Genomic DNA, 141,441 nt, shown 5'->3' with positions numbered 1-141,441 from the left:
TCCCTGAGAACTGAGGCCTAGTGAGAGACTGAATCCAGCTCCACTTGGCTGCAGAGTCTAATCCTGGACTTTGGTGGCCGGCTCTGCAGTTGCTGAGACTTTCAAGATTGGTTTTGTATATTTTGTATTATTTTCTCTATTCTTATTAGTAGCATTAGTAAAACATCTTTAATTTTTCCAACTCTCTTCTCTCTGTCCTTCTTTCCCTCCCGATCGCCTGTCCTGAGTGGGAAGGGGGGAGAGAGAGGGGCAAAAAGGGGGAAGTTGGGGGGAGAGGGGGTTAACAATACATCTGCCAGGGTTTTATTGTCACCCCGCAATCTTAACCCTCGACAGATAATTTGGCGCCCAACGTGGGGCAAGAGAAAGGGGTAAATGTGAAGATTTTTGGCTTTTCTACTGCTCTAACGTACCTTTCAGTTTTCTTGGCACGGTGCCAACTCATAGAGTTGTGATACTCGCGCGTCTGTTTGCTTCGGACATTATTTAGTGGTATTAAGGCAAAGTGAATTACATTGATTTAAAGATGTTGTGGCATAAGTTGTATCAGTTATTTTCTACATTGTGCTCACTGATTCCATATCTGTGTTGGGCTTTCTTTTTAAATCGAAGTATTCATTATATAACAACAAGGAACTGGACAATGATCATGATGATACTGTGCGGTTTGTCACTGGTTTATTTCATTGTACTGCAGCCGCTAATTAATTTCTACTCGCTTCTGCTTTACCTTGAAAAGCCTCCAGGAGAGATTAAAGAGCAGAACGGCTCTGTGTTTGCTAATTGGTCAAGCGAATCTTTAGAAAGGCTGACTAACAATACTTTCATTTTTTCGCTAGGAGAGTTCGCAAATGTTTTAGAGAATTTTGAATATCCTTGGAGTTTTGATAGAACTGTGATGTTATTATCTGGTTTGCTGAATGTGTGTCAGTTTGTGCTTCTGTTAAGAGAAATGGCGTTCAACAGGAGGTTTGCGTCTCTTTGTTGTCCTGAGATTTGCGGTGCGTCTTCGGAAGCTTTAGCAAAAAGCTCTCCTGGCCGCTCGAGAAAGAGCAAAACAGCAAAAGCTGCAGCTGCTGCCATTTCGCAGGCTGAAGGTACGGCTCCTACGCAGCCCAAGGACATTGCTGATAACGTTACTTCTCCAGCCTCACAGGCTAAGGCAGCCCCCCTTTCTTCACACACTGGGCACTGTTGCTGCTGTAACCACAGTAACCACTGTGACAGTCATTCAGACTCTGGAAGTGAATCAAATGATGGTAAACCCATATCAGCATCAGTTGCCAGTTGTAAGAAAGTCACTAGAAAGACTACCCGTGCAGCAGATGATGGCACAGGGCCAACATCAACCCAAGGGGCATCATCATCAGGACAGGGAGGAGATGAAGTGACCATCACTCGGTCCTTTTCTCCAGGTGAGTTGAGAGATCTGCGAAAAGACTTTAGTCGTCGTGAAGGCGAGAATATTTTAACCTGGCTGCTCCGATGCTGGGACAATGGGGCAGGAACAATTGAATTGGAAGGTGGTGAAGCCAGGCAACTGGGATCTCTGTCAAGAGATTCCACCATTGATAGGGCAATTTCAAGAGAGTCTAATGCCACTACTCTCTGGGCCCGACTCCTGGCAGCTATGAAAGTAAGATTTCCCTACAAGGAAGATTGTATATCCAAGTTAGGGAACTGGAATACTATGGAGAGAGGTATTCAGTTCCTGAGAGAATTAGCTGTGCGAGAGATCATCTATTTTGAACCAAACAGCCAAGAGGGGACAGACCCAGATAGAATCAATTGTACACGACCTCTGTGGCGCAGATTTGTACAAAGCGCACCACCTGTATATGCTAAGTCATTGGCAGGAATGGTCTGGTCATCACGAGGTATACAAAATATTACTGAAGTGATTGAGCAGCTCCAGAACTTTGAGGACAGCCTTGCTGGTTCTCTACGGGCTTGTGTCTCTGCTGTAGAGAAACTGTGTGAAAAATCTGATGACCGATTTGAAAAGCTATTGCAGGAAATCAAAGAACTCAGAGAAGACACATACCATTCACGACCTGCACAAACCTGTGTTTCAGCTGTTAGGAAAAGGCGTTTCCAGTCTCGAGAGAGAGGACAGAGGCAGCCCACAAAAAGAGGTTCACTGTGGTTCTTCCTACATGAGCAGGGAGAAAACATGAATAAGTGGCATGGAAGACCTACCTCAGAACTTCAAGAACGAGTACGTGAGATAAAAGGAAAAACTCCTAGGAAGGTGGCTGCTCCAGTTTACAAAAGGAGCAGAAGAGATTCTGATGCTCTTGAAGGAACCTCTAATTCACACCCAGAGACTGTGCAAAACAGAAATTAGAGGTGCCCTGCCTCCAACCAGGTGGAGGAAAGGGATAACAGAGTTTATTGGACTGTACAAATACGATGGCCTGGTACAACACACCCCCAGGAGTACAAAGCTTTAGTGGACACTGGTGCTCAGTGCACAATAATTCCTTCTAATTATAAAGGAACGCAATCCATCAATATTGTTGGAGTGACTGGGGGATCCCAGGAACTGACTGTTGTAGAGGCTGAAATGAGCCTAACTGGAAAAAACTGGCAAAAGCATCCCATTGTGACTGGTCCAGATGCTCCGTGCATCCTTGGCATAGACTACCTCAAGAGAGGGTATTTTAAGGACCCAAAAGGGTATAGGTGGGCATTTGGCATAGCAGCTGTGGGCACTGAGAAAATTGAACAGCTGTCTGATTTGCCTGGTCTTTCAGATGATCCTTCTGTTGTAGGACTGCTGATGGTTGACGATCAGCAGGTGCCAGTTGCTACCACGATGGTGCATCGCCGGCAATATCGCACCAATCGAGACTCTTTGATTCCTATCCAGAAGTTGATCCGTCAATTGGAAAGCCAGGGTGTGATCAGTAAGACTCGCTCACCTTTTAACAGCCCAATCTGGCCAGTGCGTAAGTCTAGTGATGAGTGGAGACTAACTGTGGACTATCGTGGCCTGAATGAAGTTACGCCACCACTGAGTGCTGCTGTGCCTGACATGCTAGAACTGCAATTTGAACTGGAGTCAAAGGCAGCTAAGTGGTATGCTACAATTGACATTGCTAATGCATTTTTCTCTATTCCTGTAGCAGCAGAGTGCAGGCCGCAGTTTGCTTTCACCTGGAGAGGCATCCAGTACACGTGGAATCGCTTGCCCCAGGGGTGGAAACACAGTCCTACCATCTGCCATGGACTGATCCAGACCACGCTGGAGCAAGGTAAAGCTCCAGAACACTTGCAATATATTGATGACATCATCGTATGGGGCGACACAGCGACAGAAGTCTTCGAGAAAGGTGAGAGAATAATTCAGATTCTTTTGGATGCTGGTTTTGCCATAAAACGAAGCAAGGTCAAGGGACCTGCACGAGAGATCCATTTTTTAGGAATAAAATGGCAAGATGGCTGTCATCAGATCCCAATGGATGTGATCAACAAAATTGCAGCAATGTCTCCACCTACTAATAAAAAGGAGACACAGACTTTCTTGGGCGTTGTAGGTTTTTGGAGAATGCATATCCCTGACTACAGCCACATTGTGAGCCCTCTGTATCGAGTGACTCGTAAAAAGAACCAATTTGAGTGGGGCCCTGAACAACGACAAGCCTTTGAACAAATTAAGCGTGAGATAACTCATGCGGTGGCCCTTGGACCAGTTCGGACTGGACTAGATGCTAAAAATGTGCTCTACACTGCAGCCGGAGATAATGGACTTACCTGGAGCCTCTGGCAGAAAGCACCAGGAGAAACCCGAGGTCGACCCTTAGGTTTTTGGAGTCGAGGATACAAAGGATCTGAGGCCAACTATACTCCAACTGAAAAAGAGATACTAGCAGCATATGAAGGAGTTCGAGCTGCTTCAGAAGTGATCGGTACTGAAGCACAGCTCCTCCTAGCACCTCGACTGCCAGTGCTGAGCTGGATGTTCAAAGGGACGGTTCCCTCTCCACATCATGCAACCGAAGTTACGTGGAGTAAATGGATTGCATTGATCACGCAACGAGCTCGAATTGGAAGTCCCAATCGCCCAGGTATCTTAGAAGTGATTACAGACTGGCCAGAAAGCAAAGACTTTGGGATGTCTCCAGATGAGGAGGAAGTAAAACGTGCTGAAGAAGCACCACCGTATAATACGCTTTCAGAGACTGATAAGCAGTATGCACTGTTCACAGATGGATCCTGTCGTCTTGTAGGAAAACATCGAAGATGGAAAGCTGCTGTGTGGAGTCCCACACGACAAGTTACAGAAGCCACTGAAGGACAAGGTGAATCTAGTCAGTTTGCAGAAGTGAAAGCCATCCAGCTGGCTTTGGACATTGCTGAACGAGAGAAGTGGCCCATACTTTATCTCTATACTGACTCATGGATGGTAGCAAATGCCTTGTGGGGGTGGCTACAGCAATGGAAGAAAAGCAACTGGCAGCGTAGAGGTAAACCCATTTGGGCTGCCACACTGTGGCAAGACATTGCTGCTCGGCTAGAGAGCCTGCCTGTGAAAGTTCGGCATGTAGATGCTCATGTGCCTAAAAGTCGAGCCACTGAGGAACATCTAAACAACCAACAAGCAGATCAAGCTGCTAAGATTAAAGTAGCTGAGGTGGACTTGGACTGGCAACATAAAGGTGAACTTTTCCTAGCTCGGTGGGCCCATGATGCTTCAGGGCATCAAGGTAGAGATGCAACATATAAATGGGCTCGCGATCGAGGGGTGGATTTAACTATGGACACTATTTCACAGGTTATTCATGAATGTGAAACTTGCGCCGAAATCAAACAAGCAAAACGGTTAAAACCTGTATGGTTTGGGGGGCGATGGTTAAAGTATAAGTATGGAGAAGCTTGGCAGATTGATTATATTACACTTCCACAAACACGTCAAGGTAAGCGTTATGTACTTACAATGGTGGAAGCAACCACTGGATGGTTGGAAACATATGCCGTACCTCATGCTACAGCCCGAAATACTATCTTGGGCCTTGAAAAGCAAGTCCTTTGGCGACATGGTACGCCAGAAAGAATTGAATCAGACAATGGTACTCATTTCAAAAACAGTATTATAGACAATTGGGCCAAAGAACATGGCATTGAGTGGGTATATCATATTCCATATCATGCACCAGCCTCTGGGAAAATTGAAAGGTACAATGGTTTGCTAAAAACTACACTAAAGGCACTTGGTGGTGGAACCTTTAAAAACTGGGATTCACATTTAGCAAAAGCCACTTGGTTGGTCAACACCAGGGGATCAACCAATCGAGCCGGGCCTGCCCAATCAGAAATTCTACGGACTGTAGAAGGAGATAAAGTCCCTGTAGTACACATGAAAAACATGCTAGGAAAGGCAGTCTGGGTTACTCCTGCCTCAGGCAAAGGCAAGCCCATTCGTGGGATTGTTTTTGCCCAGGGACCTGGCAGCACCTGGTGGGTGATGCTTAAGGATGGAGAAGTTCGGTGTGTACCTCAAGGGGATTTGAGTTTGGGTGAAAATATTCAATACTGAACTGCATGATGTGAATTGCCGTACTAACAGTGTTTAATAAGTGTTTTTCAGATCAAAACAGTGATGATGAAACCAGAGCTATCTTCTTCAAGTGGCGCCTGACAAATTCCTCGAAGTTGATGTCTTTAACCCACAAACAGTGGTCATGAGATGCACTTGTACCATTTTTCCTGCCCTGGGAGACTGTTGTGACAAAATGAACTTAATGAACTTCTTAAAGGATGGTCCACTAATTAAGTACTCCTGTGTATATATGTACATATGTATATATATATATATAGTAGTAATGATTAATTAGATTGTGTTGATAGATTGTATTGATAAGGTTTAAGTATTCAGTGAATGGCATATTATAAGGGGTGGAATGTCCTGGTTTTGCTAAAAAACAAGTTTCTCTTTCAGTGAATTTTGCCTGTCAGCTAAAGCCTTCATATTAACTGCATTTTCCTGGAGAACCAGACACATGTTTTGGTAAACCTAGCAATGGAATGCAAACATATTGATAAGCATGGATGGACATCTCGCGAGAGGGGCGACGAGAAACAAGTGACCAAGAAACTGACCAACTGTGTATAACATTCCATTCACGTGAATACTTCATATAAAAGTGGGAGACCACGAGGATCTCTTCCCTTTTCCCTTCTGCTTATGGCCGACCTTAGGAGAGGATCTCGCTGGTTGTCCCTGAGAACTGAGGCCTAGTGAGAGACTGAATCCAGCTCCGCTTGGCTGCAGAGTCTAATCCTGGACTTTGGTGGCCGGCTCTGCAGTTGCTGAGACTTTCAAGATTGGTTTTGTATATTTTGTATTATTTTCTCTATTCTTATTAGTAGCATTAGTAAAACATCTTTAATTTTTCCAACTCTCTTCTCTCTGTCCTTCTTTCCCTCCCGATCGCCTGTCCTGAGTGGGAAGGGGGGAGAGGGAGGGGCAAAAGGGGGAAGTGGGGGGGAGAGGGGGTTAACAATACATCTGCCAGGGTTTTATTGTCACCCCGCAATCTTAACCCTCAACACAATAATATTTTTTTAATTTATTTCCCTGGACTGGATTTTTTTTTTGTTCATGGTGTGGTTAAGGAAAGCACTATGATTTTGGTGAGTGTTTGTCTATTTTGCCAGATCAGGAGGTCTCAAAAAGAAAAGAAAAAAAAACATAGAGGAAACATAGGAGCTTTTCCTTCACTATTCACTTCTGAAGAAATAGTTGCACATATTAAGAGAAACTCTTGTACTGGCATATTTTTTCAATCTGAGGTTAATGATGAGCTTTTGCCAAGCATGTTCAAAGCACCATCAGATCCAAATTCACAGCTTAACATTGCAAATAAACTTTCTTTTCATGGTCACAAAAACACATAAAGAGGCTCAAGTATAAGAATGCACACTTTTTTTAGTCAACAAGCTGCAAGAGATTAGTCAAGCAACTGCTTTAGGTCGGTTGTGTCAGTAATAGGCCCATTTCATCTGACATCTCTGAATTAAACTCTACAGAAAGCAATACAGCTTCATTTATATTCTGGAGTGCTGTCATTAATCCTGGTAGGCTTGTTGGGGGATATGAAATTCCTCCAATAAATGCTACTGTCAGAATTTAAAAAGAAAGTTGATTTTTGTGTATTTTTTAAAAGTTAAATCACAGAATGAAGAGTCAGTACTTTAGTGCATGATTTGGGGAAGTGGGTTTGCATTTTCCTCTTCCAGTAATTACAGCTGAAAATGGGAAAGTTGATTTAAATTATTACAGCAGGAGTTTTGAGTTCAAATCTTGCCCAGCTTCAGTTCAAGTTTTCATGCTCTTAGCACTGCCCTTGAGAGGCAACTAGTGATTCTAACCCTTACAGAGGGGATTTCCCATGGGAGGTTCAACTGCCAAGTTGAATTCCTGACTCTTCAGCTCCACTGAAAGAGCATTCAAAAGCTACCTCAGTACCTGCGAGGGGTGAGCTGAGCCTTCAGGCCACCCAGAACTTTTCCTAGGCAAGAGGCTGAGATACGATTGCATGATTTTGATCTGTAGAGTAAGCATGAGTTTGCATAACTGGGAATCAACCACTTTAAAAAAGGCAAGTGCAAATACTTCTGCACTTTACCATGTAATGTCCATATCCATTCTTCTTATTTACTGTATGTCAGCATTCTGCATGGGGCTTCTGATGGGATTTGAGTAGACCTCTGTCAAATTCCAACTTACAACAGGTTATATAGCCATGCTGTACTTCGGTTTCCCTTTTGTAAAATGGTGATGCCAGCATTTTGTTGATAGCTCCCTGAGAATTTCCGCTGTAAAGCCCTGCAGGAGCTCTGTTTTGCCACATTTCAGTTTGCAATATTTTACTTAATGCTTAAGTAATTTGTCTTGGTTCTGGAGATGCCACTGGAGCTAATTATGAGTATCTACATTTTACGCATACCAAGTGACTATTTCAAGGCTGAGGTCAGTGTCATTGTCACGGGTCTGAGGCACCAATATAGTAGAGTCTCTTCAAGATAGTGAGATTTATTTTTGAGAGCATTAGCTCCTAATCAGAAAGGTCCTGTGCTGCTTCAGAAAGCAAAAAATACCTTTTTTTGGTGGTATCAGGCCTTTCTCAACAGTTATGGCTCTCTGAAATGTGACAGTGTGTCTCTTGGGGATGTCTTGATGAGTAGTCATTTGATCCTTTCCCTGTTCTTGCAAAATTCATTCTGTGGGGTCATGCCTGTGACATTTCCAGTAGAACAGAAAGAATGGATCTTATGGAAATGAAAACATGAGATCTGGGGAGTCTTCACACCTTGTGAAGAGAATTTAAAGTATCTTCTGAATTTGCAGTGATTCCAGATGATGCAACTTTCTGGCTCACCTTGTCCAGAGGTGTTGTCTTGGGAGAAGGGTGCTTAGTAAGATCCACGTAACAGTGAAGATGAGTCCAAACCAAATCAATTTCTACCCAAAATAGTGTAAAGTGGAGACCGAGACATAGAGCTACAACTCGGTCCATAGAATCGCTAAGAGTACTTAGCCTCTTTTGTTGCTTTGTTAAACTCTGAGAACAGAAAGAGCTTTCCTACATATGCTCTTTGTTATGTTTCTGGCTTCTTTTCCAGGAGCTTAAAAGTTTCATGGAAACTACATTATTTATGTGCTCGAGAATCTCTGTTCATATGCACACTGCAGGGCTCAGAGAACGCTGATTTGTATTCATAAACATCTTGGGTACCTTTATGTCCTCCCAAGTGCCACTGTTGATTTAAATATTCTTTAAACATAGCTGCTCTTTTAGCAGTGATGGTGAGGGATGGGCTCCAATGGCTTATGGGATTCTTCCAGCCCCAGGGCTCCCTCCCATCACCTTATTTGCTAATACAGGGAATGAAGGTGTGATGGGATCCTCAGGGTGTGTTCTCGAGCTTGACTCCTGTCTCCCACTTGCTTTCACTAACATGAGGCACCTTTGTCTTTTTTAAGGACAGGACTCAGGATTCCTGATGATTGAGAAATGAGGTAGGTTTCGTCTGTACTCATGTTACAGTCACTGGGAGTCAAGTCAATGAAAGTAATAGAAAATTAAGATAGTTCAGTTAAGGCTCTATAATAAGAACTTACAGGCTGAGAAACCGTGCAGTTGACCCAGATTCGCAGGACGAGAGGAAATGGCCTCAAGTTGTGCCAGGGAAGGTTTAGATTGGATATTAGGAAAAATTTCTTCACAGAAAGGGTTGTCAAGCGTTGGAGCAGCCTGCCCAGGGAAGTGGTGGAGTCCCCATCCCTGGAGGTGTTTAAAAGATACATAGATGAGGTTCTTAGGGACATGGTTTAGTGACAGCGTTAGGTTATGGTTGGACTCAATCTTGAGGGGCCTCTTCCAACCAAAAAGATTCTTTGATTTTATGCTGAATTGATTATTTTTTCTCATTTCTACTTTTTATATATGTTTAATCTACCTCTATTCTTGGTGGGCTTGGGTGTGTTGTGGATTTTTTGGATGCTTCCTGTTACATATGATTTGCTGCTATATCTTACATGAATTGGAGACTGTTTTAGCACTCTTAGCTAGGTAACTTTCAGGCATTAGCAAGCCAAAATTTCCCCTTCCATGACTGATGGTCAAGGGGTGTTAAGTGTCACCAGGAATTGTGAGCAAGAAGCTGCCGTTGTTGGTGTTCTTCTCTTAGTAGTCTTGCTGTCTTTCTGCCAAGATGAGGGAAAATCATCTCCCTGCCTTTTTCCTGTTCTGTTTTCAGTGGAGTATTTTTATGTACATCTTTAGCTACTTAAACTCTTTTATGTTCTGTTTGGATGCTGCTCAACACTTTAAAGTCATAATCTCTTAATAACTAGTAACAAATGTCATAAAGCAGTATAAAGAACAACGCAGTGCTGCCCTGAATATCCTCTTTCTTGTGCAAATTGTGTTCCATAGTCTGCACCTAATGGAAATCACTTCTGTAGGTGTGGCAAAAACTGAAGTAAGCTGCCTTCCTTTTCTCAGCGCCCACCTACAATATAAGATCCTATTATAACAGCTTTGAAGACCCATTCTGCCTGGGATCTTACTTAGCTCTTTTTTTTTTTTTTTTTTTAATATCTGATTTTGAAGGCACCATCAAGAGAGGAGTGAACAAAATTTCTGTTTTAATTCCAACTTTAATTTTGTTCATATATTTTCTGTATACATAAAAGGAAAACTGACCTTCAGGCTTGATGAAACGCTAAGAGTCAATCAAAAATCTATTCTCCTAAATCCAGTGGGCCTGTGTCAGGCTCTCTTGATCTAGAATGCTTAGGTTACAGCAGGGAGAACAGAATAAAATGGAAAAATGTACAAAAGATATAAGGAGATTTCTTAGGCTCCTGAAGTTTAAATCCATTTGCTGCCCTATCCTTTCCTGGCATTTGCCTTTGTAGAGCATTTGAAGAAATGTTTGTAAATGGAAAAAGTAGTTCAGAATTATTTTTTTTCTTTTCCAAGTAATAAATGCGTCTGGTTTTCACTAGTTGCCTGAGTTTTGTTTTGTTTTGTTTTCCCAGATGTCTGCTGTCCCTTTTCACTTGGAAACTGTAGCTATGGTAAATTAAAGTCTTTGTTTAATTTTTATTTTAAAGAATCAGAAAATATAAATCATTTAGTGATAGTAATGGATTCATTATTTAGACAATACAGTGCTTTGGGAGAAGTTGGACTCTATTTGACCACGGAAGAGGCTGTGGAAGAAAAGTAGTTGTGCTACAGATGAGCACATGAAATACAATGCAGGCAGATCAGGGCTGGAGATGCAGTAGGGGAATATATCTTGAAGTCATTTCACAAAATCTTTGCTAAACTACAAAGCTAAGAGAAATGAGTGTTTTACTTGAATGCATTCAGTATTATTTGAAATAGTAAGCTGAGTGCAGGTAGTAAGTTAGAGTAAACAGTCTGGCTCAGTTAAAAGGTGGAAAGAAACCTGCAGATGATACAGCATTTGTTTTGGCACATTAAACCTGCATCATGACACCCAGTGGGTTTTTTGTGACGATTAAAGAGTCAAACAGTTCATAGTATTTATGTTGCTAGTGGAAGAAAAGCACTACAGACAGAAGCATTACTTCCCCCTGCTGGTATTTTGTGTAAGAGCAAGATTTGCCCTGAAAGAAAAAAAAAGAAGAGAATCACAGGTTGCAATTTGGTAGCTAGAACTGGCATGGTGCAGTGTGGTCTTCTTACTGGTGTATAAACTGCATGGGGTTTCTTTTCAGGGATTCCTTAGGACTGCGTGAAGGGGAGAGACAATGCAGTTAAATGTGCAATGACTGGTGGTAACTGGGAAATGGCAAACTTGTTTGCGAGAACATTTGTGGAGAAGTAAACGTGGAATTTTTTTAATGCTGAAAGGGTGAAAGGAAATGGTTCTTAATTCTCCTTGTAGATCTGGCATGGGAAAATGGGACACAAGAGCTTATGTCCTTTAAAACACAATTACACTGTTAAAGTTGAGGAAGTAGAAAATTTTACAGCAAAACTTAAAAAAAAAAAAAAAAGCAAAGCGAAATTAAACCTCTGATTTTATTTCCAGGGATACCAGCGTGTGTAGGAGTTCAGACTGGGAAACTGGGTTAGGTGGAAAGAAGCTGGGCAATAGCGATCATGTCTCTGAACAGCACAGGCAGCAAAAAACTCACCAAGTCTGGTGTCCTTGGGCTTGCCAGCTGGAAATGACGGTGCAGTTTTGCTCCTCAATTCAGTGCTGTTTGATGGATCTCAAGAATCTTGTAGGAAGAGGCATACTGAAGATCAGCTGCTCCGTAATCAACTACAGGTTAAACTGAGTATAGAAATTAAATCGTTCACTCAGTATGCTTTGGTTAAAGTCTCTAGTGACTGTGTTTTTCTCAGAAACATGCAAAGGAATGTCGAGTTTTGTGCAGGGAGACTGAAAATGAGGCAGCTGAGTACATTGTGCGAGCCAGACTTCTCATACTAATCCCCCATGGAAAAGGCTGGAAGCTTGACAGCTTGTTTTATTGTGTGTACAAGTCATGGACATCAAGACACAGAATATTATTGTTAATTTGTTTAAATGGTATCATTTTTATGACATCAAAGTGTTCCGCTCCTGTTGGCTTCCAGAGCATTAGGGCAATGCTCCTCTGGAGACCAGTTAATCACTTAACACATCAAGACCTCTTCCAGCAAAGCTGATTTGTAGGAAATCAAACTTCTAAGTGCTGTTAGTGTTGTGATTGAAAACTATCCTAAGTAGGGATTTGATCCAGGATTCCCTTTTTCCACAAAAAATTTTCTAACATAGAGTTACAGTGTAGTGATTGAATGTTAAAAAAGGTTGTACAGCTGGCAGGTAATTAGAGCACTTGAGCTACATGAGTTGGCTCTCATAAAAAAAAATTCTGATAAGTATTTCTCATTATAGAGCTGAGTAAATCATCTCCTTGATTTGTTCACCAAATTAGGAACTCTTTGAATTGGTAATTTGTATCTTATCAGTGATGTGTTATTTTTTTTTTTTTTTCACAATTGTGTATATTTGACTGAGATGATTTAATACTACATTCACAATCAAATCGGGTCACTGGGGAAGGTTTGCAAAAGCCTTTTCTGATATTCTTTCAAGAAATAGCTGTACTTGAAGGAAATGTGAAGAATCTGTGAATCATATAGCCCTGCTCAAAGTTAGGTTGCTGTGGTGTTTTGCTGGCTCCAGAATTTGTGTTGTTCTGTTTTTCTCATTCTAATAACAAATAACTTATATATTAAATTCTTGTTGCAAAGGACCCAGGACTGCAGTTAGCCTGTCTAGATTGGTAAACACAGCCTCTTTGTGTTTCCATCAGTACACGGTCCCCCACAAAATGTGCAAGTCATATTATTTAATTTCATTCCTTGCTGCCTTTTTTCATTTAGTCCCTCTGAGAGTGCAGCCTTTGGGAAAAAAAAAAAAAAAAAGCTGCATGTGTGGTCCTGGTATTTAAGAGTTCCTTAAATGGCTCCTCATCATCTTCTGGGCAGAGGATTGGGAGGTTCTGTCATACAGGTCTGAGCCATATATACCATCCTAATGCCATGCCTTTGTCCTGACATTCAGAAGTGCTCGGTTGCCCCATTTTCAGCTGGGTTTGTGGTTTGGTCCAGCCTTGACAACCTGTCCCTGGGTCACTGGCCCCAGGGGATGTCCCCACACAGCTGGGTGCTGCCCTGGCAACCCCTTTATGACATCAGGGCTTCTGTCTCCCGGGCGCTTGGAGATGTAGCGCCAGTTCCTGCAGGCAGAGCGAGAAGGTACGCATAGCAGCATGTTGCTCGTTAGGTCTTTTCCCTAATTTTTTTAAAGCATTTCTTGTTTGGAAAAGCCTATTTGTGCATCAGAGAATAGGGACTCCAAGGAAATTGCTTATCTGAGAGGGGAGGAAAAAGGGCAGACACGAGTCTCCTGTCCATGACATCAGTGTAGATCAACAGGACCCCAGCCAGGGCAGCACCTGCAAGTTCAAAGTCAGGCACTCTGTATTGGGTCATGGACGATTTGGTATGAACCTTGAGGAAAGACCATCCACAGCTGTCAATTCCCTTGGATGCATTACCGCAGGACTAATTGCTGTGGGCGGGCAGCACCGTGGGGGTGACACCAAAGCATGACGTTGGCAGCTGCTGCTGCCTGCAGGGTTGAAAGATACAGGATAAAGGAACTTGGGTTTCTTGGGTTCTGGTCTTGCAGAGAATAAGGAAAAGGAAGAAATTTGATGTGATGAGAAGAAGTGGAAAAATCTGGTGACTGGGTAATAGAAAGGCTTGAAAAGGCATGATTACCTTATTGTGCTATGTGAAGCACTGTTTTATCACCAGCTCTCTTAAAAATCATGCCGTCGTCCACCTGCCTATCAGAGTCATGCAGCTCACTTGAAAATTAAGGCCTCAAAAAATCATAAATACTGGGTTTGGTATATTCGCCTACTTAAATTTTTGGTTGTGTTGCTTAGTAATATCATAAAATTGTGACCTGTCCCCAGAACAGTTCAGCATTAACTTCTGGAAAATTTCAGAACTTGTAAACATAACATCCACAAGTTCAACTGTGTTCATCCTCTTGAAGATTCCCTGTACAGGCAGCTTGAGAAATGGTCACAGACTTTTGCAGTACTGTCTCTTAGTTGTCATCCACAGAAAACACTGACAGTATCTTTGACCTGGATCTCTGTGCATACAATACACAGGATAAGGACCACTGAGCCAAATGACTCTTCACTGTTTTTCCAGCAGTTCTGGATTTCTCTTATTTCATTTTTAGGAGAGAAAGACACTCCTGCAGCTTTAACTATACATTCTCACCTCTTTGCTCTTCAAGCTGGATTCTGTGAATTGTTTTCTCTGCAAGAAGTCAGCTCACCATCCAAATTGCAGGTAAGGCCATTTTTATGGCTTTTAAAATTATTATTATTTAACAGCCTGCAGTGTGTCTCATTAATTTTGAGTGGAGAGGGTAAGGTTCCAGGAGGGCTTGCTGCTGATTTAGCTTTAAGCAGAAGTGTCTTTAAGGAGCAGGACAGCAATGTAATCCCTCTTTTACGAGTGCTCTGTAGCAATAGTATCGTGCTGTAATTCAGTGAGTAGCCTGGCCAAGTACAAATTCTATGTCGTGTGTGTGATATTTCTCCATTAGGGAGAAGGGTAGACAAAAAGAGATTTCCAGGGATGTGACTTTGGCAGCAAGAACACATCTCCACCATAAAACTGCTCCTTTAGCTTTGGTTGCTTTGGAAGGGTCTTTCCCTGCAGAGTGGTCCAGCTGGTGCAGAATTGCATCAAAGTGGAGACCATGGGCTACTGGAACAGTTACTGATTCTAAAAATAGCTTTTTGAGGGTTTCTTGAAGTTTCCTCTGAATCAGCTGCCCCCGGCAAGTAACCAAAACAAGATCAGAAGACTGGTGTGAGCTGATGCAGCAGTTGCAACGTGCCAGGCATGGCAAACCAGCATGCAGACAGTGCACATACCAGTCACCATATTTCAGAAAAACTGGTAAGAATAGGAGGTATTTCAAAGTATTTTGATGTGGAAGGAATCTGTCCTTTCCCCCTCCTCTTTTCAGGCCTGAGATATTTGATATTTTACTTGGAGTTAGGAGAATTAAAATGTGTTCCCAAAATTATGCACTGGTGTAACAGTTCTGTTAGACAATCTGCTAACACTTCAAATTTGAATTTAACACAATCAATATGTAAGTAAAGTTGGAAAAAACAGCTTTGAGACACTGGCTTGCACTGAATTCACATTTTAACTCCACTGAGTCTGAATTTAGACTTGGAAGGTCTTAGGATACACAGATGTTACTAAACTAATTACTTGTTTTCCTACTCTTCCATATATTCCCAGCTGTGTAATAGCTGCCATTAAAATAGTTGCTGTTGTGAAGAAATAATTTTTGCTAAAGGAGTATTATTTTACTGGAACAATGGTTGTGTTAGGTGTCGTCTTTCTAGCTGTAAGACCCTTGTGATGATGATGTTTTGCTTTTGTATTTGCTGATAGCTGCTATTTGCTCATAATTACATGACTGTGGGAGCCAGGTGCTAAGACACCGGTCAATGCCTTTGTCTCGTGTTTTCCAGACTGTGGTAGGTTTGCTGCAGGCCCTGTGATGAGATAAATTTCACATACCGTTTAGTTATTGGCTTGAGCCCTTCAGTAAATCAAGGGGTCCTCCAGGAAGCTGTGTGAAGCAGGGAGTATTGTGGAAATGGTTTATCTCTGGTGCTCAGGAAGCATTTGCATCTGAAGATTGGATCTGGCACAGCTTTTATGAACATCTCTCAGCCTGCATACGTGTGTGTGTGCGCTTGTGTGAACGCTGAGGACATTCTCTTATACTCTGATATGAGCCATACAGTGGAAATGTTTACTTGCTTGTTAAGGAAAAAAAAAGATGAGAGCCATTTTTATGGCCAAGAAGCTTTTCAGTCAGTCAGCTCTCCCAGTATTTCTAATTGCTACTGTTTTACTTCCAACACTAATGAACTCCTTAGGAATGTGCAACATGTTTGAAGATAAGATCCTCCTCATCTGCTTCTGGAGTTTGAGCAGAAACACAAGGCAAGAATTTACAAGTCTTGTGCACGTACTTGTATGATGTTTTGATAAAGTAACTCCATTGCATCTTGCTTATGTGTATGAAAATTCACTAGCTACTTGGAAAGAGCTTGCTTAGATAAAGTTGGTGTGCCTCAACCTTTCATTTAAATATGAGGTAGTCCTTGAGGCAGAGGAGGATCTGGACATCAAGCAGCTCTTGCACTCCACAGCAGACCCTGTTGCCTGACCCTACAATGACACAAAAGCGCGATGCCAAGGGGCCTTTTATTTCCGTCCCACCACGTACACCCCTTTTCCCAAGGATAGCAGCACCTTCTCCCCTTCCCTCTTGGTTTAATTCTTAGCTAGGTAACACCTTTCTGAACTCTAACTTTTCTTTCGTAGCCCATTAACCTTGTAGTAAAGGGGGACAATTCTGTCAGTGCAAAGCACACTTGTTTCTGCTTTTTGTGCTGTGGAAGGATCACACTGCTGAAAAAGACATGGTGGAGAGAAGGCAACCAGATCTGTGGAAAGAGCAACTCTTAGCACCGTCTTCCATGATAAGACATTCAGCAGCTTATCTGTGCTTTTAACGAGCAATGCCCTCAAACAGGTAGTGTCACTTTTAGTGAACTGGAAGCTGATGAGGAGCCCTGGTGAAGTGCACTTGCAAGGTGATCACCCGGCAGGATGACTGCAAAGCTGTTAGGAGATATGCTGCGTGGGTCACATCACTCTACAATAGTAAATCATCCCATGCTCATTTCCCTTCAGAAAATATGCGGGTTTGGGGTCAACCTCGGTGTCAAATTAGAAACATTGATTCACAATCTGAAGGAAAAACCAAGTGATTTAGTTCTAGTGGAAGGAGAGTTTTTACTGTTGGGCTGCTGCAACGTTCACTGGAACTGTGCTCTTGTCTTTTGCTAGAGCCGCAGGGGAATTTAGGAACCTTGTGAACGCTGTCTTTCCCAACCCCCAAACAGGTCCAAAAACCACGACGTTTATTTCGGCACAGCCACTAGGATTTCACCCTGGATTTTGTGTCGTTCCTTGCATCCATTCTTGATCCGGATAGGAACAAAACGCAGCGCGGGGGTGTTTGAAAGCACCGGCTCCGGCCAGGACAGCCACGAGCGTCTTCGGGCGCTTCCGGAACCCTTCGGGCGTGTCCGGAACCCCTCAGCGGGGCGGGGCGGCCCGGCGCCGCTCACCTTGCTCCGAGCAACAGGTCGCGGGGGCGGAGCGGCTTTTGTGGAGCCCGGCCGGCTGCGGCGCGGCGGAGCCGAGGTGAGGGGGGCCGGCGGGCCGGCTTCCCTTGCCGGCCCCGCTACCGGGGGACAGCCGCGGAGAAGGAGCGGGGGGGAGGCGGGGGCGGTTCCTCCGGACAAGCAGCAGCCGGTGCTCCCCACCGCCGTTTTTCGGACGGAGCCCCTCAGCGGTGTCCGGGCGGGGCCGGGGGCGGTTTGGGACCAGTTGCGCGAGCGCCCGCGGCCCGTTGCGGGGCTGCAGCGCCGTCATTAATCGGCTGCTGCGGAGCGCACGGTTGGGCGTGCAGGTGCGGTGTCTGCTCAGGGTGACAAGGTGTTAACTGCACACCGGCTTATTTGTAGAAAAGTGTTTTATCAGGGTGGTTGTGTCCAAGTTCCTCGACGGTTTTCCTTGGCTGCTTCGTCTTTTCTGCTTGTTCTCACCTCCCGCGGTTGTGTAAGTGGGATCTTATTAGCTGGAGATCTGCTTGGGCAAGGAGCTTATCTGGGTATTTTTATTCAGGTGAGTAATAGCACTGTTTTCACCTGGGCACAGGTATTAGTCTTGTAGTTGGCTGTAGCACTCTGACTTAGAGGACAATGGTAAAGTATATGTGGAAATACCCACGTTGGAGAAGCCAAAACTGTTGCGGTTTTTTGTTGTTGTAATAATTGAAAGTCTTATGTGACTGTTCATTGATGTGTCCCTTCAAATAATTTTATGTGTAGAAAAAATTTGCCCGTAATAATACTTATGTTAGTAATAACAGTGTTGAAGGGAAGCAAAACTCTTAAAACCTTAAAATCATAGACTAGTTTGGGTTGTAAGGACCTTCAAAGCTCTTCTAATCCAACCCCCTGCAATGAGCAGGGACATCTTCAACCAGATCAGGTTGCTCAGAGCCCCATCCAGCCTGGCCTGGGATGTCTCCAGGGATGGGGCATCCACCACCTCTCTGGGCAACCTGGGCCAGTGTCTCACCACCCTCAGTGCAAAGAATTTCTTCTTTATGTCTAGCCTGTATCCTCCCCTCTTAGTTTAAAACCATTACCCCTTAAGAGATGGGTGTGTGTGGTTTAGCCTTCCAAGCAGCTTCTGTGTTCCATCAGAGCAGCTGTTTGCCTGGGGTTGATGGAAAAAGGCAGAAAGAAGAGGAATGAAAATATATCTGGCTAAGGGATACAGAAATTAGTTTTGCCAAATACAGCACTGTAAGAAACTTGTAAAAATTCAGAAAAGGGCCACTCGGGTGCCTGCTTTCTTCTCCTTTGTATGCTGTGGTTGTCAATGTCTAGCTTTTTAAAAATCAAACCCAGTGATCACGAAGAGTTCAGCTTCACCAACAACTATGATTGCACCTTCTTTTGGTGTAAAAGTGAAGAATTGGCAGCAGTGGAAAACTGACAGCTGGAAATAATCTACCCATAGGTAAAGCTAATTAAATATATGATTGCCACTAGCCCTTATGATAATACTTTTTGCAGTTCCTGGGGTAGAGAGTCAGAGCTTTCCAGACTCAGCTCTATCAGTTTTTCCCATTCATAAATACTGTCTTCAGTGTTGAAATCTATTTTAGATTTTAAAGTAGGTACATGTGCATCTCACCAGGCTTTTAATTAGTAGTAAGTTTTAAGCCATGGTACTATCTGTATGTTTTACTTGCTTCTGGACAGTTTGATGGGAAATACAAAATAACATTCAATTTGGATACGTTTTCTGTTTGCTTGGTGGAAAAGCAAGCAAGTCTGACACCTCTCAGTGTCAGACTTAACCCAATATTCAGCTAAGAAGTCCACCAGCATCCATGAGCTTTGCAATGCACTCATGAATTTTGCAGCTTCCTTTCCTTTGAAAAAAATCTGAGCTCCTGCAGAGTCAGTTCATGAACATTTTTGTCACCTCTCAGCATGTGTCACCTTCCACAGCTAAATCCTCGAACCTGCCCTTATTAGCTTTTGAAGAAGCACAAGGTGTGCTTGATCTGTCTCCCTGTTGGATTGTATCTTTAGTTTAGATCGGTTTCTCTTTTAAAGACAGCACTGGAGTGGTGGCATGGTTTTTTGTGTTGGTTTTTATTGTTTGTTTTTGGTGTTAAAAAGTTGAGGTTTAATGCTAGTGATCTAGTCAGTCACAAAGCAGTTTTAGGTCTTGGTTAGGTTGTGATGAGGAATATAGAAGCTCCTGAATATCTTATTTTTCATGGCATTGAGGGCAGTTTTGACCTTGGAAGAGAAACTGCTTGTTGTGGAGTTTCTGCTGGCTGTTTAGCTGACGTATGCAGCTCAGGTGTTGGCTTGTGAGTGGTTACCCCCCTCAGCTGCCCTCAGCCCCCTGCGTTGGGAGGCATTGGTGACTCACCCGGGGTTGGGAACAGGTGTGAACGGTTTCTTCCCCTGGCAGCTCTCAACTTCCTCAGTTTTAGCTAATCTCGTGATTAATTTGTACCCAAGTGTGTAAAATTTGGCTCACTAGGGTATGGTGCAGGTGAATTATGAGACGGACATCATGGGCAGGAGGTGGTGCACTGTCTCCTCATGCTATGTGGTTTCATCCTCCAGGCGTCATCAGGGGCTTATTTTTATAGTACTTTTGCATATGCTCTGATGTATAGTGCTAATCTTTCCTCTTGCTCATGGAAGAGTTACAATGTATCTTAAGTAGGGTTAGAATTGTTATTTCTAAGACTTCAGTAAAGCAAATAATAAAAAGGTGACTTTTTCCCGTGTAGCAAACTCAGTCTGTTTCCTTTTGCTTTGCCTCATTTTTGCATGAGGGTTAGTGGCAACATTTTTGGAGGACAAGTTAGCTGCTGTATAAATGCACACAGGCATTATTTTCTATTTTCAGTCTGTTTTTATAGCCTTGATTCTTAAAGAATGAAATAAACCACAAAAATGCTGAAGAAATCAGTTCACAAAAATTGTTAGCATTTGTTGTATCTAAAAAGCAATTACTACCAGACTTTTGCAAGATAGGGTGCTTCCTGAGTGACTGGGAAGGAAAACCTTGGCACTTAAGAGTCCCTGAAACATCAGGGAGGTGTGCAGGGGGCTGAAAATAAGTGAAGGAAGAAATTATTTTAAGCACTTTGAGCAAAATTGCTGTTAATAACAGAACAGTTGCTTTTAAAATAAGCAGAGGCATCCTAAGTGAAATAGCTAGCTAGGCTAATTGACATCAGAGAGGAAAGCCTTTGTTTATTAACATAGCTTGGTTTTAGAAAATAAAAGCATAAGCATTTGTAGCATGTTGAAATATGTCAAATTAATAATGTCCAGACGACTTCAAATCAATGCTGTGTCAGTATGGTTCAAAACCTGGCCCTGTCAAAGGCGTTTGCAAAACTTGTGGGTTGTTTAATGGAATCTAGATTTTACTGCTGAACACTCAAGTTTTATAGCCATGTTAAGGATAAGCTGACGCCAGAACATGCTTCCCTAGAACCCTGCTTAGACAAGTGTGTGCATACGTCTCTGTCTGCCTACATTATTACAAGGTGAGGTCCATCTTCTGGCTGAGGAAAGAACAATTGAACACCAGGAACATAGAACTAAACAGAAGTTGAAAGAAAGCTGGAACAACTTTTCCATTACATGCTTTCTACTTCTTGCACTTCCGTTTATTTTTAAATTCAAGTAGGCACCTTATTCCTTTGAGGCTGTTTACTTACCAGCAAAGGTTAGGGTATTCATGATTCCTAGGGGGGAACAAATATTTAGGGTTTGTTTGCTTTCAGATCCATACTCTAAACTTACTACGAGTGCCTATTACAAAGATTTCTTAGCTGCAGGTTGAGATGGGTGTCTGACAGGATTCCCATCTTTAGTGGCCTATGTCTTTCTGTGGTTATCTGATGGTACCTTACCTGGCATTAAGACCATGACCTAGAGGTCAGCTGCTTCATCTGATCATCAAAGCATCTGTGCTCCTGTTTAACCTCAGTTGCTCTGAGTTCACGTGTCTTCACGTAATGCTACTGTAGCCTGTCCCCCTGACCATAAATAATTTTGCTCTCTCAGAAGTCTGAAATGTTGCAAATAAATGTCACAAACCAAAATGTAAACATTTTCAGTCATATTTCTTCCTATTGGAGGTTTTTGCTTCTGCTGAGGTGATCTTGCACTTTCATTGATCTAAGCTTGCTTATGGTGCCTTTATGTCTCCAGATGTGTTTCTTTCCTTCATGAGTCCTTGTAGACCATATCTCTGCTGCACAGGGCACCCATGGGACGGGCATCACAAAAACTGTTTGCAAAGCGTGTGCAGAACTGATGGCACCATTGTCTGCCCTGCTGTGAGCTAAAGGCAAGTTTGGGGCAGACAGAGGATGGTGAGGAAGAAGAGGCATTGGGCACAGAGTGAGCGAAGAGCTTTGAGTCAGAGTATGCTCCAAGTTCATCCCTTTCGTGTGGATGTGAGCAAGAGAAAAACTTTTTTTTGGATGTTTTTTTCTGTGATCGGGCAAAATGGCACTAGTGATGTGGTAGCTGAAACTTGTTGTCTCTGAGTGCCCAGCTATGTGGAATTGCCATCATGCTGGTGGAGCTTGATTTCTTGCAGTAATTGGCGCAGCATCCTTACCCTTCTGTTTCCTTCTTGCTTCCTGAACACTGCTGCTTTGAATTTTTATCCAGTGCTACCCTTTAATCTATAGCTGTATTTTTAATGCTTGCTTATTTTTTTTTTCTCTCTCCTCTCCTTCTCCTTTCCACACGTTTCTATTCATCAGAGGGCTATTTGGTTGTCTGAAGGGAATGCCCTAATGTTGTATTTATGCTTAAAATTGAAGCGAACATCCTGGAGCCTGTAGCAATAGCCTGGTTTGTCGTGCTCTTGGCCAAGCCTGTAGTTGTCTTTAAGAGCCAACCTGAAATGCAGCATCACTGCTGGGGGAAGGGGAAAATAAATGTCTTGCTTCTCCCATTCTTACCTTACATATGATCCATGTATTTGGATCATATATATTTAGGAGCCCTGCAGTGACTGCCAGTTGGATGTCCCAGGCTCTGGGCATAGCATGTTCCTGGGGATCTCTACCCAGTCTCCCCACTTCAGGCTCATCCAGCTGCAGTTTAGCTCCTATTCTGAATGCTGAAGAGCTCGGCAGAGATTGGCACAGATGCTGGTTTAGGTAGCTGCCAGTCCTTTGACAAACCTGCTTGTGAGAGCCAGTGTCAACATGGCGGGACCTGCTGCCTAGATGTTCCAGACAGATGATTACTAAATGTATTTTGTTGTTCCTAGACAGTTAAGGACAATTTCTCCAAACGCTCATTACGATATGTAGTAATGAGTGTTTGTGGCTCTAACAGGTCTCTTTGAAATCAACAGAAGTATTTACAGGACCATTCCCAGCATTTACAAGCTTTTGAGAATTCAGTTTTTGGATCTGTATGTTTAATACTGAGATTGTACCTCAGCTTTTTAGTATTGAGGATTGTGGAAAAAGCTGTCAGCCTAGTGAACTTGAAAAATTCAAATGATTTGCTGCTTTGAGTAAGCAATCTATTCTTTAGTTACTACACAACAGGAAGGTTAGATATATTTCACACCATCATTCTGAATATAACTGAAAGATGATTTAGACTGCTAGGGAGAATTGGAGGATTCACACAACTCTGAGAAGATCTGCGTGACAGTGTTGGGGGTGAGTATTGGTTTATCTTTCATTTTACAGTGCAAAATGATTTCGGAGAGTTAATTTAAAATTGAGATTTCAGGTACACATACAACCCTAAATGCAGAGTATGCACGCACAGACACACATAGACAAAGGAAACAAACATTTAGATTTAATTTTTTGTTCATGATATCAAACGTTTTAGACATTGTTATATTTAAATGACTTGCTACTTCAGAAACTGAAGATTTTTCAGTTTAATTCTCCCCTTTCCCCCTCTGCTGACTCTGAGGAAGAATGCTCCTGGGTTGGTCTTCGTGACTGTTGAAGCAAAGCTTGAGTGGCATCTACTGAGTACGCTGTGCTATTTTTCTGTAAAAGAGATATTCAACATCTGTTTTTTTTCCTCTTCCAGATGAGCTGACTCAAATTAAGACATCATAATGGAATCTACAGACAACCAGAGCAGCAACAATGGGTAAGAATGAGTTTCATGTAATTGTGGCTTCCCAGGTGCTCTGACAAATCTTGAAATGGTTTAAGAAAAATATAATCACCCCCCCTCAATTCAAGAATCATAATGACTTTTACCAGGGAATTGATACCTTTTGTAACTTGAATCTGTTGTGAACAGTGTTTGACACAGAGTCTGATGACTCTCAATGGGACTCTGGCTGATGAGAGTGGCCCCTTGTCCTGGTTAAACTCTGGCCGTCACATGGAGCTGAGGTGTTTGCTTACAGTGCATCATGCCTTGATCTCTAGTTCGCAACCTTGGTGTAGCGGGCAGCAGCATTGCCATCCCAGTGATCTGTGTGGGGCAACCCAGCCCATAAAACAAGCATTTCTGTGCTCTTGATGCATTTGATTTGAGACAGGCAGTCCTGACTGGGGCTCTGAGTCTTGCAAGTACACATCTTTGGAAGTTTGGGCAATGAGGGTTTTTCTTTTAAACATCTAACTTGCAAAATTGATTTTTATTTTGGGAGGGTGTTGTTTTTCTGCAGTTCCCATTTATTTCTCATTTAGCTCTTTACAACCACCAGTATCTTCACACTACAGATCAGTGTTCATTTCCCCTATTATATATGCCATCCTGAGGCACGAAAGGGCAGTGATCAGTGTGCAGTCATGTTAAGGGGGGAGGTATGGATGGACATATGCTTAAACCTAGATATTGCAAAGACATCTAAACTCCTTACTGCACCTCCTCTGCTATCACTCTCCAAAGTGCATCTAACTTCATAATGTATGTTTTTTTTTAAGTTGGCAATGCCTCTGCAAGGAATGGGCTTAAAAAAAATAAAAGGTGGGGCAGGCTTTAGCTTCTGGTTAGAATATTGTGTATAGCAAAACAAAAATCACGGGCGTTACTTGCTCAGTGTCCTACATACCTCCCTGCTTCATCTAGGGATTTGATATCACCACAAAATTAATCTGGCAGCTGTAGTGAATCTGAAGGGTACATTGTGTTCTGTACATAGATGTTATCTTGATTCAATTGGAATATAAATCAAGATATTTAACACTCTTCACAGTGTGGCTTCTGACAGCTCCAGTGCCAAAGCCAACAAGGACTACGAACTTCTCGCTGTTGTTTTTAACTGTTTGTGAAAGTTTCATGCTGGTTATGGAACATTTTAAGGCATTTGGAGTGATAAATGAGTAGTGCCAAGGAAGATGATGGAAATTGTTCCTGATGGCTGCCAAAAGCTAGCAGGGTGCAGCCTGGTTCCTGGGAGAAGGTGGTTTCTTTTTAAACGGGTTCCTTCAATTTAAATATTGAAGGACGAAGGGTTGTTTTTCTCTCTTTTCTCAGAAATGTTTGATTCCTAACATCTGTACAGCATGTTTTTTTCATAACTGGCTGCATCCAACCTAGTCTTCCGTTGTTAAAGTCAAAATAACTTTTTGGTTATATTCTTCCCCACCCTTTTTTTTTTTTTCCAGTGTTGTACTCAGCTCCTTTTTTTTCCTTTGCCCTGCTGCTCCTCTAGCCTCACTGTAGCTATGCTGTGTGGGTTAGACCCAGTGAAATTTAAGTGCTTTTCATTATTTGCCCAGCAAGGACGTGTAGCTGGCAGTCAGCTTTGGCTCTGGAAAGTGCTAAGTTTAAGAAAGTGCCATAAAGCAAGCCTTTGGAGAAACGCTTTGCTGAATCAGAGTCAACAGAGAGTTTTGCTGCCTCAGCCTTCTTCAGACTTGCCATTGCTCACAGTGCGCAGCTTCGTTTACCTTGTTAAACTGGTTTTTGTGTATGCTTGCATGTATGGGCTTCTTAATTTTGCTTGCTTTCCAACTGTACTTTGGTGGCAGGAGTTTGGGGATAAGATTAATCTATCTCCTTTCCTCCAGATATGTGGAGCCCTTGAAATTCTACACTTTCTGGTTGTAGCAATGTATGTATTTGTTGTGTGGCTTGTTCTTCAGCTACTAGTGGAGAAAGACACAAGAATGTCAAGCCTTTTACAGGCTTGTGTAGGGTTTAGGATTGCCAGAACATAAGCAACTCTTTCAGAATTAATCTCTCTGTGGCCTCTGGCTTTCTGTAGAGGTAGCAAGGAGATGCAAGGAAGAAGGATGCTGACAGCTTGGGGGGCTGTGGGGCTGAGAGCTTTGGAATTGTCCTGCCAGTCTGGGGCAGCAGAGCCTTTATGGAGCGTGGTCCTTGACTTCTGACCCGCTGCAGAATTTCTGCCTGGAATGAAAAGGCTGCCCTCCGCTGCTTCACAGGCCTGGGTTCACAGTATCTGTTTGACCTTTTTCACTTCCAAATATGAAGGACTCATCAGTGGCAATAATGGCAGTGGTAAGATGGGTCTCTTGTCAACGGAGCTGGGAGAACGCATCTTAATTAAAGGACAGCAGTGAGTCCTGAAGACTGAAAGTAAGGGTGTGTATCTGCTTGAAAAACCCGATGTGGTACAGTGCAATGAGATGTTTTGACAAGCTTGGTAGGGGCTTGAATTTGACCTATTTCTGGGTATAAACAAATACATGTTTCACTTTACAGCAAATACGATACTTCAGGAAAGCCTACTGGCCATGTATTTAATCTAATTATTTGAATATAGCTTGGTATCTATTCCTTCTTCATTGGTCCTCTATGCTTGATTGTTTCACAATAGCATAAGCTTCTGGTATTTGTTCCACAAACTTGATGTTTATTAGTATATTAGTTTATTACATATATATTTATTAGTATAATGTTATATTGCCTTTTTTCCTGAGTTAAGGGATGTTGTATTTCTCTTTGAACAGTCCCTGATTCAGATTTCTTGGAGTCTTGCAAGAAAAGCTAAGTACTGATTGTTAACATTTTTTTGTCTTCCTCTCCCCACAACTAACACTTATTGAAAAGAAAGATATGCAAAGATTTATTTTAAAATACCATCCTCGTGCATGCCTCCCCACCCCCCCAATAGTGTTATAGCAGAAAAGGCCTGGGAGCAACTGAATTTCATAGCAGGTGAAAAATGAGTAACTTGAAGTGAAGATGTTCTCTCTGGAGAAGTGGGAGCTCTGTGGAGATGTCAGAAACTTCCAGATGCTTCAGGAGGACTAAGCTGAATAGATGAACAGGGCTGAAGATAAGATACTGTGTGATTACTTTGAAAATCCATGTGTGTGTGAACTGACTAGCACTGAGCTAACACTGGGGTATGTCAGGCATTGTTACTGGTGAGCAAAGCGATGTGGATCTTCCTTTTGTCAGGAGTGCCAGATCCTGGTGGAGGTGCTGTAGGTACTGGCTTAGGCAGTGTGTCAGCATCTGCACCATATCTGAAAATGTTGTAACTTGATGCTTGAAACTTCTGCGTCTTCTTTTCTCTGGTAAATTTTGACTTCCTTTTGGTCAATATCTCCAGATACTGGTGGGTAAATGGCCAGGCGAGGTGGTGCTGTGTACATTAAATGCACACAATGTATGTACCCACATCCTGTGCTTTACTGATGGCCTGAGGTCAGTGGTCTGGCATATTCAGGAATTCAAAATTAAGAAACAGTGGCATCCAGGTAGCCTGCAGAGCTTCATTTGCTGTTCGGTTGGATTTGCATTTCTATGCAGTGTTTAATCACAAGCTTCTTCTCTGGAGAACTCTATTCTTATTCAACGCATAGGTAGATAAGAATGGATCTAAAATTAAAATGCTCATAAATAGCTTAAATACATTTGGAATTATGATCACTTGTAGGAAGCTTCTCCTGTTAGGTTTTTAAGTAGTATTACGTTTGTAATCCTCTTCACCTCAGGAGCGCATTTCTGAACTTATGATGAGCTGAAGACTACAGAAAGCTTATTTTATTGATTTGTTGTATTTGCATTTTACTTAACAGAGGCTGTTTCCTTCATTTGCCATACATCTTTCAGAGACAAGGACCTGAAAGGGGAGAAATTCGTATCACTGATTGGTGAATAAAAAAACAAAACAAAAAAAAGACAAAACAAAAACCAAACCAAACAAAAACAAAAAAGGAGGAAAAAGCTGCAGCCTACTAATCTTGAAAACATATGTAAGGGAGGGGTGTACATCTGACAGGGTATATTCTGACAGAAAGCTTTCTTTTGGGAAACGCTGATTTGTTGGACTGGAAATGTTCCACGGGAACTTATCAGTTTTCATCAAATCTTCCAACAAAAACAGCACAATTTTGTTCTTAGGGCAGCTGGTGAACCAGCAACCAGAGGCAGGGAATGTGGGGCCTCTCGGCTGTTCCCTTGGTTGTATGTCTGAAACATTTAAAAAAGCATCAGAATGGCATTTGCTTCACATGAAACTTCTATGGCGTACGATTTCTAGTGCTTTATTCTGGGTGGAATGTTCTATGCTCAGTCCCCCTTCTTCTTCCTTAAAAATTGAAAGTGGCTGCCAGCACAGCTCAGGAATTATCAATTATTTCTATTATCAGAAAGCAGGCACCTGTCTACCCTTGCTCTTTGGAAAACCGCAGTAAGCACAAGTGGGATTGTTGGCAAGTTTTAAAAAATCTGAAAGCAATACAATGTTGTTCAGGTTATTATTTTCCTTGTTAAAGTTTTAACAGAGAAAAGGCTCAGTTTTATTTTCTTTTGAAATTCCTTTTTTAATCTCCAGCAAATATGAGATGCTGGTTTCACACATGACACTTCTCGTGCTCTTTGCCTTTTCTTTTCCTGAGGAGATCTTCCTAGGAGAAGAAAACAAAAAAAGCCATGCAGTTCAGCAGTTGCATGTTACATCCCTGAGCAGCACTAGGGGAGGTTTAGTCCTACCATCCTGTGTCTCCTGGTCCTTTCCTGCTTTGATTCCTGATAGTGTTTTTCCTCTTTTTCCAGTAGTTGAGAGGATCTTGGTATTTCCCACCTGTGCTTTTTGATTTTTGTGCTAAGGATTTCAAATGATTTGATAATGGATTTTACTTACAAGCTCTTTTCAGGGGGTATGTGTAGCATGGTAACTATGGTGACTTTGGTTTAGATTTAGATGATTTAAGCAAGGTTCGGGTACAATCTAGTGAGAAAGGCAGGATTTCCCAGGGTGCTTGGCTTACCCACCCCTTTGTTTTTCTACCAGTATCATCACTGAATGCTGTTCTGTAAATACCACAGGGTCCCTGGAAGTCAGAGATAGCCGTGCTACTGCTTCAAGAAGCCCAGCTGAGCTGTGGGCTGAGAGGAATGAGGTGGAGGCTTCAGAATCAAGGCCCAAAGAGCTAGTTATAAACATCAACTCCCTTTCTTCTGTAAGCAGGTGTTTTACCCTCAAGATAGGTTTGTCCTGAGAACTAACAGTGAGATCTAGGTGGTTCACGGTCATGTCTTTCAGACTGTATCATCATTGCCCAGGTGTCAGTGATATTAACATTTCTTAAATTTTGAGTGCTTGCCTTTGCAAAAATAACAGCATCCTTTTCACCACAGTGTATCTGTGTTTAGTGGATATGTAAATGTGCGATTAAAAAAAAAAATCCAGCTGCTGTTCCTGTGCCACAGTTTTACTTGATCATCCTTTTGATTTACCTGCAGGTTTGCAAGCTCTTCGGAACCTCAGCAGAGGTGCTTTGAAGAAATTAGAATCATAAATAGTTTGAGCTGGAAGGGACCTTCAAAGCTCATCTAATCCAACCCCCTTGCAATGAGCAGGGACATCTTCAACCAGATTAGGTTGCTCAGAGCCCCATCCAGCCTGGTCTTGTATATCTCCAGGGATATGGCATCTACCACCTCTCTGGGCAACCTGGGCCAGTGTCTCACCACCCTCAGTGTAAAAACTTCCTTCCTCATGCCTAGCCCGGTGGTAGGCAGTGCTCATGTGGCAGTACGAAGGGAGTTTATGCTTCCTTTCCCTGTCTCAGAGCATTTCACAGGCATTTATGAGATAAGTACTGAAATGCAGAAGTTAAATAATGACATGGAGATTTGTCTCCTCCTGCCCCATTTCTTCACAGTCATTCTCTTGGAAAGCCTTTGTGCTTCCAGCCCAGGTGCCTTGCCTTGGCACAGCCTTGTATACCTTGGATCAATGCGAAAAGCCTTGCCATAAAGCCAACACCCTGTTAAACATCAATCCCTTTTCACAATACTGGAATCAAGAAGCACTTGAATAAGCGCTTTTCAAGGAGGTGGGGTGGAGAACTGCTAGAACTTTTGATGCCAACAAAGCATGTTGTTCTTCATGTTTTGTTTTGTTGTTGTTTTTTTTTTTTTTTCCCTGGAGAAAGATTAGCTGTTGTATTGAGTTTGAATATATTTTTTTCTTACAATTTTTTTTCCTTATCAGTTCTGCCCAAAATTTCTGAGATGGATTATATTTAATCTTCAGGGAGATAAGCTGTGTGGAAATATGCAGTATGGGCTATCTGGATTAAGAAAATCTATACAATCAGCTGGAGAGGGTCTTAAAACAGAAAGCAGCCCTGCCCTGGTATTTGTTTCTCCCTTTTCCTTGGCCTTTTTTGCCACTGGACAAGAGCAGTGTCTGTGTTTTGGTATATGTGAAGACAAGCAGAGCTATGCTTGCAGCTGGTGTCATCTTAGGCACTACTGTACTCTAATAAATAACAGAAATTAAGCTAGTGGCAGGCCAGATTAGTGTTTTAAGAGGGGAGAAAATGCATTTTGTGGCCAAAAGTAACTGAATACCAGAGAGTCATGGAAGAGAAGCAGACAGTTTCTACCTTTCAAGTTGTTTGCAACAGTGAAAGTGATTATGTAACCTAGAGAATCTCCTCTTACTGGCCCATTTAAGCATTCTTAAAACAGAATGAAAACCTACATCTGTTGCATAATTATATTTGTATATGTTACAGATTTCTTGATTATTTTCACTATATTCTCCACTCCTCCCATCCTTGGGAAGATGTAACAGTTAATTGTTACTTATTGATCCTGAAACTATCAAATAAAAATGTAATTGCATTCACTATTATATTCAAAACGCTGGCTTTTCCTGTGAAACCATGATTATGCAGTGAAATAGCCTATTAAAGCTTTGAGTAAGAGAATGTGTGTTTAAATCCCAGCACACATAGCAAATGTGAGACAGCTACATACATCAAGTGTGCATATATGTGTATATATTAATATAAATTTGGCTCACTGTGTTTCACTGCATAAATTTTAAAAGCCATTCACTGCATAAACCTTTAAATGCCATGATAATAGTTGGTAAATGTATGTTCTCATCCAGCAAAGGAACCTGCTACCACCCAGAAGATGACAAATCGTATTCCTTAAAATTTCCTAAGCAGTGTGTCCGTGCAGCCTGTACAGACAAAAGCTTTTTTTTTAGTATTGGAGACAAAGAAGTCTAGAAGAATATGGTTTTTAAAGTTTCCTTGAACAGACAGTAGGTTCCAGCCTGGTTAAGTGCAGGCAAAAGGTTGCAGATATCCTATACCACTCTGTTAGTTTCTTTATAATGGACTGAAGCATTGAGGTATGGCTTCAGAAAATTTGAAGCAGATCTTATGGAAACTGACCCTTTTATTATTTTCTTTCACAACTTTCTTAAAAGCTGTGTCACCTGGCTTGTGTTACACATCTGGAAATGTGGTCTGAACTGCAGGCCCTGGTCCAAATTAATTTCTAGCCAGGCAGAAGGTCTGATGTGTGGTCAAAGTCTTGATACTTCCCTAAGTGTTTTTTTGGAGCCCAGGGTACTTGGCATTCCCTTCACCGGGGGGACAGGGTGGAATTAGTTGAAGTGTAGATCTTGGGGGAGAAATGCTGAATTTTACTTCTGTTGCAGGATTTCTGCAAAGTAGATGTGAAGTAACTTGATTGCCTCTTTTGTGCATACACTTACCCATCTATATCATAAGAATGTTTTGCACTATTTAGCAATATTTTGTAGCAGCTTTGATACAAGTGCCAAGTCTCTTGTAACACATAGGAAATAGTTACAACCTCTATGCTCAAGTAGCTGTGGAAAACACCAGTTAGCAGGTTCCTGGAGAGGTGTGGATTCCCCAGGTTTTAGCAAAATGTGGGAACTGCGGGGTAGCCAAAAGTGTCGATCCCCACGTTGGTATTCTGCATTTGCAACACTGGATGTGCACAGGAAGTAGGAACTTTGTTGGTATAGCAGTGCATTTTTGTTCCTTTGTTTAAACGGCAGAAGGTCATGTTGGAAGGACCTTAAATTCACCAGCTTGGTAGAGCTTTCTTCCTATCAATAGCTTACCAATGTTTGAAAGTACTGTAACAGTCTAGATAGATATGGCGGGGAGGCGGGAAACCACAAACTTGATAACAATACTTTCATATAGAGGGATAGATTTTTGACTCCTTTCCTTACTTTGCAGAGTATCCCGTGTTTCAGAAAGAGTTTTGTCATTGCTTGTGTGAAAGATTTACTTGACAAAGACTAAACAAATTCTTAATTATTAAAAATAAGTAGATAGCCTTAAGTAACTGTCTCCCTTTTTCTGTTTTCTAATATTTATAGCTGAAATTGCAGAAGATAATTACATATATAACTCTCCAGGGGAACTAGGATTTTTGCTTTTGTTTGAAAAACCGCTCAAAAATGTTGGCTAGGTATGCAGTTTTGGTGCTGGTATTAGTATATTAAATTATAAGTGCTCTTAGTTGTACTTATTAAGAGCTTTCTAGCAGCAGTTAAATATATTCTCTTCTCTGAAGATGTCAGACTCTCAGCATTATTATCTTCCACTGCTTTTTGTAGGGAGAAGAACAAAGTTCCTTGGAGTGACACATGAGCTTGAGAGAGGATGTGGGATTTTTTTTTCAAGTACAACTTGGTCTAAATTGGTTGTGCTTTTGAGGGCAGAAGTTAGATTAACCGATGTCTGGATATCCCAGGCACCGAAATTATTCTGTCATTCTATCTTGCAAAATAAAAATTTAAAAAACAACAACAACAGAAAAAATCCCACAACTTTTTAAGACCTGTTGTCAATTTGTTTTGCTTTAAATTAAACCTTTTGAAATATGTATTTAAGAATCTTCAGTTTCTTGTGCCCCCAGATGACAGCCTGGCTATCTTTAGTCTCTCTGTCGTAGCTGTCTAATAACTTGTCAAAATGTGACAGCTGATTAGGAGAGACCGGCAATGGTCCAAGGACTGGGGTACTCATCTGGAGTCTGAAACTTTTTTTAAGGCTAGGGAGGGAGGAGATCTGTTACCTGAGAAGAGTTCACCATTTGTGAATCCAGCTCCAGCACTGGTAGTCCCAACAATTGAGAGGGTTTTGTATGAGTTTTTTGTGGGGTTTTGTGTGTTTGGTTTCTTGTTTTGTTTGGGTGTTTTGTGGTGTTTTGTGTTTTTTTTTTGTTTTCAGCACTGTGAAGTGCTGAAACCCACTTAAGCTGTTCTCCTAGTGACAAAGGCTTGCACATCGTGTATCTGCATAGCATTTATGCTTCGCGGTTGCTTTCTATGTTCCTTTGGCCTTTTTCCTGGCAGGAAAAGGGGTTGAGGATAGGGTGTGTTTCCTTGGGGTTGTTTTATCTGAAAATGATAAAAAATCCCCTGATTAGAAAATCAATGAGTTTAGCTTCAATAAAAACACATTAAAAGAAGCAGAAAGCCCCTTTCAAGTTATGACACAGTTGAAGCCAACAGCAAGAGGGTGTAGTTGAGAATTTTCTAGCTTGTTTTTCTGAAAGTACCTCGCAGAAGAGTTTTAATTTGTAGAATGAATGGTAGAATGGTGAACTCCAGACCTGGACCTGAGATTGTTTGAGCCATTTCTCAAATCAGCTCTCAAATCAGGGGAGTGGAAAGGGAGTGTAAAACAAGATCTACCCTGAAAACAAGCCCTAGCATGATTTTTCAAGATTTTTGAGGATGCTCGAAATATAAGCCCTACTCCAAAAATAAGCTCTAGTTACAGTCCATTAAAAAAAAAAAGACAACTTAAATATGGTCCAGGCAGCTACACATGTAATAAAAGCGATAGGTTTTGGAGCAAACATTAATGTAAGACGCTGTCTCATTATCAGAGAAACAGCTTCCCTGGGAGCAGGCTGCCCACGGAAGTGGTGGAGTCACCATCCCTAGAACAGTTTAAAAGGTGTTTAGATGAGGTTCTTAGGGACATGGTTTAGTGCTAGAGTGAGGTTAGGTTATGGTTGGACTCAATGATCCTGAGGGTCTCTTCAGCCAAAATTATTCTATGATTCTAGGTATGTGTGGTAAACTACCTATAAAAAACCTGACTGAAAGGCCTTGTGGTCACCAGTCTCAGCAGAGTTAAGAGCCTGATTTAGGTGCCTAGGGAAAAGAGCTGCTCTCCTTCCTTCTACAGCACTTTGAATGTACAAAATGCTGTGAAATAAGAAGTATTAGCTACCAATGTTAGCAACCCAATACCGGTAGGTAGTTTTGCCTCTTTGGAGAGCCCTGCTGCAATCCAGGACGCTTGTCTTCCCTTCTGAGATTTGCTGCGAGGTGATGTTCTGTCTGTGATGTGCTGTCGTTCTGTTCGTCACCTGGTGAGATGGAGATGGGTCTCTGTGGAGATGCCCTTATTGAAGAGTTGTGTGAGGATTTCACGTTAATCTCATTACCTCTGCATCACAGGACGTACACAGTAATCAGCTCTTGGCGCCTTCTGTGCTGTCTCATTTACATACAACCCTCGCACTAAATGGCTGCTTCTGCAAGCTTAGTTTTAAGTTAAAAAGTGTGTATGCAAGCATTTGCATGTGTGTGAAATGTTTATGAACTTTGCTGGGAGTTGGAGGTTTTGTTTTACAGTTACTGTTTCCAAGGACAGGTGCCTCCTGCTTGCAGAACTTGTACTGTTATCATTTTGTAGTCCTCAGGGGTTTCCTTATTTGTTAGTTGTTGTGAAATTGTCATCTTGTCTTCAGAGATGATAGTGGTTTTACTGGCACTTCCAGGGCTTCATACAATTTCACAAAAAGTTGGGTGTGAATTTTGTCTTGTTATGTTTTTTATCTTGAGTTGTGTTTTTTATTAATCTCGCGTTGTTTTTTCTATTTGTCTGATGAGCAGTTGGGTCCATGATTATCTGATAGAACAGTGGTATTATCTGCTTACTTTATAATCAGAGCAACTTTTTTTCTTGCAGTTTTCTATTTACAATCTTTCCTTCTGGGGCAAAGTCAAGGAATGGGGGGAAAATAATCTGATAGTCTAGCTAGAATATTTTAAACTATGTACTTAAAATTATGTGCTTCTAGAACTTTTAAAATGATTTATTATTTCCGATGAATTGGGGTATAAACTCTCTTCTGGTGTCTGCTGAGTATTTTGACAAGATGTTGGGCTTTAAAACAGAAAAATAGGAGGAATGTAACATTGTCACAGTGTTGGTAGAAATCTTAGCCATATGTAGTCTGTCCAGAAAGGTTGAAGGGATCTTGGATCCGTTGTTTTGCTTACTGAATGCTTGGTTAATTACTGACTGAAAGGAGTTGTAGGAGTAGTTTGTTTTTACAATTGTGCCAGGGAACACCCCGAGCAAGGGACAGGTATTGCTGCTTTCTGTGTGAGTCTACAAGCCGCAGTCAGGACCAGCACCCAGAAGAAATTACTAACACTTCAAATTGCAGGCTCAGAAACTTTTTTTAAGTATGGACACCTGCAAGTTTAGTTGGTGTAGTCGGGTTTTCATCTGCTATGTCGGCGTTGCCAGGTGGAATACCGTGTTCACATCTGGGTCCTGTATTTGTTTTGAAGATGGTCTTGTATTTGGAGAACTAGGTGAGACGTGTCCTTTGGTTTTTCTTAAAACAAAACACACACCCCCCCAAAACAAAACAAACAACCAAACAGCAAAAACTCCCAACAAAACAAAAAACCCACAAACAAATAACAAGGAAAACGAAGCCAAAAGCGAAACAAGCACCAATACCACCACCAAAAGAAAAAAAAAGGAAAAAACCCCACACCCCCTGGGATGTGGGACTCGGGAGCAGAGGGCGCACGGCCGGGGCACGGAGCGCCGTGCCCGCGCTGGTCTCCGCGCCGGCCGCTGCCGCGAGCCCGTCCCGCAGCATCTCCATGTAGGGAGGTTGGGTTGTACCACGGAGCCCTGGCAGGAAAGGGGGAGGCGCGCACGGTGCGGACACTCGCGGTGCGGACCGCGGCGAGACCCGCTGCCCAGCGAGCAAGAGGGAAGAAGCAGAAATAGGCGGGCACCGGTGGCGAGCAGCGCTGAGGGCCGCAAGCTGCGAACCGGCGCTCGGGATTTTTAGCGGGGTTGGCATGGTGTCCACCCCCCCGCAGCTGGAAGTGCGGGGCCGCCTCCCCCTCCCCGGGGCCGGGAATGCGGGCGGCCGGGGGAGGGCCCGTGTGCCCGGATGTCGCTCAACATGATGAGTGAGAGCGCAGCCTGCGCCAGGCAGCCCGGGCTGGGGACGGCGCGGTGCGGGGGGCGGCGGCCGCGGTGACATTTGAGAGGGACACGCTCGCGGGCACCGGGAGCCGGGGCGGGGAGGCAGCCCGGCAGATGGAAGAGAAGGTTTTGGCAGGGGGTTAGAGCCTGGAGAGCCGGGGAAGAGAGCTCATGGATAGAGGACGCTTGGCTGTATGAACTTCGCCATGGCTGCCCAGTCGAGGTACGGCATTAAATAACTTTTTGTCGCTGTCGGTAGATTTCATTGCGGGTTTTGCGTGGGCTGGTAGTGTTAGTGATGCCCTCGCCCCTTTTCAGGCGCAGTTCGCTGTTGATTTTTACACCGTCTTTTAGAGAAATGTGTCTGAAGACGCGTCCTGGATAGATTTGTTCTTATATATTTTTTTCTCGCTGAGGGTCCATTACATTCTCTCAACATAAACTTTCTTTTAACAGGAAAAGCAAAGCCTTAATTACTCGCTATCAAATCTCTCCCAGTCCAACAAATTAATAGCTATTTGAAACTGATTTTCTTCTCCCTTGTGGACTTGTCTGTTGGTTGCTTTATTTTTTCCTGTAACCAGACGAGTGTAAACAGGTTTCCGAGATTGCTTACAGCAGTATTTTAAGATAAATGGTTTATATTGGGTTGGATCGGGGAACCGGCTGTATAAAATGGAAGCAGGTTGTGTCTGCTTGTGTGCAAATCTGCTGGGTGGGTGGGGGGGTAGAAGGTGGTCGTAGAGAAGAGCATAAAAAAGAATGATCAGATCTAGTTCCTGTCAGGGAGCAAAATTAAAACAAATATACCAAGCCTGGTTAAATACTTTTCAACTAACTGTGCTTTTAAAGAAACAAGTTCTTGCTTGCACTGAAGTGTGTGGGGGGGCATCCCGTCTAAAGTAAATTTCACACTCAGCATGGGGGAGGCAGCTTTTCTTAAGTCATAGTACTTGATGAAGCAGTGCTATTTAAGGTACCTGTTAAATGCCTTTTAAGGTTTTATGATGCTTTAATGGGCATTTCAGAAATGCCGAGGAGATAAACTCTTTGCTCTTTAGTCCCATACCAAACAGCCACCCTGCTCCCCTTTCCTCCAAGCAAGGGGAAAAAATAACAACAACAAAACAAAAAAAAAAAACACCAAAAAACCCAACAAAAATTTAAAATGGTGACATATCCTAAACAGAAGTTTAGCACTCGCAGTGAATTTTCAGAATGGTGCTCTTCTGCAGCTTTGAGGCCAAGACCTGGCTTGAAATTACACATTGCAAAATGACAGAACCCTGAGGTTTGGGGAGGAAGGACTGGAAGATTGATTGCTTCGTTAGCAGCTGAACTCTTCTCTAGCTCGGGCTGCCTGCTCTCTCTGCGTGTGGGCAGACTGGGAGGACTTAACAAAGAGGTGAAGGTTTAATTTTCCAGCTTTTTTTTTTTTTTCCCAGTTGTACGATCACTTATTCGCATGATTTACCAACCTGCGTTATCAGTGCATTACTTTAACAGACTAAGAGAGGATACAGCATGAATCTTGGCGCTGCTGGCCCAGCCTTGCAGCTTGGCTGGACTCCAGGGATGTGCTTGATGTCTCAGAGGTTGCACGACCCTCTTCTTGGGTGGTGAGAGGGCAGGTGGGACTGAGTCCCAACAGCAGCCCCCAGCCTCAGCAAACGGACCAAGAAAGGGCGAGTTTGGCAGCGGCATCAGCAATCCACTTCCTGAAACTGTAAGGTGGATGGTGCCAAGAAGAAAGTTCTATATGTCGAGTGGTTCAAACTGAATGCGAGGAAGATGGAATGGAGGGCTGGGTACGCGGGGCTGAGTACTGTGGGGCAGATAAAAGGACCGTGCCCCACGCTTGCTGTTTAAGACCGGCCTGGAGAGAAGATGTGCACCTGCCGTTCTGTGCCCTCCCTTCTCCTCTGTTGCATGCATCAACTTTGCTCTTGTCAGGATGCTCTGAGGTGCTTGAGCTGTAAAACTGCGTCAGAGCGTTTCAGAATCATAAGGTAGCCTCTGCATGCGCTACCGTCAGTGTTAAGGTCTGATTATTGCTCGCTTTAAGATATTTAAAAGGGAGCAAGAGTGAACATGAGCAACATAAATGGATCTCTTGCAGGAGAAGAGGCTACATTTGTGTTGCTTGTGGTATTCCTGTTTTGGTGGCATGGATCAGCAGGGGTATGAATCTCAGTCCAGGAGATTTATACTTTGAGAGTGTGTAGAAGCTTTTATTCAACAGTGAAGGATGAATTCATACTAATAATAAATAATTGGTGTTATACTGCATGGGACTGAGAGGCCAAATGTCTCCAGAATTCATTCGTCATAACATGTCACAGGGTTTACTCTGCGAGGTAGCTGACAAAAGCGGTGTGTGAGCTTTTTGTGTTCTTTTTTCCTTTGTAAAAAATACAAACAACTTCTGCAAGCTCAGTAAGTTGCTTACAAGGTGGTATGATACAGAGCAGTGTAGTAATTTTGGGTATCACTCAATACGAGGCCTTCGGGCCTTCTTCCGTCTGCTTGGGTTTGGTTGCTCTCATGCTGAATGTTTCAGCTAGTGACAGGGTTGTGGCATTGGGGACGATGCGTGTTTGGTAACAAGAAGATCCTGTGTCCTTTTTTCAGCTTCAGTGCTGTCATTTTGGGTGGATCAACTGGAACTTGGGCTTCACTGTTCTGAAGGGTGGAAGGGTAAGGAAAGCAAGGCGATAAAACATGTCTTTTGCTGTTCATCAGCATTTTTAAAAACTGTAATAACGGTGACTGAGAAACTGATGTGCTAATGCATGCCATAACTTTTTTTAATAGTAAATCTTGAGAAATGATTACGTGGTGAGTTGGGTATGCATTTGTTTCAGCTGCTGGAGGATAAACAGCTTATACCAATGGCTGCTGTAAATAGCTTATACCTAGACCTATTCTGTGGAGAAGCTATCCCCCAGTTTGCATTGTTTTGTGTACAATGTAGATTTTTAAGTTGCTAGCTGAGCTGTAGGCTGGCAGCTGTAGCTTTCTATGCACTTGCTTCTGGAACACACAGATGATCTGGTGCCTGTAGTGTCCCGTGGGCTTGTGTCAGATTTTCGTGGTATATTCAGGAACATGTGAGCAGAAGCAGAATCAATCTGAATGAGGACAGGTTTGTTGTCTTGTTAGATATGGTGTGGTTATTCATCACATGCCATTCAGCTGCTCTGGGATGAGGCAGGACCTCTGGGAGGTGTATAGGACAGGATAGCTGCTTTCCTCAGGCTGGTTGGGATAACACTATCTGTAGACCCTGTCAGTGACACTTAGTTTATTTAAAATCGGTGGGTAAGGAAGTACTTTTGTTGGTGTGGATGCTAAGAATTTCCAGTTACATAACTCACCTTTTGACGTGGCCAGGATTAGTATGATCACAGGTATGCAGAATGAGTGCAATTTCCTAATCTTTGTCTGTAGCACGGTCAGAGCAACATGAAACCCGAGTGTTGTACCGTCATCCCTGCTGGGCTCGCCTTGCCCTTTCTCCTGAGTCAGCCCTGCAGTGAAGGGTAATGATGGGCAGCAGTCTGGGAAGCCCTCTGTTTCCACCCCCTAAAGCCAAGTCATACCAGCTAAACCCAGAAGAATCTTGAAATGAGGCTGTACCAGTTGGGGGGGGGGGGGGGGCGGGGCGGGAAGAGAAAAAAAAAGTGACGCTGTGCATAAATAAAATGTGGCCATGTCTGCATTTAAAGCATGGTAAATGCAGCAAAACATTTCATTTTAAAGAGAATGGTGCTGAGGCTTTTCCCTGAGGGGAAGCTGCATTGAGTGATGCAGCTTGATTTCATTTGGTGTCATTTCACAGCTTTCCAGGCCAGATCTAGAGATGTTTCATAACTGGTTTGTTTTGTGGGGCCTGTTGACACAGGGAAATGCCAGTGTTGGTGATGCTGCATTCCAGTCAACTGATGCAGGTGAAGAAGGGCTGAAACAGTGTCTGGTTGAAGTTTGCCTTGCCGTTCTAAGCTAAAACATCCTGTGAACCCCTGACAGGTTTGCTAGTATGCTGCTACCAGTCCTGCCTGTTGAAATACAACCCTGTTTTCTCCACAACAAAATGCCTGCCTGATTCACAGCATGTTTTGCAGGCAGCTGGGGATTTTCAGTTCGCAGTTAATTATTACCTGGGCTTTCTGGGCCTGGAGTCCATCGCTTTGGGGCAGGCCTGCAGGTGAAGCTCCCCCACAGAGAAGAGGTGTTCATAGGAAAGTTTGTTGTTTGTTTTGTTTTTTTGTAAGTAGTTTTTTTTGGTTTTGTTTTTTATTTGTTTGGTTTTTTGCAGTGAGGGTTCCAAGTTTTAGTACAGCCAAGCACCCTGAAATATCTGAAACAGTATTATCATGGCATACTTGAGGTGGTATGGGAGGGAATGTGTCCTTAGATCACATAATTTTCCTGGGTCTGGATCTGTACTGTAGAGAGGAATCTTGCTGCTTTTTATGAGAAAATCACTTGCTAGTTCAACTGCAATATGCAGCACAAATAGCAGGAAACAAGCTTTTAATGAACTGCATAAATTCTCCACGGTGCTTTATTTTTGAGTGTGCTCATAGTGAATGAGAGCATGAAGCTTTTAAAGGCCTTTAAAATATGATAGAAAAGCCATCTCAGTGAATGGGAATGTAACATTCATAGGAATGTTAGGAAGACATTGTTCTTCACCAGGTGGACTACAGTGCAGTGAGGAAGAGTTTTCCTAGCTCATGAGCAACTTGATGAAAAAGTTACTTTACTGTAGACATGCCTGAGCCTCCAAAAAAAAAAAAAAAAAAAAAAAAAGGAAAGTACTCATCCTGTTTAGGCTTGAAGACAACGTGGAGATTCTTTTTTTCTGTGTGTTATGTTACAGTGAAAGAAGTGACTGGCCATGTTATGTTTTGAGGGTTTGGCTGCTGCAGCTCATCCTTGTCCGTGATAAAAACGAGAAGGCACACATAGCGCTGGCTGGGGTGGAGCAACTGGCTGGGGCAGATATTCCTGCAATATGTAGTGCTATCATCGGCAGATTAAGACAGAGCTGTATTGCTCCAGCAGAATGCTTTTATGGGCAACAGGCAAAAGCTGCTGCTGCATCTGCTATGAGCAGGTTTTCCACAGTCACCCATTCATAGGCAATTTGGGGAAGAAAAGTTGCATTCTAGATCCGTACAGAATCGGGCAGCTGTGGAGAGCAGTGAGAGAGGCAGGATCCTTCCCCCCATCTTTCTGCTCTCCTGCTACAGCTGCTTTGTGCAGAGCCAGCCCTCAGCTGGCTGAACACTGCTGAGGTGCAGAAATCGATGATTTCCTTATTTTATTGCACGGGTTTTAAAAAATGCATTTGTTTTGCTGCCTTATTCTTGAAAGGGAAGGGAGGAGAGGCAAGCAGGGAGAAAAAGCAGGCATATGCACAAAACTGCATTTGAGGAGGTGCTCTGCTAATGTTAGTTCTGAATATGTGACTGTTCTCAGCATTGTCAAGCTGAGGTGTCTTGGCAGGATCAGATAGTCAGTCTTCATCACAGGTGCCATATGTTTCATGGAGATGTTTGTCTTCTGGATTAGTTTAGGCTTAAATATAGTTTAGTGTGTAGACTTGTCATTGCAAGTTGTAGCGAGTGTTTATTGTACCAGTGACCTAAAGTTTTCCTTTAGTGTTTTTGCAATGCTGCCCGTCAGGTGAAGAGAAAATAATGTCCCTGCTTTAATTTTCAGAGAAAGTTCAGAAAGCAAAATGTTAATGTTTAACCTCAGAGACAAGAGTAAAGCTCTTTCTCAGAACAGTGAAGAGTAGAGTAGAAGCCCTTTTTTAAAAGAAATGAGAGCAAACTCACAAGCATATGGTAGTATTTCTATTCTGTACGCTTTTGGGGGCTTAGAATACCATATACTGTGTAATCTATAAGCAGCAAATGGTGTATCTATCAATGTATGAATGGCTCGTTCACGGCTGTGGTGTTTAGCAGCTGATGTGCATGTGAGGTACAAGCATGAGTGCATGCGCGTCTTCCCCAGGCTGAGTTATGGACATGGCAGTTCAAAATACGGGTAGCTGCCAGCATCTGAAATTGAAAGAAGTTACTAAAATGTATAGCAGTAAGGGGATATTTACGTCTTTGGGGAGTTGTAGACATTTGATAAGAAATTGCTTTCAGTATTTTTGTGCTTCTGCAGTTTGTTACATTGTGTTTAAAAAAGATGCTATAGAGGTAATTAATCTTTGCAAGTACGGCTTAGAAACACTCCCTTATAACTGGTCTGCAGCTATTTCTCAAGGATCCTCTCTCCCCAGTAGGCTGTTTTGGAAAAATCGTCCCAATCGGAACACACGGAATGCGCTAGCAGTTCAGAAGCGCTTTGGTGAAATGCTTCTCTTTTCTCCCTGTCCCCACAGCCCTCGGCAGAACTCGTTGTTCTAGTAAAAGTTGTTTTCCTGGTGCCAGTAAGCCTGTGGTTCTGCTGAGAACATGCTGTCACTCCAGGGACCTATTTCTTCATACCTTTGCTAAAATAATGTGTGCTAACAGAGAGATGGCATGGACTGACTGTGCTGTGGAGTGGGAAACTTTTTTTTCTTTCTTAAGACTACCTTAGCATTGCCATGACCTGGAGACCCCCATCCCTGGCGGCTGCCATGTCTGCCTGTCTGTCACTGCAGCTTCTAGGCCTTGTTTGCCCTGAAAAGTTCTGCTGGCATTGCTAAAAGTAGAGGGAACAAATATACTGCAGAGGTGAGATAACTGTGTTGGCTGAGTGTAAACTCCGTGATATCGGTGAGTGAAGGCTGCTTTTTCTGGCATGCGGCTTCTGCGGCGGCAGGTGTGGATGGTGGCTGTAAGCTGTGTTGGCTAAAGAGATGTTCTGGACCAGGGGGTTTCCCTTTGTACAGGATGGTCTGCTTTTTCCAGCAGTTAACTCTTGTCATAGGTGAAGGACCTGTCTCTGTCCAGTGAGACCATGTGATGTTTCCTGTAGTCCAGCCTGAGAGTCTCTCTTCAATTTTACCGAAATGTCACACCTGCCTTTTGATGTAGTTTTTAAAGCTGCTTCTAGAAGTGTCTAGCTATATAAATTAAAAAGCAAAAGAAAAACAAACAAAAAACCACAACAAACCAACAAAAACAAACCAACCAAGCAAACAACAGAAAACCCCCACAAAACACAAAAATACCAAACCAAGAAAACAGTGCACTAAAACCCCCATGGTTCTATAAGAAGAAAAATGAAATTGCCTCATGCATAAATCACGGTTCATAGTACGTGCCTCTTTCTTTTGGAGAAACTAGTTTTTTCCACTACTAGTACAATATTGTCTGACACGAGGTTACTTCTCTGTTCCTGCTGAGTGTCCTTTGGCAAAAATATTTTGTACAGTTCCTTTTTTTTTTTTTTAATTTTTTAAAAACCATTACGTTGCCTCTTCGGTGTGTGAGGTGATTGTATTTGGTTCTGCTACTTGTTCAGAGGGAAAATGGAGAGAAGGGAAAGCAGATGGTAGAAATAATGTGATTATACTTGAGACTTTCTATCATGTTGTCTCTCATGATTCTTGTGCTAAATTGTGATAGCTGTCTGAGTTTGCACATCAGAGATAAAACTCATTGCCCTTCTTGGAGAAGGGCATTTTTGGGCCTGCCTTCACCAGCGCGATACCTGCTCATGGTGCGTGGTTGTGCAGCCTTGGCTGCTTGCCGTTTTTTCACTTGTGCTTCTCTTTAATGTTTGCTACCTGAATGTCAAGCTCACTTGTAAACTCTTCAGTTGTAGCCCAGCTTGCAGTTAATTCTTGCTTTGTGCCGCAGGGTTGATTGTGGCTATTGGATACCCAGATTTGAGGTATGTCCCAGTCTGGAGAAGGAGCTTTGCTGAAGATGCTTCTCCATGCTTGTCTCCCATGCAGACTGATGGGAAACTTACGGCAGTACTCAAAGCAGTGCTTCTCCCTTCAAAAATAGTTATCTAGTTTTAAAGCCTTAAGAACGTCAATACAGAAGCCCTTGGAGTTTATATGTTTTTTTCCTTGTGTCTGAGGTTGTTTTTTATGCACTTTTATTTTCAAAAGCTCATGATTTTCAACTTGGTTGGATACTGTGTGTCTCAAGTATTTAAATATATGAAGTTCTGGGGTTGAAGGTTTCTGATTTAACATGATATTCTTTAACTTCCATTCTGGAAACAAGATGAACAAGTCTCTTAATATTTTAAGGGAATGTGATTGCTTTGCTGAGGTTTTGGAACACTTTTAATGATCTTTATCTGTTTGCAAACCTCTATCCTTTTTACATGGGCTGGCTTCATTGAACTAGTAATAAGCTTTCTTTGCTTAGCTGGTAGTTTGTGACCCCCCCAAAGAGGAAATACCTGTTTTTGTGTAGTGGACTACAGGAGTAAAAAACCCTACTAGTCTAGAGCCTGAGAAAGTTCTATGTAACTACTGAAGTCAGAGGGAGACAGAAAAATGTGTAGAATTGTGTTCTGTTCTTTGAGAAAGTCAAATCTCCTTTTAGAAACACCACAGTAATGAGGTGTGGTATTTGGAGACATGGGGGATTTTTCCCATTGCATTCTGTATGAAAAGCAGTTGACTCACACATTGAGGCATTAAAAATAATAGACCAAAAAAACCTTCCTAGATTGGCTGACTTCGAAAAATTCAGTAACTCAGTGTTTCACCTTTGAAAAAAGACTTTTAGTCATGTAGTGAATTAAGTGCTACCAAGTTTTCCCTTGCAGTTCTCTCTTTATTTGTAACAAAAATGGCACCACTACTCCCAGCCTTCTCTGTTCAAAGCATATGCTGTTCTTCTAGGTACAGGGAAATTTTAATGTTATCACGCTATCGGGATAAAAATGGCATGGTGTATGAAGCAGCTGGCAGAAATTCTTCCCTGCTGAGAAACTGCAGAGTTGATAAGTTAGATGGTATAATGTAATCAAGAAATAACAAGTAAGAAAGCTGAAAAACAACATGGGTGGCACTAATAACACTGTAAAGATGTGCCATCTAGTCCTAACAGATGTTGGAATGTTTTTTCCCGTAAGTTACCTTTGGGGGAAAAAAACTTATTTTTAGCATATCATTCAGCAAGTTTCATTCGAGGGGGGAAAAAAAGCACTTTTCTTTCTAGTCTTTCTTAGCAGGATACAAGTGTTTGAGCAGTTTCGTAGCTTACTGTGGAACCATTAATGACAACAGCTGAAGGGAAAGTTACTGACTTAAACTCATCTGTCACAAAAATCAGTATTTCTGAGTACAAAGGTGTGCTTAAGGTTTGATTGTGAGTAGCTGTACATTTTTTCTACAGACTGCGGCCTTTTGTGCAAGAATAAACCACGCTGGAAACTTTGTTTTTTAAATCAAAGGCTTTCTGTGTAGATGTGTGAAATTGTGCATACAAGGCAGCCTAGCCAGTTTGAAATGAATAATTTAGTCTGGGAAAGGAAACCCAAAAACCCCACAAGTTAGCAGCTTTCTTTTCAGCAAAACCTAGACTTTCCCTCTGAAGATGCCCTTAACTTTTTGTGGATGTTGTTCTCTCCTCCTCCCAGACCAGATGCAAACTTGGCTCCCAAGCCTGTACTTCCGTTACTTAAGTATGTGAGTCGGTCCATTTCCTAATGATTTGGAAAGTGTGTTTTCTTTCCAAGTCGGTTAAGTAAACTGAACAAACTGACCTAGAGGAGATGGGTTTTTCTCATTATGCATTTTGATATACCTTTGGAGGGACAGGCTGAATTTACGTGCAGGGAGCCTGTTGCTATTTCTTTTTCCTACAACATAGACAGCTGATAGTCTAGCACTGTGTTTCACAGCCAGAACCTTCTCTCTGAAATTCTTAAGTAAATGAAAGCAGTTTGTCATTATAACATAATCTGAATATTGCAGCCAAAACCTTCGCAGGCTCTGTTTTGGCAGCCTAATTGGTGTGTGTTGTTGCTTTTCGCTGAATAACTTGCGAGTGAATTTATCATGAAAACTTAGGAATTATGCTATTTAAAAATGAAACAAAACACTCAAAAACCCACACAAACACCCCTGTAATGTTTGTAAAGCCAGACGTGATCCGGGTTAATTTTTAAATCTAATGAGCGTTTAGTTGACGTTCTGTCCTTTGGGCTGAACCTTGTGTTGTTTTGTGGCCAAATACAGTTGTTTGAGTCCTTACGCTAAGAACTGACTTTGTGCTGTACTTAATTCTAAAGACACATGCATGAAGCGCCTAGTATCTCAGTTGGGGATCTTGCATTCGATACTGTTTCCACTCAGCTCCCTCAAGAGTACTTATTTCTGTAGCTTTCTGATTTGGCAGTAATTATTTGTGCTAGCCAAAACAGGGAGGAGGAGGAAAAAAGTCCTTTTTTTAGCTACAGCAAAAGAAAAACACAAAAGTCATGTAGAAGTGCTGTGTAAAAGAAGGTATTGTGAAGAAAACTATTTTCTTTTTGTGTCCCACCCCTATCTTTTGCTTCTCTTTTGATGGATTTCTGTATTAGCCATACTTTCATTTTTTGCTATGGTCCATTGTTTTCTAGCTGTTAATTTGGTGGGCAAGCGGTATCATACATGGGGCAGATGAAAAAGCAAGCAATTTACAGACAGGGGAAATACTGGGAAGATTACTTCTTTGCTTCCCTGTTCCTTTGTACATCGATTAAACATCAAGTTAATGGTTTCCTTTTTAAGAAACTGCTTCCTTGAAAGTGGGCCATCCTCCTCCCTCTCAGCATAATGACAGAAATGCACAGATGATATTGATATAATCTATGCTTACTTGAGTGTAACAACTTTAAAGACCGCTTATGTACAGTAATCTGCCAAGCAAATAATGATTTGTTTTTGCTTGTTCAGTGTTGCTTTCTTTCCTCTAGAGAAGTCCCTGAACACACAAGAACCAGAGCGTGAGGGCTAAAAAACCGTTAGCAGTCACTGGGGTTAATACGATGCATTTAAGAGTCTTTAATTAAGTCATGGCGTTTTCTTAGAAACGCCTTGAACTATTTTTTCACCCCTTCCTCTGTGGTGAGCGAGTGCAAGCAAGGTGCAGGCACTGACTAGATACAGATCTCGGATCCTGCTGGTGTGCAGCGAAGTCTTGATGGAAAGTAGGAAACTGGAGGAGGGAGTTTGCGTGAGTTGGCCCTGCCAAGGGTGTGCTGGAAGGTGAGGCGACGCGCCATGGCTCAGCAGGGTGTATGTGCAAGGTGGTTTTACTGCCACTGCTCTGGACTTCGTGGTTTGCTTTGGATTTTTCTCTGTTGGCCTCATTCAAGGCCAAATTAGAGACTTCAGCATGTATGCTCAGTTCCAGCTGATCCATCCCTTCCACGTCTTTTGAGGGGCTTAAACTGTGTGTTATAAGGCAACAAGCTACTTTGATGAAAGGAGCGATTTAGACCAGTATCTGGTTTTCTAGTTTCCTTTGGCTTTAAGCTTTCAAGTCCAATTCAAGAGAGCATTCCTGTTCAGGAGCTGTGCTCGGAGCTTGTGCTCAAAATGAATTCTTGACCTGGAGCTTTTATGCAGAGGGTGGTTTTTGCATGTACATGTATATAAGCAGATGCTTGAAATGGGTTCCTGATTCACAGCTTGGAACTGACTAATGACTTCTACATGTGCGAGGACAGAGAAAAAGAGAAGCGAGAGAGGGAAGGGATATTAATCTTTCATATTTCCTCTATTTCTTTTCATTCTCTGTGTATTGCTACAAGCCTCATATTTCTAATCAGGGCTGTATTAAGTGAAAAAATGTGGGGCTAAGGCACAATATGCTAGCTGAGGAGGATTCTGAAAGTTGATCTGAGGTTGAGTAAAAGGAAGGGTTCAGGTGGAATAGGAAAATGCAGAAATATTGACTCTCTCCATTCTTTCTTTCCTCCCTCCCATTTTTTCAAGCAGCCTTCTACTCTTTTGTGTTGTATGTTTAGTAACTGTGACAACTAAGGAATTGAGTAATAGGAAAAGACGCCGAATGTGTTAGAAAGTATTTGCTGAGGTTTTAGGGAGATTTAGTTTTTCTGTGGTTTAAAAAGAAAAATTATTCCAAATCCCTACGATCAGCTTGCGTTTTCTTGAAAACACTTAGCTTTCTACTGGTGACTCGGCTGGACGTGATTCAGGTTATTTGGGGTGTTAGCTGATGTTGGAGTTGTTACTCATCGTGTTTGTGGACGCTTCACGAATGAGTCTCTAGGGCAGGCAGAGACTACAGAGCGATGAAGCAACCCAGAGGAAGCGCGTCCCCGTTGATGATGCAGGAGGCTGTTTGGAAGCAGGTTGATTGAGAGACTTGCAACGCTCGATGCTGGATGTAGCTCCAGACAGAGTCAGAGGGTGAGGGGAAATTGCAGCAGCCTCCACGGAAGAATTTAAAACCTTCTTCAGAAGTTTGACGCGATGGTTACTGTAGGACATCTGCTCGGTCCCTGGCAGGGCAAAGCTCAGACCTCCTGCCTTGTGCTCAAGAGGATGAATAAGTGTCATTGGGAATGTGCATGAGAGGGCAGGGGACGAGGAACCCCAGGGAGAGGCAGAGCTGATTCATTCTCCTTCCATACTCTCTGTCGCCAGCATGGCGTTCAGTACAGGCGCGGAAAGAGAGGCTGTTGGTTGCTAGTGTAAAAATATTCATAAGGGTAGAGGTTCTGATGGGTTGTATTAGAGAAAGCAGTGTATCCCTGAAAGACGTCCTGAGTCACTGCTGAGTGGATAAAATTCTGCATATGCCTGGTGAATCTCCTCCTGTGTATTTCTGTAGCACTTCAGTGCAATTTTCCAGCCCTGGTCACACGCTTGGCACAAAAACACCACCATTATTGTCTGGGCAGACGTGACTTCCTTTGAAAGTGGTAGTTTCCCCAGACAAAAGGACAGAGGGTTGAGAGCACTCTTGGAAAGGTACCAGTTCCTCAGAAGGTTAAAACTGGAAGGAAAATGATACAAAGAGTCTCCAAGTAGAAGAGCTGTAATGTAATTAAGAAGTACTTTGACTAATTGCCTTTTACCAGTTGGCTGTCAGGTTTTGCTTTCCTTGAAAAAGGAGAATAGCTGTGATGCGACTGTATGTTCTGATGGCTGAGACAGGCATATTTTTAATATGGCTAAAGCTGAGCTTCCTCTTTAATTTCCATTTACAGGAGTCACATCTAACGTCTGTTCACCCCGTGTGCTTCCTGTCAAGGTCCAAGGAAGAACATCTTCCTCATTTGCCCCAGCCTTTGTACTTTGCAAGGGCTTTGCTGGTAATGACGATTTCCAAGGGCTGAAACGTTGTGCATGTCATGGAGCAAGGGGGAGCTCTCACCAGTAACCTCCAGTTCTCATGGGCTTAAAATGCATCTGTCAGAGGGCAGGGATGTGGGAATGGTCAGCAGAGCTACATCACCCACAGAAAGTGTCCAGTTTTCTTGGTGGTACTCATATTGACTGAGGCTGCATGAACACTGGAGATGTCTGAAATATTTGAATTACTGAGCCCCGTGTGTGTACTGAAATGTAAGGGGCCAGGAGAGGTCGCTTATCACAGAAATAAAACTTGAATGCTATTTCTTACTTGAACCTAGATACACAGCAGAGAAACTCTTCCTACACATAGGTGTCCAGGCAGTGACTCTTCCCCAGTTTCACTGAAACATGATGACAGTCAACTCTTCCATTGCTCACTGCACACTGGCCCATATGTAGTCATGCTACCTGTCCTCTCCCTGATTTTGGGACCCCACATGAGATGAGGGTGTCTCTGACCCGTAAGTGCTGCCTGCCCTTCCAGGGCTACTTTGATGGGCATCTGCTTGTGAGACTCCTGTGGTTGCATTACGTTGGGTTGCTCGGTTGTTTAACAAAGTGCTTTTAATGGAAACGTAAAACCGGATAGAAATCCAAAGCCTAATGGAATAATCTCTTAATTGCAGTGCTGTAAAAGACTATTCAGCACATGATTACTGTACTTGCAGGGGGGACGGTGGGGAGGGAAGAGTATTGAATAAAAGACACTAAACACTTCAGCTGCTAAGAATGATGATTTATAGACAATCTGAGCGTGAGGCTTAGCAGGGCAAATAAATCGACAATAGTAAGTGCTTTTGGAGGTAGAAATTACCTCATTCAGGGTATTCACTGTGTAGGACACGTACATTCTATCAGGATAAATGCACAAAGAGTGATTAATTAATAGTGGCGAGATACTCATGCATGCACTGTCCTTAGACAACCCAGAAAAACTATTAATCAGCAGATTGCCCAATTATTGGCAGATAACTCCTGGTATGTTGTAGTTTGCCATTTCAGCTAGAAAACTCTTTGTCTGGAAAAAAAAAAGGTGGCTTTTGCTGTGTTAAGTGGTTCACAAAAAATACTGTGTATTTTTAAACAGATGTGCTCAAAGGCACATCCATGTTGTCATTTTTCAGCATTGCTGCAAGCCTTTCAAGGTGCATTAGTCCTTACAGAAGCTGTGTCCATCCCTCAGGTATCTCATCTAGGTTAGGCAGCATCAGGTGGAAATAGCTGAACTCGGTATTGAGCTGGCAGCTGACTCAGTGTACAGCTGTGTGCTTTCCAGAACAGAGCAGGGTTATCAGGGAATATGTGCTCTGAGACTAGTGAGTGCTGCTCAGGGGAGGCAAGGTAAACATTTTGGAAGTGGCCTGGCTGGTTCCCACCAGCTCTCCCCTTTCCCACAATTTACAGCGTGTTTTTCCTGTGCTACCCTGTGCAGAAGCCCCTTTGTCACTAAAGCCTTTCTTCGCAGGTTTTGGGCCATCCCACGTGGCTGTTGGGCTTTCTGTCTGGTGCACACATCTGTGCACCTCACCAAGCACAGTCGGAGGGGTTTCCGTGGGTCTTGGCAGTGCCAAACGCACCCTGCTCGCCCGTGTGAACCAGAGCTGGCTGTTGCTTTTGGTGGGAGCCAGCATGACGTTCCCACTGTCCTCACGCAAGCATTGCGAACGATGGTGAAGCCAAGCGGTCCGTGCTTCTCGTCTGCCTTCTGATACCAGGGGAAAGATAGGAGCTTTTCCATTGGAGGTTCAGATGATGGAAGGAAAATGGTCTTTATTGATTTATTTTTAAATTTGGAAAAATTAGGTAGACATGTTCAAAATAAAAGGGGGAATTATTTGTAGCTTTTTTTTTTTTTATTGTTCTCCTAAAGGAGTAGCTTTTTGTAGCTGCTGATAGTAATAGCTTGTGTAAAATGAACTGTGCGTAAGTATTTTTTAAAAGCATGAAAAAGGAAAGATAAAGGTACTTCAGAATGTATTTTGGAGCAGTATATGGTCTGCAATGTGCATTAGGCATGCATCGGTACCTGCCTAATGCACCCTGTCATGGATTATTGCTCTTGCATAGTTTGAACGCTTTCCAAGTCCTTTTGAATGACAATGAGATGCTTTGTTATATAGACATCAGGCTAATGATTTGAATGCAGTTTGAAACTCCAGCACAGAGAGGCACTCGGATATGAGCATGTGCGCCTCTTAATAAAATTGAACAATAGTTACAAACCATAGGAAAATTAGCAGGTGCTTGTGTGTAGATGGAAAAATTAGGAAATACTTCTGGAATAATTATGTTCTGGCAGAGATTGCAGGAAAGATTTTTTTTAAATAGGCTTTTCAGTTTATAAAGAGATCTTTTCTACAAACATTGCTAATCTCTTTCTGTTCCTACTTAGTTCTTGCTAGGCAGATAAGACTTGTCCAACCTGTTACTTGGTACATGCTGTTATATAAGTGGAAAACTCAAAAGAATAGGAAACCTTTTAATTTGCACGTGATTTGTTTGGTGCTACTTTTATGAATGTATAAAAGAATTTAGGTCTTCAATACTCTTTAATTTTTTCTTAAGCACAAATTAGTTACAGTACTGTTTCTGTTCGCAGCACGTTAGGTCTGATTTAGTCAATTTTTTAGGAAGAATTTTACACACAGTATGTTTCACAAAAAATATTATAAATATGCTCATGTTTACTAGGTTGCATGGGGTTAAAATTCAGGAGGCAGAATTGCACAACTCCATATTTGAGACAGTTTCAAATGCTTATATTGGCAGGTTTTCCTTTTGTTATGCTTCATAGCAAATTAAACCACCAATTACAGTTTTTAGAAGTGCAGAAGAAGGGAACAGGCTTTATAATGGTTCTCTTGCCTCAAGAGAATTGATAAAAGACAGAACAAGGTGAGATAGGACAAGGTTAATGGCATTAAAGTGAAAGAGGGTGGATTTAGATTAGACATAAGGAAGAAATTCTTCCCCACGAGGGTGGTGAACAGGCTGCCCAGAGAAGCTGTGGATGCCTCATCCCTGGGAGTGTTCAAGGACAGGTTGGATGGGGCTTTGAGCAGCCTGGTCCAGTGGAAGGTGTCCCTGCCCATGGCAGGGGGGTTGGAGTTAGATGATCTTTAAGGTCCCTTCCAACCCAGACCATTGCACGTGTTTGTGTATCACGCAAAGCAAGATGGAAATGACGCTGAAGCTGGTACTCCACCGATGTGACGTGGTTTGGGGAGTGCGCGGGGGCTCTTCGTGGAGAAGCCGTGCTGCGGTTGAGCTGCCTGTGAAGTGAGGACGCGATGCACCCTGTGGCAATAGGTGCGTGATGCGACACCCAAGGGCTGCATGGCAGTACAGGGCTTGGGAGCTGCTTGACGGAGTGTGGACACAGCTGACAGTGGGCTCCTCCGGAAAACCGGTCACTTACTGACTCAGCTGGATGTACAGGGTTGCTACCCACCTGCGGAGGATTGTCATTTAAAAAGAGATTTAAAATGCAGGCACATGAAGCAGGTGCTTACTAAACATTTCCATTTCTTTTTTACTGAGTATCTTATTAAAAATCTTCTTTAGCGCAGAAGAGAACAAAAATGCGGGGTTTTTTTAATAGCCAGTTCTATAAAACCAGTGAATAAAAGAGATGTCTGCTTGAATACTTTTAAATGTAGTTTTAAAGCAGAAAACTTGTTGTATTTGACTTCTTGCACCTGCAGTAAACATCTATGTATACTCGAAGAAATTACGGAGAAAAATAGATTGTAAGACTTGAGTTACTGATTTAATTTGCAAAATGATTTCATATGGAAAATTAAACATTGTATTTTTTTCTGAAAAGCCATAGCTGATACTGTCTAGATTTTTTTTTTTTTTAAACTTTGCTGTAACCTACCTTTTTCTTAAGACCATTTAACTGACGTATTTCTTTTAAAGGTTTATCATTTTTTATGAGGAACCTGGAGAAACAGTAACTGGGTTGGGTGGCAGCCACTGGGCTTTGCTTCACCGAGTGCTACTGTGATAGGTCAGGAATAAAGTGTTTTGTCAGTTGACGTAAAGGAACAGTAGGTAGAAGCAATCACAGTATTATTTTTCTGCAATCAGTAAGGTGGAAATGTGTGTGTGAATCAAAATCTTGTAATTATGTGGAAAAAAATGAATTAAACAATCCTGGGAAATTAATACGAATGGCAAAACTTGTTTTTTCTTGATTCTTTACTTGTTTATTTTGCTTTTTCTCAACCCGTACCAGTTTACAACAGCCTTTTAACTTAATCTCTCAGGTCTCCAGGATTTGCCAGTAAAAACCCCACTATTTTAAAGAAACAGAAACCAGATTTCATTTTTATATTCAATTTTTGTAGATTGCTACTGCAAATGCACAGTTATCTTTCTGCCTTTAAACCTATTACCAATAAAATGATTCTACTGAAGAACGATAACAACAAAAAAAAGATATGTCAAGGCAAAAGCAAATGAACAGGTAGGATAGGTCTTATATAGAGTAGAACGCAGGTTTTATTCTCCCTTTTCTCAGGCAAACCTGGAGCAGTTCATTTGAGGTGCCAGATTTCTGCCCCTGAGAGGAGGAATTCCCAGGCAGATGCGTGTGATGGGAGATTTCATGCCGTGCTTCGCTGCAGAAAACCTTCAAATTCATCAGGCAGCAGCTGATAATCACTTGTGCCTATGTCAGTATGCCTTATCAGTGTTAGAAACAGCGATACTTTGCTAGCAGTGGGTGAGCTGATGAAATGTTGCAGTCGTGCACACACACAGCAAAAGATTATGTCTGCTCTAAAAAGCTTGCTGCTTACCACCTAGGAGCTACCCTGTTCCTGTACTTGTATAACTGACTTAGAGCTGGAATAGAAAGATTTGGCACAGAGATAAAAGCTGAACTGCAAATATCCTGGAGGATCTGGCCATGCTTCACAAAACTCTAGTTTTGGTGCTCTGCCACCGGTTTTACTTTGGTCGCATCATTTTCCTGAGCTGGGATTTGTAAGCCAGCACTTGAATTAGATTTATTTATGTGTCTTAAGTGACTGGGAAAAGCGCGTGATCGTTTTTATTATGAGTGGGATGCAGATAATGAAGAGGGAGAAACGTTGTGGGAGTGGATGATGCTATAGCAGAGTCTGTTCCTGACAGGTGAGAGTTGTTCCAGCTGCTGTTATCTTGGCGGAGAACAGAACATGTTGAGCAGGGTCTCCAATGGGTGTACTTGCCTCATTTTTTTTCTTATTTAAAATTTTCTGTGTGCTCATACCTTCTGAACACGGTCTTATCCAAACAAATTGCCACTGCACTGCTCTAACGTGGCCCCATTTGAGTTGATTTGTACAGTCTCAATTTATGGCAGTTGCTAAGTGTTTTACCTCTGTTTTCATGAAGGGGAAAGAAAAAACATCTTGCAGCAAGCTCTGGGTGCTGCAGGGACAGGATCAGTACCACTGAAACAGTTATTTCAACAGCAGCTGATGCTCAGTGGCTTGTTACTCAGTTGCCCTGCTTACCTGAGCTTGCCCTGTGACAAGTTAGGAATAATAAAAGGTGGCCTTTTGTTGATGGAGAGACTGACGGCCTTTGACTTTTAAATCCATAAAAATGAGAAAAGGTCACTTCTGAGAAAAGGTCGATCTTGATCTTGTGTTTAGGATGGGTTTGCACGTGAAACAGCTGGTTTAAAAGCTGAGCTCTTGCTCCAGGAACATGTATCATAACTGCAGCTTTTTAACAATCAGGCTGCAAGTAGCACACTTAAGTAGAAGACTGGTTACTTTTTCAGAAGGCTGTGTGCTATGATAACAGTGCTTTTACAACCCTGGGTTACTACAGTATATCTGTGGTTACTTAAACACAGACTTTCCCTAGTGAGATTTGATCCTCCATCACTTCCTTTTAAAGTTACTTTGTCTCTATGTTGTATTGTAAGATTTAGATTGGGTGGAGCAAGATCAGCCCTGGAAAGCGACTGTGGCTTGTGTGAATGTGTTTTTCATCTGCATCTATCTTCCTCCTCCTTATCGGAGGAAATCAAAATGAGAGTACATCATTAGCGAGAGTTTCTCCCTTGCCCATTGACACTTTTATTTGGCAGGTTTCTCAACGTCTGGCATTCTTCTGGAGGAAGAAACCCTGGAGAAAATTCCGACACTTGTTTCTCCCTGTCTTTTTCCTCTCTTGTTTCCTAATTCTTTTCTCACATCATTTTTGCATTAATTCTACAGAAGTGTGTGTGATACTCGGTGAAGGTGTTGTAACAATTTTTTCCATACGCAGTATTTGCTAGAAGTCTGGGCTTTGATCTGGCAGCATGTCGTGGTTCTTACGTGGGCATCTCTGCTGGCTTTAGGAAGGCAGGTAAAAGTATGTTCGTCTTCACAGGTACAAGTGCTAGTAAGTTTGGTCTCCTAGCATGCATGGCACTTGGTAGGTAAAAAAAAACACAAAAAAGGAATAGCCATTTTTTATGGTGAAGGCGCATCATAGACTTTTAGGATATCTTTCTATAGCTGTTGACAATCCATTGTTTGTAACTAAGGAAGGCTTGTTACTGGGGAGTAGCTTTTTACGAGAGAAGGCATTATATGTGCACATGAAGTGTTTGATCAGAAGTGACCCTCTATGGACAGTATTTTAAATGCAAGATAGACTGCACCTTCAGTATAAAACCCCTTCTTTTTCTGTGCTCATTTTTTATAGGACTCTGTCAAAGGGAAAAAAATACAGGACATGGAATTCTTGTGTGTTGATTGTTATACTATGCTCTTCTGAAAAAAAGTATTGCTTTATTCTGTGTTCGTTGCCTTAGAATTATGAGTACGTGCTAGCCGGAGTTTCTTTTAAAAAAGATGGTGTCAACTCAGAAAAAAATTATTTTCAAGGTTGGAGGAACATGGAAGGATGTAAAGCCATCCACCAAGTATTTGCTCCTTAGTAAACTAAATAAACTTATTTAGTGGTGTCTTTTACCTTCTTGTCCACTTAATGTCAGAAACTGCCTGTTTCTGGTGGTTTCTTGGGCAATCCAGATGGATTTTTAAGAAGCATAGTATAAGCAGAGAGTGGCATGAGTTACTACAGCAAGTGCATAGCAGTTTCCAAGATGTTGACAGCTGTCAGGTATGTCAGTGAAAAGTTCTGTTCTGCTCCTGTGAGAAATACTTTTTGGCCTTGAACCAGCGTAGTTGTCTGAAGGGTTCAACTCAGTTGTCCCTAGCTTGATTCAACCCAGGCAGCATGCATCTTCTGGTCATTTGGTGGGTCTGCTGGGGCTTAGAGAGAAGGTGAAGTGTTGCTAATGATTGCTCTGTCATGTGGAGGTATTTGAGGTGGTGGTGTGAGTGCAGGTGCTCTAGGCCTAAAATAAGCCACTGTGGAAGGAGTTTGCCTCAGCACATATGAAGCATCAGGAAAACAACATCCAAGACTTGTCAGAATGGGGCCTAAGGTAATGCAAGATGATGATGGTGCAAATCCAGGAGAAAGCTGAAAAATGATAGATAAAAACTCAAATGTGGTTCTGCACTCAGTGTGGTGATGGCTGGTGCTTAATGATGACTGCACTAGGAGTCTTGTAAAAAGTCCTTTCTAAATAGCTGGTTAACTTGCGTGCTGAAGCAGGTTTTGGGAGGGGCAGCAGGATGTGCTTAGAAATGGTGTGTGGGACCACTTGAAAGAAGACAAGTTGAAAGGAGTGGGATAAAAATGTTAATTAGTTGCATGAGTGCTGTTGGGGCAGCGAGAAGAACAGAGTGGCTGGCCTTTGAAATTTTCCTGTGCTTTGACAGTAGATGTTTTCTTTCCGAGCTAAACTTCCAAGCAGGCCTAAAGTTTACTTTTGGGTAGAAAGGCTACACCCCGTATGTTTGTTGATAGTGCCAAGGCCTTGTATTTACTTCGAGCAACCTTTGATCTAGGAAAGCATGATGTAAGTACCTTTGAAGGGTAAATGTCTTTTCTGTTTGTGTGATTGTTTCCTCTGGCTTTTTTGCAGACAGGTCTTGGGGTGATCATGAGTGACTCAGAGTCCCCTTCCCTGCTAGAGCAGGATCTGCTCAGCAGGGAATGCTGTTTCTCCAAACAGACTGATTGTCAGACAAAGCCAGGATGTGATGTGCTCTCAGAGGGATCTGGGTGTACATTTCTCAAAGTCCAAGCTGAGCTGAACCACATCGGTGTTGGATCTGAGCGTGTGCTGTGGAAGCAGCTCTGGAGGCCCTTGGGTCTATGTGAAAATGATTGCTCAGCTGTGCAACAGGAGCACAACAACTGTTAGTGGCAGAGTGAAGTCTTTGATTTTGGTACAAAGAGTGAAGCTTAGAGTAACTTATTCTTGGCTGTCACCTCTGCAAAGTAACCCCATTCATTAGGGTGTATGTCTATCTGTATCCTGACCAGTCTAACATTTTGATCCTTGCTGATGAAGTGAGAAGAGACATGGGCTCATGTTGCCTGCAAAAGCTGCCCCTGTGTTCAGTCTGTCACAGCTGGGTCACCACAACCAAGGCTGCTTGGTGTGCAGCTGTGAGGGGGCTCTCGGAGCCTGGGGATAGCACTGGGTTCAAGTCCCATCCTGGGCTGCACATCTAGTGCTGCTCCATCAGTGCTGCAGCCAAAGCAACAGCAGCTTTGTCCAAATCTTTCTGTGCATACTCAATTACTGAAATAGCACTTGCGTTGCAGATCTTTCCTTAGCTACCCGGAAAGACACGTGGGCCTTCAGGGCTGAAGGGCAGTCAGACCACTTACTGGGCATGGGGAAATCCTGAGATGTGTGCCTGGTGAATTAGGCTGCTGTGTACAGAACGCCTCACCTCTGAGAGGCAGAGTGGTCAGGATTTTTCATTGCATGTACCTGGTGATTTAAATTTTTCACATTTCCTCCTTTGCCTGCCACATCCAGATCAAACAAAGCCTTAAATTCATCATTGTTCCAACACCTTGTCTGCTCTCCTTGTAATTACACTTCACACATCCACACCTTCTTAGAAGCCCTCCTAGTATATTTGCATTTAGATGGAGAATGACAACTTTCGTGTTCTATGTGTAACTTATAATTAACACCTTTGCTGACAGCATTCTATTAACAGCATACATGGGGTGAGGTTGAAAGCCTGGGTGTCTTCAGAGACTTAATTTCTGCAGCATCCTGAGCGGGAAGTCTGCCTCTCGGTTTGTTCAGGTGCTTCAATTACGGCGATATCGTTAAGTACTGTTATTGAAGATGACTAAGTAAAGATTGTATAAATTAAAGTGATTGTTGCATCTTTCCAGATTTTCTAAGTTGCTGCTGTATACGGCTGTTAAGTGGGGCTGGTCCTCAGTGTGAGCTTCTGCTTTTTGTTGGGAGCATCTTTCTGCTGACAGAGTCTGACTGCATACTGTGTTCTGGCTTCTCAGGGGTTCACTGCTTTGGAAGGGGGTCATTGTTCCTGTGATATATTCATCGTGTGAGGCTTTCTGGCCTCTTGCAATCAAAAGCTGTCATGCCTGTGGAGACCAAGGAACAGTCGACGGGGATATGAGAGCTCCAGTTGCTGCAGAGGGGAGGAGGAATAGGATGCCTTGCTGCTTAGGGAATGGCCCAGCTCGGAATGCTCCTGTTGGAAGCATTTTTGTCTGGAGGGCGCCACATCTTTTTCAAAAGTATCCAAAGGCCTGTCTACTGCAACATTGCTGTAATGGCCTTCATTTACACTTAAGTAAAATTAGATTTTAAACATTTCAGTGCTTGAGGGAAAATCAAAGTTATAAACCTTTCATTTGTTTGTCTTTTTTGAGTAGGCAGAGAAGAGATTGCTAGTGTTGATTATTTGCATCTTTTCACAAGGCTTTTTTATCTTTTGAGCCATCAGTGGTTTGTAGAGCATAGGCCGTGAAATACTGTTCCAGATCCTGGGCTGTGTTTTTAAGTACATAGCCATTTGAGTGTTTTAGGCTCAATACTGTGAAGGGTTTGTCACGTTTGAAGAACATCTGAGAGTTGCCAATTCCTGCCAGAGTCACTGGGCGCTGCAGGGGCTCAGCCCTTCTCAGGAAACGTTTGGGCTTACTCTTGGGAACTGCTTGATGAATAAAGGCCTATTGATGCTGAAAGGAAGCTAAAGCCTTTTAATGGCTGAGTAATGAATATGTTTTAAACTTGGCAATAGAAATAGGAAACAAGTAAGAAAGTAAACCCAAAGATTACTGTAAAAAGGCAGAGTGAGAAGATACTTAACGTTACATAGGTGGAACAGAGTTTTTTTTTCTGGCAAAAGCCAACTTGGTTTCTGCTTAAACAAACTGGCGGTCCCCTGCTGCCTGTTATAACATCCCAGCCATTTTCCACATCAGCTTTTTGGTATAACCTAAAGAGCCATGTATTTAAAACATAGGAAGAGGTGTATTCAGCATCATTTTTTTCATATGGTTTGAAGGAAAGCTTGCAGCAGTACTGGATTTTCTTGGAACATTGGTTTTGTTCAAAATTATTTGCCAGGAGGTTTCTTGCGGTCACTGTGGAAGTACAGACAGACTGTGAGGCCTTGCTCAGCGGTCTAACGCTACTGTCATGGAGTCAGTAAACAGGATTGGATGCGCTTGTTGAGTTGAAGGAGGGAGAGGAAGCAAAAACTTGAAAAACAAGTTCCAACTGATTTGTCCAGTGTGAAGATATGTATTTTTGGAAAGCACATTCCAAAGCTGGTTGATGATGATGCAGAAAATAATTGACTAACTGTACCATCTGTTGCACTTCTGCCATATGTTTTCCTCTTATCATTTGTTTCTGTTCAAACTGTGTATGTTCTATGAAATAGCGTTTGATGTGAAACAAACAGAACTTAAAAATATCCAGCAAGCCATAACTTGGTGATGTTTCTATAAAGGAAAGGAAGGAAACCTTGGGATGAGGCATTTCTGATGCTGTTTAATATTAACTTTAATGTCCTGCTTTTATCTACTTGTCTTACAGTCACTGCTAGGCAAGTTGCTTAGGTGATACAGTGTGAGAGTCGAGCACATCTGTTTTGCACGGTACCTTTCTGTGCCATACATTTATCCATGTTTCTTTTCAAGCAGATGAATGGAACTGCATATTTAATGTTTGTAGGTGTGATCCTGTCTGTATAAATGGGTGGCAGTTCTTCTGTGAAGACTTTCAGGGCAGCACAGCTGAGGCACTGCAGTGAGGCTGTTAGTGCATCCTGTGTAATTTCCATTTGATCTTTTTTGGAGCAGCAATGCGCCTTGCCTTCAAATTAAGCAAGAATGTATGTCTCAATCTTGAGAAAAGTTGATCAGCAACTTCTCATGATAAAAAAGGATCTGTTTTAATGACAAAAGGGCTTCAATAAATTTGTGATTTCCTGCAGTTGTACTGAAAGGAAATGTTCCCTCTTAATGTTTCAGAGGAAGAGGTTCTGTGCATTCAGAAGGAAGTGGGCGCTGTGTGTGTTTGCATTTCTCCACCCCCTTCCCTGCTGCTGGAATAATTCCTTTTTGGACCCAGCAACAGGTCTTATTACAATAAAAAATGAAGTAGATTTTTATTTTCATTTTATTTTCATACGGAGAACACAGAGGACACGAGGAGAGGCAGAGTTTCTTTCTGCACTGCTCTATTTTTTGAAAATGTTGTCATGGGCTGGATTATCACATATCAGCATTTGAAACTCCATACTAAAGATTATCATGTCACTGAACCAGTCTTTTTAAGGTTTCTTTTATAGATTCAAGCCTGGGTGATGTTGTGAGTCGAGGTCTATGCTTTGCGTAGCTTTCTGAACCAAATCTCTTATTACTTGAACCAGTGGACTACTTTCCCCAGCATGTGCTGATTTAAGCCAAAGAGTATTTTACTATTTCAGTGTGTAGGAAAGGATGATTTTTTTTTTTTTTTTTCCTCTTGTGGGAGAGGAGGAGAGATTTGTGCATATGCTTACTTGTTTTGGAGCTCAAGAAATCATAAATTTATTCATGTTTGAAGATCATCAAGACTGAACTAATATTTCAGGGCAGACATCCAGTCTCATCTGCATGTTAGAATGTATGGGGTATTTGGGTTTGCCTGGTGGCATGTCAAGCACAGCCCAGCTTGACCGTGGAGCACTATTTTAACTCCCAATTTTTGAACCGTTCCCTTCTGAAGACGGACAGGGTGAGACCATGAAGCCCTACAGTTCCCAAGCTCCTTATGCGTTTGGCACGTTGGTGTTGAGCCTGGAGGTCCCGTTTCCCCAAAGCATTTCCACAAAGCAGTGAGGAAGAGCTTGGAGGTGGGTTTGTTTTAGGGTTGTTCACAGAATGTAAGGGGTTGGAAAAGATCATCCAGTCCAATCCCCCTGCCGGAGCAGGAACATCTAGATGAGGCTACACAGGAATGTGTCCAGGCGGGTTTTGAATGTCTCCAGAGGAGGAGGAGGAAACGTTGTGGTTGGTTGTGTGGGGTTTTTATTTTGTGGTTGGTTTGGTTTGGTGTTGTTTTGTTTTGTTTCCTTTTTTTTTTTTTTATTTTTTCCCTCTGAATTCTTGTGCTAGGAAAACCTAGATCTGCTGATCTGGAGAGGTTCCTGAAGGAGAGGAGCTTTGGCACTGGCGCTGTTGGGGCCTGGTCAGCACATAGGTGAGGGAGAGCGTGCTGGAGCCTGGCCGGCTCTGTGGCTGCCAGGGTTTCCTGTCATGGCGCCTGGCAGGCCCTGGAGGCCTCCGCTCCCCTTGGCACGACTCCACGCAGGGCCGGAGCCCACTGCAGTTCTCCAGGGCTTTCTGCCCTGCTTCCTAACACTGAATCTGGGGAAAACCATGTAGTGGTGCATTACAGCATAACCCAGGTTTTCAAAAGCGTATGGACAAATACCATAAGTCACCTGGTTGATGGCAGACTGAAGCAGTGTCTCTAGATATGTTTGGAGCAGGATAACTACACGCTTGCATTAAAAAAGTGGACTTGTCAGTTTACTGCAGACGCTTCTGCTCTGAATTAGAAATGCCATCTAGTGTAATACAACTTTATTTTTTATTATTTTTTAAGAAAAGCCTCTCAGTATGAGATGAGGCAGTGTGCACAGGGACTTGGCAGCTGTGTGATAAAATACATGAATTAGAATGAGTTTTAGCTGTTGTCTTCAGGTAGTTCAAGGGCTTGTCTGTAATTTAGAGAAGGGAGGGCAGGTGCTTTCAACTGCATGAGCAAATGCATAGCTACTTGGTGTTTATTCCCTAATCCTTCTGCTTTTAAAACGGTACCTCCCCCAGTGCACTGCAGCCAGGGGAAAAGTCCTCACGAGCATATGTTTGATCCCTTTCAGAAAGGGAGGCAGAGGGTGTATGGCAATCCTGAAGGGCAAAATGGAGGGGAATGACCCCTCTTGACTGGCTGGCTGGATTGTCAGTGATGCGTGGCCAGCAGCTTGGGCCACTGGTCACCATGAGAGCACTTATGGCATTATGGCAAAATGTGCTGTCCTTTCCCCTCCCCTCTGTCCCTCCTCGCTTTCTCTTCACACAATCTTTAGAAAGAATTTATTGCTGGGGAGAGAGCTTTGGGGTCAAGGAAGGTTCAGGGAAAGAAAAGGCCTTTAGATGTGTTACAGCTGCTGGTTTTGCAGCAAGCAGCATGTAAGATGTTTTATATTCAGTGTTTGGATACATACAGGAAAGAGAACTACTTCTCACTGTAAATATTATCATTGCAAGAGACACAGGTTATGGTTGTTTAGGGTTTTTCTTTTGTTTGAACGTAATCAGAACCTCTGAGGAAAACAGCTTGATTGCTCTGAATTTGGATGCTCGCCAGCCTAGAAATAGCAGGATATCCGTAATCCACATGGACGTAGCATAGTGTTTTAGTAGAAAACGATTTGCAGGGTCATAACATATTGCGTGGTTTGTTTTTTTTTTTTAATTGCTACTGTTATTTTTCAAATTTGCAAGTTATGGGCTTCTCTTGCTCTAAGTTGGAGTATAGTAGAGATGTTTACAGCAAGATGTGATATAAAATGTATGTGCACACACATGTTCTGTTTTAATAGACTTGATGTCATTGTTAAGAGAGATTGTGGTGAAGAGAATGAAATAAATGAGTAGTAATATTGTGCTAAGGCTTTGGTTCAAGGTTAATATTTATTAATTCAAACTTTAAATGTTTGAGGGTTGTTTGGTTTTGGTGTTATGTGAGTTTTAAAATTTTTTTTTAAAGGTGCAGAAGCTGAACTTCTTGAGCTGATATGTAGTGTCCAAATGATGACTTCCCTTCATTTTGCAGGAGGTCTGCTCATGTGTGCCCTAGGTCAGGCCTGTTTTGCATGACTGAAGAACACACTCTCATTGCCCAACACAAAGTCCGTTGAAACCAATAAGAAGTTTTTGCTGATTTCAGTGGGCTTTGGCTCACTCCTCTGCTCTGCAAGTTGAAACAACAAAGCAAAACACAAAACCTCTTGGTCAGAATTTCCACTTGTTTGTTTTGCAGCAAAGTCTCAGTGTGGAGTGATTCATCCTCTCAGTGCTCTTCCATCTAAAGTATCTTGCACATTTTATTTTTTTGTGTGCTTTAAGAAAGTTGGTCTACATTATCTACTTGGTCATAAATCTTATGTGAAGGAGCTGATTGGGGAGAGTATTTTGTATTACTGTTGAAAGGTAGAGAAGCAGGGGGTAGGGAAGCCATCACAAGGTACGACGCTTGACTCCTGTAGTGTGCGGGGGCTGGTACTCAAAGTCCTCGGTGCTTTACAGGAATGACCACTGCTATGGCAGTGCACCTTGAAAGATCTTCAAGTTCTATTGGATGTGCCTTTCTAAATTATAATGCAGATTGTAAAGTGCTGCGGTATGCTCCAGTTGTGACGTTAGAGTTTTTGAAAGGTAACTGAGGTGGTTAAGGAGGTCAGGAATAGGTCTATGAAAAGAGAAGTTACTTTCTGAGCCTTGACAGTGTTCCCCAAGAGACCTGTGTTCAACTTTGTAGCTTTTATGTCTCTCTCCATCTCCTCAGAAAGAGTCATCTAGTCTCTTACCTGGGAAGATAAAATGAGATTGCCTCATTTTAAAGCAATCCGTTTTAAAAACAGATAGATTGGCTGTGGCTTTTGTCCTTTCGTGTTGTGTAGATGAGCTTTTAAAATCACTTTTATTTTTATGATCTTGGGCTTCAGCACAGAGCTTTACCAGCTCAGCAGCTTGTCTCTGGGAGGCCTGGATCTGGTGTATGCAGCAACAATCTGCAAACTGCAGTAACAAAATCTATTTGGAGGAAAGCTAGCACAATTTCTGTGTGTACTGTGTACCCCAGCCAACACTGTGAGTAACTTAATAAGTTCTATAATTTATTAAGTACTAAGGAGAAGGGAGAGAAAAAAAAAAAAAAAGCAGTGCATATATTTATTTGGTGTTGCAGTTGTATTAAAAACTACTCTGTAGGTCTGAGTGCTTTGGTATTCACGGTGTGGATCAAGACAGAAATAGTAACAGGGTGGGCTGACATGTTGACAGTGTTGTGCAGGCCAAAATATTTATGTGTATCAAAAGACACTGAGGGGCAGAAGGAGCTTTGCTCCCTTCAACACAGTTGTCACACTTGTAAAAAGCAGATCTCCCCTTTGTGTCTTTTGATTTCCTCAATGTCCCACTGTCAAATGATGAAAATTGTGGCTGAAGAACTGACAGAGAAAAACATGACAGGGAAATCAGCTGATGCTCAAGGAAATGGTGAGAGGTCTTTTTGTAGAAAACCAGTTCCAGCCTGAGATGGGATTATGTCTGAAAGGTGTGTCTTCCGCTTTGCCCACTTGCTGTAGTTTGTGATGAAACAAAAGTAAATGGGTGGCATGTGGCTTGAGTAAGCCAACCTGCATTGTGTGTGAACTTCTGCTTGTCATCTCAGATCCTGTCTCCTGGCAGTGCCAGGAGGAGGGGTTAAAACCAACTTTAAATTATCCTTTTGTCAATTAAGCTTTCTGTTTTAAGCTTTTGAAAGGAAAAAATACAAGGTGGGTAAGGGAGAGATGAACCTGAGCACCGGGTTGCTGTAAGAGTCTTGATGAATCCAAATCAGAAGAACTCCTTGCAAGAGAGTTGTGGAATTTGTGAAGGGAAGATATTGACTGCAGGTGGAAGAGGCTTGGGAAACGGCAAGGAGCCAGGACCGCCACCGGGGGCAGTGGTTTTGTTCCTCTGCCCTCCCTGTTGTGTTGGCTTGAGTGCTTGTGCGGCCATGGAGGAAATGGACTGGGGAGCAGTGGGCGAAGAGGAGCTGATCCAGGTTAAATCATGCCCATTAAAATAGAAAAATAATTTTTAAAAAGTTTCCTTTACAGTTGGTGCTGGTGTTCCTGAAACTGGGACATGTTCTCAAACACAAATTGGTGAAGAGGAGGTTTCAGATATCTCCTTCACACTAAAAGCCAGCATCTTAGCTGTTAAAACCATCTTTTGAGGCTTTGTTAAGGGAATTTTTTTTTAAGTTTGTATAAAAGATATTTATAGGGTCATTTTTTACTTCCTGGAATGTTTGGAAAATGGTGCTTCATTCACTAAAAATTTTCCAGATAATTTGAACAGATTTGTTTAAAAAATGCGGTCAAGTTGAAATGCATTCCCTTAAAAAAAACCCCACTCACATGCATACAATTTCAAGTAGTAGATGTAGCCAAGATTTCTTCTAATTTGCCTTAGAATTGCTCCGAATATTTTGTCTTCTGCAGTTGGTATCACACATATCTGGCTGCACGAATCTTCCCCTGCACACACTGGGCAACAGACCAACTAACCGATTATAGACAAGAAATTGCTCACATGCAACATGACATCAGATGCACAGAGGAAAATGTTTCTATTATATAGTCTGTAACAGAAGGATTGAGTATATTTACTGATTTTATTTTTTTTTTAGAATTATTTGCATTTTTTGCAGAAGTGGGGCACATAGAGCTTACTGGAAACTTCTGTTTTGCTATGTTTGGAAACAGTTCAGCCCTAACGAAGTTGGAAACTATTTTAAATGTGCATAGTCTAACCTCTGAATATGTTTTTCTGTGTTAGTGGCACAAGTACATCCTTGCTGTGGTTCCATATATGGAAGTTTGCCATTTTCCAGAGCTCCTCTTGAGTCAGGAGTCCCCCTCTGCAGTGGTCGGGCCTCCTGGTTAACTGTGACAGCAAAGCCAGTTGTCTACCTCTCCTTTAGGGGTGATTAAACTTTCAGTAGATTATTATGTGTGTGTGGTATTTGAGAAAATGTCACTGGTGGGGAAAACAAGGCTCTTCCCTTCCAGACTGGGACATTTGAGAAGTCGAATGTACGAAGAAGTATATAGGAATTCTACGTATGTAGTAGACTATGCAATAGGAGAGAAATACCTGCATCTGCATACTATGTCTGCACATTTTTTCTTCCCAAACATCCATAAATATCAGAGCAATGGATTCCCTTATTTTGCACTAATATTTTACAGAGGAGCTGTGGTTTCCAGGATCTGGTTTTCCATGAAGTCATCCTGTGCCTGTTTTGTCACAGCTTTCCTGTGGCTGACAGAGTTGACTGCATGTGTATGTGGTTCAGGTGAAGCAGAGGGATTCTACCAGGTGTTTTACAAATTCCTGACACTTTAAATACATTTATATGATTGGTTTAAATGCAGCTACATGATTTGCCAAGTAATCAGCCTTCCAAATGTCCATTTAAAGTGGAGGGTAAGTTTTCAAGCCTGTTTATAGTGTAGGTAAAGTTTAATCTCTGAAAGTGGCAACACCTTCAAAATAGGGGATTCTCTGGATTTTGAAATTACTTCCGTGCTCGATGCATACTGTTGTGTGAAAACCACAGTTTCTGCACAAAGTATATACTTGTTGATAACACTGGTGTAAAGTGTTAACCCTCCTTTCATTTTCTCTTTCCTAAAGCTTGTACAATGAGGACAGAAACTTGCTGCGTATTCGAGAGAAAGAGAGGCGTAATCAGGAAGCTCTACAAGAGAGAGACATATTCCCTGAGAAGACTCCCCTCTTTGCAGAACCCTACAAGGTAATGGTAGGGGGGTGCGTGGTGGAGGGAGAGGAGAAAAGAGGTTTGGGGTAGAAGCTGTGGCCTCTGTGTACAGTATAGGAGATGAGCAGGATACATGGAAACACAGCATCTTCCTATCTGCTCATCAGAGTACATACTTAAAGCTCTGTAGATGATGGAAACACAGTGTAGGCTTTGGATTGGGCAGGGTGATTTGGGGGCCTCCTGTAGTCTGGGGGTTTTGAGGGAGGGTAGAGCAGCTTGGCTGGCTGTCTGTCTGCAGCTGTGATTGGAACAAACTGGTCTGATGTTAGTGCTCCTGAACAGTGCAGGAACACCTGCAACCTTGGCTCAGAAGAGCTAATACTGCCTAGAGCAGTCACACTTGCTTTGGAGAGACTGCTTGCAGGATCAATGTGATCTTGTGTAACTTGATGCGTGGTAATTAAAATAAGATCCTGAAGAAAGTCTCTTCCTGAGCTGGATGTCTTGGAGCGGAGGGTCACTGCTTTTTAAATTTCCCCTGCCCTTCTATTGCAGACCAATAAAGAAGATGAGTTGTCAAGCCGAATTCAGAACATGCTGGGCAATTATGAGGAAGTCAAGGAGCTTATCAGCAACAGATCCCATCAGAATCTCATAGGGATTCCAAAAAGTGTTGCTCCTCTGATTCCACAAGGAAAGCCTGATCACCCATACTTCCCTGAAAAGACCAGCCATACATTAACATCTTCATTCCACCGCACAACTCGACATCCACACATGGGACCTACAGTTGTAGCTCCTCCCCCTCCGAGCCACTCCATGCACTACCAAAAGGCACAGTCTAGAACAGAACCAGCTTCAGGTTTGCACGCCAAGAGTCACAGCTTATCCAATGGTCAGAGCCAAGGTCAAGAACACAATCGTGGTGGCCAAGAAAGTCATGCAGGCTTTCACCACAAGAGAAATGACAGGCGTGCAGTTGGTGAAGGTCGTCCTAATGAACTGCAGGCCTCCTTTCTGGCGCTTTCTCCATTACTGTCATCTTTGTCTTCTCCAGTGGCCCCTCTGTCCCCTCTACATTCCAGCCAGCATATCAATTCCAGGTCACAGAACAGCAGCAAAAGTCATGGGCCGACCCACAGTCAAACAAAATCATCTCAGGACCTAGTGGCAGGATCACAGGAGAAGGAAAGTCGGGACAGCTCAGCTGTTAACCTGACCAGCACCACTCAGCCTTCCTCTCAGACTTTTCCCCCGCCTTTGCCATCAAAAACCAGTGCAATGCAGCAGAAACCAACTGCCTATGTCAGACCAATGGATGGCCAAGATCAGGCGCCAGTTGAATCACCAGAGCTCAAACATCTGCCAGAGGAATACCACGGAGAACCCTACGAAAAGATCTTGGATTTGAAGGCGAACGCCAAAGCCAAACTATCCAAACTGAAAATCCCTTCTGAGCCCATAGAGGTGAGTGCAGCTGTTGGGGGGTCCCTTCTCACAGCAGGGTAAATTCAGCTGTGGAAGCACAGGTCACTAAGGAGCAGAGGCCACCAGAAGCAATGATGGCTGTGTGCACGTTATCACCTGTAGAAAGTGCATTTTGAGGGTGACTTTTGCTGACCTGGGTAAGATGCCTATTTGGTATGATTGTCATGATTCTGTGGTTTTCTCAGTGAGGCTTCAGCAGGTTTTGTGGTTAGAGAGACTACTTTAGTTGCTGTGATTTTTGTTTTGCCTGTGTAAGATTGTTGCAAAGGAGAGGGGGAAATGATGTGCTGAGAAGGTCAAGTGGTGAAGCACCTGCAGTTGGGATATGCAGAGTGTCAGTACTCAGTCTGAGTGCTGTGGGGTACAGAGGCCCCAAATCTTCACTGAATATTGGGACAGCTGACTGTGGTCACCTGATAGGCTGAAGGTTTTGGAACTTTCTGATAAGTGACCGTGAACATCAGAAGGTTCTCCTAAGTAAGTTTGCAAGATCTCACGTTAGACCATCAGGAAAATATTGATATGGATAAGAAACATTCTCTAGGTTTCTGCCAGATGGATTTAGCCTGGCTTCTTCAGGAAACATGACACAATTCTGTCTCCTACTTCACCAAATACCTTTTGAGCAAGTTCTGAAGATTTAAGTAAATTCAGTGTAAAGGTGGAGTTCTCAATGATAAGCAAGATGCTAAAAGTTGTGTAAAATTTTGCCCTCGAGCAAAGAAGACAATGTCTGTCTTGTCCCAACCATGAGCGAAATGAGCAGAACTCTGCTGCATGTTTGTTCCTATCAGCAGAAAGCAGCCTGGGCAATGAGCTTAAGTAAACCTTCCTTCTGTAATATCTGTAACACTTGTCCTTTCTCCACTAAGGACTTAGAAGGGAATCGCAGAAAGTGTGGGATGGAAAGCTGCAGTTGTTACAGTCAAGAGGTGGCACTTGGGCCAGAGACCAAAATGTGTTGCATGTAAATCTCTGGTTCTTCCTGCTCATCTGAGAACAGCTTCTTCCTCATGTTTGTTATTTTCTTGAATGGGAAATGCTAGCTTCTTCATCTGCCCCCTGTTTATAAATGAGTAATGTTTGGGGGCTTAGATTTCCATCTTGAGTGAGAATCTGTGGTTTCAAGCTGCAGTCAGATTTCTGTCTTCAGGTGCTCTTTCATCTTTCATTCTGTACTTTTGGTCATTGGATTGCTCTTTTCCAGGTTGAGACATGTGAATTGATTGCAGCAAGGCTGAGTGTGGGGAATTGCAGATTAGCAGGTGCAGTTCAGAACATGATGCTGTTGTTCTTGTACATAAGTAGCCCTCTTACTCGAGAGAGGAAAACTTCTGAGAATACAGATATTTTGTAGAGTTCTCCCTGGATCTTGAGTTGGCTAGAGATCATATGCAATGTGTGGTAGAGACCGGCACAGTTGACCTGGGTTAGATTTGTCTGGCTTAGCTTTCACTGGAGAGAAAAAGGAAAGGGCAGTAGTCAGAGTGTTTGGGAAGGCTCTTCTGAAGATTTCAGAAGGCATCTCTCACCTGTGTTTGGGCTGTGCTGTGAAGTGTAGTGGCTTTCAGGTGTGTTGTTTAAAGGAGGGGAATAGCTGGAAGCATATTAGCTTCTTAACCAGGCAGTTGAGAAGCAGTTCTTTCCTTTATAATTGTTTTGGTACAGCAAAATTCCTTGTTGTACTCCATCAGTTTTTTGCTGACCGCAAGGTCTCCTATCTGATTTGTCATGTGTGATGGAGGCAGAAGCCTCGGATTTCTCAGACCTGCCGTAGGATAAAGCAGCTTGAAGCTCATGCTGGTAAAGCAGTTGAAGAGGAGAAGCAGTGCTGTTGCGTGTGTGTTGTTCAGGAAATGCCCCTTGTTTCAGCTTTGCTGAGGGACCGGCACAGACTCTGCCAGCCTTGTGGCTCAGTCTCCTGCAAACTTGGGGGCACTCAGTTCCCAGGTACTTTTAGCAGTTTTGCCACACTCATCCTTCAGCTCTTAGAATGTTGCCGCGCACGAGGGGATGTGGGATCCCACAGCACTGACCTAAGGCAGCTGGGTGAGGAGAGCTAGAGAGATAGCTTTCAAATTGTTTTGCCTTTGTAATAAAAAGGGAGGGTGGGGGGCGTGGTCTACATTCTGTGGAAAAGGGTGTTGTAGGATTATTTGATCAGCTGCAAATAACTGTAGGCCATTTCTTGTGGAAAATGAGAGGAAACTGGCAAAATGACATTGTTGAGAAGTTGTGAAAATACTTTTGTGCTCAGAGACTTCATTTGCTTTGAAGTAGGTTTGGCATTGCACAGTTCCTCAAAATAGGAAGTGCAGTGTGGTCTGCATTTCATTATTTGCTTGACTGGGTATTTTACTCCTGGGGGAGAAGTAAAGCAGTGCAGGGCCTTACCTTCTGCATTACTCATTGCCAAAAAGATAGAGGGCATTTCTGGTTTTAAAACTCTTTGGTTTGGCTGTAGGGTTTTTAATTTTTTTCTTTTGAGAGAGACCATCCTTATTTTTCAGAAATGAGACTTCCTTGTTCTCTCTCAGCTCTCCTGGTCCTATTTCTATTTTCATCCTCTTTTCCCATCTTTGTGCTTTTTATGTCATCTTGTGTATCTGTGTTTTAATCTGATTTTTAGGTAGGACAGCACTATCTATGATGCTGTGTGCTGAATGAAACTTCTTTGTCACTTTCCATTGAGCACAGGACTCTGAATCCAGATCCCCATAAAAATCCTACGACTGCCAGAGCATTACCAAGTAGCATTACCTGTGCCTGTGTGGGAGTGCTACTGGATCTGTGGCAGAGTAAGAATACAATAAAAAGGGAATTAAAGCTAATGAAAGAAATGGTTCTGCACAAGCCAAACCCTTGGTTTTAATTATATGCTTAGTCCATTTCAAAGCTGATAAATGAAACCTTTTGTGAATAAGCTGAATGATCCTCATTTGAGGTAGGTATCTTTAAGCTGTGGCCTCTGACTGTTTTCTGTGTGCAGGTATTTTGGGTAATGGCTCTGTAAGCTCTAGTGAAAAATCTGTGACTTCCTGCTTGTGTCAGGCTTGTCATTATCATATTTAGTTCTGCTTGGTTTCAATGATTAACATCCATTTGATGATACCATCTTTCAGCCTGGAGAGCAAAGAGGAAGAACCAGTATGGTTGCACACCTGGGTATATTCCCTGTGTGTTGGATATGCAGGATGAGAGCTGACTGGGGAACAGAGCTGGGCTGGTTTGCTTTTGGGAAACAGCCAGTGAGATATGTTGTGTGGAGGTGAACGATTCACCCAAAGGAAGGATCTTGGGAAGGCTAATCAGGGGGTATTTTGCCGAAAGGTTGGGCCTCCCTTTTGTTTTTGGTGAAAGAGGAGCTGCAGGGAGGCTCCTGCCCTCCTGTGACCCTGACAGTGAATAGGTCTAGGCCAGCAGAAACTCTCCTGTTCTCTTCTCTCTTCCTCCCAGAAACTGGGAGCATGGTTTTACACATTTATTATGCTTTTTGGCCTCAGTTATACTGAACAGCCACATGCCCAATACAGTTTTTCCCGTGATGTTCCTTGACATCACTTGGGAAAGCCATTTCTTCTACCGCATTGGCTAATTGAATTTCTAAGGCATATGTCACCTGCAGCTGTGAATTCATTATTGACAGCTTCTGTTCATGGCAACACTGACAAGTTAAGCCTTCCAGTCTGAATAGACAAGCAGATTCACTGTAGAGTGAATTAATCCACTGGATAACTGTGCAGTGACTCACTTTGCATTCACACAAAGACATTGAATGGCTCTTTCCCCTCTTCCCCAAATAAAAACCTTCACTTTCAAACATCATCCCCTTTAAGGCATTTTTCCAAACTTACTGTGAGAAGACTTAAAAATATACATGAAGCTTAGATGTATTCCTTTTCTTAATGTGCCAGGTTTTACCTCTCTGACTAGCCCCTAAACAAAGATGCTTTTAAAGCATCTCTTTTCATGTCTTTAGGAGAGCCACAGCACCAAAAGAGATCCTTGTATTACCTCTATTGACAAAGACTGTGATGCCTTCAAGGGAATTGGCTTGACGGCAGCACCAAGATGAAGTTAGGCTGCCTTGAGAGAGAGCGTTTATAAAGCCTAAAGCATTACCAAGGGCATAGTGTCTGAAGGAATGTACAGGACTTGATGCTCACTGAAGATTTGGCTTTGTTTTCCTAGCTGTTTCATAAAGTTAGCAAGTAGCTCCTTTTATCTCAATGAGACATCAATGGACTCTCCTCTTTCACCTGCAAATGAGGAAGCAAACAGGGAAGCAACCAATTTTTAAAACAAACAAAAACCAAAACTACCAATAATCAATTAAAAAGCCCAGACGTATTAAGTCTTTTTGGTAATACTGTATTATCCTGAAGCACAGGGTACATACAAAGATCTCTGCATTCAAAATGGGATTGCTGTCATCAAATTCTGTTCACCTCAGTACACATTTATGAACAGTCACCTGTTAAAACATGATTGGTGCATAGTATATAGAAATAACTAAATACCTAGAAAGAAGTCTGGATGACAAAAATAAAAAGTCCACTTCAGATAAATAATTTTTCACTGACCTCTGTTCACAGCAGCTCTTCTTCTGGCACTAGTGGTCAGACAGGTGCCCTGTAAACTAGAAATAAATGTGTTGCTGTAATCCCGTGTCCTTTAAAAATGAAAATCTTGAAAAATATATATAGCAGTGCCATTTGGTCATACCTAATGAATACAAGAATATTTAGCATTAAGCTACTATCATCTTCTTTCTACCAACCTTATGCCTATTTGTCATGAATTGAATAGGATGGAGATTAGTGATGTGGGGGTTTTTTCTGCCTTATGTGATTGGAGAAGGGTTTCCTTACTTCAGTGTGCAAATTTGTTTTTTGTTGGTATGTGACTGTTAAAGAAGCAGTTCAAACACTGATGACAATTGTTACTACTAGATTTTTAATGTTTGCTTGTTGCCTCTGTAGCAAAGCGTGCTCTGCAAGAGCTGAAGGGTGAGGGCATGTGGGGCAAGGAGCAGGTGGTTGGTTCAAAAGCCAAAAGGACATCTTGTATTGTTACTTCAGTTGAACCATACTCTGGTGTTCAGAGTTCATGTGTCAGACTGTAGAAGTCATAAATTAGCAGTAGTCTTGTTCATCTTCCTCTTTGTGATGCTTAGAGAAGGCACATTCAGGTCCAGTGTTCAACTAGTGACTCAGCTGCAAGTCTTTCCAAGTTTGAGATCTTTGCTTGTTCACTGGGCTCCAAGGTGTGGGCTTGGCTTTTCTGCAAAATACTATTAGGGGATTTTTTTGTTTGTTTTGTTTTTCAAAAGAGATGAATAATGCGTAGTGCTACATTCAGCCCTCAGGCCACCAGAGCTGGGTAGTTTGTGTTCTTGTTGCTTGGAAGTCCAACTAGGGAGCGTAAGTGTGAGGAAAGGAAGAGGGAACCTGCATCCACCTGGAGCGTGTGGTGAGGAGGGGAAGGAGAAGATGCCAAGAAACAGGGTTTCTGGGAGAGTGGTTGAGTCGTTGCCAGCTTCTCCCATCAGGGCCTTAGCTCTTTGGCTTAAACCAAGCCCAGCTTCCCTCGACAGAGTGTCTATGGGCACCACTGCAGAACGTTTGTCCAAATTTGATTGGTAAATCCATCACTTTGCAAAGCAACAGGAGACTGAGAAAGAGTAGTTAGATGGGGATTTCAAATCCTGCAGAGAGCAAGAGCAGGATAGATAGGTACATAAACTGCTTTGCATCTTTCCAGATGACTTTAGAAGTTAGTGTGTCATCTGAAGTGCTGCAAGCAACTTGGGTTTAAATTAGCTGCCACAGCATATTAATCACTGGGAAGTATTTTGGTTGAGGTATTTTAGGTTGTTGTTCTTCCTATGAAGGGCATGTGATCAGCCATCCTTACCAGAAGGAGTTATGATTCCAGCACAGCATTTAGACCGTTGCTTTTCTCTTTGGTAACTGTGAAGAGTGCTGTTTTTAAAAAGAGGAGACAAAAAAAACCAAACACCCAACAAAAAAAAAAAAAAAAACGTAGTCCTCTGCAGGAGCCACCAAGCTGAATTTAAGGAGAACTTAAGAGCACTTCTGTTGTCACCGTTGCTGTGCAGAACAAAATTAGTGGTTGTTAAATGTTGTGTATGTAAACAGCCACTTCTTTTCTGCAATAACCCATTTGATATCAGTGGCCGCATGTCAATGAGTAAAATGCACATCCAGCAAGAGTATGTAAGAGTAATTTTGCAAACCTTCCTGTGTACAATGGGGACAAACACACACAACAGTTACAAAGGTAAGTGAATAATTGTTCATAGAAACAGATGTAGTTATGTGGAAAAAGTGTTATTGAAGTGAGAAGAGAATTGATAACCCTGTCTTCAAAGCACAGTGTTCGTTGTGGGCTCTGGTAAATGAAGCAAGAAGCAATAGTTTGGAATTGAGGGGGAAAAACAGCAAGTGCTGTAAGTTACTCTGTCAAACTCTGTCTAACACAACAAATCGCAAAACGTATATATGACAAATTCTCACATTTCTCCTGAGCACTTGACATTGTCAGGTTAATATTCTTGAAACTCAGGGCAGCAGCAACGTGTGGATCGGGACAAGTGCCTAAGTACGTAAAAGCATTAAATTGCATGTGCTCAGTGCCTTGTGAGCGAGTATGGAAAATTTCAGTCAGATGGTTTTGCTGGATCCCTGAGGTTTCCTAACTCTTTTTCAAGCTGTAATTGTCTGTTGCCAACTACGTGAGTTTGTATGGGCTGGAGAGAGTGAAGGGAAGGTAGCTGTGCTGCTGGGGCTGCAGTTAGGTTAGGGTAGCTGTGGTTTGAGGGACAGCACAGAGTTTGTGGTGCTGTTTGTTGGCATTTGATGCTGCTGCCTGTGTTTCCCAGGGAAGGAAAGAAGCAAGGAGGGAAGGAAACATCACTTGGAGGTGTCTGAAAACATTGTTGAAGAGTCTGTCTGTCCTGCAAGAGTTTGATATGAGGATGCTTTCCTTGTGTTATAATTGCTTAAGCAAACCCAAATCACACTTCAGTGCTTGTCTGCATGCTGTGCTTAGTCTGAAGCTTGCGGTCTCTGTTTCAGTTGTTTAGAAACGTTTGGAGGCCTGGCTTGTTTTTTTCCAGTAAAGCATTTGTCTAAAAGAAGTAGCATTTCTTTCTGGGAACCTGGAATCATGTGTCTTGAGAAGTATCATCGTTTTGGTTTCACTGACTGTAAAAGTTATGTTGATGTAACTCAGGAGTAAAACCATGACACCCTGAGTTGTGTGCTGGGTATTTTCCTTCCTCTGAAGGAATTTTTTTGGCTCATCCAGAGGGCTCCCATCTTCTACCCCAAAAGCTTAACCATTGCTGTCATTGCTTGAACATCTGCTACCCAGCCAGTGATCATGGTAAAGTCCTTTGCCAGAGCTGCTGAAAGTTAAATTTCAGCAGAAGGAGGACATATTACTTGACCCTGAACAGTATTCTGAGTTTGAAACCAAGCATCAAACTGCACCTTCCAGATGGCTGCATTATAGACAGCTTTGTTTACTTCTTAACATCAAAGAGTCTCATTTTAGTTGGGCAAATGACAAATGTTACTGCTTTCCTAAAATTAAGAATTGGAAACAATTATTTGCAACTTTTTTTACTGGATGAAATTTTCTGCACACATATTTTAAATGCAGAGGCAGCCTGTGCCTTTGCAGACAAGGCTTTGCTGCTTCGATAGCAACTTAAGGAGCAATTCAATGAAGGGAGTGACTGCAGAAAAATAGATTAAACAGCCTAATTTGGGAATGGAAACTGTTTCCTGACTGTCAGGAGGGTGCTGCTAGTGCATGATCATTACTGGTTGTGAAGCAGCCTGTTTGGGACAGTAAACTTGCAAGGGAGAAGAATTACCAGCTCTTGGGATGATACGTCAGGGAGGGATTGGTTGGTTGGTTTCAACTGTTTTGTTAAACCAAAGTGGTTGTTTTCAAACCTTGTGTAGATAGGAATAGTTTGTAGCAATTGCCTAACACTCCTGCTAAAAGTCTTTGTGGAAACAAGAAAACTGTGTGTCACTGTTATCTTTGATTATTCATCATATGGGTCTCAAATGGTGACTGCTGGTGTGCAAAGCCGTTGTGCAAACAGAGTAATATACGCTCATATAGTGACATATCAAAGAGGGAATTGTTATGGGGAAGAAGCAGCAAGTGAAAATAGACCTTGAGTTCCTTACTTGTGGGTGCACATCACGAAGGAGGTTGTGATTAACCACAGAAGCATTACAGGAGGCATTTCATACTGCTAATGCAATGGTTGTTACTGCCCAATATTATGGCTAATAAACAAGAGAAGTGATCTGGAAAGCCTGAGGAGAAGGCGAAGAGCAGATGACAGCCAAACCTTCCAACAAGGCGACTTCAAAGCAGGCACTGATGGCAGGGAGAGGTGGCAGGCGATGTGCATGGTAATGAGCTCCAAACAAAGCACAGCCACTGACAGCTTATCACTGCCAGTTTCAAAAGTAAAGCCAGACATTTATCTTGGAGGAGGAGGGCATGACTGTGGTGGCCTCATCAGTTTCTCTGCCTGGTATCCAGACTCCACCATCTTGCAGTCGTAAGGTCTTTGATTGTAAGAGGTGTAAATAATGGTGTGTTTCGTTTTGTTTTTATTATTTTGTTGTTGTTTTGTTTCTGTGTGGTGTCTGGTGTTGTTTTTGTTTTGGTTTTTTTTTGGTTATAGATGTAATTCTGGAAGGAAAAAACCCAAAACCAACAAGCCCACACTCTTTTGAAAGTCCACATTGCTCTTGATGTTAGGCAGTCCCTGACAGACTATTTTCTCTTAGCCTGGGGCGATAAGCGTGTTAAAATGAAAGGTTGACGAGTAGCTCTCTTTCTGACCTGATATCTGTTTAAATGTGAGATGTGTACGGTTTGTTTGAAAATGATTTATGATTTAAGAATACCTCTGGAGTTTTAAGTTGAAAATTTTTCTGTCCTGGACACAGCTTACTTAATCCATTGGTTGTCTGCAGCCTACACTGCATTAGTTGGTCATATTTTAGAAACCTTTCTGGAAAACTTCATGCTTCAATGGAGCCTTGAAGCTGCAGTATCTTTCCCTCTGTTAAAATAAAGGAAACAGGCAAAAAAAGGATAAATATATTGTTGGAGACCATGAATCACAACTACTTTACCTCTTTCCCTGCTCTCCTCTTGCATTTATGTTGCACTGATTTTTCTCAGTCTTTCCTCTCCTATCCCCTTTGCTGCTGGACCAAGCCAGGGAGCAGTGAGATGAGTGTGGTGTGTGAGGTGAGGGGACTGAATGTGGTGGCAGCTCCTGAAGTTATTTTTCTGTAGGTTGAATTATCCATCAGCTTTTCACAGTATACAGTTAGCTAGCCATTTGTCAGACTTCCCCTTAGAAGCATCTCTTTTACAACCAGGATGGAGTTCGTTACTGGGGTTTATATTGTGGCATAAAGTGCCTAAGCCTGGGGTGGCACTCACTCTTCAACATGGCACAAGTCATTTGCTTAGAAGAAACTGAACTTTGATTCCACCAGTATCCTCTCACTGGGCATAGTGGTTGGTGCCAGTGATACTGGGAGTCGAGGTGTTCGCTCGCAGCTTTGCAAGTGGATGAATTCTGCATTTCTAGGAGAATAGGGGGTTGTAATTACTTTTTAAAAAATCACTTGACGAAATAATTTATTTTTATAGTTTCTTCACACGCATATATAGATACTTTAATATTCGAGTTTCTTGTAATAGCATTAGTCTGATTAACTCAATTTGATTTTTCTGACTGTCTTGTATAAGAAAAAAAACCCTAAACAAACAAACAAATCTTTACTATAAGGACTTAAACTGAGCTATGCCATTCCCAGAAAACATCCCTAATAACTTGCATGTAAATATCCAAAGCTGTTGCAGCCTGAGGCCTTTCTCGTAACCCTTATGCGTTGTGGCAAGCGTGAGCTGAAATGAACTGCAGCCAGAGAAAGCTCAAATACAGGATTCTTTGCTGCTTGTTGTTATACTAAGTGCCCAAAGATGTGTCCTTTGACCTGCGTCTTCATGGCCCTTTTTGGCTCTCAGAAGCAAAAGCAGTTGGTACCTTTTCCGCTCTTACATTTCCTTTTTTTTTTTTTTCTTTTTTCTTTCCTTTCCTTTGCTTTAGCAGCTGTTCTGCAGGTACATCCAGAGGCACGGACCCCGATCACTGCTCCTTGGGGTGGTTTCACAGACATGAGCAGTTTGGGGGTTTGACAGAGCGCTGCTGGTGATGGGCTCGGGGTTGCATACAGCCTTTGCATTTTAAAATACATAAACAGATTTTGTCTTCTCTTGTTTTCTCTCACCTGATGTGCATGCAGTATCTTAGGAAAAATCAGAGTCAATCCCAGTGGACAGTGGAGAATTATATGGTAGTGCTGTGTTTTGGTTTGGGGTGTTGGTGTTGGTGTTGTTTTGCCTTTTTTTTTTTTTTTTTTTAACCAATCCATAGCATGCAGATGTAATTATGTAAACAGAAAAAGCTACTTGTTATATTTGATTTAACAGGGAGTCCCACTGGGTGCAAAAGACTTTTTTTCCCTTTTGTGCCTCTCCTTTGGAAGAAGCCACACATTTTATCCAGGCTGGAAATAAACCAGCAATAAAATGCCAAAGCAGTTCTAATAGCTCATGCGGAACGTCCTCCACCAACCTGTCTATAGATTTTTTAAACTCTCCGCACTGTTTCTTGCACAAGTGGAAAGCGCCGGAGGGACAGATGTTGCCAATTTGAACTGTACAGGGGGAAGGCAAATATTGCTAAGCAACCGTGTGCTTGAGAGAACGTTTTTTCGGAGAGGAGCCAAGGGAGTTATGCCTGGGAGCACTCACGGCTTCTCATGGCTTGGTGCGAGGGAAGAGATTAAAAGTTCTTTCCTGTCGGGGCTGCCACCGCCAGCACAAAAGACACCACAACCTACTGACACTGATTAGGGCTGACAAGGGAATGTATGAAAACAGGAAATCTCCCCTGCCATGTAGGAAGGCAGTAAGACATGTTCACAGAGGTAAGTGCACCACACAAGCGTGGTTGGGTATTAAAGCTGCCTCTGCCAGGGCGATTCCAGGCGTTGGCTCGAGTGGGAGGAGGTGAAACCCCCGGGCAGGTGACCAAGCCCTGTGAGGTCCGGGAGGACCTCGCCTGTGTCCGGTTTCTGTGTCTGGCTGGGAGCAGGTTGCTGAAGGATGGGCTGGTGGGAAATGGGGCTGTTTTCAGTGAGTCTTGTAGTTGCAGGCTGCCTCACGTAAATCAAGTTAACTTCTGTAGTTAGCAAAGAATGAAAGAGCTTCCAAGCAAGGCAAGTCTTAAAATGCCTTTGTATAGTTATGCTCCTCCCCAGCCAAGCAGCACTTCATAGCTACATGCCAGGCTGGGGGTCACTCCTCTAATGACCATCCTGAATGCTGCTGGAGATGTTTCCTCAGAGAGTGAATTTGCCTGTTTCAAGCCTCTGAATTATTTTGACAATATTTTGTCTGTTTTACGCCCTTGGTGTCTTGTTTAAGAGATGTATTTTCAGCAATAAAACACAGATTCCTCTTTGTCCGCTGGGCGTCACGTTAATACTTCCCTAATGCTATTTTGAGCACCTTCTGGTCTTTGATCTGATTCTTTACCACACACTTAATTTTTTATTTCTTACTTCACGGGGTTTTTACTGGGTACCATTGAACCATGGCAGAAGTGGGATTTTGCAGTTTAAGGATGCTCCTTAGGCATCATCTGTGTCACCAGTGATGCAGGGGTCCAGCTCTGAGAGCAGCCCTGCCCGTGGGGACCCGAGTTAGCTGGTGCTAAACCAGTGCTACACTGATCCCAAATTTCAGCATTTCTGGCTGACGTGCTGTGCTATCTCCAAAGCTCAACTATACCAATATGTCAGTGTTTGAAATAGCATTTGGAAAGCAGTGGTATTCTTGCCCTGGTGTAGCACTCAGCATAGTCTGTTTCCTATCAATTATGCATATCTTATTTGTTTCCTTGCGTGGTTGTTGTGGGCTTTGAAGTTTCAGGTCTCATTTTTCATTTTCACTGATGTCTAATGATGTCGCTGTCTGAATTATTTTTATATCTCCCTCCCTCCCAAGCTTTAGTTGTCAGTTTTCATCATCATAATGATGAGTGTTTATTACTTAGACAATAAATTAGTGCTTTTTTTTTAAGCAGCAGAATATTTTCATTCCCGGTTAGAAAAGGTGATATTACTACCTTTTTGATCTGCTTCTTTTCCACATACTAGTTTCTGTTTCTAAACTGCATTAGCAGCGTTGCATTTTCTCACCAAATTGTTCAAATGGTCCAGCGGTTCATAAATGTCATTAGATATCGAGGTGCTCTTTTTGCATGCAGTCAGGTGTAGCAAATAGTGTGAGACGTGATCTTGGCCGGCCGTACTGCTCCGAGTAACAGGTCTAGCTGCGTTTCCCAGAGAGGCTCTGCTGTCAGCCTTTGCATGTACCCAACCACATGGAAAACAAACTGCAGCTGCCCATGGACGCGACTGAGTGTTTGTTTTGGGCCTGGGAAGGAGCTGCTGCTGGGAAGTGTCCTCTGTTCCCTCCCTTCCTCACAGCTGCGTTCACCTCATAAAAAGCATTACTGCTGTCTATGAGTCTTGCTTCTCCGGGGTACTGGAGTACGCTTCGGCCTTTTCTACTTATTCTTCCAAAAGAGCTTTTCTTTAATTGAAAGAGGAAAGAAGAAGTGTGATGTTTGCTTTGGCTGCTAAGGAAATAGAGCTTGATAGCGTTGGACTCATGGACTAATTTTTAACTGGTTAGTCTGTTTCAATATTTGTAAAAGAAATAAAACTTCACCTGAACTTACATTCCCGTTGCTTACAGAAACTCCAGTTTGGGTGACTTATCCGAATGTGTACTTTCCTTTCAAGAGAAATAGTAATTATCACTATTTAATATATTGTCGCATTGTTTAAATTATGCCACAGGCAGAAATATTATCTTGGCTGTCTTCTTAAGCTTCATTTAGTCAAAAGGAAAATATGTCAATTAAAAAGAAAAACAACAACACAACAAAACCAAAACAGAGTTAAAGTTTTCAGAATATCTATTTTCCTCTTTTGCTGCTTGAATGTAGAATGAATATCAGCAACATAACAATAGCTTTTCCTTTTCTTATGACATGTTGAGAAAATTACATTTCTGTATTAGCAGAACTTTTGAGAGAACTTATTCCTCTTGAACCAGAGCCTAAATTCAAATATTTGTTTTAATGCACTATTGTATTCAATAAACAAAGCACCCCAAAAGGGAAAAATTCCTAAAGTTCAGGCATCAAGCCCACAGAAATGCATAAAATTTTGACCACTTCCCCATGATTTTTAAGACTGATTACTGTATATATTCAGAGGTATTTTTCTGTTTCTCTAAAACAAGCACAATGGGAGGGTGAGCGCACATTTTAAAAGTCTATTGTAAAATAAACAATGTGCAGAACAATTCCTTATTAACACTGTGATATGTATTTATTTTAAAGTTTGTATTTTTTTAACATGGCATAAGAACACTAGAGGTTTTTTTTAATAAGCCTTATGTACATTGCACTTTGAATAGTAGTGGCTTATGAAGAATGCTATAGGTTTTGGAAGATGAGGGGGTGAATTAATGTAACAGAAGATAAAGTCATGTCAAATTTGGATCCTGCCAACCTTCTCCTTATGAAAGGAATATTTTGGTTCTTTTCATCAGCCTGTCAGCTCATTGTTGTTCAGACCAAGTTGCAATTCAGGCTCAGTTGGACACCATCTGTTTGCTAAAGGTGAAAGGTACAGTGTTTCCAACCTGAATGTTTTCACTCGAAGGACGCATTTTACTGAAGGCACCGTTGGCTGTCGTGTTGCCTATTTGCAGTTTTGCGTTGTTAATCCTTGGCTGGATGTGTTGAAATAATGACCGTCTGTGCTTCACCCATGCTAGGGATGCGCCGACTTCCCTACCTCTGTAGTCTGCAGGGTCAGCTCCATTCCTTCATCTCTCTGCTAATACAGAATTCATGTTACCACAGAAATACTATGTGCATTTTCATAATGAAAGCAAGAAGAGAAGCACCGTGCTATTTATTTTCCTGTTTGCTATGGTAGCAGTAACCCCTTGGGTGTGTCCTACTCTGTCCCAGACATTTCCTTGGAGTCCCACAGCTTGTGTGTGCAGGGATGAGCTTGTCATCCACCTAGCAGGAGGTTGTTTGGGGATTTTGCATGTGAAAATATCTCATGTAGAGACTTTGCCTTACAGGACACAAAGAACAAATTGCAGTACACAAAGGTGTTGAACCCAACCCATCGTATGACTAGAAATTATTAACCTGCCTGCTGACACCCCTGAAATATTTCAAATAGTTTTGAATATTTTGACATTGATCTGTGGGAACATCTCACACAAATCATCATATGAGCATTCATTTATGAAGGAAAATACAGGCAGTGAAACAGTAACACTGAAAATCTGGAAATTAGTATAGTGGGCGAGAGCCACAAGTAATTAAGTCTTCTCCAGTTTGCTGTCTTCAAAAGCTGCTTCAGGGAAAGATGCAGAAAGCTTTTCATTAGGCTGGGGTTGGCTGGTGTCTCGGTGATTCTTGTAGCTATCTCCTTTTGGTCACATTTTAATTATAAACAATTCAGATGGTATGTTAAAGAACCAAAAAAGCCACTTCTTCCCTCCAGATTAGACAGACAAGAAAAGAAACAGTGAGCTGGCTCTCTCCTGTCCTCTCAGCATCGCTTTGTTTGCTGACAGCTGTGTGAGCCTAGGAGGGTGATGGCCCATAACCTTCCTAACGCCCTGACTTTGAAGGATCGCTTCTCAAATGCCAGCCAGCTACGTGAGCTCAGCACCTCCTGCTTTGCTTAGCTGCAGATAAAAATTATATGTGACAGCTCTGCAGCACTTGAGCCCAGCCATAAAGACTTTCTGGGACTTGGGAAGACACTATCTGTGATCTGTAAAAATGTCTTCCAAGGATGTTTGTGTTTTGAAATTTAGGAGGTGAGGGTCTTCTACATACAGATTTTAAATATTAATTTTAGACCAGTTGTTCTAGGTGCAGCATGAGCAAAGCAGGTCCTAGAAGGCTGTGTCTGGCCTTGACCTCTGTACCCACCTGGAAAACAAGCTGAGGGTGCTGTGGGCTTTACACTGAGCACGCAAAGCTGGTGGCTGAGGAGAGGTTGAGAGTGTCTGTGTGCGTGTTGAGCTGAGTAACAATAAGACCCTCTCAGAAGCAGGCCTTGTCGGCTTGGATGCTGCTTTTACAGCTGAAAGTTAAAGTTAAGCTACTTCAACAGATTGTTTTTATATTGAAAGAGTGACCATGTGACCGGAGACAAGACTTGATGTGGCTCCCACTCTTCTGTGGCAAGATAGGGAAGCCTTCTAAGATGTTGGTCTAATAGTCATTTCAGGGAGGATAGTTTTCATCTGTGTATGTATGACTGAAAAATATGAAGGTACGCTGTTCTCCCAACCCAAAACCATAAAATCTAGAAATATTCTGTTTGCATTTAGGTCAGTTATAAAATGATGGTGAAATTTACTTTTACAAGCAAAAGGCTATCCTACTATTTTTTTCCCTACAGGTTAAGTGCCTTGGTTTGGAAGCATGGAGAAATATTCTTAAAGTTCTGTTAAGGTTTAAAAATAGCATCTGGGCTCTTTCTCAGTTAAGAACTTTGCTTTTATAAGGAGAGAGAGGAAACTCCTGTCCTCTCAACACACATTTTCTTCTTTTTTTTTGTTTCTTCTTTGGGACAAGTGTCCCAGGCAGCAGCTCAGGGCTTCTGCTGCTGCTCCATGCTCCAGCCTGCCTCTTCAGTTCATTTTGTTCTCCAAATTTTTATTTGCAGTGGTGGCAATGCAGAGAGGTGGCATGGGGTACTGTTCTTCTAAACATAAAGGGAAATAAAAGGTCTTGGTTCAGAAAAGCAGTCCTGTTAAGTATTAAAACAGTGCAGGAGCCTGCATCTCCAAGTCTTGTTTACTGAGTCATTAAGGGGAAATGAATCAAGTGTCACCACTGCCATCATAAATCAAACTCGGTTGGTTTTCCAAGGGAAAAGTAGTGTTTGGAAAGGGAAGAAACTTCTGAGAGATGGCAGCAGTTAATTATCTGAGGTGATCCCCAGAACGACGGGATACCTCTCACTACTAAAAACCCAAGTTTCCTTGATGGTCTTAACAAATGTACTTACTGTTTTCTTACCTTTTTGTTGAACTCAAATGAAGATCAGGCTCACAGTAGGGGGTTTGGAAATGAAGTGTACCATCTGTAATAAAGTAACACATACTACATGGCTGTTGCTGTGGAAGGGAAAACGTCCTAGTGCCCAAAATGATGGTTGACATCCAAGTCAACCTGCCCAAAGACTGTAGTTCCTGATGTGACTTGAAGTTATTTCCAGTATGAATACCCAGGGTTTTGTGATGCTGGTGCCGGGTGTTTGTAAGATATACGGTAGTGGTCAAGAATTGGATGGGAAAGAGTGGAGGTTTGGAAGTGTGTGCAGGCTTTCAAAAGTATTGATGGATTTAAAATTTTTTTCTTTTAAAGCTGTTGATTTGAGAACCAAAGTGCATCCTTTTTATACTCTAGTATTGTTAACAAGTATCTTAATGTGCAGATTTAAAACACAACAGACCAAAACCCCTGAAAGTGGTTGTGCTTGGCTTGAGTCTAAGTGAATAGTTTATTTGTGAAATGCTGTTTGCTTTTAAGAGCCTAATTCCTGCTGGTGTCCAGCAAAACCTGGGTCATTAAATTATTAGATCACTGTATGAAGTAAAGCTAAAGCTACTGAGAAACTCAAAACCTTTGAAACATGTACCACATCATTTGAGTTTCCTCACTTGTGCTGCATATTTATTTAATTATGGCATTTTGTAGTTTTGCAATAGCTTTGCTGTAGTTGATGTATCACTTATGCAGATATATCTATTAGCTTTGATACAACATTCTTACTAACGATCATGTATTAAATTTTGCAGGTAACATTGATGCACCCCTAATGGATGTTTTGATGCCTTTTTTTTTTTTTTTTTTTTTAGAAAAATGTTGAAAATAATTATCTTTCAACCAGATCTGTGCTGTTTTTTCCTCCAGCTCCCAGAATAATAATACCACAGCTGTGATTTCTCCTCCTGCCCTGCTTCTTTCCTATGACTGTAACAGCAAAAATTCATATGTAAATTTAGTTATGTCAGGAGAGTACATGTGCAGATTTATTTGTTTATGTGACAGATATTATGAAGAAAAATCTCCAGTAATACGAGTTCTGATTAGGTCGGCTACTTGTAATAGCTTTATCTGTATCAGTTGCAGTGACCAGCTTTTTTCTGGAGTAGTCTGGGAGTCAGGTTACTCAAAATACTGTACGAAGTATATCTTATAGCGTGAATTGCAGCAAGGTGGTATTGGAAATTAGAACATACTTGAAATAATGGCTTGTTGTTCTTACTCATATCATCAGCACTTAGATTGAAAGACACCTTGCATTCTGAATGAAACACGAGGACACAAGACTCAGCCTGTTACAGATGCAATACTTATGGATTCATGTTAAGCAGTATTAAAATCTTCTGCTGGAGAGACTTTAAGGAGACAGTGGCCTATTTGAGGAGATGAGAAAGTTTTGTATGATCATGGGGTCGGAATTATTGTGAGGTACTCTACAGGTGGTAGTTAAAATGGGGAGGTACTTTTGCGCAGAAGTTCCTTACTTAAAGCAGTTTACTACTGAAATAATCAGCCTTGGTTGGAGTTCTGGTCTACATGGCTATATGTAGGTAGTGCTGCATTTATGCTTAGTTTGTTTGGATTTCAATTATATTATTATTAGGTGAAGGCTAACAAGTGATGCAGGAATTGCTTTCAGCAACTCAAGATTATTAAAGAATCCTTTATTAAAACATATCAACAGTCTGTTGCCCCACAACACAAAACCCGTTGCTCCTTCAAAGGAGGACAAAATAGTGATTTTTTTTTTTTTTTTCTGTGCTATTTGAGCACAAGGAGGCCCATGCATTTATTTTTAGATTGAGCAAAATAATCCATCTCAGAGTTAGAAAAGCGTGTAAAATCTTTAAAGAATGTTTTATTTCCTCCAGGCACCCACACAGGAACACGACAGTACAACCATTGTTTACTGAGCATTTTGATGTAAAAAACGCTTAAATTGCCAGGATCATTCAGTGTCAGGCTGAAGAAAGCAGGAGTTTAGAAGTTCATGGAAATGGTTTGATTTGTTTTGAAACCCGGGATGAGGGTGGTGGCAGGCAGGAGCTGCTGGGCTGATGCCGGGGCAGAAGCAGGAGGGTGTCTGGTGGTGCAGCTTTTGTTTCGGTGAAATAACTTCAGCGTTGCCTTGGAAAGAAGAGATGCGGATGCAAACGGGTTAAGTGTGCTTGCGAAACCGTCCTCCGGGGACGTGGCTACGTGCAAACTGCTGGTGCCCACAGAGGACCTGAAATAGCACCCAGAGAAATTATATTAGAAGGCTCTGGTGGACTTTGAGACTGGTGGGTTGGATTTGTAGTCTGCGATGAAGTCTTGTGTGTCAAAAACAAGCAAGCAGCATAAACGTAAAGGTGAAAGCAAATGCATTTATAATGTAATTTTGAAGATTTTGTCCCACTGGGTAGGGGAGAGCCTTTCTGTTTGTTTCTGTTTTAGTGCACATAAACTGAAAAGTATAACAGGGTTTTTGTTTTCCATGAACTATAGAAGTAAAACAACTCTGTAAGCAATGGCCAGCAGATCCGCTTTAGCTTTGCTTTGATTTGCTGGAATTGTTCCAGTCTCGATGCATTACATTTGAGAACTCAGTTGGTGAGAGGGCAGACATAGGATGTGTTACTCGTTTCTGCTCATCCTTCACCAATAAACCCATGCAGCTGGGCATCTGAAGCTGGGATAGAATGTGAACAAATGCATCCCCCAAACATGTATTTTTTACAGCTGCTGCAGTGTGTGGTGCCTTGTTAGTACTGCACTAGAACCAAGTTTCTTCTCTCTCCGCAAAGATAGCCTGATAACAAGGTTTTTATAAAATTGGTTTTCTATTTCAGTTTTCTTTCTGTTTCATTTCCTCTTTTTGTCCTTTTCTTTATATCTGTGTCTCTTTTGTTGTGGTGGTTGTGTTTTTGTTGAAATGAGGCAACCTTTTTTTTTTTTTTTTTTCCTGTGCTGAAAATTATGTGTCTTGCGGTAATTTTTAACCTCCTGTGAAAATTAATCCTAGTCTTAGGCAACCTGCTGAGAAAATTGCCTTCCCTTCTCATGGGTTTTTCGTTCTCTGACAGCAGCTTCCTGAATTTCCTAGAACAGCTCAAGCTCCTGTTACAGGGTCTGTACTTCCAAATAGCATCTGTGCATTATTTTACAGGATTCATGAAACCTCAGGCAATATTCTGCATAACAGAATGGCCTTTAAAATCTGTGGCTATAATTTATTAAGCCAGTTGTTAAGGACATGTTTAGCTCTGTACAATTTGAGATTTTAAACAAATGATATCAGCAAAGATTTCGCAACTTGATAATAAAAGTTCCTTTCTGAAATTTTTTAGCTTAGTACAAAAATAGCACCAAAGAAAACCTAAATGTATGCAAGTACTCCCACACTTAGGGAAGGGATGGTCTCATCCTTAAAACATAGCTTGTTTCCAAGCCTTTTTTGTCTGATTTGTTGTTGACTTAATCCAGACCTCACAGGCAACAGTACAAAGACTTTCTCATCTCATTAAGTTTTAGCTCAAATTCCATATTTTTCCTTTTAAAAAACTAATACTTTTTTTTTATTATTATCTTTAAAAAAGAAGCTAACAAAAAGCTCAACTGCTACAATTCTTGAACCTGAAAGAAACTGGAAGAAAATCTTGTATTAACTGCCTGCCTCTTTTTTATTCTATGCCATTTTGCTGCTTTGATTTGCTCTTCATCAGTGTTGCAGTTTCCCACGTGCAGTCGGTTCTCCTGTGTTTTGTAGGGGTCTCTATTACCCCAGCAGCTGTGTTAGTGATGTTTTCCCTTTGCATATCCTTGCGAAAACCCCCATGTTTACAAACGCAGTTGACACGTCTGAATAATTTTGACTTTTATGTATGCGCATGCTAGGTTTTGGGTTAACCATATGCCCTTTGAATTGCCTTCTCCTGCTGCTCCCGAATCCCCGCAGCGTTGCAGATGGTGCAGGAATGTGGCGGAGAAGCTCCTCTGCCAGCCGGGACGCTGCCGCACTTAGTAAAGCCCTGCAGAGCGCCCGGGGCTTGTTCTGTTCTGTTCTCAGCGCCGTGGGCCCCGCAGCCCTGCAAAGAGGTGCCAGCTGGCTTTAAAGAAATCTCTGCTCCTTGTGTGTGGGCTCTTTGCTGATCTCGGTCCTCCACCAGCGATGTTGGTGCAAGATTTGCTTTAGACTTCAAGATCGGGTCACTCTCAGGCACTGAGGAGCCCACCTGCAGGCATGGTCACAGACAGAAGCTGTTTGGTTTCTCCCTTGGTAGGTGAAATCAGGTTCACCTAAGTGGTTGGTGGTGCCAGATCTGAACAAGTTGCATTGTATTAGAAGGTGTGGATGCTGATAAAACCTGTGGGTTGGGAAGAAAAATGTGGTTTTATGCCTCAGAGAGCTGTTGAGGGTAATAAGTTTCATTAGTACGTCCTGCACCAAGTCATCACTTTCTTTTGTTTCCAATCTGTTTAGCTGCAAGCAATTAAAAAAACCTGATCTGTAGTTCAGAGTACTGAGACAAAAACAGTACGTTGGACCTAGGTTAGGGCATGCAAGAAGAGATGGAGTGTCGTGACACAATGTTACCCATTTGCATACTAAGGAAAAGGAAATTTGCTGGTAGCAAAAAGTACATTGATCCCATGGGAAGTTTTCTATGTGTCTTTTTGAAAATCTAAAATACCCAGTTCGTGAAGTTTTAAAAATCATCAGGTGCAGCATAAGAGGCACTTCAGATTTGTAAAATGCAAAGAATTGTAACACTTTTCCTACTGCAGTTCATGGCAGTTTCACCACTGTAGGAGCTGGGTTAAGCTGTGAACTGTGTGCTTCCAGAGATAACTTTGACCGTAGGCGTTTGGCTCTGGATCCAAAAGCTTTATAAGACATTGGCAGCTATGTAAAATTAAGACCTTTGCTCCCTGCAGGTGTGCTGAGCATTAGTAGGAGTGCACTCCGTTTCCCCTTAGCTGCACCACTTCTGGTGTTCATCTGGTGCTGTGGCTAGGTGATCAAAGGAGCTGAATCAACAAAAAGCAAATCCTATGCATAAAACAAAAAAGCAGATGATTGTCTGCCAGGTGAAGTCCTGGACAGGTACAGTAAAATTGCTGGGGACGGAGCCACCATGTGTTCTGCAGCCGCCAAGGGCCGTCAGACCTGATCCTCCAGCCTCAGAGCCGTTTCTCCTTCAAAATTATTTTTGTTTTGTCTTCCCTTCTTCTCCCTGGTTCCCTCCCACTCAAGGGAAAAACCTCAAAAGCATTGAGTCTTGCTTTCAGTGACTGCTGGGGGGGCTAACTTGCTTGCCTGCCTGAAAGACTTGGGAAGCTGTTTTTGGACTCAAGGCTGCTGTTTTAGGTGGGATTATTTTACAGCGCTTCCTTTTGTGTTTTCTATCTGAAAGTCATTACTGCTAAAACAAGACACATCAAAATGTAAAGCTCACAGGCATGATGTTGTTAGCTTTATTATCTAATTTGTCTTTCTTCGTAGTTCTCCCTTACCCCCTTTTTTTAAGTGTGTCTTAAAAATTGTTATGCACTGTAAGAAAATTTAGTCTAATTGATTGGATACTGTTTGAAAGATGGTTAGGGAACCTCTGTATCTGCAAAATAAACCCTTAACTGGTAGAGTTAGAAAAACTTTTGGCATGATCTCCTAAGAAAGGGTTCCCCTGCATTTGGGAATCAGTAAGTGTGTGAAAGAGATCTGTTGAACAAGTGCACTGTGTTTGCAGCAAAATATAAACATCTTTTAAAAACATGCTTAACGACCACCCATGCTGATAGTTTGCTTGCAGGCTGGTGCCTGTCTGACTATAAATGATTTTAATCACAAATGTGTTCACACAGCCTTCACATTTGTTCTGAGACATGCTCTTCTGAATAGATAACTAGAAAATTGTTGCTTCAGGTTTCCCTGAGAGCAGCTTTGTCACCCCATCCTCTAAAAAAAGGCAGAATAAAGTAAGCCAGGTTTCAGATCATTGGACTTGTCTTTGTATCATGGATATATTTTAATTTGGTTTGTGATATGGAACATGTAAACATCCTTGGCAGAGAATCTGCTTGGTGTTTGGTGTTCCTCATGATAGCATGCAAAAATATTTATGTATTTATGTGTTTGTTTTGATCAACAACACAATTCAAGCTTCACATTTTGGCAACCTTTTTCAATATGTAGCAGAACATTATTGCATCCATAGTCAAGATTAGTAGAAACTTGTTTAAAATATGTCTTGTCTCATTTGTTGACTAGGTCATTTTGAAAATGTGCTCTGTGTGTGCATGCATCTCACGTACGCCTGTAGTATGGTGAGGGTGGGTTTCTAACTGCACAAAAATGCGAGTGGAAAGTTGCTTTGAAGAGTAAACTAGCCTGTTATCCCTTGCATGATGGTGTGCGAGTAGGGGAGTCCAGCTAATGTGCAAGATTTCCTGCTCTTGGCTGGTTGAATATGTACGGGAGAAGCAAGGACAGGATGGTGGGTTTTGGTCCCGTTTTTGTCCTGCCTGGTGTTTTCAAGCAAACCCTTCATGTGTATGTAGTTTTGTGATCTTCATTGCATTCAAATGGCAAAAGCCTGGGCAGTTGACAAGAAAAAATAAATTTAAAGATAAGTAATATTAGTAAATGTGATAATAAATGGGAAGCAGCTGTACATGTGAAAGTGGTTTTTGTTTTTTGTTTTTTGGTTTTTTTTTAGCATGAACAGGTGACGTTCTCTGCTTATACTCTGCTGATAGCTGCAGTGGCAAAGCTCTCATTAGGAAACAAAGAAAACTGACAACACAATGAAGGGCGATGAACTCGTAATTGGCTTTTCTTATCCTTGCTGATCTGCTGGCTTGGGTTTTTCTCAGCACTAATAATTTAGTCTGAAATTGGACAACGAGCGGTAGCTGGAATACTTGAGCTACGCACACGGACACATTGCAAATCCTTTTAGATGAGGAGCAGATACCAGGCAGTGGATGAAATGCAGACGTGCTGTAGCTGCTCTTCAGCTACCCCGCCTGGCTATCTACAGGCAGTGGTTTCACCTGTGATGGCAAAGCACAAGGGCTTGTTTGTGCACTGGGTGTCAGAGGGGCAGCTCCAAACGGGCTGTGACAGCAGAGGCATTCAAATAAGCAGCCGTGTGGAAATTACGGAGATGAGAAGGAACAGAAAGGTCTGCAACACCTTAATGCTTGCCCGAAAGGCAGCCCGTATCCGTTCCAGTTAATGTCTGCTTCCAGACCTCCCATCCTCATCTCTGCATGAGTTATACGTTGTTACTGCCGCTGGCCTGGTTTGAGCCCACGCATCTCAGTGGTGCCAATCAGTGACCTCTGAAATAATGCATGGCCAGCTCTCTCTTGGAGACGATTTTTTTTGACAGTCTGCTTGAAACTATTCTGGCACGGCTTCCTGACAAGGCAAGCTATTTAAAACCCAGGGAGAAAGCTTCAACCCCCTCCAGTTCCACACGTGCGAGCCGTACAGTCCTTAAGCTCCTTTTGACACACGTGGCAGAGCAGGATAAAATTGTGTGCTGTAATTTTTAATGGAATGCCTTTTAAAAAAAGAAGCAACCTTAGAAGCTCTTCAACCCCATCCTCATTAGAAAAAAAAGTCACTGCTTATTCCTTGTAGTATCTATGGCAAAACCTATTATTTGAAAATGCCCAGTTTTTGAGTTTCCCGGCTTTGGCCAGTGGTCCCTCCTGCTGTGACAGGCTGGTGGGTGTCACTGTCAGCAGGAGAAGAGCTCTGTGTGGGGACAACTGATGCTGTCCCTTCCTTGCATTACCCCCGGGCTGGGGTACCACATGGCTGCTGGTTACCAGTCAGGTGCCCACACATTATCATGGCCTGTGGAGCATCTCATTTGTGTACCAGGTGGTTCATCGAGCAGTTGAGTCCAGTTTTGGGTGATTCTTATTGTCCCAATTTCTTCATTCATCTCCCTTTAGCATATCTAAGAGAGCTGTGCAAGGCTCAGGATGTGAGCAGAGCCTTGTGCTCATGAAATTCTGTGGTTTTTTTGAATTGCTGGCGAAGAGGGGGACTTGCAGGTACTTCTGGGAGTTCCGTCGCACAGTTGCTATGCAGCTTGAATTGAGAGCCTGTGCAGATTTTAAATTGTTTTCTAAATGAAGAGCTCCTTTCTCTTCTTTTGTGGGTATGTGCACCTGTGCATTTTTGCAAGCCTGTTGTAGTAAAGGCAGACTGGTTCCTCATAGAACTTCTAGGGCTCCTTATGTTAGTGTAGATGCTTGAAATTATGTGGGCCCCGATCCTGAAGTCCTTTTCAGCTCAGGATAAAAGTAATACTGAATCCTTCAGTGGCTGGTTTGTTGTTGTTGGCGGGGTTTTTTTGTGGGTTTGGTTTGGTTTACTTTTAATGGGCAAGGTTAAATCCCATTGCATAGTCAAATCAGCAGATTGCGTGCTACCCAAGTTCGTACGGGAAGGGCACCATGCAAAATCTTTCACAGCCAAATATTAATAGGTGCTTTAACTGTTAATTTGGCTTCTTTTCAGCTCCTGTAGCATAAGAAAAGCTACTGTTCATGTGGTTAAATGCATTATGGTTCAGAAGACAAATATTTAACTTCCTCAAAGGAAGCAAAACTCTCCTCGTCTGGTCAGCTGCAGGAGGCTGTCATGTAGATTGTAATTCCTGCAGGTTTCTAGCCTTTTAAGTTGTTTATGCTCCGACAAAGTGAAGGGACCATTAATGTTTTTATCACTCTAGTAAAGAAACTGCATTAAAATTTACCACCTAAGAATGTGGTATTAATATACATTTTTGGTTTCTGTAACCATACATTGGCTTTCTGGATACATTATTATGTTGTGCTGTGTGCAAGTGAGCAGAAAAGGAGTTGCTGGAATCTGTAGGAATTTATCAATTAATATCTCTGAAGTAAGTTTCTCAACTGTGTTTTGCCAGCACGAAAACGAGTATGACAGTGTTGTCTGAAAGGGGGAGACCTCATTGCTCTCTACACTACCTGAAAAGAGGTTGTAGCATGGAGGGGGTTGATCTCTTCTCCAGAATAGCAAGTGATAGAACAAGAAGAAATGACCTCAAGTTGCACCAGGGGAGGTTTAGATTGGATATTAAGAAAGAATTCTTCACAGAAGGGTTTGTCAGGCATTGTAACAGGCTGCCCAGGGAAGTGCTGGAGTCACCATCCCTGGAGGTGTTTAAAAGGTGTTTAGATGACGTTCTTAGGGACACGGTTTAGTGCTAGAATTAGGTTAGGTTATGGTTGGACTCAGTGATCCTGAGGGTCTCTTCCAAGTGAAATAGTTTTATGATTCTATGAAAGGACTCTGTATGACTCTGTCATTCCCCACATTGTTATCTGGGCATATGTGTACTTGCAGATATGAGAGGTTTCCAAAGTAGTGTATGCTAAATGATGCTAAATTTTGGTAGATGCTAAATGAAAGTGCTTAACTCCTTCATTCAGAAATCCAAAACAAAACAAAAAAATCCCACCCACCCCACCCTGAATTACCTCTTTTATGTATCTGAACTTTAACAGGTATCTGCATAGTGATTTCTTTTTGGCTGAGGTCACTAGTAGTGAGAAAAAAGGAAAGGGGGAGAGAGTGGATATGGCATTTGGGTGTCACTGGTCTGAGCTGTTATGTTGAACCACAAGGTTGGATCTGGCAGTGTCTCACCATTTTAATAGCATGTTGCTTGTTATTTAGTAACTGAGGCTTAGAGGTCATATTAATGGTAGTATCTGCATTTTTCTGTAGGCAAAATTTATTTAATGGGTTTGCTTTATGTTTATCCAGCTTTTTGTTCCAAAAACCTTAGAAACAAACTTATTCTTGATATTCTAAAATGTCTGTTTTGCCAATTAAGTCTGTGAATCCTCATCAAAGAGATACTTGATTTTATTTTGATGACCTTGTTAAACCTTTCTTTTTAAGCTTGCAAGGAAGTCAACTATTAAATTAGCCTTGCAAAACTTGTTATGCAAATTAATCAATCCAGATTCTGCTCTCATCTTATGTTGTCAAATAATTTCAAATCTATCCCTTAATTTATGTAACAGGCATGAAACATGTTACACAGTCTGTGTCTAGCTGTTCACTGGGATTTTTTTGAGTGAGCACTGCAAATTACAAAGTGGTATTATAGTTTCTTCGGCCTGCTCTCTTAAAGTAGTTTTCTGGCTTTCTGAACAAGATTTCTTTCCAAGTTATATCTATTTATTTGACCTCTCCAGAGTATGTGCCTGTATCAGCAGAGGAGCTGGGCTGGAGTCTTGGGCCAAATGTGAGAACCCACCCACAGCTGGATGTGTGTCTGAGCTCTGGGGGTGCTTTCTGCTGGGGGAGGTGTAGCTGGAGAGATGTGCTCCTCTGCATGCCTTTTCAGAGGCGGTGACATCACTGGGAGTTGGGACTTCACTAGAGCAAAACCACATTTGGCACATAAATTCATATTATTGCTCGGAGGGGTGGCTGTTGCTGAAGCACAGCACCAGTTTGGATGGGAATGTTGGCATTAAAAAGCAAAACTCAAACACCCAGTGACTCAGTAGTTCTAGATGTCCGTAATTGCAAAAGGCTTGACCTCGGCCATCAGAATGTTTTGTGAGTGGCACTTGGAGGTGTCTGCATCGTTCCCAAACTGACAGCAAGCATGAATGTGGCATGAGGAAATCTGAGCTGGAGACTGTACAGATGACAGTGTCAGCCGGAAAATGTGTGCAGGGCTTAAATGGAGTTGTCTGTGTGGAGTGTGTTACAGCATTCCCTGTAAAGGCTGCAAAACTGCTAGCAGGAGTAGACAGTAATGTGTAATATTTAATCTTCTACACCCACAGTCCTCAGTGGAGCTGATGTCCTTTCAGTGATTTCTTTGGCTTTAGGGCTTTTTAAGTCTTCTTCAGGCAACATTGTATTTCTCATTTTCCCTTAACTCTTTTCTTAAAACTGGCAAAAGGACAGCCCTTAGCTGCTGGGTGGTGATTGTGGTTTCATGATAGTTGCCAGGGTGAAACAAAACCAAGATGTGACTTGAAGGAAACAAAGGGGGCAAATAATTACTCAGCATGCAGAAAAGCCCAGCTCCTTCGGCCGCTGCAGGCGCAGGTTGTAAGAGACGGGGAGCGCTGGGACATCACAGCTCGGATGGAGTGATGGGGCACAAGGACTGTGGTTTTCTGCAGCCTCATGGTAGAAATGAGAGTCTCAGTCCTACCTGAGACATAGGAGGGTTCCCTGGTGCAGTCACATGGCTCTGCCCAATTCCCTTGTAGTTTTGGCACTGAAAAAAAAATTTCTGTGTGTTTCCAAACAGTCTCTGATATTAATCTCTCGAGCAAGTGTTTTACCATGTACTTGATATGGGTACTGCAAGTCTGTTTGTGGGCAACGGTTTTGTTTGCACATTTTGTTGCACATTTTACTGCTGGTGAAAGTGTCGTTCAGTTTTTCAGTCTTACAGTGTAGCGGGATAGCAGAACAGAGAATAAAGATGGCTGAAAACCCATGCTCTTCAGGGAGAGTCTCTATCAGGGGTGTAAGTTTCATAGTGTATCTTATCAGTAAACTGTTAGCCAAAGACAAAAGCAATCCTGAGCATCCCTGACGCTTTATGTGCTGTATCTCTCCTGCACATATTTTGGGGGTGTGTACTTAAACCTTGTGTCATTTAAAAAAAAAAAAAAGTCTTAGTGCTGCCAGTGCAGGCTTGTGCAGTCCTAGTTCAGTATCATGTGTTTTCTTTACTTTAAATTTTGTGCCCCGAAAAAGAAAGCCCTTTCTGCTAAGCAACTGGACCTGTGAAAAACAGCACACAGTCACTGAGCAGTGATCCTCCTGACTATTGCACTGTAAATACTCATTGTATGTAAACCTGTACCAATTCCAGAGCCTCATCAAGCTTATCTGAAAGGACTTCAGGAAGGGATGTGAGTTGTTTGGGAAGGATAAGAGACATCCAAACTGGCTGTTGCAGATGCTCTCTGACTCTCAGGTTAAGTGAATTCCACTTTTGTCATCAGTTATCACCTCATAAAACTTAAGTTTCTGGAATGGGAGGAGCAAACAGAACTTGATTTGTTGCTATTGATCCATTGTAGAAGGAGGTTTTGAATATAGTCCAGGCAAGGGTCTTGATTTCTTATCTGTTTTGTGGGAAGGATTTTTATTGTGGTGCTCTCACAGGGTGTCTCCAGAGCTTTCTGAACTAATCTGCTTGTTGAATGCTGTTTTTGTGAGATGCAAGTTTATTTACCAGTCATGAAATTAAGAAGTAACTTAGGTGGTTGAGCTACTGGGTTAAGGTTGCTAGGAAGGAAAAGAAGGATCTCTTTTTTGCACCATGAGCTGTGAAGTGTGGTAGAAGTTCCCTGCTCTGTCCTCTCCAGTCCCTCCTCCTGCCTGCTGTGGGTGCTCCTGCAAGCCTGGCTGGATCCCAGCGCCTCGCTTTCCCTCCTGTTACTCATCCAGCTGTGCCTCAGCTTCTGTTTGTGTTGGGGTAAGTAAGGTCAGAAGCAGCTATCCATGCATGATTTTTTGAAGAAAAGTCAAATCTTTGTCAAGTGAGCACTGCCTCGATGAAAGCTTTATGTAGACTTAGACAAATGACGTTGCAGGGGAAAGAGATTCCTCATCTCCTCTTCCCCCTCCAATATAAATAGTGCAACATATGGGAAACAGATGAGTGACCTTTCTATGAGAGCACTAAGGACACTTCTTGACTTTATTATAGTGTTTGCTTGCTTTGCTGTTTACCTTGTCTGGAGAAGATTCTTTTGATCATGCACTGTAGTTCACAGTCCTTTTCCTACAACATGGGGATCATCTTCCTGGCTTTCCCTTTAATCAGTTATGCAGATTGCTGGACATTTCCATTGAATTTCCTATTTATAGGCAAGAAGCTGGTCTTGGATGTACTTTGCTGGTTATAAGTACTCGGCTGCAGCTGCATCCACTCTGTCCAGGAGCATGGCCGCTCACTTGGCAGTGCCATTACCCTTGTCCCCACGTGCCTGGGGAGCAGGAGGTGTTCGCTGGGCTCATCCCAGCCCTGTCTTGCTCAGCAGTAACCACACTGCCCATGCGTGGTGTTGTGTGCAGGGGGGTGTTCTGCCAGGAGCTGCTGAGTGGTTTTGCTGATGCATTAAAAGCAGATGTACATGTTTGCACAAGCTGCAATGTCTACTCTTTGTTCCATAACTGGCAAATATTAGAATTGCTTTTGCTTTGTACTCTTCCCCAGAGTTTTGTCGTGCTGTGCTTGTGAGCCTGGTTGAAGGCGGCTGTGGGTGCTGCTGGGGCTGTTGACTGGTCCTCTTCAGGTGATGTTGGTGGAGGACCAGGGTGCTGCCATGGGGCTGGCCTCTCTTCAGAGCTGCTCACCATGCTTGTGTTGGGGAGGCCCTGCCAGGCAGTTGTGTGGGGATCACCGCCTGGGCTCCAGTGAAGCATAGTGGGGTCCATCTAAACATGAGGAGAAAGTTCTTTCCTTTGAGGGTGCCAGAGCACTGGAACAGGCTGCCAAGAGAGGTTGTGGAGTCTCCTTCTCTGGAGACATTCGGAACCCACCTGGATGCATTCCTGTGTGATCTGTTATAGGTGACCCTGCCTTAGCAGGTGGGTTGGACTACATGGTCTCCAGAGGTCCCTTCCAGCCCTAGTCATTCTGTGATTCTGTGAAATGGTTCGGGGGAGTTGCAGGGGCAATCCCTCCATCTAGATTATATGCAGCCTCTTTCAGGCATTACCATGTTACTCCTACCCAATGGTATGTTCAAGGTTTTATTCTGAACTGCGCAAGTTACAGTTGTATTGCTTTTCTGTTTTTAATGGTGGTTGATGTTTCCATGAGTCCAAGAGCTGGTATTCAAGGGCCTGGTGCATAATTTCTCCAATTAAAACCACCTCTACTTTGCCTTCTCCAAGTTTGGGTCTTTATACTGGCTATTTTTTTCTGCTGAGTGCACATGGGTACTTAGAAGGCAAGTCATGAAACAAGGGGAGTCCTGTCAGCTGAACAAACATCATCGTTTAACAAGCTGTTTCTCTTTATGTCATTTCCTCAAGAGGTGCTGTTTGGAGACACTTTCCTTCTTTTTCACCTTTCTTACAATGTATCTTCTACTAAAGACTTGAAAACCACAGGCTTTGTAGAACCTTAACTGCCTTTCTGATGAGCTTTTAATTCTTACTAGCATTTTATTATTAATGAGCTTCCATTAAATGTATAGAACCGTTGGTAAGCAAATATTTGATGAGCGCATCTCTTTGTCTCATGTCAGTTGGTAAAAACAAAGCAAACTCATGTTCCTTCTTTTTTTATTGTAGCAAAACTTCCCCAGTGATGTCCACTCCATTGAAGAAATTTTGAAGGTGGGTGCTCTTAAATAATAGGTCTTTGTGTTTGCTTACATTTTGCACGTGTTTAAGTAGCGTGTGGGAAAAAAAGTATAGCTGTGCTTCTGTTAGCAGATGTTACAATAATTAAAAGTGTTTCTCTTGGTACAGTATGGAGAACTAATGAGAAAAGTGAAACCAGCCAGAGCTGCTCCTTCATCAAGTCAGGGGTTTGTGTTAATGAGCACGTGCTGGATGTTGCTGCCTCTGGTCCATGCTGCCAGCTCGGGCAGCCTGGCTCGGAACAGAAGCATGCACCTGTCCTTCCCATGGTGCTGCCGCTTCTCCTTCGCTGTTGTTCTAGTCCATTCCTGCAAAGCTGAGCTAGCTCTGGTGCAAAACTACCTCTGTAACCCTGTGACAGAATGGGCTCTGAGCAGCACATGGACACTCAGTCGCTGGGTCTGAGTAAGTGTCACTCATCCACTGTACATGGTGTCAAAATTCACTGTGACCTGCAAGCCAGTCATGCTGATGCTGAGAAGACAGCTCCTTGATGTCAAGTGTTATTCTGAGACACTGAGGTCCTAATGGAAGTGTTTGGTTTCTGTGATTCACTTCCCTCACTGGTGCTTCAAGCTGCAAAATCCTGATGCTTTTATTGCTGTCAGGAAGCTGTCATTGGGTAGTGTTTAATCTGAAAGGTACCTGTGCCCAGGTGCTCACTAGCTGCTGCAGTCTGGTTGGTGTTGCAGTACAAATCCCCTGCCTGGAAGTATTACATCCTTTTCTGTTCCATGGGACACCCTGTTTTCTTGCCTATTGGTGATGTATAAACCTATTTCTGTAGCAACTGCAGGGAAGCTTGCCCAAAAACATGGAGAGATGTAGTGCAATGTATTGAGGAGTTTATCACCTATGGAAAGATTGCACAGCTACTGAGGGAAGTGAGCAATGAATGGAATGGTGGGAGGGGAGAAAGGAGAAAGCAGGAATGGGAACAATGCAATCAGATAGCTAGCCAGGTTAGTTGTATTCTGCTTCTAGGTCTTGCACAGAAATCCCTGTAGATTGCTCTGACTCCTGCTTGTTAAGCCAAAAGTAGCAATTTGGTTGTGTTCCTTGTAAATCTTTGCGTTTTATGTTATACCCATAAATAAGAAAACCAGAGACACTTCTGAGCTTTCATATTTGTGCCTTGATGAAGAAAGTAGCAATTGTAATTTATGACGCAGTAGAGATTTTCACACATCAATCTATTTGTTGCCAAAGGTACAAAAATGTGCTTTGCACTGACACGTTCCTCATTAATTTCTTTTAAGCCCCTGAGCAAACTGTGTGTGGTGCAAGCTCATCTGGAGACGCGTTCAGGATCAACGTGATTCCTAACTTTCGGAGCTGAGCAAAGTGCTAGTGCTGTGTTACTTTGCTATGTTGCTTTTTTTGGGGATCTGGGAGGGAACAGCTGTGATGACAGCCACTCTGGATGGGGGTGTGTGTGCACACATTGAGTACAGAGGAGATGTTGGACTGGGGAGGAAAACATGAGAGAAGTATTCCTGAGAAGGCAATGAGGGTGGCAGGCCATGTGAATTCACTTCTTAGAGCAACTACATGCTTTTCAGGGTTAAAAACTGGAGGACTGGGAACCAAGAAAGTTCTGTCTTGTGGGATTTCAACAAGGTGTTTCTGAATTTCTGAGCCCCGACTTCCTCAAAGGCCTCATCTATATTAACCCTCATTAAAGTATTAATTCAAGTATTAATTTAATAAATTTACTGTCCGGGGTGGGTGAGGAGCGAGTTGAGAGCCTGTGGGTGAGAATTAAGGGGCAGGCTGGCAGGGGTGATACTGTTGTGTGTGTCTATTACAGGCCACCAGATCAGGATGAGGAGTTTGATGAGGCCTTCTACAGGCAGCTGAGACAGGCCCCACAGTCATAGGCCCTGTTTGTCATGGGGGATTTTAGCTTCCCTGATGTTTGCTGGAAGGAGTACTCAGCCAGCCAGCCACAGTCCAGGAGGTTCCTCCAGTGCATTGACGATAACTTCCTGATGCAAATGGTGGAGGAGCCAACTAGGAGGGGAGTGCTGCTGGATCTCATCCTCACTAACAAGGAGGGTCTGGTAGAAGCGGTAAAGGTTGAGGGCTGCCTTGGCTGCAGAGACCATGTGATGGTAGAGTTCAGGATCTCCTGTGGCAGGAACAGAAGACCAAGCAGAATCACAACCCTGGACTTCAGTAGGGCCAACTCTGGCCTTTTCAAGCAATTGCTAGGGGAAATCCCATGGGCAAGGGTACTTGAAGGTAAAGGGGCCCAAGATAGTTGGTTAGCATTCAGGGACTGCTTCTACCAGGCTTAAGATCAGAGCATCCCAACAGGTAGGAAGTCAAGGAGGGGAGCCAGGAGACCTACGTGGTTAAACAGGGGAACAGCAGGGCAAAACTCAAGTGGAAGAGGAGAGCCTACAGATCATGGAAGGCGGGGCTGGCCGCTTGAATATAAGGCTGTTGTCAGAGGGTGTAGGGAGGCAACTAGGAAAGCTAAGGCCTCCTTAGAATTAAACCTGGTGAGAGGGGTCAAGGACAACAGAAGGAGCTTCTTCAAATACATGGCAGATAAAACTAACACCAGAGGCAATGTAGGCCCACTGATGAATGAGGTGGGTGCCCTGGTGACAGAAGATACAGAGAAGGCAGAGTTACTGAATGCCTTCTTTGTCTACACTGCCGGATGCTGTCCTGAGGAGCCCCGTATCCCTGAGGCCCCAGAGGAAGTCAGGACAATGGAGGAGTCTGCCTTGGTTGATGAGGACTGGGTTAAGGACTAATTAAGCTATCTGGACATCCATAAATCTATGGGTCCATATGGGATGCATCCGCGGGTGCTGGGGGAGCTGGCTGAGATCATTGCTAGGCCACTCTCCATCATCTTTGCTAAGTGTTGGGAAACGGGAGAGGTGCCTGAGGACTGGAGGAAAGTAAATGTCACTCCAGTCTTCAAAAAGGGCAAGAAGGAGGACCCGGGTAACTATAGACTGGTCAGCCTCACCTCCATCCTTGGAGAGGTGATAGAACAACTTATCTTTACTGCCATCTCAAGGCATATCAAGGAGAAGAGGATCATTAGGGGCAGTCAGTATGGCTTCGCCAAGGGGAAGTCATGCTTAACCAACCTCATAGCTGTTCATGAGGACATAACCAGGTGGATAGGTGATGGCAAAGCAGTGGATGTGTGGTCTATCTTGATTTCAGTAAAGCATTTGACAGTCTCCCACAGCATCCTTCCTGCTAAACTGAGGAAGTGTGGTTTGGATGATCGGGTAGTGAGGTGGGCTGTGAACTGGCTGAAGGAAAGAAGCCAGAGAGTTGTGGTCAATGAGATGGAGTCTAGTTGGAGGCCTGTATCTATTGGAATCACTCACGGGTCGGTACTGGGACCAGTATTATTCAATATATTCATCAATGACTTGGATGAGGGAATAGAGTGCACTATCAGCAAGTTTGCTGATGACACCAAGCTGGGAGGAGTGGCTGACACGCCAGAAGGCTGTGCTGCCATCCAGAGACCTGGGCAGGCTGGAGAGTTGGGGCAGGGGAAATTTTATGAAATATAACAAGGGCAAGTGTAGAGTCTTGCATCTGGGCAGGAACAACCCCAGATTCCAGTATAAGTTGGGGGACAACCTATTAGAGAGCAGTGTAGGGGAAAGGGACCGTGGGGCTCCTGGTGGACAGCAGGATGACCATGAACCAGCACTGTGCCCTTGTGGTCAGTAAGGCCAATGGCATCCCGGGGTGTATTAGAAGCGGTCTGGTTAGTAGTTCAAGAGCAGTTCTCCTTCCCCTCTACTCTGCCCTGGTAAGACCACATCTGGAATATTGTGTCCAGTTCTGGGCCCCTCAGTTCAAGAAGCACAGGGAACTGCTGGAGAGAGTCCAACGCAGGGCAACAAAGATGATTAAGGGAGTGAAGCACCTCCCTTATGAGGAAAGGCTGAGGGAGCTGGGTCTCTTTAGTTTGGAGAAGAGGAGCCTGAGGGGTGACCTCATTAATATTTATGAATATGTAAAGGGTGCATGTCAGGAGGATGGAGCCAGGCTCTTCTTGATGACAACCGATGATAGGACAAGGGGTAATGGGTGCAAACTGGAACACAGCAAGTTCTACTTAAATATGAGAAGAAGCTTCTTCACAGTGAGGGTGCCAGAGCACTGGAACAGGCTGTCCAGGGGGTTGTGGAGTCTCCTTCTCTGGAGACATTCAAAACCTACCTGAACACATTCCTGTGTAGCCTTATCTAAGTGTTTGGACTAGATGATCTTTAAAGGTCCCTTCCAATCCCTAGCATTCTGTGATTCTGTGAAATCAATTAATTTATTAAAGTATAAAATTTTAAAGTATTAAAATATTGAAGTATTTATTGAAGTGTTTTAGTGTATCACGTTGTAGCATGGAGGGTGTTCATCTCCAGAGTAGCAAGTGGTAGGACAAGAGGAAATGCCCTTACAGAAAGGGTTGTCAGGCATTGGAACAGGCTGCCCAGGGAAGTGGTGGAATCACCTTCCCTGGAAGTGTTTAAAAGGCGTTTAAATGAGATTCTTAGGGACATGGTTTAGTGCTAGATTTAGGTGAGGTTATGGTTGGACTCGATGATCCTGAGGGTCTCTTCCAACCAAAATGATTCTGTGATTCTGTATGTTGAAGACAAAGGTGGTGTCTGTGCTGGGCTTTTCGCGTGTGTTCGTTGCAGTGCAAGCCAAGGCTTGAGCACGCTAGGCTGGGCCCAGCTGGTGCCAGAAGAGGCAGGTTGGAGCCTGCTGAGCCCTGTCCCACAGCCATGGTGTTTGTGTTCTGCTTTCACCTGGACCTGTGGCTGGTCTCTTCCTCTGGTTTGAAGCTGTGTCCCAGAGCTCTGTGTCAAAGATATGTTGGTCGTTTGGAGCAAAAATCTGGTGTTTCAGGCAGAATAACATCAAGAATAGCTGGTGGTGGGAGCACTCTTGCTGACCTCAAGTTAGGAAAAGCCTTTTGGAGCGTTGTTGCTGTAAGGGGATGTCAGAACTTCCATAACAGGAGAGTTCTGTGCTTTGAAAAACCCCAGAACTACTCATATATGAGTTTTATTTACTTTCCCCTTTATTAACTGCGATAGCAGTAAGGCTGAGGACTTATCCTGCAAACACAGTAAGTACTTAAGTCTCTACAAGCTTTGTTGAGGTTGCTGTTACTTGGGCAAGGCAAGAATGCTTGCAGGAAAGGAGCCAAGACCTCACTGTGGTCTGTGTGCTGCGCTCAAAGGACAGCTTCTTGCTGCAGAACTGTCTCTCGTGCTTGTGGGTTCACAAAGACTTTTTTTGGTATATCCATGTGAATTTCTTAAGCATAAAACTTCACCTATGTGTATCAGCAAAAGCACTGTAAGCCACTTTTTTCAATCTTGTTCCAGGAGATGACCCACTCATGGCCACCTCCTCTGACAGCTATTCATACGCCCAGTACAGCAGAGCCCTCCAAATTTCCATTCCCAACAAAGGTAAAACTGTCTCTTTTTGCTAGGGCTTTTGATAAATTAGAAGAGAGCTTTCTCACTCTTTTGTGTGTTTTCATCTGATTTTTGCCCCCCTTTCGCAGATAAAGGCTGTTGGGAGAGTTTATCTTTAGATTAAGTCAGATACATTAAAGCAAAATGGATCCTGAGTTATAGAACAACTGCTTGCAATGTATTGTTTTATTGAGAATTAGATCAGATTGTGGTTCAGAGTAACTGTTTTTGTGTGGGCTATATGGTAGCATAATTATCTTTCCTTTTATTATATTTTTAAGCAAGCTTTGTATTTATCAAATTGCGAGATGTTTGAGCCAGAGGGGGGGATGGATGAATGAGTAATGTTTCCATGACTTGCATATTTGTTATAATTGTAGTCTTCAAATGTGACTGCTTTTCAGAAACATTATAAGCACTTCTGTTGCAGCACCAAAAAAAAAAAAAAAAAGCTTTATTTTTATTGTCAACAACACTATTTGCTGACTGTTAAACAGAAGTGTTTGGCAGCTCTTTTTTTGAAAATATTTCTTAAAAAATGTACATAACACTAATGTGCTAGCGACACTTTTTTGGTGGCAGTAGCATGTATAATTTCTGTCCATGCTAAGCTTTGCCAGACCAGCTTAGACTATTAGACAAGTCATACTTTGACAAGTTAGTCGAAGCATTTATTACAGTAAGTAACATGTGGAAAACAGATAATCTATACGCTGCTATTAAGAGAGATATTATTTATTTTATTCTCAATTTGCACTTTGTCCTTTCTTTCTAGGAATCACAGCATGTTGGATCTGTAGCACAGAATCAGAGTAAGTAGAAATCCGAAGAAAACACACCATTATGTACAAGTTGACAGATAATTTTGTGTGTTACATGTTGAGGAGCATGTCAAATGTTTATATTGATTAAGGAGCATGATTTCTTGTGCTTTGTTGAACAGTGATTAATTTAGAAAATGCTAAAGAGATTGTACACATTCATTACCTACAAATTAAGGCAGCGGTTCAACATAAAACAGTATTTCATTAGGAAACTGCATTTGGAGTGATGAATAATCTCAGTGGCAAAAAATTACATCCTGGGAGAAAGTGACTTCCTAATTTGATGCTCAGAGATCATAAGGTAAAATATGCTACAAGTGAGGCAAAAAAACCCCAACTGATTCATTTTTGATTTACAGAACAGTATGACGCACCTTCAAAAACGTTGCCTAGTTCTCAGCCAAGAACATCGTAAGTAACGAGACTCAGTTCCCGTGCTCTACTATGCAGTTACTTAAAATAATTTGGAATTAATTAAAATTTGGGTTACTTGATGTTTTTGGAGATTAAAGTTTTATCAGTTTGATTTTTCTCAGAAATTTTCAATGCAGGGTGTTTTCACCAACAGAAATCTTACTGTTTCATGATTATAATAGTCATAAACAAAACAATTCTGAAGGAAAAAAACCCCAACTATTAATGTACCAGATTGTGGGGTTTTTTTCTCTTTTAATTTGTGGCTACTTAACATCTTGTCACACTTCGTCATATTTGAACTACTAATAATGCATTCAACTGACATAAATTATAAGGAAGACAAACTGATCTATTCTCTGTATCATTTTGAAGCCTTTGAGGGCTGGTAAAGCTACAGCTATGATAACTGTGAAAACTAGATGTGAAATTTTAAAGATATCATATGGTATAACTTCCTGCAAATGCCCAAGGAAAAGTTTTCTAAAAAGTGTTCTTAATTTTACTTTTATATTTGAAAAAAAATATATCCCTTTATTGAGGACTTTCTAAAAACCTCAATTTATATTCTAATCATGTCAGCTAGGTGCAAAGTGAGATGAAGATGAAATTTCTGTAGCTTTTTTTGATAGTATGTGTATGTTTTTACTTTTCTTTATATATTTAGTCTTTTCCCTATCATGTTACATTTTCTCTCAGAAGAAAGTTCTTAGAATTTGAGTCTCAGTGTAAGATGTTTGTGTGTAATCACAAAAGTTTTACAAGGCAAGGAAGGAATGCAAACTAATAAATTAATTGCTCCAACAGGAAATTTTAAGTTGGTGGAAATGATTCGTAATCACAATAATATAACTTAATGCTGTCCTAGTAGGTGAAAGTGGTTATCTATTAATTAGGTTAATTACAGAAATTGCTTGCAAGTAGTTTTGTGAGGGCTGACTTGAGTCTTTCAGGATTAACCTGGCCAGATGGCAGCATTGATAGGTTCTGAGCCCCAAGTAATGAATAGAAATCTTTTCACGCCTGGAAGGCTAAGTGGTCCCTGTACAAGGCAATTGCCCAACTATTAAACGCCTGTCAGTTCATGTGATATATAAAGATCTCATGTTACTCCATTATATGTTGTTCCATGGAAGGCTGCAAACTACAGACTACAAAGCTTATTCCACTTCTTTTCCTTATCCTGAACAATTTAATAAAAACAAACAAACAAAAAAACCCCAACAAAACTGGGATAGTCACAAGTGAGAGGAAGAGTATCTTTCCATCTCAGTTGAGTTGGTAGGATTTTACTCTCAAGATCCGTAAGATCAGTAAAGCCTCTTGGTGCTGTTCCAGCGTGGTGCAGAGGAGCCCTCACTGGCTGGGAGTGTGGGATTGTGTCATGCTGAGCAGTCACCTGCTCCCTTAATCCATTCTTTGTTTTGTTCCTCCTTTTCCTACCCCAGCTTGCTCCTCCTAAATGATTTATTGGCATTTTCATTGTGCTGTTAAAAATACTATTTTCAGCTGCTCCAGGCTCTGCCTTCCTCCTCAGCTACCCTACAGCCATTGCCTTTATTTCAGCTCTTGTCTCCTGCTTGTAAAAATCTCAGCCCAGAGACCTGTAAATTTGGGCACGGTATGTAGCTCTATCCTCAGCCCATGTCCCCTCTGCTTAGCATCCTTATGGGATGAGGCTGAGAGCCAGCACTTGTCTACCAGGGACATGTGTCCCCACGATTTGACAAAGGCAGCTGAAGCAGGAGGAACAGAGTGGCTTAGGTTTACGTCCAAAATGGAGAGAAATTATATTTGCTCAAGGACTTCCTCTACATCTTTCCCTTGAACTGCTGCATCCATTCTTTCTTGTTTTGTTTTTGTTTTCATTTGCACAACAGGACTTTCTTTCTTTGCTGTTCAAAGCCCACGTGGCTGTCTGAAAATCCAGCTGCCTTGAGTAGCTCGCCTTAGAAAGTGTAGCTGACTGAAAACAAACAGCGTTTGTGCTGCTTAATTAGAGGTTGAAATCCCGGTGCATCTGCGTGCCCAAATTAAGCATTCAGCTTTACAGAGCGCGCAAGGGTTTCCCAGATGGCTTTCATTCTTCAATACAGCCCCAAAGTCAGCACCTGGCTGCACTGGAATGGAAGTAGCCCTTCTTTTTTGAAAGGGGAGATGCCAAGCTCATTCTTGGTATGCATCTTTAACCCAGCTGGCAGAGAGGAACCAGCCTGTGCTTTCAGCAGGGTTGTTTGGCAAGGGATATTAATTTTAGCGCTGCTTCTGTCGCTAAAAGAGCTCTTTTTAAATAGCTTTACAGGGAGATTGGTGTATATATAAGCTGCAAAGAACAGGGCCATCAAGTGAAAACTAGGCATTTATTAGCTCCTCAGCTAATTAAAACCTTAAAATTCTTAAAGCAGATTTATTTTCTTTAACTAGGCTATTAACCAATTTGTTGAAACCTTGTTTTGGGGAAACTGGCTTTGTTTATCCTCGCCAAAGTGTGACTCATTTAAACTTTTAGTCTTCTTTCTTGATCTTAAATTGAAGTTAAGTAGTTGCAATGTTATTTACCATCAGCTTGGGTGAAAAAGGCAGTCATTTTAATTAAAAACAGATAAATAAGATTTCAAAGAAGATCTAGGTAGTGTTTTCTTGTGTTATGCTCTTACCTCTAAAGGAATGCATCTGTAGTCCAGAAGTCTGGACCCAAAAACAGTCTCGGGACTTGTTAGCATCCCTGGAAGTGTGTTCATTGTTACGTTTGAAGGATTGCTTCCCTTAATGGGTTGCGGGGGAAAAAAAAGCTTAGACAGAGCAGCCCTCGTGGTACTGAGAGCCTCTTCTGCATCGGTGAGAGGTAGTCGGGGACAGTGGGGCCAGAACCTTTGCAGGAGGTGTCACCTGTGTGGGAAGGGTTGGCTCTGCACTGGGGGACACCAGAGACCTTTGGGGTTTCTTCTCACCATCCTGCTCCGTGGGCAAGAACAGAAGTCCCAACCTTAATCTCGAGTAAAGTCTGATTCATAGGGGAATCATGCAGAAACATACCCTATTGAAGCCAGGTTTTTTCTTTGAATGGCGCAGTAGCAGCTGCATGAACATGTTTCCACAAAAGACTTAGCAATTGGAAAAATAGCTTTAGCATTGATTTATTACACTGCTGGTGGTACAGTGCAAGTAGTGAGTCTGTCTGGGCTTGGGGAAGGGAGGACAAGAGGACTTAATTTGTCTCTCTTATTATTTGGACACCCTGACATAACTCATCTTTGCGTTCTATCCCAAGTTTTAAGGGGCTTACAACTTCAAAATAAAATCCATTAGAAAGAGGGGAGCCATCTAATAAGCATGTTCAGTTGGTTTCCAGAATTGCCAACTCTATCTTATTTGGAAGGAAAATCTGACAAAGTATCCATCTTGCCAAACCAAGAATGTAACATTTCTTATTAGGTCCAAAGATTTAAATAAAAAGATTAGACAAAAGACTTTTTAAAAGGAAGAAAACATTTCTATTTTCTGGCCTTCCGAACTGAGAATTGTAATCATTGGTGAACAAATGTAAAAGTAAAACAGCTTACTTTAGCCCTTCAGCACAGTAACAGGCACAGCCCATCACTCAAACACAAGAGAAAAAAAAAAAACAAACAAAAAAACTCTGAATTGGCAACATAACTAGTAAAAGATTAACTTGGATTGCTGAAACTCTCCAGCTTAATAGTACAAGCAGGTGGGGTGACAGCAATGTAGGAAGATGGGAGTTTTGACATGCAGCATGTCATTCAGTGAAAAGAGCCTGTAGTGCTGTTTGAGTGTCATTTTCTAAAGAGACTGAAGATTTTGGGTCTTCTCATTAGGTGGATATTCAATTTCTGGCAAAAAGTCTCGATTTTTCATATCAAAGATGTATGGCACTTCCTGAAGTGAAGTTCATTTAGGGGTGCTGCATGCTCAAATCTTAATCGCAAGAGCATTAGCATCTCAACTTGCTTAAAGAAAATGTTAGCTTTTGGGTTTATGTATTTGAAATTGTCTTTCCAAAGGACTCTAGTATTAGTGTTTTGAATATTTCTTTCCTTTAGAGACATCCACAACAAAATACATATTTTTATGAAACTACTTCTATGAAAATAATAAAGACGTAAGAGAAGCCACCTCTGTTGTTAGTGCTGTGAAAGGCTCAGCACAACTCACTCCCAAGTATGCAGCAGTTGAGATGGTGAAGCCTCATCACAGATCTCCTCACATGTAATTTCCCATGATTTAAGGATTTGTCTTACTTCCTAGAAAGAAGGGATGGGGCCACAAACATGTAACAATAGTCAGCCAGTCCTGCTTAATCGTTGTGTTGTAGTTTCTGGCGTACGACTGTCGGTAGGTGTGGAGTTTGCTGTAGGACTCCATTTTGATTTCGTCAGCTTGCTTGCTCTAGGTTGGGTTGAGGTGCCCTAGAAAGTAGAGTGATTTGTGTTCTGCACGAGCAGAAATGCTTTAAAATATCAGGAAATAACTAACTGTGCTTTCCATAGTTTTCTTTAAGGGGGCTGGGCTCTCTCCTGAAATGGTGAAAGAGAAGGATTTGTAACTGGTATTGAAAGGAAACATAAAACGGGCAGCAACAAAAACCTTGTGAATAATTGCTTGAGTCTGTTCTCTGTTGACTCTGTATGTGTAATTTCCATTAGCCCTAATAGGAATGACGTAGCTTTCTGTTTAAAGGGAAGATACAGTCTTTCTTGTGAATTATGGAACTTTAATCTGGTGCTTGGAGAGGTTAAAAGGTACTGAGAGAAAGCCTAAGTTACTGTTCAACCCTGAGCACCCATTACTGACTGCTAAAATAGATTTTTATCTGTTGACCAATGGGCAAATTGCTCTTACAATTTAATTTGGACTTGGGATTCGTCACTTCTGGTTTGTGGAATTGTTGTTCACTATGAGACCATGGCCAGCTTCAGCAGTAAATGTGGTCTTGTTTCAATGCTGCACGTCAGCAGCTTTGCTATAAGTGTAAAATAATTTGTCTACTTAGTGGGGATAGTGTTCAAATAAGGGAATAATTTTTTTATTCAAAGTTTTTACTCCTCTGTCACAGAGTCATAAAAGCAAACTGCTTATGGTCATTAGGCATGACACACAGAGCTATAAATCTTTTTTACTTTGTTCATAACTTGATATGAAGGCTTGGAAGGGTGTGAAGGTTTGTGTAGTTTTTCTTTTCCTAACAAGGATCAGGGACGCTAACTGTCTCCCCACTTTTCCAAGGTTCTGTGGCTCACTGGGGATTTTTCACATTTGTTTTCTTGCTATAAAATTTGCTGTCGTGAGGGATGGGAGGCTTATTTCTCTTATTTGGGCATGAGAAAAACTCACAGAGAGCCCTTAGTTTGAAATGAGGTTGAAATAAACAGAGTTTTGACTTGAGTGATTAAAATCCCTGTTTTGGTTCCCAAGTTTTTTTATCCCATTTTTGGAATGAGACTTGTGTACTTCTCTGGGTTGAAGAATTGGTCTCCAGCTAGTTTTGAGATTTGAATCACTAGACTTCTGAATAGCAAGAGTTTTGCCTGCCTGTTTTCCATCTGCTTTTGGGATGCCTGCATGGTTACCAAAGAGAGCGATAATAATTTAGGAGAGCTTTGGGTCCCTCCTTGCAAATTCCCCTCCAGTCTTTTGAGGACTTTGGTAACGTATTGAAATTGGAAGCAGTAGTTAACTGCCTGCCAACTGAGGACTAAGTTACACTTTTGGAAACATTTGCGGACAGCCTGCTCTCTAATCTAGCAATAGTAAAACCGAGTTTGTGCTTCCCTGCTTGTAAATGGCTTTGAGTATTAGAGCTGCTTGATGTTATGGTTACCGCCAAGACGTGCAGGAGCATGAAGTTCAATGTCTAGAGAAGAAATAGGAGATGGGCTTGACTTTGGCATTTACTTATGTAGGTGTGATAGGAAACTTCGGCAGCAAAAAGAGAAGCCCTGTGACAGAAGTAGTATTTGCAGCCCGTGAGAGCATAGAGTGTGAACATGCAGAGCTTTTGGTGCAAAGATGATGCTTTCTGCCCCTTGGGCAGCCAGTGCAGGCTAATAATGTGCCAGTCTCTGGCTGTACAAGGATCAGACTTCTTCCACCCAGCCCTGCTGCGTTAGCGTGGTAGAGACCCTTTGTCCAGGAGCATTCTCCTTGCAGAACTTCGACTTTGTTGTCTGTAGATGGCAGCCAATGATACTGACCTCTATTGCAAAATGTCTTGAAATCAGTTGGAAAGGCCAGTAAAAGGGCCTGGGTTGTGTGTTGTCATTTTGTCATTTATTCAGATTATGAGAGGGTTTAGCAAATTGAGCATGCCCGATGTTCAAAAAGGATGTGGGAGGTTGGTTTGTTTTGGCAAGGGCAAACCAAGACTTTTTCAGTGTCTGCTGATTGAAAATGTGTCTGCCTTGGCTGATATTTATCTTCTGGTTGTCTTTCAGAATGCTCCAGGACGACCTGCAGCTCAGTGATAGTGAAGAGAGTGGTGACGACCAAGTCAGTTTTAGATGTTTTATACACTAGGCACACAGATATCCCTTTAAATTACCACAATTTGTTGCATTGTTCTGAGCTCCTTAAGCTAACCTTTCCTCCCCCTCTCCTCTTTGTTTTTGTCAACAAAACAGGTTGTTGAAAAGCCACCTTCTTCATTTGCTCCTCCAAGGTACAGGTTTGTTCCCAAACTACTACCTAGACCAAATAATGAGGAAAAACAAAACTGCTTTTTATGTATGGGGTAGATGGGAAAGGGTTCCTGGTTTCTCTCATAGATACAGCTTTGTTTTCTAGCTGCTGAAGCTGCTGTTGAAAAATGGCTTTAATTGTGTGGGGTTTTATGGAGAGCTCAGATTAGAAATGAATAATCCAGGCATGCTGGATTTTGCCTATGAACCAGAATTGTATATCTATATCCCCAATCCTTCCCTTCTTTTCTCCTCTTCCCCTCCACCATTGTAATGTAGATGCTGCGGCCAATGGGATTTACAGTTGTAGTAATGATGAGTGAGGTGTGAGTCCTGTTTTAGTTTAGAAGGAAGCCCAAAACAGCCTAGCAGGTGAAGAACAAAAAAGGATTAGGTATACTCATTAAAGCTGCTTCAGCTCCTCCTGAAAAGGCAGTGGGCTGTAAGCAAGTCCTGCCATGTACTGTAAATCAGAAGCAATGTTCAAGGTAGGCTGAACAGACATGTACCTGGATTAGAAAGGTGGAGAAGCCCTGAATTTTTCCTGTAGGAGGGTACTGATACATTTTTGGCTTGATGTCTGTGTTTGTCAAGCATAGGGTGATGTTTTACCGAGTCAGACTTGCAGAAGGGCACACCGATTCTTGGCGTGATCCACTGTCTATGCAAGCTCTTGAAACAGAGTGTTCTCACGATGTCAGTCTGGATGAGCAAAGAACTTGCTTTCAAATCATAAAAATGTGTTGATGCTGACGTGGGAAACAGTTTTCAAAATAAAGAAAAAAAAAAATCAACATTTTAATTTCTTAAGCCTATTTCAAAACAAGAAAGCTGTGCGTAAGTCATGGTTCTTTCTCAGTTCCATCCACTCCCGTTGCCAGAGCTGGAGGAAATAACTTTTGAGTAGGGGTAGGTGTTGCAAAAATTGCTGATGCTTGACATGGCTCTTAACAAAACAGTTACAGCACCTAGACCAAGGAACATGGATGAAGAAGTGAAAACTTAAGGGGGCTAAAACAAACACGGGAAACCATCCTGGAATGTACATTTCTGCCCTGTTAGCCTTTGTTGGAAATTTTTCTTTTTAGGGTTGAGACTTCAGAAATGCACTTGTAGGTTTGAGGGGGGGTGATTTTGTTTGGTGTTGTGGTTTTTGGGTGTGTTTGGTTTTTGTTTTTTCCTCCACCTTGGCTAAATGCAGCTTCATGTTGTAGCAGTGACATCCTGCTTATGTACTTGTTTGACTGGGTTGGAGTTGAAGGTTTTATTATTTCCGGAGGTTTTTTATTCCGGTGCTTTATCTTTCAAGTATGGCAATGTATTCCCTTGGCCTTCTCCTCTCTCCTCTCAGTACCAAAACATGGGGTTTCAGTTTTATTTTTTAATCCTGCTATGTTGATAACATAAGTAAGTAACCTTCACCCATGCTGCTTTCTAATTTTATCTTCTGGTGGCCTTGCAGTGCCCTACAGTCCCAGCCCAAGAGTGTGGCATCAGCACATTCCAGCAGCCCAGAGTCAGGGAGCACCAGTGACTCAGACAGCTCTTCAGACTCGGAGACAGAGAGCAGCTCGAGTGAGAGTGAAGCAAACGACCCTCCGAGAGCACCAGCGCCTGAGGTGAATGCAAGTAAAATGCAGAGGCTGCTTAACACAGGGCGATCAGGACTAGGAGATCTGAAATACAGTCAACATTCAGGTGTCTCCTTGACATTTGTGCTGCATCATTAGACTTTTCTTGCCCTTTGCTTCCCCTCTAGAGTTTGTTAATTAAATAACCCTTAGTAACAGCATAATTAGACTTTGGTGTACCTAACCTTGAAGTGTTCCCCTTTCTCCTTTGGTGTCATCAGTTAGCACTCCTGGAGGAATTAGTGCCCTTGCTGGCCAGGCACAAGCAAGGCACAGAGGGGGAGCATGGCTTGTCTGAACCGTTTGAGGTCCACCTCTGCCTATGCAGCTTTTATGGGTGCTGAGGCTATGGACTGCTTCAGGGTGAGACCAATTTTCTGATACATTAGGAGGAGCCACTACCTCCTTGCTGCTCCTCTATGTGTGTGACACATTCGTCTTCTCCCAGATCACAGCTGAAGTGATCAGACCTGCAGGATGGGCTTGAATGTGCTCAGACTTGCTGTTGTTGAATTTGGCACGAATAGTGCTTCCCTGGCATTTCTGGGACTTTTATTGGGAAAAGCATACAAAGAGAACTTGGTGCCTTAAAGTCGCATAATTGAGACCATGCATTTTAAAAATCTGCTGCAGACATGCTTGTGTCCCGTGGGTTCAAACAGTTCCTCTGGTTTGTTAAACATTCTTGGGCCAGTGGAAAAGCACATGGTTATATACTGTGGACCACAGCTAATGTAAGCCAATCCACTGACAGTTTTGAGGTACTCTCACATAGCCCAGAAACCTTGTAATTTATTTCTCCTCCTCACTCCAGCCCTAGCTTTCCTTTCTTTTACCTTAGAAGCACATGAACAGGGTGAATTTTGTGTGCAGGAAACAAACTTTGGGGCGCCATGTCTTTTCATCTCACATCCACTACACTTTACCTTCCAGCAGTTCAATTACAGACTTTGTCATTTGCAATGTGTGTGTCTTTGGAAAGAAACAGATGTTACACTTCTCCTCTTCTACCAAATCCTGCATGGTTTGTCCTGAAAATGCTAGATTGTAAGGTCCTTCTCACTCTGGTGAAGTCCTCGATATTTGCCATTGACAGTTTTGTCCCTTATTTTATTTAGCAAACTGTTCATTCATGGTGCTGAAGGAGCAAGTTACTGCATGTGGCCTGTTTGATTATAGTCAGCTCTTCACATGCAAAGGCATAGACTTTAAGACCTATAGGCAACAGTTCCTTCTTTTAAAAAAAAGAAGGTAGTTGTCTCTTACCGTTCACTGTGTTCAGAAAACCTTACTAAAACCTATATGAAGGTGTGGATCACAAACAAGATAACCGATGGTAGAAATACTAGAAAAGGATCAGCGTATGCCACCTTCTGATAGCAATCCAGATTATAAACCAAAGTTTGCTGAATCTTTTGGCTGTGTTTTTATAGTGTTTGACAAAAGAAAATGCTCTTGATTGGCTAAGAGGTTAAAATTCCAATGAAAATGAAGCAGATTTTTGTTATCTGAAAACTATAATGCAATGTGTAGTTTAATTTTATTTGCAAAGCTTCTAGATGGACTCACCCAAACACAGTTGAAGATGTGTCTTGTTTATCTACATGTTCTACAGCACAAAACAGAGCTGAAGCTGGATATGCAAGAAAATCACAGCAAAAGTGATTAGTCTTGGAAAACCTTTTGTGTGCTAGGGTTTCTCTTTTCAGGGAACAGTTGTGGCCCTTCTCCAAAGTGAGAGTAATGACTTGGAGAATGGGTGAGGGCGGGAGTGTGGCTGTGCTTTGATGGTGCCCTGATAATGAGTTACATGTTTGAGTGATGCTGACATATACATGGTATTTTCAGAACAGGCCCCAGAGAATCATGCCCCTGATGTGCAGTTTCTGATGTCTGTTTTAGGGTTGGTGGTATGTGCTTTTCTCGTAATTTGTCAGACTACTGTTAGATTAGGCAGGACTTGTAGCAGCCACGTTGTCTATCTGACTGTCACTCCAGAGGTCTTCAAACCTCAGTCATCGCCCATGCCTTACTTGAGCCAGAGTGAAGCGAGAGTTGGGTTTTATAAGCAGAGGCCTCAGAAGAGGCTGGGTTTGATGTGCCAGCTATACCATTTCTTTTGGTAAATGCTTAAACTGCAGCCTACCTGCCAGACTTCAATGAAATGTGACAACTGACACAATCCCTCGTCTGTTTTGAAAGCAGTGCTGTGTGCAGATAACTTTTTAAAAGCATTGTGAGGGCAGGACCTAATCTGCTTTTACAATTGCTGCTTTTTTATATATGTCGTCCAATAGTGCCATGATGTTGGTTAGTAACAAAACAAGGTGAAGTTCTAGTGTTAGACTGAGAGCCTCTGGGTGAGGATTAGGGGGATGGAAAACAAAGGAGATGTTTGTAGGAGGTATCTACTACTGGTTGCCCAGCCAGGATGATGCATTGATGAGTTATTCTATGGGCAATCACAGAAGTTTCTGGATCAATTCTTATGGAAGATTTCAACTTCCCAGACATCAACTGGGAATATCATACTGCTGTGACAAGCAGCTCTTAGAAATTCTTGACGTTTCTAGGAGAGAGCTTCCTTGTCACAAGTACTCAGTGAGCCAACTAGGAAAGATGCCCTCCTAGACTTGATATTTGTGAACAGAGGAGGACTCGTGGGAGATGTAATAGTAGGTGGCTGTCTTGGCCACAGTGATCATGAAATGGTTGACTTTAAAATTTTCAATGTAATGAGATAAAAGGACAGCAGAGTAGCTACCTTGGACTTCAGGAGAGCAAACCTTAAGCTATGCAGGGAACTATTTAGCAGAGTACCCTGGGAATCTGCTTTTGAGGGCTTAGGAGTCCACGAGTGCTGGTCAGTCTTTAAGAACTCAGGGGTTCAGGCAGCCTAAGGTCTATCAGTATTGTTAAAGACTGAAGCAAAATAAGCGTTGCATGCCTCTGCTTTTCCTTCATCCCTATTAGTCAGGTGACAGTCTTTGACAAGTATTGGTCCAGTGTTTTCTTTAGACCTCCTCTTGCTGTTGGCATACTTAAAAGCCCTTCTTTTTGTCTGACACAACACTGCCCGTTTCAGCTGTAACTGAGCTTTGGGATATTGTGTCTTCTCCCTGCTTATACAAACTGCAGCTCTGTAGTCTTCCTGTGAAACCTGACCTTGCTTCCACAGATGATACAATTTCTTTTTCTTCTTGAGGAGGAGTTCCCTGTTCAGCCAAGCTGGTCTCCTGCTCGACTTAAAACACAGTGGCATTGCCTGTTCCTGTGCTTCTGGTCTCTTACCCAGTGACAGGTTGGGCTAGCAGGGATCCAGGAGTGCCATGCAATACATTTGACTGAGCCTGTACAAAAATGAGGTCTGTGTTTCTGAAGTATGATGTGCATGTGCTAGAGCATCCCCGCTGTCTCATGGTCATTCACTTTCAAGCTCTTTTAACAGTAAGGGGGAATTTTACTGGGTTCTGGTAAGGTGTGCTAGGATGGAAATGGCCCATGAAGGCATCAGTCTTGCATCCTTCCTTTCTCCTTTTGTCTACAGCCCGACCCACCAACTTCTAATAAGTGGCAGCTTGACAACTGGCTAACCAAGGTGAACCAACCAGCAGTGCCAACAGAGAGTCTCAGTGAAATCACCCGTGAGGATGGATGTGAAGAGGGCAAGGAGCAGGAACAGGGTGTCAGCAGCAGTTCCTCCCACCAGCATGTCGAGCCGAGAGAGTCTCATCACAAGAGCTCCAGCCGAGCGGCCAGGGCTCCTCAGGGTGCTCATCTTCCCACCAAACGCAGCTGCCAGAGGTCTCCTGTGCACACTGAGGAGCCCTCACCCAGGCAGACTGTGGGTATCAAAAGACCTGGCAAGGCTCCAGCGCACGAGGGGCCCAAGGGAGGCCTGAAGGTGGAGAGTGATCCTGGTCCTTTTGAGGTCAAAGACCAGTCTTCCAGAGACAAGCCAAAAGTCAAAACGAAAGGGAAGCCAAAATCCAGCGACAGAAAAGACTTGAAGCCAGCACCGAAAGAACCCGCTGAGAGCAGAAAGCACAAGAACGTCCATCAGGCCAATGCCAAACCCTGCTTGGACCCAAAGCTCGTGAGAGACATTTTGCTTGGCAGTGCGCAGGAGCATCTCGCTCTCAGTCCCCTTCCTCAAGAACAGGGCACAACCCCCACTAGGACTAGCAGCCACAGGCCTGCCATCGTGGCCAGAGAGAATTTTCACAAGGAAAAACTTCCCTTGCCTACAAAGGAGAAGAAGTTGCTCTCGCCAGTGAGCGATGCCCCCACCCCTCAGTCCCTCATGGTGAAAATAGATCTCCCTCTCCTGTCCAGAGTCCCCCAGCCCCCTGGGAAAGGCATTCATGAGAAGAGAGCAGAGGCCAAGGAGCTCCCTGGTGCAAGGAAGCAGGACTTGGAGAGGAAAAACATGGACGCTCCTGACAAGTCCCTTCAAAAGAGGAAGGTGAGAGGTGGAGGGTGGAGGTGGGTTTGTGAAGGACAGAGGCGGTGTTTGGAAAAACCCATGCAGAGGATTAGTTTCCACTTCATAGGTTGGGAGTGGACCCATCACGCTCCTCCTATAAAGGTGTTATCAAACTTCTAAAGGGAAGGATGTCAAAACCTTCTTCACAAATCTCTTACTGAGCAAACAAAAAGCCCTGTAAGCTGTCTAACAAATCCTTTGTTTTAAAACAGTTTTTGCTGTGCTTTCTTGAAATACGTGTTTTCTCAGACAACGAAACCCCAGCCCTTTTGTGTCAGAGGAGCTTCTGGCAGCAGGCTGTGTCAGTGTGTGGCTGACCAGCCCCCCAGTACCATTCCTGGGTTTCTCTGGCTTTCAGCTGAAGCAGAGCTTTGTAGGATGGTGGTGCCCTCTTCCTTTGCACCCCTTTGAAAAGCATCATGGTATCTGAAGAACCTCCCAAGGTGTGCAGCCATCCGCACTCTGTTGCTGGAGAGCACCCTGACTCCAGTTTGTGGGGGTGCCCAGAGGGAAAACCACACCAGGCCCCCCCGATCTGCAGTTTTCAGTTTTGTCTATGTATGCAACTTCTGCTGCCTTTAGCCATGCAGCTTCAGTCTGAGTAGTGTAAGTCTTTGTCTCTGTGGTGTCATTTATCTCCACAGAACAGCTGTGATTGCTTATGCAAGAGTAAGGCGTGAACTGTATTATTACTAAGGGTTGTGGCAGCAGCCCCATGCCTTTTGCTTTTCCGCAAATGCAGACTTTTAACTGAACCAGGTTCACTGATAGTAGCAACCATCACTAAACCCTGCTTTGGATCTCAGCCGTTGGAATAAATACATAGAAAACTTCTTTGGTTTTCCCTGGAGCTGCTGTGGCACTAGCAGTGATGCTAATGCTTAAAAGATATATGTGTCCAGTAAGGGGCTTTCCAAAGACCTCTTCAGCTATAATAGTTGCTTTTCCTTGGAGGTGGTAGTTGTTCACAAGTGTTTTTTGGAAAGGTAACTCCCAAAGACGACCATTAATATACTTCCAAGCCAACTGGTTCAGCTGCACAAAGCATTGGCTGCAGGACTCGCAGGTTGAATAGATATGTTGCACATATTCACGGTGGATATTTCAGTGCCTATGTACCTTTTTGGTCCTCCTCACAGGGCAGGTGGCTTAGCACGTGTGGGCGAAAAACCTTAGTTCCTACACAGTTTCATTTAGTCTTGTCATTTTCTGAACTTCCTGTGGCTGTGGGGGTGGAATTGAGAAGAGCAGGGAAATGGTGAAGACACTTCAGAGACCCTGGCAGTCCTTTTCATGCAGAGCAGCGGGAGAAAGGTAAAGGGGTGGTAAATCTGCCACTTCTCTTGTCTCTCAAAGACCCACGAGAGGAGCTATTTGATGTTAGGCACGACTTCCCTTGCAGTGCGAGTGTCTGATTGCACGAAAACCTGCCTGAGAGCCTCACCATCTGTATTATGTCAGTGTTCATCAGTGTCCTTGGAGGCTCAGGCTTCATCGCAGCCAGCTACGTCAGGTACAGCTGTCAGACATTTTTTTTTTTGCAGCAGTGTGGAGCTCAACCTGAGAAAGAGCTTCAGGAGACATGATCTAGGTACTGGAGCCATGCCCCAGTCATGCTGCCAGAGGTAGGCTCTGTGTTGGGCACGACCCACTGAGTTCCATCGCAGTGACATAAACCTGGCTGTGCTCTTGGGAGAGACAGAAAGACAGTCCAGGAGTGGTTTTGGCTGCCGCCAGGCACACTGTGGATAACACTGACTGAAAAGCGCAATTTCTTTTACATTTTCTTGGTTTGTAGCAAATTATTCTGAAGTTTTTCACTCAGGTGAGCTGATGATTTGCACTCTTTGTATCACAAGATCTATGGAATGCAATTAAAAAGTATCATTTATTGCTTCTCTGCCTTAATGTTTCCTGTTCTGGAGGACAATGGCAACAATTTTAACTGACTGTTTGAAATTTCACCTGTATCTGATTCTTGTTAATAATACCAAAAATGCCTGCACATCTGGGAAATCAGAGTGATCTAACTCTCCTGTTAATGCATTTTTTTTTCCTTCCTTTTGACAAGTTGTATCACAAAACACAATTGCTTTCAGTTCATGGCTTTGCCAGGAGGAATCTGAATACATTTCTGTACAATTCATACTCAGTAGGAGAAAAAAGCCCACCTAGAACAGATGAAATGCTTATTTTCAGGAATGGAAGTACCTTAATATTGATTACTGTTAGCAATGATTATTTTCAGGAATGGAAGTACCTTAATATTGATTACTGTTAGCAATGAGAGGCTTAGCAGTTCCATCCCGTCCACTACAAAATAATTAATCTGTCCAAGCAAAAGCAGATAAAATGTTATTTTAGGGTCCTTGTCAGTGAGCCTGAAATCTACATCTGCTGGGCTCTGGCTTTCCATATCTTGTGTTTCCTTTTTGTAGCCAGAATTGATCAAAGGTAACTGTGTTGTCTGTACTTTATTATACAAGCTTTCAAAAAGTGAGTGATACATTATTTTTTTCTTCCTGTTAGAGGGAAATGGAGAAGGAGACTGATAGGAAGAAAACGAAATCAGAAAAAGAAACAAAATCATTGCAGTCTTCAGCTAACAAAGACTCCAGTAAATCAAAGTGAGTATACAGTGGTGGGATGGCAGAAAGGTGCCTGACGCTGAGTATTTCTTGAAAAGGTTACGGCAAGTAACTGTATCTCCTGTTGTTATACTTGTAAGTTTGCTTATAAAATAATGTGCTCTCTGAAACTTAATCTGCTGAAAATCAATTTTTACATCCTGGAACCAATCATGTGGCTAAGGGAATGTAATTTATTTGCCTATTTATTTGTTGCAGATGTACAATGATACTTGGCTGTCACTTATCTTCCTCTCCCTTCTTAATGCTGAGGTTTCTGGTTCTAATAATTCAGCATGAGCTGATATTTCAGTGGTTGGTCATCCTCCCATATTTGATTCACATGGCTGCAAAAGCGTTGAATGTTGTGGCATTTGTCCCAATTTCTAACAGTTGAGATGGGAATGAAGACTCGACTGTTTTTTAAACAGGAACTTGTCCATCCTGCAATCTTAGGTTGCTGCATGTTCTGTTCCATATATTACACGTAGCTCAAAAAATGTGTTCATGCTGCAAGAAATTTGCCTTTTCCTTCTAAGCTGATAGGGCAGCCATTGGCACTGCTGTCTTTCAGACCAAATGCAGAAAAGGAATTTTTGCAAAAAGTTTGTATGTTGTTTGAGTTCCAAAACAGTGTAGTAGACAGCCTGCCTGCTGGGTTGCAAACTGGCGTGGTGGTAATCTGTCAGCAGATGCTTGCCCTAGATGATCGGGGAGGTGGCAGCTGTTCTGCGGGGTGCAGTGTATGCTTGTTCTGCACAGCAGTTTAGGGACTTCAGGGAAAGTCTGCCCATGTCTTCGCTCATTCTGGATTCTGCTGTCAAACATGTTTTGGGGAAGTTTGTGTTCTCACAGCATGGGAAGCAGCAGAAAGCTTTTTATCAGATTCATGATACTTCACAAGCATGTAAAGCTCCTAGTCTTTGTGAGAAGATGATGTGAACGTGTTTTGCACATGGGAGAACTGAGATGCAGACAAATAGAGCTGCTTGATCAGACTGCTGCTGCAAACAGATGGAATGGCTGACAGTGCGGCCCAGAAATCTGATTCCCATGACATAACCTCTCACAGTTATTCACTTTAAATACCTTTCCAAGAGCATACCACACATTAAACAAACAAATAGGAACAATGACACGTAGAGATTATTCCCAGACTATAGACGAAAAACTAACAGAAAATTCACTTTATTTACTGCAAGATGCTGAGCAATTGTCTCCACAGCAAAGAGAGTTCTGGCAGCCTCTTGGGAAAGAATATTGTACTAAGAGTAACTATAGTGTGTAAATTTTGACTTGGTGATTGTTGCTATTTTCTTAATTGGAAAGGTCCTGCTGAAAGAAAAAAAAAAAAAGGTGTTAGGGCCAGTACTGTCTGCTCCCTCAGCTGCTTTTTCTTTCGCGGGTTACAGGCTTTTAACAGCATTTGCTGGCTGGCTGCTGGTGCACAAGGTGTCTGTGCAAGGTGGGACCTCTCTTCTCCCAGTGGAGAACACAGAGGTAGATGTGGTGGATATCGCAGAGCTCTATTTTTTTCTCACCTTGCTGCTGTGTGAGTCCGCTGAGAATATCTGAACTGGGATACTCTAGAATAGCACGGATACACAACTCTCCCTTTGTCTAACCGAACCAAGATGCTGCAGTCCTAATAGGTTTTTCACTGTGGCTGACCCAAATTTGTATTGTCTTGAAATTTTGCAAGACCCAGTCCAGAAAACAAATTTATGTGTATAAGTGGGTAGGTAGCATTTCCCTTCTTCATTAAAATAATCTCGTCATCTTTGTGTCTTTTTTTGAATATGACCTGATGGACACACCACCATTATCTCTGTCTGGAATTTCAGGTGGCCTTTATGGCCAGTAATTTCTCATTTATTCCAGCATAGCAATTACAGTGCTTCTGGTAGATCTGCTGAAATATACCCCATAATTTGTGCATTAGCGTACTGCCAGCATTTTGTCTGGGTTTATGCTTCCAAGAGCATGTCTTTGAATGGGCAGTGTTCCCGGGAGAGGTGGCTGGTGCTTCAGATATGGGCTACTGCATTGAATCCCTGCTTGCTTGGGGCTTGAATTTGACTTGGGTTTGTTATGCAACGTTGAAGTTTGTGTCCTCACAAACCAACTAAACTGCTTTTCTGCAGAGAAAGCACTGACGTACTCCTAAAGCACTGAGATGCTGAGGCTAACATGGAGTTGGGTGAAGGGGTGGTTCAGCTGTGGTAGTAAGGAAAAGGTTTACATTCTGGGGTTCATTCCTTTTTTTTTTTTTTTTTTTTTTTCTTCTTTGTGAGAATGAGCACCCCTTTTAGCCACGTTCTGCCTTTTGGAGTGGGAAGAATAGGATTCATTTTTGGGGGCAGAGGGCTCTGCATCAGGTCGGGGGATGCTGCTGTGCTCCCTGTGAAATAGTCCTCTCTGGAGTGTCAGCTGTATCGATATAGCAAAGCTGGGGAGTGTGTGTAGGGACTGTACCATGGGAAAAGCAGGTTGTGGCCCACTGGAAAAGGGGAGAGGACAGGACTGTTCCCTGCACAGCAGAACGAAGCAAGGTGTGCAGCATCACTCTTCAGTTCTCTCACGGGGTTAAACCTAATTTCCTCCTCTTCTGATGGTGCAGTCCCCAAGTCGCAGTCCCTCCGTTTTCTTGGAAACTTTGAGAACCTGAATAAAAATTTTTGTGAATGAGCAGTAGTGAAACAAACTTTAGAGCTATTTGGTGCTACTTACTGGAGTTTCCTGGTAATCCTAACCCCAGATGATTAGAAATCTGATATGCCACTGTGTTATTGAATGTGCTCTGTTCTGCCATTTAAAAGAAGAGCCTTTTAAAGTCTCTCTCCCTTGAATCCTCTGAGCTTTATAAGTGTTGTTTAGTTGAGCTGGCAAGTCTTAAAGGAACAACTCAGTTTAATTCTGTCAAAGCATGTACAGGATCAAGTGTCAGGGTGAGTATCTCTGACCACAGGAGATATCTTCTACCGTAATGGGGAGAGACAGACAGTGCTGCAGTTCATTTGCCTTGTTGGGTGATTTGTCTTGGGGGTTTTAGCCGCTGTAATTACCTCTCTCCCTCTTTCAGTGCAAAAGGGGTGTGTTGGAGGGGTGTCTTTTTTGCAATATACTGATATTCTGGTTGCAAATCTTTACTCCAAGAGCAAGTCCTGAGGCTTATTCCTACTTGAAAAGCGACTTATATGTTGTTGGCAGCTAAAGATGTAGTATTTAATGCACAATGAAGTTCCTGAAGTTTCATTTTCGTTTTGTTGGATTCTTTGTGTTAGCAAGTCATCTTGCATTTCCAGAGAAGTTTAAACAGAATTGGTACGTGATGTAACAAAGTTTTAAAAAAATCCCTACATTGTCTATACACTATATTAATTCCAGTTGCTGAATTTGCTTCCTCTCTCCAGAGCACTGAAAGCTTCATTTGAGACCCAGAAGAAAGATCTCCTCCTACCCCCGCCACTGCCACCCATGTCTCCTGCACATCCTGCACCAAAGTCAACCAAGACGGCCCAAAAGAGACCCCGAAGTGAGAGTGATGAGCTGCCTACCATGGATAACACTGCCAGGAACAAGAGCAACCACAAGGATCCTTTGTTCTCCAAGCACAAGAAAGTGGAGAGAAATCATGCTGAACTGTCGAAGGGCATCAAAGTAGGTACCCCTTGTAACTGGTGGGGTGTTTCCTGCAACCTGTGAGTGCTGTGTGATTCTGTTTAGAAACATGCCCTGAGGATATTAAGAAGGAAGGAAGGTAAGCCAGTCACCAGAAAAAGCTCTTTGAAGTATTTTTGCCCCTTTAGCAGCTGTGATGGTGTGTTGCCAGCCCAGAAGCCTGTGCTGTAACATCTCTCCTGACTTTTTATCATCTGTTTTCATCTTAGCAGTGAAACAGTGAGAAAGGGTGACCATGTGAAAATGAAAGAGAAGAGAATCATATTTAGGGCAGGAACTGTTTCTGACTGTAGGCAACTGCAATTATAATATTACTATAAAAATCAGTACATTTACAAAAAGGAAGAGTGGCTTGCTTAAAAATAAGAAACAAGCAACCTGTGGTTTTGACTGCAACCTGGGTGTAGGGTTTTATAGCTTGCTTACAAAATTATTATTTATGATCCTTGCAGCTGGATCTTTGAATTATTGGGTTATAAAATTAAATTATATTACTGTTCACTAGTGGTTCTGTGTGTGTGGTCCATGATATTGTCATGTGTTTGTCTGTTTAAGCCAGGCTGTGCGTGCTGTTGTAGCTGGCTTCTGACTGCTTTTTCCTGATAATGTACTTAGTAATGCAGAATCAGCAATTACTGTGTGGTTAAGGTGGGAATAAGTGTGAATGGATATTACCTGTTCCTGCTTTGGCTAGTGACCGTGAAAAATGTGCTCCTGGCAGCCTTACTGCTGTCATAGTCATTGTGCAAGGAAACCTACTTAATTTTTCCATGCTTGGGAGAAGTTGGAATCGTGTTAAGCCTTAGTAACAGTCAGGTAAGAAGCAAAGTTTTCCTTTCCATTATTGGAGGGTGTGCCGGGAAAGGGGGAAAGCCTGGAGAATAGACAATGCCTGGGACAAATAAATATTTTCTCTTGAAATTTAGGAAAGCCAGGCTTTTGAATTGGTTTACATGGATCTCTCTACTCAGCTTTATTTCTGCTCTGTGTTTTTTTTCAGGGATCTGCAGGGGATGTCACAAGTCTTTTTTCTGTGCCTTCATTGCCAAATGGTACCTCCAAGCCAAGGAGACCTCAACTCAAGTTAGAAAAGTAAGTTTTGTTTTTGTGCTCCTCATCTGTACTTTCTGAAGACACCGGGCAAGGCTGGCCCTGCAGCCATCCTGGCTTCTGCTCCGTAATGTGCTCTTCTTCTGGGAAGAAAGTGGGATGGAGAGATGTCTGGAACCTGCCCTGTGCCGCTGCCTTGTGTCTGGGGCTTACCACACCCACCATAAAGCAAGGGTCTCATTTCAACAGTCCCTTGTTTGAAGGAAGCTACTCTAGAAATTTGGTGCTTTTTAACTAGGAGAGGAGATGTCTCTCTGTGCCTGGCTGCAGGTGATGGAGTTTGATTTGTCTGATCCTTGACAAGCGGCAGACTCCTCTGTGACAAGGTGCTGGGCAGGTGGATGACTTTTCTGAGAGGGCATGACCCTTTTTTTTCCTCATTTTGTTAGTTACACAGGTGGCTGTGTGCCCTTTGCATGGTGAATAGATTGTCACAGTGCACAGAAATTCGTGTGGTCAATCATTTATGTGTTGATTGATACCAAGGCCTGTAGAAGCCTTGGTGACCATATCTCTTGTAAGCAGATAACTTGAGTGCAAGCTCTTCTGGCCTGAGATGAGTGTGCAGCACTGCAAGTTTTACTGTGTGTTTCAATCAAAATATATTTGTGGTATTGTACTTGAAGAATGATAGGAGATCACATTAACTACTATCTTTCAGTGGGAGCAAAGAAGTAAACTTGCCCTCATAGTAGCCTGACCACCAGTGGTTTTTTTATTCCAAAATGCCACTTTTCAGTGTTATTCCAACATTTTTTAAGAAATTAATTAGTTTTGTTTGTGCATTCAGACGCTGTCTGTTTCTGAACATGCAAACAGCGTTCATTGACCATCATAATTGTAGTGTGTGTTTGATAAGGCTGTAACAGGCTTACCAAAACAGGGTGTTTGGTGTCATCCTTTAGATATGAAGGTAAAATTGGTAATTGTTATACTCTTTTTTTTCTCTATTTTCTGTTTTTCTTTTCTCTGTCCCCAATTCAGACAGCATCCAATGGAATACTACATAGAAGAGGCCAAGAGGCTGAAGCACAAAGCTGATGCCATGGTGAGTCTTGGCCCTGTGCTAGAAATGTTAACCAGCTCTTGCGTTCAGACCTGTTACCTTTGTGCTTGTGGATAAGATTCTCTGGCTAGCATTACTTCCACCTAAGGGAGTATGTTCGAGTCATATGTTTGTAACTGCCAAATTTTCAGACGTTTCCCTTTGTTATAAGCACACCTAGAGAACAGGAATCAGAAGTGATGTTGTCTGAGGTTAACAGGCCTGTTTGCTTTGCCAGACCTATCACAAAGTCCTCAGAAGACAGATGGAAGAGTTAGTTTTAAGATAGTTTACTCTGAAATGTCAGGATCCTGATGGTAATTGTGTTGCTGGTGAACAAGACTTGGAGTGCCCTTTGCAGATGTGACTGGCTTTCTCTGCTGTGCACGGTTTAACAGCGTGCATGACTGAACTTTTTGTGCTAATTATGGCTCAGTCAGGTAATGTACATTTGCTATTTGCCATTTTTCTGTGCAAATGAAGTGAGGGAATACTGTAGTGGGAAAGCCTCATCTGCCTCTCACAAGGCAGACCTCCAAGACCAGACAATAATATCTGAAAAGTGTGAAGATAATAAATTGCCAGAGGAAAACATTGAGCAGGAGGAAGAGAGGCAAATAACCAGAGCACAAAAAGCTGATGACTGGGACCACATTAGGGCTTCTGCTGAGAAGCCTTTAATTACCACCCAGAGGCCTGACTTGTGTCTTTTTCTTTCTTGAAATCCTGCCTGCCTAGGCAGAAAAAAGGAATTCAGGTAAACTTGAGAGAAACAGGTTTTTTTCTTAGTCTAAAAATGAGAATTTTCTTCCCAATAGACCGACAAGACTGGAAAGGCCTTTCAGTACCTAGAAGCTGCTCTTTTCTTCATTGAATATGGAATTGCCATGGAATCGGATGGACCAGCACCAAAATCAGGTTACAGCATATTCAGCGACACCATAGATCTCATCAAGTAAGTGGTTTTTGAAGCGTGATGGTTATGCAGTGCGTTTGGAGGGGGAGGGTTACTTGTATTGCTTGTTTGCAACTGCGGCAGCTCTGAATTCCCACCACAGAGCAGAGTTCAGGTTGCTGTACGAGCACGAGACAGACAGACAGACAGTCCTGAGGCACCAGAGACAAATTTTTTGAAATGTTTCAACATCGCTCGTCAGAAGAAGGCAGCACCACGTTCTTCTCAGTGTATGAGTCTTGCAGCTGAGCTACATCAGAGGACACTGGTTATGACAGTCGAGGGCTGAAGGAGTTTTTACTCTGTCCAGATCTGAAGTTGCTTTTGCATGTGAGCCTCAGTAGCATGTCAGTTAAAAAAGGCAAAGCAACAGTACATTGTGTGGAAGAACAGTTTGTGCCCCAGAGGTCTTCCAGCTTGATTGCAGGCAAATTTTATTGATTTCTCCCATGTGTTTTTCTGTCAGCACACTTTATTTGGATTTCTTTTAGCAAACTTCCCTGTTTAGTTTCACAGCCATAGCAGGTGTATGTAGATAGCAGCATGACATACACAGTCAGTCTAACCCAAGGAACCAGGTATTGGATAGAAGAAAGACAGGTATCACTTCAGTCATATTGAAGTTATGGGTTATGTGAGTGTTTTTCGAGAGCTGTCTTGACTTCCTGCCTTAGAGCTGTCAGTCACTTTTTCTGGTAGACAAACTTTTTAAAATTACATTATTTGCTTTCTGGTCTTGATGGGCCATATTTCCAAGATGCTGTTGTTGCTCTGTTTTCAAAGGGAGATATGCTCATTTGTTTTTTTGCAAAAAGAAAGGTTTCCACTAAAACGTCTGTCTTGTCCAGAAACACTTGAATTAATATTTCACCTTCAGTAGCAGGGGCACATCTTCTTGGCCCCAGGCTTGTGACTGGCCCATGGCAGAGGCGCATCTACTTTGTAGATCATTGTAAGAGGAGAGTCGCCTAAGGGGCACATCTGTTCCTGCTGCTTGAAAAACAGTGCGTTTTGAGACACAGTCCTCTGCTCAAGATCATGCCCAAGCACTTGGTGCCAGGACTAAGAACTCAAGGGAGGCTTCCTTTCTTTGGGACTGGTGTTTAAGATAGCAGCACGCACTGGTTTTTCATACACAGTGGGACTTCAGAGCACTGATGGCTGATGAGCTTCTGTTTGTTTTATTTCCTTAGATTCATCATGACGTTGATATCCTTCACAGACGCCTCAGCATCTTCACATGAAAAAATCTTTGCTGTGTTATGGTGCGTAACTGTTTTTTCTGTGCCTTCGTATTCTGTTTTTAGGCTGGATAGAGCAAAAGGCCTGTTACTTTCAGGGGTGAAAGAATGAGTTAAATGGGAATCAGAATTCTGCAAGGGAAAAACAAAACAAAACAAAAAACAACAACAATATAAAAACCAGAATGAACTGGGACAGCTCTCAAAAGTGAGCTGGAATGTCACAAGTGGCAACATGTGGAAAGCGCAGGCTCTAAAATTTGATCTGCTGGTAACTTAAGATCATGTAAGGGCTTTCACCTAAGGTGAAATAATGCAATTTGGCTGCCCGTGTTTGAGGCGCGTAACTGAAGCCGTAGCTGAACATAGCTGAGGCACTTCTGGCCAAGGGCTTACTCAGCCCGTGGCACCTAGAAGAGGCTGGGCACCTGCTTTATACAGAAGACCAGACATGGCCCTTCCTCAGATTTGTTTTGGGGTTTTTTTGTTGTTGGTTGGTTGGTTTTTTTTCGTTGTGATTTTTCAGAGTCTTTTTTTTTTTTTTTTTTTTTAAGATGAGCAGGAGTAAAAGTTCTGAGCTTTCTTGACTTTGCAGCAGTGCCGATGTGAGCGTGAACACTGATGCTTGGTTGTGTTTCTGTTCACAGCATGCGCTGCCAGTCCATTCTGCACATGGCCATGTTCCGTTACAAAAAGGACACTGCAATAAAGTATTCCAGGATCCTGAATGACCACTTCAAGGTAGGGCATGCGTAATACTAAGCTGCCACCTGGATGGCTGCACTACTTACTAATGTTGACTGAATAGCCCAAACCTAATGAGAGCTCTGTTCCTTGCTGCAGAGTTCTTCCAGAGTAACACAAGCACCTTCTCCGTGCGTTGCAAGGTAAGATTTAAAAACATGTATGTTGTACTGTGTGAAAACAGTAGCTGGAGTATTTGAGTTGCATGCTGCATTTGAGAGCACCTCACCGCTCGCTCTTTCTTGCCACCTGAAATCATATTGTTAGGGGCATGAGTATGTTTCTGCTCTCTTTCCTGTCTTTTTTTGTTGGAAATGGAGGTTTTTTGTTACGACATCACAAGTTACCACATATCAAGCAGAGCAGTTCTCCACCAGAGGAGGAGATCAGAGGGACAAGGGAGGCATTTTTACTGTGCTGTTTCAGAGCCCCTGTTGTTGTCATCTTTGTTCTGTTAGAGATCCCTTGAGACTTAATGAGATACCATCCCCATCTCCCTGGCTACTCTCTAGTAGGATTAAGCCTTCACCCTGTGGTAGCATAATTTTGAGGTGACACTCAGTGGTTTTTTCTTTAGTTCACTCACCAATTAAGAAACCGATTTTCTAATTTGTGAGTTACTGAACATTTTGTGCTTTCTGTGTATTTGCAGCAGTGTTGCTGTGTACATGGCAGCAAAAGTCAAAGGTACACTGTCACCTAATGGTGTTTGACCCAATGCCAGAAGACTGGGTCTGTGTTTTAAGGACAATAAGTAAGAAAGTTTATTTGTGTGCTGTGGTAAGCCCATTTGGCACATAGCTACCCAGCTCCACGTCTGTCCCTTTTAAGTTCTGCAGTTGAGAGAGGCTTGTTTGGTCTTTGATAGTCATGCTGAAATTCCAGTTATTTTTCTGCCACTTTGCACAGCAGTTTATTGAGAAGGAAATGTTCTCCTAAGAGCAGTGGTGGAAGCCCTGTCATACCAGCAACTAAAATTAGGTGAAGTGATGTGATGAAGCCAGCCTGTGTCTGGAGGGTGGGCAGCTGACTGCATTTAGCTTCCCTAGTTCTATAAATAAGTGTATGTAGGCAGACCTGGGCTACTTTGACTAGCTGTCAGAAAGCTCCAGCCTCCATAGCGGGGGAACTTCAGCGCACATGGAGTGAAATTCATTAGGAAAAAACGCTTAGATAATCCAGTGAAGGTTTCCACAAGTAGGTGTAGATTTTTGGAAGGTAAATGTGTGGCCCTTTTTGCTGTCTGGTCCCACGCTTTCTTTTATCATGAGGAGTCCTTAGAGTTGTAAAGAGCTTCAAAGACTTTGATCTTGCACTGGATGGACAATTACATGTTACATACCTGAACGCATGGCAGTTTTCATCACTCCATATTGCAGGCCTGCATGATGCCACATAGCTCCTGGCATAAGATAGTCTTGTGGCAAGACTCTGAAGGTAAATAAATGTTCACAGTGGCGTTTCTTTCTCCTGCAGAAGCACAGGCATGCCTTCTCCTCTTTCTCCAATGCCATCTCCTGCCAGTTCTGCGAGTTCTCAGCCAGGATCGAACACTAGCAACTGCAGTGGCAACGGCATTGGCTCTTCACTCACCATCCCCTATACTATCCCAAGCATCACCTCTTCCTATGTCAACATCACTTCCTATATCCTCTATGCGTATGATATTTGGGAACAAGCTGATGCACTGGCCAGGAAGAATAAGGGTAAGTTTTTGCCCTCCATCTTCTCTGTCTTGTGTTGTGGTTATGTGTATGTGTACCTGCTTAAATGCTAATGTTCTCTGTAGCAAACACCCTATCTAAAGATCAAGGCATTAAATATGTTGGAATAGGCAGCTATGGCATACAGACAGGTTATTGGCAGAGATACCTGATGGTGATATATTGGTGAGTGTTCCGATTAAAAGGTTGTCTTGGCATCCTCAAATGTCTAAGAGCTAAGGGATGAGGGTATCAAGTGCAGGAAACCAGCCAGTTCACTTCATGGTAACACAAGAAGTGTAAGGGGCTTTTCGCTGTCTGTATTTCCCTTTGGGACACTTAGCTTTTCTGAGTTGGTTCATTTTTTTCACACACAGCTTTGTGGCCTGTAGCCTTGTGTTCTAGCTTGCTTGTCAAACTCCCAGGTGTTTTGTCTTGAAAACAGTGAAGCTGGATTCTCTCCATAACTGAGAAGCTGAGCAGCACTTTTAGTCCTTGCTGAGCATGTAACGAGCATTTGCCAGTAACATTGCATAAAATAGCTGCTACTTCTTTTATTTTACAGTTTAGTTGTTAAAAATGTTGTATTTTCCTGTGGTACAAGCAGTGGTGAAAAGGCAAAAGCCCTAGAGTGGGTGCAGTTCAGTCTGTAACCTGTCATCCCATGTGGCATTTGCAGTGTCATTTTTCATAAAACACAAATTTTGCTGTGGCGAAGGGATATATTGCCACAATCTGCTGCCAAACTTGCAAAAGAAAATAAGCACGATGTGCCTGGCTGAGTTGTTGGAAGGCTGTAAAAACACTCACGCTAATCAGGCAGTTGCTAAAATTGAAGTCTTTGCAAATTACCTTTGAACAAAGTAACTCCAGTTGCTGGCTGCCCTCAGAGCAAATCTGTGCTCACAGCAGCAATTCATGTGCAGTATTTTGGATTATATCCTCAAAAGGCTGATAAAAGACCATCGCACAGAAGGAGCGGCGGATGCTGCTGGTGAGCCAGAGGAATGAGTCACAGAGGAAAATCTGTGGGAGGGCAGCCTGAGCGCAATCTTGCATCAATCCAGACTAAATTTGAAACTTACTCTGCATTGCCATTTTAATGTAGGGGAATGATGACTGGGATAGTAAATACTCCCAAGGGAGTGGATCTGTGCAGGAGAACCGCATGTGTAGGCTTCGCAGGTGTTGTCACTGAAAGAGATTAAAAACTGGAACTTGTTGATATTCAGTGTAATATACAGATGCCAAGTGGTACAGAGAGTAAGTACATGAAACTTAAAAAAAAAAAAAAAAAAAGAAAGCCGCATCCTTGACTCTTTTATGCAATTCATAGAGCATAAGAAGAAGAGGAAAGAGCAGAGGCCTTCAGCTATCATGTTCTATTAAACAGGGAAGTCGTAAGTTAGTGGAAAGCAGGCAGTTGTCATTAATGTCCAAGTCACTTGTGCAGAGCTGAAGTGGTTTTGGTGAGTCCCCAACCAGGTGCTCCCAGCACAGGACCCAGCTCCTCACCGTAGTTCAGAGCAGTGCTGTGGATCATGGGACTCAAACAGGTTGTCTTCTGGCCTCTGATCTCCCACAGCAAGGACAAGCTGAGGTTGCACGTGTGTATGTGAAGTCACTCTCCTATCACATTGTGCTGTGGTCACAGATCACATGATCTTCTGTTTGTTCAGGCATGGGGTGTGGACTCCTGCTTACAGCTCTTCCATTCCCCATTGAGGGAATGGATATCCATTTTGTAAAAAAAAGCAGGAAAATTAGGAGAATATAAAGTATAAGAATGAAAACATGTGCTCTGCTTCTGTAGTGTTCCTTGCACAGCCAAGCAGAAATTTTCAGCCTCCAGTTTCAACCTTTTTGTGTAAAAAAGGAGAGCCAAGAGTGGCCAGATTCTGACAAAGGCACCTGGCAACACAGTCAAGGCTAGAGGGATTGGGACAAGCCCATGCTGCTGGAACACAGGTCATGCAGGAATGTTTTGGAAAGGTGACTGGAAAGGAACGGGTGCGACAATTTCCTGTAATTCACCATCACCTGCACAGCCAATTGCCAGCACAGAGCAGGGCATGCAGCCTGCCGGCACCTCCGGGCAGGTCAGATGTTTGGCAAGAGCCATCTCAGGCTAGACATGAGGAAGAAATTTTTTACACTGAGGGTGGTGAAACACTGGCCCAGGTTGCCCAGAGAGGTGGTGGATGCCCCATCCCTGGAGACATCCCAGGCCAGGCTGGACGGGGCTCTGAGTAACCTGATCCAGGTGAAGATGTCCCTGGTCATGGCAGGGGTTGGACTAGATGAGCTTTGAAAGTCCCTTCCAACCCAAACCAGTCTATAAAACACACAGCAGGGACTGCTGGAGTGTGAACACCTGAATGTTTGCCCACCTGCCACTGAGTGCTGATGTCCTATCAAAGCCAGCACTTGGGGAGGCAGTTTGGTGTGAGCACACATGCGTGAGCACGTTTTCCTCGCGCATGCTCTGCCTTGTGTCCTTGTTATGCTTCCCAGCCTTCTAATATTGCTGAACTCTCTGCATTAATGATGTGTTTAATGGGACTTGCTGACAGTGTGCTGCTGTTGTTACTTCTCACTGTCCCCTCGCCTGTCAGATGTACCTGTTGTGTGAAACCAACCAAATGTTTTCTCTCTCCCTCCCCTTTTTTCCAGAGTTTTTTGCCGAACTCAGCACAGCGACGTGCACTCTGGCACTGAACAGTAGCATGACTGAACTGGTACACTATGTTAGACAGGGTTTACAGTGGCTGAGACTGGAAACAAATACGCCTTAACTGGTGCTCAAGGTGGTTAAGTACCTTGAACTCTTTTGCACTTTGGAAGCCTCAGAAACAGTCTGACTTGTTGAATCATTGGATACAAAGCACCTGCAAGGGAATATAAATCAAAGTGGAAGGGATCTGGTTACACTGGAAAAACTTTGAACTGTATTTTTAGGGCAGCGCTTTGCTGCCTTGAATAAAGAAGAGATGGAGGAAAGCCTCAACGTTGATGGCACCTTCCTTTAAAATGATGAAGTGCAATGAACTGTCTCAATGGCTCAATGTATTGATGGTCTATAAACATTTCTATTACAAATAACCAGCAGGACAATAATCACTCATGAAGAAGTGCCGACAAGTAGGAAATCTGCCTCCAGAGGTTATTATGCAACATCCCACAGTCCACAACAGTTGTGTGCCCAGAAGACGTGTCAGAGGAGTGTTTTTTGCAAGCATGGATGCAGTCTTTGGTGTTGGGTCTTTGTTCCTCAGATGGCAAGTAGCAACCTCCTCGGCCCCTCACAGCATTACGTTACAGTAAAAAAAAGCTTAGTGGCCTGCCCTGCCTGCTTTCCAGCTGCACCATCTTGCGTTTGCCAGCTAGCTGCTGCCCTGAGAATCGGGTGAAGCCACTGCCTTCAGTGCTGCAAGTTCACTTCTTAAGTCATCGTTGCTTTGGTCCTTCTCGTCACGCACTCGCACGTGCCCTTAGCACTCAAACTATGTTACTTTAGGGTCTTGCTCTGTTTAAGCCTCATCAGCCGAACACAGTTGGGGTAGCAAAAGCGACTAGGTGTGGTTGGAAACAGCTCTTCCTCTCTTCTGTGTTGGAGGGACATCACTCGCACTGAGGACACCTTGCCCACTTGCTTTTTATTGTTACAGTGGGTGGGGGTGGACCGACTGTCCTGGGTCACTGTGATTGCTTGGACGTTATTTTGAGTCTGAAAGCTTGCAGGGGGAGGAGTCACTTCTGTTTCAGGAGGAACTAAGTGGCTGAATGTGGAACATAAGACAAATCTTGTGTTTGGATATTTGCCTGTAGCCACTGCTGGTCTCGGTGAATATCTAAGAGCGGGATTTGGTACCAAAGTAGGGCATCCTTTGTGTGGGAGATAACTCATGTGCTTTTTCTTAACCAAACTACAGGATGGGCCCAAGTACTTAGAAATCTGTCAAGGGAACACGAAAGGGAATAATTAGCTGTTGGCAAGCATTTTTTTTCCTTTCCAGGAGCTGCATTTTTGCAATTTTGCAGCTGACAGTAACAGTGAAGGCAGCATCCACAGCAATCAGTCAGATGACACCCTTCTCTACCCAAAGATATCCTGTTGTGTGACAGCAGTGTCCTGCCATCCTCCTATCTCATAGTGTGCCTTAGCCCTCTGGTCCCCTCTTGCATCCCTCACCCGATCTCTGACAGACCTGTGGGAGTGGTGAAGGGGAGGATAGTATCCCAAAATAATTGTGCTTACAGCAAAGAACACATCTCCTGTGGATTAGCTCCCTTTTCCACATAGTTTCAGGATGGAGGAACAGGTCTGCGTGCATGCAGCAGTACCCCCTTTGTAGGACACACGCTTGTGGTTTTGAGGCTCACAAAAATTGACAAACATCAGCAAAAAGGTCTGCATTTCCAAACATAGTTTCTGTAGAAATGGCGCCTGCCATGGGAAAGCCTGGAGGCCTCCTGTGCCTGGGAGGAGCCTGTGGCTCTGCCCCAGCCCCCAGCACATGGGAGCTCCCCCCTCACCTCCCCTGGCAGTGAAGGGTGGCCGGGATCCCCACTGGGTCTTCCCCACACCTTCAAGGGACTGTCCTTTTATGTTCACTTTATTGAAAGCCTTAGTGCATTTCAGGGATAAGCTGCCCTAACCAGTGGAAGGAAGGTCCATGTGTCCCCCCGCTCCCCGTTTTACCTATCGAACTTCACTTGGACTCCTCCTTGCTGGAGGAGCGACTGCTCACCGTAAGGCAGGGGCAGAGCGTTGGCTGTTTTGTTCTCAGGAAGTGTGAGGATGGCCAGCCGGCCTCGATTCCAGACTGGTGGGTCAGTGCCTTCTTCTGGCTTTGTCTTCAAACAAAGTTTAGTTTTAGGATCACAAGCCAAGGAGGAGGAAGAAGGAAGAAAGCTTTTCTTGAACCTGAAAACCCATGAGGGTGTCTGAGAACCGTAGCAGAGCATTAGGGGTGAGTGCGAGGTGAAGCAGGGACACGAGTATCCCCAGTACTTGCATTTCGCATGTGCACACCTCCCTCCATGCTGCCAGCCCGTGGGTGCACCGGCTCCTGCCCTCGCCAGCACTTTGCTGCCCAGGTAGTGATAATCTCTTGCCCTGTTCCTAGGAAAGCTCCTGCAAGGATGTTGGCCGAGCAAAGTCGGTAAGAAGACACCTAAGGAAGGCAAGTGGACTAGTGGCATTTGCTGCTTTTCAGTTGGGAAAAGGCAGCATGCGTTTTGCCGTCAAGCAAGGGCTGCTCCCGCGCCAAGGGCAAAACGCCCCCAAGCTTAGGAGGAAATGAGGTCACAGGCAGGTCGGGAGTGATTTGGGGGCTCTCATTTCAAAAACCGGGAGTGGTCTGTGGGAGCATCAGTACCAAACTACACAACAGGAAGCTCTGTTTTGTTTCAGGTCATGGAGAAAGCTGTTTACATAACAGGTTGGGTTTTTTTTTGTTTGTTTTTTTTTTTTTTAAAAAAAAAGCCATCATATTTCAGCCTTGAACCAGGTGAGAGGCCTGCAGAGGGTTAGGAAAGATGCTCATTGTTTTCACTTGGGCCTGTTCAGGCCTTTAAAATAAAAACCAAACAAAAATAGACAAACCAAACCAAAATGTAGCAGTGGAGGAAACAGCATTTGCCATTAGGAAACAAAACCATGAATCCAAGGAAAAACTGAGAGGATGGTTAAGTCCCAGGAGAGGAGGCAGCTATGGTGGCAAAGTAGCATCATTTCCATGCAATATTTATTTAGAAGAAATAATACATGTATTGAAATTGTCAAATGTTCTATTTTTAAGATGCCATTTATTTAATAGTTGAAAACCCCACTTACATGGCGATAGAGATCTCTTCTGTAACTGAAAGTCAAAGTCTGACTGCAATGTCCTTGTTTTTGGTTTTGTCCTCTCCCCTCCCTCTTGGTTCCCATTATAAATCTGTACATCTTAAACTTATTTTGGGGGTGTATGTCCCTCTTGTAAATAACTTTTTCTTCCCTGTGTGTGATGGAGCTTCCGAGATGGGTGATTCATTCATATGGGGAAATAAACGATAAATGAAGTAACCAATTCATTATGAGTTGTTGCAAGAGTCCTTGTCTTCTTGGCTTGTAGAGAAATTTGCCTTTCCTCTCTGAATGGTCTCACTGTTTCTTTTCTGAAAGAGGTTTAAATATGAATTTCTGTAGAAACAGTCTGTTTCAATTGCTCCCGTTTGTTGCCCCTCGCCCTTTCCTTTAGGAACAAGAATGGGTGCGAATTTTGGTACTCAGAGGGTCACGACATCTGCCTCTTGTCCTCCCGAAATGGTTTCTGGCAGGACAACCCCATGTGTGCCATGGGGCTCAGTGCCCAGAGAGGGCTCAGCTGGGGTCTGGTTCATGGACACTGACATGAGTTCATGTTTCAAGTCTCACCAAGCCAGGTCAGCCCCAGGCGGGAGGATAAGAAGGACAAACATAGGAAGATAGCGTGTGGCTGGGCCGTGCAGACGTGGATTAAGCATCTGTGAATTTTGTTGTGGTTTTGGCGGGGTGCAAGGGGCAGGTGGACATGAGCTGTCCTGGCTGCTGGCTGGGGGGGAAGCTGCTTTTCCCGGGACGTTCGTGTCTCCTGTCCCACCATTTACTTCCCGCTCAGACCGCAAAAGGTGCATTTCCCAAAGTGGGTTAGGTTTGGAGGTGGGGAGCGGAGGGCAAGGGGTGCGAAGGGAGGAGGTCACCCAAAAGCCAGGAGGGAGAAGGGGAAGGGGCGGCTCTGCCCAGAGCCCTGGCCCCCCCAGGCCAAAAATATTTTGGGGTTGTTTTCCAGTAATGTTTTTATGTTGTTGCTTGTTTATTTATTGAGCCTTTATTGACCCAACCTAATTTTGCAACTGTGTTTAATTTATTTTGAGATCTGTTACATTAATACATTATAGATTAGCTTGCTTTCTCTCTTTGGCTTGGCTCACCCTTTTTAAAGACAAATGTTATTTTTGGCAAAACAGCTGTGTTAAAGTTGATTGCAGTTTCTCGGCCCTGTGCTGGTCTCCAAACACTATAAAATATCCTTTTGGCAGCCTGTGCTTTCTTTGTATTAATTGCACTTTTAGTAACCCGTCACTACCCAAAACTGATGGTGTTCCAGGACCATCATCAGTGTTTCTGAACGCATTTTCTCTAGACTTTTGTGTTCCTGAAACAAGGAGCTGTGTGTGTTACAGCGGCAGCTCGTGATCTCTGCTGTTTGCCATATGCTTTGTCAAGGTCCGGGGTTCCTTGATTTCCCCCTGTTTTTTTCTCCCACTCAGTGTTGCTGAAGTTAAAGTTTAGGGTTTTTTTGGGTCCAGCAATGTTGTCCACTTCTGTAAAGCCATCAAAACTGCATCCCAAGTGATGACTTCTTTCTGTTCTCTTTCAATATTTGAAGGCGTGTGCCAGCCCGTCTGTGGTAGCTGAAAGGTATTTCCGAAAGCTGCTCCAGCCTGCGCGCTTTTTCCGTGTTAGACGTGAGGTGCAGCAGGCTCTGAGCTCGCTCGTGAGCTCTCCTCGCTGTTCTGAAAAGAGCCAGGTAGGGTTTGGGATAAGCCTTTTTGCTTTGTCTTAGTTTTCCAGAGGGCCTTGGGAAATGGGACTGAGCTGGGATGCAACAGTGTCAATATCCTAGAGCTCATGGAGAAACAAGGATGCTGAACCTCTTGCAAAATGTATTCAAGTCCTTCAGAGGAAAGAGATGTTCATCAAATCTGTGAAGATGAAATAAAAACCAAGCTGTCTGGGGATGGGGAATTTCTTGTTTTGCTGATCTGAAGCAGAGATGTGTCCCCCTCTGACGTGCTCTGCTCACACAAGCTGTGCTTGTTGGTGAGGGTTTCTGTACCTCAGAACGTGTGGTCATGTCGAGCATCTTCCCTGGCGCATGGTTGAATTTCTGGAAATACTCGACAGCACAAACTTGGCACTGTCGTCAACTCATTGTCCCCTTTTGAGGGAAGATATCAAAATGGCATGTTTCAAGGTTTTTTTAACCTTGAAGTTTGAAATCCAGGTGGCCGTTCTGATGAGACTGTGATGCTGGGAGTCATTTGTAGGTACTACTTTGTCAAAATATTCAAGAATGTTTCCAAATCCCACTTATTTTGTCTGAGACTGGGGTGTGTTTTACTGGGCCAAGTATCCTCAGGAGCTCTGGGTACCCAGTAGGTATGCGTTTCTGTTTTTTCCTCTCTCCTAACGATGGCATGTGTAGTAGTCCCATGCTGCCCCTGTCCTTTGGTTGGTAACGTGCAAAAGGAGACAGAGTCAGTCTTCTGTTTTATCAGCTCATTTTGCCTGAGTGTGCAGAGCAGAGATGCTGTTCAGCTCTGCTCCTCCATTCTGTCCTTTCTGTCCTGCATCAACTGTGGTTTTTGGCGGGGGAGCTGGCAGCCCCTTGCACAAAGGAAACGTGAGAAAAGGGAGGAGAAAGCTGCCATGTGGCGGGCGTAATGCACTATGACAACGTGACATCTAAACACGATCATGTTGGCGGCCGTAACGTGCTGTTTGTTTCACCTGGCAGCTGTTCAGTCGGAGATCTGGCTCGGACTGTGCCAGAGCACTGCGGGGATTTGCAGTTGCTCTCTCCCAGCATCCTGTGCTGAGTTAGGTGTGCTGACTTGCACTGACCTATTTCTTTTATTTCTTGGAAAATGTGTGCAGGGGACGATAATTTATTTATGATTCTTGGCCTGTGTTACGGCTCACCCATCAAGCAAATGAAGACACAGAAGTGTTTATCACTGGCTATGTAAGCAGAGCCAAGCCTTGCTGCCACTCCCGGGAGCGGCTGTAACTGCATAGTTTCCTGCTTAGAGCATTAATTTTCAGGACCCACTAATTTAATAACCATCAGAGAAATTCTCCTGTGGGACACTGCCAGGTATTAAATGGCAGCTGCAGCTACGCGTGTGTTCTCTCCGTCACGGCCCAGGGCACGTGTGTCGCGTTATTTCTGCAGGACGCGTGGGTGCCGCACCAGCTCGCGCAGGTTGTGCACCTCCTGGGAGCCTGAGTCACTGTTTGGGTGCAGAGCTTACAGCAGCTCAGTGGCTGCCTGGGCCTTTTGCTCAAAGTGATGGAACACGACAACCCCTGCAGACCAGGCAAGGCAGAGGGCAGAAATTATATAGCTGCCTGTTGGCTTTTTGTGTGTGTGTGCTGGAGCTGGCTTAAAATGAAACTATCTGGAATCCAAGGAATTGCGTTAAAATGCTGTGAAGTGGCAGCAGCGCTGGCCTTGCTGATGGAGCCAGGAAAGAATTACAAAGAAAGTTTGATCTCTTGGCTGGGAGTGCTTTATTTGCTGCCAGTTCCAGTTGAGAAAACATGCAAACGTTTATAAAACAAACACAGATGTGGTAAAAGTAGCCAGCAGAAAAAATTTAGTGGAGCATCTGGAATAAAGTACTCAGGTTTGCAAAACTGCACTGCAGCAATGTTGAAAATATTTTTAAAAGCAGTTTCAGCCCAAATAAAGATAGAAATCCCAATTTATTAATAGCTATGGGGGTAATCTGGACTTATGGACTTTCCAGGCATTT

General features: G+C 42.9%; 1 protein-coding gene across 1 annotated transcript; it reads left to right on the top strand.

Moving 5' to 3' along the window:
• Positions 1-35,776: 35,776 nt before the first annotated feature.
• On the top strand, positions 35,777-138,542 carry AFF1 (ALF transcription elongation factor 1). The gene is made up of 21 exons (XM_082051617.1): positions 35,777-35,995; positions 66,950-67,070; positions 67,593-68,504; positions 99,161-99,205; positions 104,620-104,706; positions 105,491-105,527; positions 105,899-105,950; positions 112,409-112,463; positions 112,595-112,632; positions 114,114-114,270; positions 117,830-118,747; positions 121,298-121,395; positions 124,809-125,055; positions 126,077-126,168; positions 127,171-127,234; positions 128,050-128,186; positions 129,380-129,451; positions 130,075-130,168; positions 130,271-130,314; positions 131,648-131,877; positions 134,548-138,542. The coding sequence occupies exons 1-21, from the start codon at positions 35,967-35,969 to the stop codon at positions 134,667-134,669; spliced, it is 3,651 nt and encodes a 1,216-aa protein (XP_081907743.1). The 5' UTR covers positions 35,777-35,966; the 3' UTR covers positions 134,670-138,542.
• The last annotated feature ends 2,899 nt before the right edge of the window (positions 138,543-141,441 follow it).

This window comes from Streptopelia decaocto (genome assembly GCF_964273445.1).
Source record: "Streptopelia decaocto genome assembly, chromosome: 4".
In the NCBI taxonomy this organism is placed as follows: Eukaryota; Metazoa; Chordata; class Aves; order Columbiformes; family Columbidae; genus Streptopelia; species Streptopelia decaocto.
The sequence above is the reverse complement of the archived record's forward strand: the minus strand, read 5'-3'. Positions and strand labels throughout refer to the sequence as shown.

Bases quoted from the DNA above. Each gene is read 5' to 3' on its own strand.
- AFF1 (XM_082051617.1), top strand. From the start codon at position 35,967: ATGAACTTCGCCATGGCTGCCCAGTCGAG. The intron at 105,528-105,898 runs GTAAGTAGAAAT...TTTGATTTACAG, and splicing joins ATCTGTAGCACAGAATCAGA to AACAGTATGACGCACCTTCA. The intron at 105,951-112,408 runs GTAAGTAACGAG...GTTGTCTTTCAG, and splicing joins AGTTCTCAGCCAAGAACATC to AATGCTCCAGGACGACCTGC.